General features: G+C 44.7%; 2 protein-coding genes across 10 annotated transcripts in view; one reads left to right on the top strand and one right to left on the bottom strand.

The window, feature by feature from the left end:
• The window catches only part of LOC137427368 (uncharacterized), a 73,119-nt gene extending 37,008 nt beyond the window's left edge, over nucleotides 1–36,111 (bottom strand). The window contains exons 1-6 of one of the 4 annotated variants that reach the window (XM_068116818.2): nucleotides 35,614–35,915; nucleotides 26,717–26,853; nucleotides 25,074–25,303; nucleotides 21,241–21,946; nucleotides 19,894–20,088; nucleotides 17,565–17,675 (exon numbers count right to left, since the gene is read on the bottom strand). In XM_068116818.2, the coding sequence (XP_067972919.2) occupies nucleotides 17,565–17,675; nucleotides 19,894–20,088; nucleotides 21,241–21,946; nucleotides 25,074–25,175 (1,114 nt within the window). In that variant the 5' untranslated portion in view covers nucleotides 25,176–25,303; nucleotides 26,717–26,853; nucleotides 35,614–35,915. Of the gene's footprint in view, nucleotides 1–17,564; nucleotides 17,676–19,893; nucleotides 20,089–21,240; nucleotides 21,947–25,073; nucleotides 25,304–26,716; nucleotides 26,854–35,613 lie in introns of all 4 variants that reach the window. The other 3 variants (XM_078778293.1, XM_078778295.1, XM_078778294.1) reach the window with 3 other exon arrangements.
• Nucleotides 36,112–55,123: 19,012 nt separating this feature from the next.
• Nucleotides 55,124–138,075, top strand: LOC137428473 (uncharacterized). 6 transcript variants are annotated; one of them, XM_078778253.1, is made up of 8 exons: nucleotides 71,902–71,947; nucleotides 78,281–78,570; nucleotides 78,735–78,929; nucleotides 81,661–81,771; nucleotides 97,589–97,837; nucleotides 124,947–125,141; nucleotides 127,407–127,517; nucleotides 136,053–138,075. In XM_078778253.1, exons 2-8 carry the CDS (start codon nucleotides 78,540–78,542, stop codon nucleotides 137,669–137,671), a joined length of 2,511 nt encoding a protein of 836 aa, XP_078634379.1. In that variant the 5' UTR covers nucleotides 71,902–71,947; nucleotides 78,281–78,539; the 3' UTR covers nucleotides 137,672–138,075. The 6 variants fall into 6 exon arrangements, with proteins under 6 accessions (XP_078634381.1, XP_078634379.1, XP_078634380.1 ...); XM_078778255.1 differs by lacking the exons at nucleotides 71,902–71,947; nucleotides 78,281–78,570 and adding an exon at nucleotides 55,124–55,381; XM_078778254.1 differs by lacking the exon at nucleotides 78,281–78,570.
• The last annotated feature ends 6,104 nt before the right edge of the window (nucleotides 138,076–144,179 follow it).

The following is a 144,179-nucleotide window of genomic DNA, read 5'->3' as shown; positions in this document are numbered from 1 at the left end:
ACTTCCTGGTCTCGGTGACCCCCGGACCGTGAGAGGAACTTCGCCAGACAGTGGTATTATATATGCGCTTTCGCAACGCAATCCCTAGGAATTCCACCCAAGAGAAAACTGATTTTCAATGATATATTTCAATGGTAATGATACCATACAATTTCAATGATACACTCAAGGATATATTCCCCGAGCAATCCACCATCCACAATTCACACTCAACAATCAATCCCCTAGATGATTAAGATGGCCATCTTACATACGTGTGTCCCCTTTTGTACTCACGACCCCCTTTGGTCTCTGTCCCTCACAATGTCTCTGGGCCCCTCCTGACCAAGATGATGGTCGGCTTCGCCGCACTCGGGCGGTTGAACGAACCCCGGGTGGACGTTTTTCCACCGGGCAGGTATCGTACCGGGAACCAAGGTTGCAGCCCCCTCTTGGCCACGCGAAGCGGGTACTGTACAGCAGGCAAAGCCACACGCCGCTTGCAACGCGTGTTAGGCCCCAACGTGCGACCCGTACGCGTCTTTGTAGATGGTGCCGCGAACGGTGCCAGACGCTGGGTCGGTGCACGGCCACACGGCAGCTTGACGTGTCCACCGGGCAGGTATCCGTCCCGGTAACTCCTCCCGCCAGACGGGCTCGGGAACGCCACTTTTCCACACGGCTCAATATCGATCCCACCTCTCGTCGGAGCGGGGCGAGGAAGAAGAAAAAAACTCGTCGCTTCTCTCGACCTCGTGTCTTTCCTCTTCCGTTTCCGGTCTCTTTTTCCAGAAGGGCTCCTGACCCTCCAACCACAACAACCCTTAATCGACTACACCTTGATAAGCAAAGACCTGGATAGTAATTCACATACATTCCCATAAATATGTAACAAAATATATATATATATATATATATATATATATATATATATATATATATATATATATATATATATATATATATATATATATACATATATATATATATATATATATACATACATATACATACATATATATATATATATATATATATATATGTCGGGGGCAGGGCATGGGGGGCCATGGGGGGCACCACGTGACCCAGGGCACCTGAGAAATATATATTTAATTGTGTCTTCCTTTTACTTGCTTCAAAAAAGCTAGATTCAATTGCCAAACATGTTGTCCATGGCTCGGTCAAATCCAACCTTGCAGACGTTTTTTCAGCATATTCTAAAGGGAGAATGTTATGGGAATAGTTGTAAGTTAACCTCGAACAGGGGATGATGTAAGATGTATCCTTTGATTTGTTCCTTTGATTTGTATGTGTTTTACTGCCAAATGTAAACCCCATTGAACTTTCTAATGGGAATGCATCCCTGGTCCTTGTAAAAGCCCAGCTTGTTGGGAAAAATAGCCTGAGAACTATCTTATTTTCACACATCTATGCCTTTAAACTTAATCTCTCTTGTCTGAGGTCATTACTTCAGCGGAGGCTTTTTTAGGCTTTGTTCGATTATATAAAGGATCTTGTGTCAGAATGATTTCAGGGCGGCTAGGACTTGCACGGTCTTGTGTGACAAAGCCCTGCGATTTCAAGGCGTGCTCCGCAATATTGTGTTTGCTCGATTTTGTATTAAACCACATTTTGCTGCTTCAAGGTGCCTCTTCTTGAGTTCCAAAGGGGGGGACAACCCGTCATATATATATATAGATATAGATATAGATATATATATATATATAGATATAGATATAGATATAGATATATAGATATAGATAGATATATATATATATATATATATATATATATATATATATATATATATATATATATATATATATATATATATATATGTAGTGTGTTCAAAAAGTATCCGACCTTTATTTTTCGTGCGTAAAAATAAAAGAAGCTAGGGAGGCGTTGATTGGTGCACGTATGTAGGCGATCCTAATGCACACGCGTGAATTTTTTCCCACCTGCAGAAGCTGTCATTCGACGGCAGACCGCCGATGAGTGAGGAAATGGAAGTGAGCGCCGTCGGATTTTCGTTTTTGACAAAATGACGGAAAAACTTGAACAACTCTACTGCATCAAATTTTGTGTTTCATCAAACTTGCATCAAAACTGCAACTTGGTTTCTGGGTCGTACCCATAAACCCAGGACTCATCGCCAGTGATCACTGTGTTGAGGAAGCTGGGATCGCTGTTCAGTCTCCAGCATGTCCTGTGCGATCTCCAAACGGAGTTGCTTCTGCTCAATCGTTAGCAGCTTTGGTACGAACTTCGCTGAGATTCTCCTGAAGCCCAAATCCTCCTTCATAATGGAATGAACGGTGTTGAATCTTGCGGATTGTTTCCATTTGGGAATCGCCAAGCTTTACACAAAATTTGATGCAGTAGCGTTGTTCAAGTTTTTCCGTCATTTTGTCAAAAACGAAAATCCGACGGCGCTCGCTTACATGTCCTCACTCATCGGCGGTCTGCCGTCGAATGACAGCTTCTGCAGGTGGGAAAAAATTCATGCGTGTGTATTACGATCGCCTACATACGTGCACCAATCAACGCCTCCCTAGCTTCTTTTTTTTTACGCACGAAAAATAAAGGTCGGATACTTTTTGAACACAGTAGTATAGGGACCTAGAGATGACCATAGGTAACTGTAGGGTTAAGTAGCAACATTGTACAGGTAGTCGGGGACATAGAGAGGTTAGAATGGTTGTTAATGACATTGTATGTGCTTAGTATTGTTACAGACGCGGTTTTAGATGTTATATTGACCGAGCGGTGGTGTATTTAACCGCGTCCGAACAGTTACTCCCCGATTAGAACCCGATTCCACCCGACGTTGACCAGATCGCCCCACAGATATTCAATCGGGAAACCTCTAAAGCGACCGAAAGAGAATGAAAAAGAAGAAGAAGAATACGGAGGAAGAACAGATTTATTATACACACACAAGCAATGGATGGAAGAAGCAGTAACACAGCGAATCGTTAACTTACACTATTCATTTTTACTTAACCCCAAGACAACGAGCAGGACAGGACGTTCACACTTACACAGGGGATATTGCAGGCAGGTAGGGCTTGAGGTGGATTGCTTGAGAGGGAGGCAAAGTCGGGAGGCAGCAGCTCGCAATTCCTCGCGGTTTTGGCGGGAAAACCCTCCGTCGCGTATCCGCTGCGGTAGACGTCACGCGCTGGTTCGGCACACCTGCTCCTCTTCTTGTGGTGGAGCCGTCTCCCTCCTTTCAGCGCGTCTTTCCAAAGCTGGTTTCCTTGCCGAGTACCTCTCCTCTTTGGCTTGGAGCGTTTCGCATCTCACCGCTCCTCTTGGTGCAGCCTCTTTGCTCATCTCCCAGGTCATCTCCCAAGTCATCTCGTAAAGCAGTCCCTTACAGTCGCTTTTATCACCTCGGGCAAAATCAAGCCGCCGGCTCCGAGGGCACGCCTACCGGGTCGCTCACCGCGGTGCTGATTGGCTGTTAGGGCTGGTTCACTCCTTCCCTCTTATGACGAGGTGGAGACACGCCTTTCTTCTCCGACTCAAAGCACATGGGCAATGGCGGCCTGCAGGATTGAAAACAACTCCCCTTTTGAAAGGAACTTTGGAGAGCGGAGATGTTTGGGGAAATTGGAAGGGCCTACGCTTATTTTGTTTGATACAATGCAAAGTCAATCTAGTGGGAAACACATATTTAGCCTACATGGAATAAGGAAATACACTATTTAAACGATATATCGTGACCTGCGTGTAAGTTTCATGGAATTAACTAGGAAGACGGCTGCGACCATTATTTACATTAACAGGGTGTTACCATACTTTTGTAACGTTCACATTGTAACGTTTTCACATTCGTTACACTTCCTCCAAAATTGTTACACTTCTCAAAAACCGTTACACACTTCTCAAAATCGTTACACTTCTCAAATTCGTTACACTTCTCAAATTCGTTACACACTTCTCAAAATCGTTACACTGCACCCTCCTTTCTTCAGGCCCGTACTCGGGCCTACTAAACTTTAACTTAGTGTGACACGTAGGTGTAATTCCCTCTACAATTAACCTGACCCTGAGTGTGACAATTTTAAAACACAAATAAGTATGTCCCCCTATTGCATTGCACCCTGTCTAACAGACTCAAGCCCACAGCTAACCGAATTATGGAATTATTCTCAAACTATACATTTATGGTGGGGAGCATTATTTACAATGACGTGATTTCTTATTTACAACGCAACCCAGGACCTGTGTTTTTTCTTTTTTTTTTCTTTTTAGGGAACAAGAGAAAAAAAAGAAATTCCTGTTGGGAGGGAGGAGACAGCACGCATTGCATCGATGCACCAGTACCAATACCACCAAAGCACCCAAAAGCACCAAAAACACCACAAGCACCACAAAGCACCACTCGGTGCGCAGTCACCATGGTTCTTAATAAACACAACAAAACAACTGGTGGTGGTCTTCTCTTTCTCTGCTGGGCCGATGTTCTTCCCGACGTCTTCTGGCTTCATGCGGCCTATTTGGACATAATAAAAAGCACAACTTGTGTTCGTTTTTATTTAGGGCCTCAGGGGCCAACGAAGGGTGGTCCACCTGTTTGGCATAGGTGCCACCTTACCGAGGTCCGCAAGCAAGATTCCCTGGCCCCTATGGCCGGTCTCCAACAGAGGTGCCCTGCCCCATAACCTGGGGTCCATCAAGTGGTACTTGGCCGCAGAACAGCGGTCCATAAAGTGGTACATCAACGCAATGCATGCTGGTTCTGGGAATCTCGGGTGCACAATGGCCACCTCACGCACGCTCCCCTCGGCACCCAATGGCGCACAGGTCATGTGGGAGACAAAAGAAAGACAATTGAGCGAGGGGTAAGGTCACAAGGGTACACGTCAATAAGGCAATGCAAGGCGAAATGCGTACGGAGGGCGAAGTAAGAAAGCTCGTCCCTACCGTATGTCACCCCCCTGTCACCTACCCTACCCTTGCCCTTGCCCTTACCCCATATGTACAAAATCTACACATTACCAATTCGTCACTACTGTCACGTCTTCCCCATATTTCCCCTATACCAAATTCGTCACCACAATCCCTCTACTTCAAAATTTGCCATCACCAATTCATCATCAATCCTCATAAGGAGGGAGAGATGGAATTACGCACAATGTCACACCCACGTCATGATGCGTCTCACAATCCAAACATTTGCATCATAAAAAATAATCAAAACATGGCATGGTGTGGAGTACCTGTCACCTCAGGTGAGTGGATGCAGATGGTGCGAGGAGATCCTTCATCCTAACTATCCTCTAAATGACTTTAACACACTTTACACTACCCGGGGTCTCTCCCTGCCAATCCATTGGCCAACTTACACTATGGGTTCTATAAACCAATTCCCATTGACCAAACTGTGGTGCTTCTCAATTTGGGGTCTCACTCCCCCGATTCATCTCCCGGTGCTCTCGCACAATTTCTGGGCTGCGACGTCTAGCTCTCCCAACAGGTCTACCCACCTGCACACCTCCACCACTGTAGTTGCCACCCGAGCTTACCTAGCTCCTCACCCTAACCTATCTAACTGGGGCAGGCCCCTCCTGGCTCTGTCACCCCACTCGGTGCCCTCTGGCACTGGGCTACCCGGGTCCGTCCTCCGGATCCTCGGGCCCCATCCACAACAACTACTACCGGCTCCCAGAGCCCACCTGCGGCCTCACCTGGCCGACATCCTTACAGTGGTGGAGCGCCCAAACAACTACACACACTAACAGGCTACACGCCCAGCCATTTCCACAACACGAATGCACCCTTCCAAATACCATTCTGTCACCCGCACCACAGATGCCAATATCCAACCACAATTTACCTGTACCCTCTACCTAACACTTACACTACCCGCCCCGGGTATCCGTGATGGGGGTCCACTCTTCCCCCATTCACACCTTCGCACCATCCACTCCACTCCACAATTTCCACCATTCTCACTCCACGACCATCCATTCCAATACTCCAGATATTCCACACTACCATTTATTCCACACAGCCACATACACCTGTTGTTGCACACCTGTGCCCTCACACCTGGTGCCACCTGCACCCTCCTTTCTTCCTGGACCATTTGGTCAACACAACACGCAATCACCACTACTCCCTCATACATGGCTCCACACACCTGTTCAGTTGCACACCTGTGCAATCACACATGTTCCATTCTCACCTGTTCAATCCTCACACACACGGCATCATCTCAGCTAACTACTCCCCTCTGAAACTTGCGCTTCCCAGTCGTCCCTTTAAACTATTGCGCTCCCACGTCATTATAATCCACACTAATCTACCTGCATCCCCACTACAGGTATCAGTCACTAACTAACCTTAACGTTACCTAATGTCATCTTTGCTAGATCCCTATCAATATAACCTAACCCACCCGGGCTAGTTTTCACTGCCATACACCCCATAAGCTATTGCGCATTTGCCCCACACTGTGAGGGATGGTGGATTTGCCATCCCACCACATCGGGGGTCTATCACTATAAATTTTGCTTACCAAATTCCAACCAATTCAAAAATTTTCCATTTACTGCCAATTCTACCCACTATTATAAATTTCGTTTTAAATCACTATCACCATCACCCGTCTACTTATTACATCCTCTCGGTGCGCCAATTCACGTCTACAGCCCGGCTTCGTACAGCCGAGCAATGAACGCGGATTCTTTTGTGCCGGCGGCTGGATGCGTCCCGCATTCGGGGCAGGGGCGGGGGCTTACCCGGGCCGAGATCCCACGCACCACCTCGGCGTGGAGCCATCCAATGTCCCGATCTCGACCTGCCGGCACGTCTCAACAAAACGTGGTCGCCATAACGACCCTTCCTATCCAGCTGCCCGCTCCGCCTCGTGGAGCTCGGACGCGGCCGTTCCAAGCGAGGCACAGCGTGGATCGCGTACGGCGGTTCTTTCGAAACCGCCGTGGTTCGGATCCCCGCTGGTCCTCGCGGCACGCGAAGCTGCCCGACGCGCACCGAGGGCCCGATTCGGCTATTAGTCGCCCTAACCGCTAAACCGGTTACCGTCGACGCTTCACCTGGACGCTTACATGCATACGCTACCCCTTTCTTGCTCATACATGCAGCCGTCTCCCTGCTCTTGGTCGTGCCTTCTCTAACACACCTCGGTACACTCATTCCGCTCACAGCCTTGGTCACACACCTGACCACCGAACACCTTGGCACACATTCGTCGCTCGCACACCTCACCAACACACCTCTTCACGCCCCTTCCTCGGTCACCTCCTCTGTGACCATCACAGGTGTGCTTTCACTCGCACACCCCACCACGTGCCTCACGACCAATTCCAGCGTGCATTCCCACTCACGCTCTACCATTCCAGGTGTGTATCCTTCCATTCCAGGTGTACATCCTCGCTCACCTGTCACAACCAACTCACGCTCCTTGTCACTCTCACGACTCTCACCACTACTCTTGACAACGCACTCACCCTTACTCTCGACAGCGCACTCTTTCCTCATGAACCTGTCCGTTACACACCTTTCTCGCACACTCTTCCGCACATTGTCCCGTTACACCCTCTGTAACACTCACCACAGGCATGCATTCTCCCTTACTCTTGACAGCATGCGCTTTCCCCATGCACCCGTCCGTTACACACCTTTCTCACGCATCCTCTTGCGCACACTTTTTCGTTACTTCCTCTGTAACACTCACCACACCGCGCTTCCATGTACCCCCTCGCACACGCGCTTCGACCAACTCACTCTTGACGGCACACTCACTCCTCGGCGTGCACTTTTTCCTCACACACCCCATGGTCGGACATTCTCGCACACCTCTTTTTTCGCACACCTGACCTGTCGCACACTTCACCAACGGCCTCTCACGAACACCCGGATCCAAACCAATCCCCAAGCCGACTGAAGCTTTCCTCACATCATATACATTGCCACTCACCTCCGTACCTTGTCTCCGCACCTCTTTTGCCACCTGCAAACTCTTTATTTGGTTAGTGAGCATCACATTATGAGTTGAGCACCGACCTTGTACATATTCCGCTCTCTCCTCCTTTATTTCTCTCTTAGTTTCTGTCCGTCTCTTCTTAATTTCACTCACCTCTTCTTCCACTTCCTCTAATTTTTGTTTAACCTCTTTTATTTCTCGGTGCGTCTCCTCAAGTTCGTCCTCTAAGGCTACCGTGACCGTCTCTATGTGCATCCTCACCTGCCGGTCCTGTCTCCATTATCTCTGTCACCTCGTCCACCCTCATTGTCAGTTCCTCCCGTACCATCTGACATTGCCTCTGTGTCGCTATTAATTCGTTTTTAATTTCTTTTTGTGTCGCCTTTAACCCTCCAAGTACTGCAGTGTTCCTTTGCACCTGCTCCACTAATTTCGTTTGTCCCTCCGTCAGCTGTTCCACCTCCTCCGTCAGATCTTCTATTCCCCCCTGTAACCTAGCCGTATTATTCCTCACCTCTTTCTCCATACGCTTCTCACCTCGCTTTACCTCCTCGCGTAGCCCCGAAACCTCCTCACTTACCCCTCGTCGTATTTCCTCCATCTCTTTTGTAGATGCCACCCTCATCTGTCCCAATTCATCCCCTCTGAGCATCCAGTTTGGTTTCTACCCCGATTTTTACCTCCTCTATCTGCTCTCCCATTTGTTTGATTTCCCTCGCAGATTGTTCCCCTATTTCCCGCAATTTGTCCTCCATCCTATTTTCTAACCCCATTAACCCATTTTTCACCCCCTCTAACTGATTCTCCTGGGCAGCCATTCTGTTTTCCACCCCCGTTAACCCATTCTTTACCTCTTTTATCCCGTTGTCTAACCCCTCAAAATTATTGTCGAACTTCCCAAATTTCTTGTCTAACTCCTCAAAATTATTGTCTAACTTCCCAAATTTCTTGTCTAACTCCTCACCGGTACCCCTCGCTTCGTCCCTCATTACCCCCATTTTTGCTTCTAGCCTGTCCATAAGGGCCCCCATTTTTCTGCTTTCCATTTTCTCACTATCGTTTTTTTTCTGCATTTCCACCATGAATTGGGTCATGAAGGCTTGCATTTGGGTCGCGCTCATTGGTTCCGCGGCCGTGGCCTCCTCAACCTCGTGCGCGAGCGCCATTTTGTGCGTCTGAAACCTCCGCAACCACATTGCCATTTTTCTCCTCCTCCCTTTCCTCCACATACATTTCCCCGAGGTCCTGGGTCGATTCCACCCTGTCTATCTCTCCCACCGACATCCGATCGCCTTGATTGTCCATGGCGCGATCTCAAAATTCGGGTTTTACTTTATAAAACAAAATAAATTTCGGCAGCTTGTAATTTTGAGTGCGTTAAGCGCGCTTCGGGTCCGATTTCGGGTCCAATCTCCCTCCTCGACACCAATTGTTACTCTAATAGTACAATTGGTGTTCCAAAATTTGGGCCTAACAAATTTAGTCCCAGGTCCGAATCCAACTCCTGACAACCAATTGTTACAGACGCGGTTTTAGATGTTATATTGACCGAGCGGTGGTGTATTTAACCGCGTCCGAACAGTTACTCCCCGATTAGAACCCGATTCCACCCGACATTGACCAGATCGCCCCACAGATATTCAATCGGGAAACCTCTAAAGCGACCGAAAGAGAATGAAAAAGAAGAAGAAGAATACGGAGGAAGAACAGATTTATTATACACACACAAGCAATGGATGGAAGAAGCAGTAACACAGCGAATCGTTAACTTACACTATTCATTTTTACTTAACCCCAAGACAACGAGCAGGACAGGACGTTCACACTTACACAGGGGATATTGCAGGCAGGTAGGGCTTGAGGTGGATTGCTTGAGAGGGAGGCAAAGTCGGGAGGCAGCAGCTCGCAATTCCTCGCGGTTTTGGCGGGAAAACCCTCCGTCGCGTATCCGCTGCGGTAGACGTCACGCGCTGGTTCGGCACACCTGCTCCTCTTCTTGTGGTGGAGCCGTCTCCCTCCTTTCAGCGCGTCTTTCCAAAGCTGGTTTCCTTGCCGAGTACCTCTCCTCTTTGGCTTGGAGCGTTTCGCATCTCACCGCTCCTCTTGGTGCAGCCTCTTTGCTCATCTCCCAGGTCATCTCCCAAGTCATCTCGTAAAGCAGTCTCTTACAGTCGCTTTTATCACCTCGGGCGAAATCAAGCCGCCGGCTCCGAGGGCACGCCTACCGGGTCGCTCACCGCGGTGCTGATTGGCTGTTAGGGCTGGTTCACTCCTTCCCTCTTATGACGAGGTGGAGACACGCCTTTCTTCTCCGACTCAAAGCACATGGGCAATGGCGGCCTGCGGGATTGAAAACAACTCCCCTTTTGAAAGGAACTTTGGAGAGCGGAGATGTTTGGGGAAATTGGAAGGGCCTACGCTTATTTTGTTTGATACAATGCAAAGTCAATCTAGTGGGAAACACATATTTAGCCTACATGGAATAAGGAAATACACTATTTAAACGATATATCGTGACCTGCGTGTAAGTTTCATGGAATTAACTAGGAGGACGGCTGCGACCATTATTTACATTAACAGGGTGTTACCATACTTTTGTAACGTTCACATTGTAACGTTTTCACATTCGTTACACTTCCTCCAAAATTGTTACACTTCTCAAAAACCGTTACACACTTCTCAAAATCGTTACACTTCTCAAATTCGTTACACACTTCTCAAAATCGTTACAGTATAAAGGGAAGGTGAGGAGCACCAAGTTAGAAGGGCACCAGGTAGATCAGATGATGCCATGTGTGTGAGAATCTTTGTCAGTGAGCATGTTGAGCAAATGAGGCAATGCTCGTGAATGGTGCCGTGTATTTGTGTTGAAAGTGTACGGAGTAGTGTATGAGTGAATAATTGTGATTGTGCGTTGTATTGTATTGAATGAAGAAGCCTGGGAGGAAGGAGGGTGCAGGAGGCACCAGGTGTGATTGCACAGGTGTGCAAGTGAACAGGTGTATGGAGCAGTGTATGACTGAGTAATGGTGATTGTGTGTTGTGTTGAGCAAATGGTCCTGGAGGAAGGAGGGTGCAGGAAGCACCAGGTGTAAGAGTGATTGCACAGGTGTGCAAATACAGGTGAGCATGGTTGTGTGGAATAAATGGTCTGGAATACATGGAGTATGGAATGAATGGTGTGGAGTGAGTATGGTGGAAACTGTGGAGTGGAGTGGATGGTGCGAAGGTGTGTATGGGGAGGATGGACCCCATCACGAATACCCGGGGAGGGTAGTTTAAGAGTTAGGTAGAGGGTATACGGTATAGGTAAATTGTGGTTGGATATTGGCATCTGTGGTGCATGTGGAAGAATGGTGTTTGGATGGGTGCATTAGTGACGTGGAAATGGCTGGGCATGTGGCCTGTTTGTGTGTGTAGTTGAATGGGCACTCCGCCACTGTGAGGATGTCGGCCAGGTGAGGCCGCAGGTGGGCTCTGGGAGCCAGTAGAGTTGTTCAGTGGGGCCCGAGGATCCAGAGGACGGACCCGGGTAGCCCAGTGCCAGAGAGGGCACCGAGGGGGGTAAGAGCCAGAGAGGGCCTTCCCCAGTTAGATAGGTTAGGTAAGGAGCAGGTAAGCTCGGAGGCAACTGCAGTGTTGGAGGTGTGCAGGTGGGTAGACCTGCTGGGAGAGCCACACGACCCAGTCCTGAAATTGTGCAAAGGCACAGGGAGTTGAACCGGGGGAGTGAGACCCCAAATTGATGGGCACCACAGTTTGGTCAATGGGAGTTTGGTTCTTAAAACCGCATAGAGTGTAATATGGCCAATGGTTTTGCAGGGAAAGCCCCCGGGTAGTGTAAAGTGTGTTAAAGTCATTTAGAAAGTAGTTAGGATTGAAATCTCCTCGCACCGTCGACATCCACTCACCTGGGGTGACGTAACTCCACACCATGCCATGTTTTGATTATTTTTGCTGTGCAAATGTTTTGGATTGTGAGACGCATCATGATGTGGGTGCGACATTGTGCTTGATGTTCCATCTCTTCCTCCTTATGAGGAATTGATGAGGAATTTGAATGATGGCAAATTTGGTTAGAGGGATTGTGACGAATTTTGTATTCGGGGAGATATAGGGAAGACGTGACGTTAGTGACGAATTGGTAAGTGTGTAGATTTTGTAAATACGGGGGTAAGGGGCAAGGGTAGAACAGGTGACGGGTGGGGTGACGTACGATAGGGACGAGCCTTTCTCCGCTCAGTCTCCAGGCGCACCTCACCTTGCATTACCTTCGTTGATGCGCACCCCTGTGACCTTACCCCTCGCTAACCTGTCATCTCTGTCTTCCTTCCCCGACCCGAGGATCGTGCTCTCTGGGCACTGGGGGGAGCGTGCGGGAGGCCGCATCTGTGAACCCGAAATTTCCGCAACCAGCTGCCTGCATCCACACACCACTTATGGACCTGGACAAAATCACAGACTGGTCAAACAAGTGGAACATGTCTTTCAATCCTGACAAATCTCACACTCTTACTATGTCTCTCCGAAAAGATCGACTGGACAACCCTCCCATCTACTTTCTCAACAATCCTCTCCAAGAAGTTCTGTCGCTCAAGATTTTGGGTCTCACTATCTGCCATGATCTTTCTTGGGAAAACCACATTTCCAAGCTGGCCTCCAAAGCCAGTCGCCGACTGGGCATCCTCCGTCGTGCGAAGTCCTTCCTCGGCACACCTGAGCTCCTCACCACATACAAGGCTTTCATCTGCAGCTCAATGGAATACTGTTCTCCCCTATGGGCCGGTGCTCCTGCCTCACACCTAGCTCGGCTTCACGCTGTTGAAACCAAAGCTTTCAGAATTATTGGAATCTCCCGCGATGAAGCTATCTCTGAGGGCCTTTCACTCACTCACCGCAGGCAGGTAGGTGGTCTTTCTGTCTTCTACCGACTCCTCTCCGGCCTTGCACCCCCAGCTCTCTCTGTGCTCTGTCCCCCAAATATTCCTACAGGTCGCACAAGATCTGCCAGCAACCCTCTGATGGTTAAACTGCCGAAATCTCGGCTCTCTGCTCACCTTCACTCTTTCATTCCTCTTTTCTCCCGCCTCTGGAACAAACTCCCTCACTCCCTTCAATCCCACTCCTCCCTCCAGGTCTTTAAAACAGCTGTTCACCACCATCTCTTATCCTCCCCCATCCAAAACCTTGATCTTTTCTACCCCCGCTAATTCACCCCAGATCCACCTTGTTTGAAATTCCAACTTCTTTCCTGGAAGTCCTGGCAGTGTCCATATGTTTTATACCTCTCCCACCGCCCCTTCCCATGCCCCCCCCCCCCCAAAGCCCTCGCCCTCTCTCAGATCTCTCCATGTCTCCATGTCTCTCGGTCCCTGCTCTCAAATGTTGTGTTTGTGTCCTTCCCCCTCTCTCCCCATCTTGTCTACCGATCCCGATGTTATATGTTTTATGTGTCGGTTTGTCTTTCTGTGTGATTAATGTTCGCTCTTTCACGAGCCTCGATCTTGTATACAAAAAAAAAAAAAAAAAAAAAAAAAAAAAAAGTCTGTGGCCAAGCACCACTTATGGACCACTCTGCTGGGACCGGCCAGGTTGGCCAGAGGAAGATGTTGCTTGCGGACCTCGGTAACGTGGCACCTATGCCATACAGGTGAACCACCCCTCGTTGGCCCTGTGGGCTCAAAATAAAAAAAAGTGGACACGTTTTGTGCTTTTTATTATTATGTCCAAATAGGCCGCAAGCAAAGAAGATGAAGGAAGCAAAATAACATCAAGAACAATGGCCAGCAGAGGGAGCCGAATAGCAAGACCACCAACAGTGTGTTTGTTTTATTGAACTGAGGTGATGGTGCTTTATGGTGTTTTGGTGCTCTTTATTGGTGCTGGTGCGTCGATGCAGTGCAGGCTGTCTCCTCCCCTCCCACAGGATTTTCTTTTTGTTTTCCCCAAAAGAAATCGCAGGTCCTGGGTTGCGTTTTGTAAATAGTCCAAATAACGTAACTTGTAAATAATGCTCCCCACCGTTCATGTTTAGTTTGAGAATTAATTCCCCAATTCGGTTATCCTGTGGACATAAATCTGTTAGGCAGGGTGCAATGCAGCAGAGGGACATACTTATTTGTGTTTTAAAACTGTCACACTCAGGGTCAGGTTAATTGTAGAGGGAATTACACCTGCGTGTCACACTAAGTTAAAGTTTTATCGGCCCGAGCCGTGCCGTGAGGAATGAGGGTGCTGTGTTATGGTTTTTAGAACCTTCACTTTGTAAATTTAGTATTAAATTTCCTGTGTACATTTCCCCTTAATTGGCTGTTAATTGAAATAAGTGCACCTTAGCTAGTCCATGTACAAGCACGTAGCAAATCAGAGGCTTCCCTCAATAGTTATCTCTTTATTCTATGTGAGTTTAAGGCTCTGTTGCCCATGAGTTGACTCTGCATTGCACCAAATGAAATAAGATAGATCCCCTGTTCAAATTGCCCAAAACCTCCATCCCCTTTCAATTGCCAACTGCATTTGCCTCCATTACGGCGTGGTCAGCTCGGGGAAGAAAGGCATGCCGCCCATCGTCATCAGGGGGAGGAGTCGGCCAAGCGCCAGGAACAAGGTGTGGCTTTGCCAACGCCTCATCAAGGGGCGGGATCGGTGAGCCCTCGCGACCAATCAAGGCCGAGGCGAGCTCACCGATGGGCGTTTCCAAAAGGCCGGCGGCTTGATCGCCACGCGCCTCATAAAAGGAGGTTGGGAGGGACTGCTTGGGGAGATGAGTGAGAGAGCCCCCCACCAGAGAGTCGTTGAGGAGTTCCGTGGCAAACAGTTCTGTGAAGGGAGGTGCCTGAACGAGCTATGAGGGTGGTGTGCTGAACCAAGGGAGACGCTGTCCCAACCAGCCTTGCCACGACAAGCTCCGACGCGTTGCTGCAAGCATCCCGGCGGTGTGGACCCGAGGGTGGAGAGCCGGTGGCTGCTCGCTCCTGGCCCGGCCGTTTTGTGGACCGCCTGAACCTTCTTCTCCTTCCAGCCATTCCTGCTTCATTCCCATTCGTGTAAGTCTGACTGTCGTCTGTTTGTCTGTGTTGTCTGGGGTTTAAGTTAAGCCTGTAGATAAGCTAGAATTGCACTGTGTCTTCTTCTTCTGTAAATTATTTTCGTTTCTTTCCTTCTCCCTTGGTTTCTTTGATGTGTACATAATTAGTTAATAACCCCCTGTTCTTCCTACCTTTGCCTTCTTTCCTTCACATCCGTTCGTCTTTGTGATTTCCCCCATTGAGTACCTGTGGCGCGATTTCAGCCAACGCTTATGAATCAGGTTAGTCTTTGTTAAATGGCTCGAACGTCGTGTTGCTCAAACCTCTCGGCAACGAGAACATCTAAAACCGGGGTTCGAGCAGTACTTGTCTCCCTGTTCTGCGGAGGGACGGGTGAAGGTATTCGGGATAAACCCTGGACCCATAACCCTGATCCGTTCTATCCCGCGGGAGAGCGTTACAAGTACCAGGACCGGTGGAGACGGCCATCTTAACAGGACAAGGGGATTAACCCCCCCCCCCCCCTTGCTAACGGGAGAGCCGTCCCCCGTTTCCGTAACAATATCATCCGATCTTGATGAAACTTGGGTGTGAGGTTGATATCATGATCTCGTTGTGTCCTGCCTAGAGTGGGCGTATTGCGCCCATTGTGGGCGGAGCGACACCCGAAAAAGATGTCTTTTTAGGGGGTAATCGAGTTCAAGCTGCATCTTCTCCGAGGGAGTTGGTGGAATCTGACAGAGGTTTCGGTATTTGGTGAGGCCAATATCATGTGTCTAGCCCCATGGAGCTGGATTTTTCATTTTCGCCCCAAGGTCAAGGTCACAAGGTCACGAAATTTAGAAAAGTCGATTTTTGATGGTTTTATTACATTGTTCGCTTCCTGATAGGGTGAAATGTCGTACATGATTTTATATTATCACAGACATCATGAAATACAAGTTTTCCAACAAATTTCAGAATGTTCAACCTTTGACTTTTGAAGGTCACAAAGGTCAAATTTTCAAAGTTGTCGGAATCGAACCGAATTTTCGGTATTGTGTAGCTAACTAACCTCATAACATTGCTCATTGAGCATTGTCATTGAATACCGCTCGCTCGTGAACCATCGTTGTCTCCCGACTTATCATTGTTTTTGTTATTTATTTAGTAATGAGAATGGCATGCCATGGAAGAACCTATTAAGCTGCTCTATACACCTTAACATGGCGTGCGTTTAGAAACATGAGAATTCTTCTGGATTATTTGTAGTTAATTAGCCTAATTAACTCAGGAGATCATAACAATCATTTCGCGAGAACTACACAAATCAGAAATTCCATATCAGAAAGCTCCAGTAGAACTACACAATAAACATGCCACACGCGTGCACACCACACCACACACACACCACACACACCTCATCAATTTATAGCAGAAGGAACAGTTGGGCAAGTCGTTTCACCAGTTCCTCTATCTGACCATTAGTCATCACGAATCTGTTGAACTGTTGGACCAGGGAAGAACGCAAGAAGAACGCACCTATAAAAAATGTGTACGTTTTCAGGATCAGCCTCGTTCTACGCAAGCATTCTTTGGCGATTGTTTTGCGCATTTGTTTGTGACATACTTGGTGGCCCTCTTCTACTTTCGAGGTATGTATTTTTGGATGGTTCATTCTATATTTCAAGATAACTGCTGATATAACTGTATTAACTGCTGATAACTGATAACTGCTGTATTGTCGTTTCAAGGTGAAGTTTTATGTTGTCTGTTTTTGTTGGTTTACCTTATACAAATGTGCACATGGCACACATATCTAGTCCAAATTCCATTTGAATGCCCTTGGAAAACCGTTTTACTAGTTTTAGTTGATCTGTCAATATTTCATAATTTGCTGTGAAGAGCATTAAATAATAAATGTGCAGTCAATGTCACCTTTCTCCTATTTCTTTGGATGTTCTTCTATTGGTTGTAAGGGTGTATCCATGTCCTCGTTTGGTGATGAGGTGTGTGTGTGTGTGTGTGTGTGTGTGTGTGTGTGTGTGTGTGTGTGTGTGTGTGTGTGTGTGTGTGTGTGTGTGTGTGTGTGTGTGTGTGTGTGTGTGTGTTCCAAAAAGTGATTACGTGAGGCCAAATATAGTTGAATTGTAAGTCTCTTTCCACCAAGGCTGCAAAGTTCACCACTGTCTGCACTTCCCTACCCAAAATATTATCGAGACACATGAACCACAACCCAACAAAACACTGTCATTATCAGGTCACCATTTTTTCCTCTTCTCTCTCTCCTCTTGCTGTTACTCGTTCCTTGCGTCCATCCAACTGTGACCTGACTGCCCCAATATAAATTTGTTGCCTTTTTTTTCTCTCCATCACCTCACTTTTCCATGAACCAAGATCATAAATAAACATGTAAAATAAATCCACGAGAAGAAAAAAAATATGTCATAGCTCCCGTGGTTTTCGAAATTTTGCCATACAGAGTTAAAGGCTGTCAGTCAGCCAACCTTGGTTGGATTAAAACACAAAATCTTCTGCATATGTATAATCTTTTTTTTTCTTAACACCAGAAGTCATTATCAAACTGTTTGAATCAAAATAAATAGACTGACAGAAACCTTCATGAGGATGGTTCTTGAGGAAAGAAGCTTTGGCATCATTGGGTTCGGGTCGATGCAAGTGAACATCAATGTCATGCTCAGCTTTCACTTCCACTTTCACAAAGAAATCTGGAAAAAGTAACATATTAAATGCAGGCATCTTGTGTCACATGCAGAGGTTTTCATACTCTTAAAATAGATAAATAAATATTGCATTAAAATCATAAGAAAAATGAAAATCATTAAAATCTCTATCAAAGCATTAAAATCTTCCTTGGTGAGAAAATAAAACATTTCCCTCGGGAATGGCGTCATGTGAAAAAATTATGATATCAAAGCTTTACGTTCTGTATAAACTGCCTCGATGTTATGAGATGTTTCCGACCTCACCACATCTTCAGTGGAATTTCACCACCATCTAAAATCACAACCAACAAAATAGAGAAGGAAAGAAAAATGCAGAAAAGGCAAAATGGAGGAGGTTTTCTCCACCAAAACTGCTTTTATTCTCAAATTACAACCAATTCCGATCCAACATGTGACTGGTTGATTTTTTTTTGTCCCGAAGGAATGCTCAGGTAAAACTAAATAACAGAATGTGGCAGGTTAACATGTTGACAAATGCAGAGAATGGAATGAATAGACCAAAGCCATGACATGTGACCATCTAATATGGCGAGTGGAAAGGATCAAAAGAGTGAGAAAGTGGAGCAAAGCTCAGGTGTGGTTTGGAAAAATCATGTGGTGATGATTTATTGTATTGAAGGACTGAACTGGCAAGATTCCTTGGAGTTATGCACACACGTCTTTGATCTACCTTGTCAGAGTTCAAATCTCAACACACGTGTAAACTGCCATCCTGGTTTATCGCATGCATTGAATTTATCAATGTGTGCACCACCCCACAGATGAATGTCAACAATACAGCAAACCAAGGTCCAAGTGTTGCACACTAAATGAACATTGAAGGACCTGAGTTCCCCCACAGAACAGTGTTCCGTCTGAGCTATCGCTGACGATTTGCCAATAAGTGATGAACAGTGGCGGATGTGAGCTTGCAGCGGTGGGTTTTTCATACTTGTGCTGCTTAGAAATGCCTGCCGCTGTGGAAGAATTTGGGTAGAGCTTCAAACGGCAAAGGCCTTATGTTGCATAGCTTTTCTTGGTTGCTGTATTTGGCCTTCTTTGTTGACGAAATATCGGGCGATAGTCACAACTGGGGATGATTGATGAGGTGAGAGCCGATTGGTGGTTTCCTCCAATGACAGGTGAGATATATCAATTGGCTATTGAAACATGTGAATAGGAAAGGACTTGGACTGCCAAACGGGCGACAGGACTGTTGGAGAATAATTACCTCCAAGATGCCAAGCGGAGACGAATGTGAATAAAGCATGAATAATCCAGCACACGGCCATTTCAGTGCATACAGTTGGCCTCATGAGGGGATTGTCTCACACTCAAAGATAAAACCACGGCTCCAAATACACTAACTCGTGCAGTTGACTTCACGAGGGGAATTTTCCTGTGCTGGAGGATGGAACCACAGTTAAAAATACACAGCAACTCGTTCATATACATAGCAACCCCAATAGGCTGGCACCCCTGCCTCACACCTTTCTCAGTTGGACGTTGTGGAACCAAGGCCTCGAGACAGTTGGAATCTTCCACGATGAAGCCGAATCTTTGGGTAATTTCTGGTCTGCTCTTTGCACGCATTCCGAACCCACCGCCCCCTCGCCCCCACCCTGCGATTTCTGCAGTTCTGCAGGGAACACGACCACCAGGAACCCCCTTCTGGTGAAACTCCCAAAACACAGAAAAACTTTTCACCTTCACTCTTTCATTCCCCTATTTTAACAGTTGTGAAAACAACTTCCACCTCATTCTTCCCTCCAAGCCTTCAAGACAGCTGTTCATCACAATCTCAGATCATCCCTCATCCAACCATGATCTTTTCCACCCCAAGTGACCCCATTCGAAAGCATTCCCTTTTTCCAGGTCATTGTGATTTCCCCCCCCCCCTCTCACCTCACCTCGTTTTGTTTGTTCGCCGATTGTTTTCATCACCCAGACTTTACCCTTTCTCTTCTTCCTGTGTTTCCTTCAACTTCTGTGCAGCTTGTTCATCCACATCTGTCCATGTCCCCCTCCCCTTTTGAGCGGTGGCATTACCGCTCAAAGCGGTTGGATCGACATTGCATCTCACTCTCACTTATACTCTGCTGTTGTTTCCTCTTTCCATTTTATCCCCTTCCATCGACTCGAAGTCTTTCAGGAGCCTCTATCAAGTATACAAAAAACAAACACAGATCACATCAGAAGTGATGTCAATCACACAACTCACCATTCGGCTGGTCGCTTTGCTCCTCCTGCAGATCAAAGGAGTTCACATCTTCTATTTTGATCTGCAGAATCTCGGGAAATCCTTCTGGCTCCTCAACCTTCATTCCACACACGAGCACTGTCGGCTGTTCCGATTCCGGCTGCACATGACAGGAATCCTTCTCGCACCCAACTTGAGCATACATCATGCGTGAACCTTTAGAGAGGCGGAAAACATACGACTCTTCCTGATGTTTACTCCACTTTGAGTATCTTGATCTGACAAAGTGCCAATATGTGAAGTACCTCTGTACTCGAGGCCTTATCTTCTGCTTAAACCAGTTGCAGTACTTTAAACTTTCACCACACACTAACACACACCCTGTGACCCCCCCCCAAAATTGCATGTCTTAAGTCAATACTGTAAATTGTACAACATATTGATGTGAATGTTGATTTGGCCACATATAAAACATTCAAAAGTTTCGATAGTTATGTAAAATCTGGGCCTGTTCAGCAATTTTAGGATGAAGACATTGAATGGTGAGATGGCCTTACACACAAGCACAGGGGATGTGTATGAAGGAGTATTTGTGCTCAGATGTAATCCATGCCAATGCCATGTAATCCAATTGTGCTGATATGCAGACAGTTTCCCCAAATCAATAACTTTCAGGTAATAAATAAGAAACCACTTTTAAGAAAATCGGATGGAACAACAACATTCCTCTGGAACATGTCCGTGGGAATTCAGTTCATGTTCATCACACTGAGAAGTAGGGCCGAGTCACCTGTATGAAAGGTTTGAAGTAAGAGCATTTGTATCATTAGAAAGTTTGAACACTGGGAAAGTGAAGTTTCTTTGGAAATTCAATGAGCGTATTTACACAGGAAAGAGGAAGAAGAATCGGAAAATCCTGAAATTCTAAATGTGAGGGGGAAGAGGTTGCTGGACGGTACTTTCAGAGAGAGAGAGAAAGATTTGTCAGGATTGAAGGACATATTTCAAGTGTTTGACCAGCTTGTGATTTGTTTAGACCAGGAAAAAAACGTCACAATAAAGCTATCCTAACATCAATATAGACAACACCCAATCCCATTGGCAGAGAAAACCCCATTGGGGAGGGGGGAACATTAATTAGCTACAAACTCCATCGTGTGACCTTTTGCTTGAGAGTGGATGAGGAACAACCAAATGTATTGTGGTCAAAAATCTTCAGACAGACAGACACACTAAATTTCATATTTTAGCATTATATACATATATATGTGAGCGCAACCTGTTGAACAGGAGTTATGTTTAGTCGAGTAGCAACAGACACAACTGAATGTCTTTTCAGAATATCATGAGGAATAAAGGCAGATGTACCTGCATATGTTGATCTGTGGTGACTACGCTTCCTTTGAAACTCTGGAATCGCCTCTTCTTCAGTTTCTTCCAAGCTATCTGCAGAGTCACTATCATCAGAGCATACAGAACTAATTGTCATCTCTTGTACACTGGATGATTCATGACGTTCTCGTCTTGAAGCTTCCGCTAAGAGGCGTTTTTCTTTTCTATGATCTTTATCAACTTTCTTCTTGTCAACACCACCAAATGAGGCTACTCTGTCAGATTTCATTGACTCTAAAAATACTCTATCTTCCTCATTCTTAATGTTTGTCATTGCATCTTTTGTCCATACACCAAAGGTCTTATCAAGACGTTCATTCATGGTTTGCAACTTAGCCAAAGTGCTTGGAGATTCTCGGCGAGAAACAGGTATTTGACGCAATTTGTTATTGTCATTAAGAAGGTCAAGTATTAGTTTGCAGCATTGATGGTCTGAAAGCATAGGAATATTTGCTTTAGTGTAGAATTTTTTCAGCTGGATAAGGACGATGCTGGCAGATTTCCATTTCAGTGGCTGAGTTTGTTTGCCTTCACATATTTCTTTCTGGATGTACCACATCACGCATCGAAGAACCTGCCGGCAAGTTGGGAGGCGGACTCCTGTCAATGTACCATCTGCTTCTGTAAAAGCATTGCCAAGACCAAAAATGGCACTTGCTAATCTGGTCTTCTTATCTGCCATCTGAAAGAAAATAAAGGATATTATTAGACTACTAGTATGGGACCCACGATTAGACCTCCGATTTCATTCATGTAAAAATACAAACTAATTATCAAACCATCGTTTTTTGCATAAAATTGTTATATTTGTATTCCTCTCATCAAGACCTTCAATTTGATACCAAACATGACTAGGCTTGGGTGTAAAATAACAAAATCAAACATTTTTACATAGTGCGGCCCCGAAAATGGCCCTAAATATATAAAAGTGGCCGGTGGCCACCCAGGACCACCTCTGATTTCATTTATTTTTTGCATACATACTTCTACCAACAAGTGTAACATTTGAGAGAATAGACATTAAAATCCAAGAACCTAAGGGCGTTTGATGCACCCTAATATATATATATATATATATATATATATATATATATATATATATATATATATATATATATATATATATATATATATATATATATATTGTTACGGATACGGAGTACGGCTCTTCCCCCTTAGCTAGAGGTGGTAAGCCCCTTGTCTTGTTAAGCTGACCGGCTCCGCTCCTGGTACTTGTAACGCTCTCCCACGGGATGGAAACGGATCAGGGTTATGGGTCCAGGGTTTATCCCGAATACCTTTATCCGTACCTCCGCAGAAAAAGGAGGCAAGTACCGCTCGAACCCCGGTTTGGATGGTCTAGTTGCCGAGCGGTTTTTAGCAACCCGAAGTTCGAGTCATTAGCAAAGACTAAACCCGATCCTGAAACGTTGGCCAAATCGTGCCACAGGTTTTCAATGGGGAAATCACTAAGACGGGTGTGAAGAAGAGGAAGACAGAAGTAGGAAATACGAATATAATTTATTACCACTATTTACAATTCGAAAGAAACCAAGGAAGAAGGAAAAATAATAAAATAAAATGCAGAAGAAGAAGAAACACAGTGCAAATTCACTTCACCCCAGAATCATTGGAATCTCCCACGATGAAGCTAACTCCAAGGGCCTCTCACTCACTCACCGCAGGCAGGTTGGTGGTCTTTCCGTCTTCTACCGACTCCTCTCTGGCCTTGCCCCCCCAGCTCTCTCTGGGTCTGTCCCGCAAATATTCCTCCAGGTCGCACAAGATCTGCCTGCAACCCTCTTATGGTCAAACTGCCAAAATCAAGACTCTCTGCTCACCTTCACTCCTTCATTCCTCTTTTCTCCCACCTCTGGAACAAACTCCCTCACTCTCTTCAATCCCACTCCACCCTCCAGGTCTTTAAAACAGCTGTTCACCACCATCTCTTATCTTCCCGCATCCAAAACCTTGATCTTTTCTACCCCCGCTAATTTCACCCCAATTCCACTTTTTTGAAATACCAAATTCTGTCCTGGAAGTCCTTGGTGTCCTTGTGTTTTATACTTCTCCCTCCCCCCCCCCCCCCCCCCTTCCCACAAGCCCTCTCCCTTCCACACATCTCCCTGCTCTCAAATGTTGTGTTTGTGTGCTTCCCCTTCTCTCCCCATCTTGTTTTCCGCTCCCTCTTTTTATATATTTTGTTTGTCTGGTTGATTTGTTTGTGAAGTAAATGTTAGCTCTTTCACGAGCCTCAATTCAGTATACAAAAAAAAACAAAAAAAAACCTATAAACAGTCTTCCTTAACCCAGGACAGAACAAACAAAGACAGACTCACACAAATGGGGAATGAAGGGTGGATTGGCTGGAGGGATCAGAAGGTTCAGGTCGGACCACAAACTGGAAGTTTTGGCAGGGCGCACAGCAAGCAGGTCCTTCCCGGGCTGGGAGCAAGCAGGGCGGCAGCGGCACACGTATCTCGCCCTCCATTGACACGCCTCGGGCTCTTTTGTCCTCTGCTGCGGTCCTTTCCTCCCTCGGAATTGTCTCACGCGTCTCTCTCCCTCAATCTGCTGCTTTCACGATCGTCGCACATGTATCTCTCCTTCTACCTCAAACGCGGGGCTGACACGCCCTCCTCAGTTTCAGTACCGCCCTCCTCTGTGCTCTGTTTCGTGCCCTTATAAGGCAATGGCATGGTCTTGCTACCTTATTTGGGCAGGGAGTCGAACGGCGCGCCCCTCGTGGCGAGCCACGGGCTTGTGTCCTTACTTGGGCATGGGGCTGAACACCCCGCCACTCGTGGCGCGCCCTGGGCGTGCCTCTTCCCGGCGACCCCGCCCTTCCTGTCCAAACAGAGCACGGAGCACATCATCATTGCGGCGAACACCGCTTCCCAAGCCAGGCCAGTTGAGGAGCCGCGCACCCCACGCTTGTTAAGCTTCGTTACCCAGAGAGGGAGAGTTCGGCTGGAAAATGTCATTGAAGGGGAGCTATCCTTACTTGATTCGGTGCAATGGAGTATTAACTAATGGGAACAGAGCCTTAATCTAATACACATAATAAGGAGATAACTACTGAACAAGGAGGAAATCTATGATTGGCTACGTGTGGTATATGGAATAACTACGGGAACGACCTTTGACCTTTATACACCAAATGGAGGAAGGAGCGTGATATTTTACAACAACAATAAAAAAAACACAATTCTCATATCCACAACACTGCACCCTCCTCCTCTTAGGCACGTCCCGGGCCTATTACTTTTACCTCTAGTGTGGCACGTAGGTTTATTTCCCTCTACATTTAACCTGACCCTGAGTGTGACAGTTTTAAAACATAAATAAATATGTCCCGCTGCTCCATTGCACCCTGCCTAACAGACTCACGCCCACAGCTAACCGAATTGCGGATTTGTCTTCAAACTACAACATGAACGATGGGGGCGCATTATTTACAGTTACTCTACTGGTATTTACAAAACTAACCCAGGACCTGTGATTGTTCCTTTGTGGGGGGTTTGTGGGGGGGGGGGGGGGAGACAGCCTATGCTGCATCGACGCATCAGAAAGCACCAAAACACCATCAAGCACCAATCGGTGCACAGTCACCACAGTTCATAATAAAAAATAAACCAACAAACCCCTGGTGGTGTCTTGCTCTTCGGCTCCCTCTGCTGGCTAATGCTCTTCCTGATGTTGTCTTTCTTGCTCTTTTTACTGGCGGCCTATTTGGACATAATAAAAGTGCACAACCGTGTCCATTGTTCTTTATTTATGGCCCACAGGGCCGACTAGGGGTGGTTCACCTGTGTGGCATAGGTGCCCCGTGACCAAGGTCCGCCAGCAAGATCTCGGGCCATCATGGCCGATTCCAGCAGAGGGGCCATGCCCCCACCCGTGGGGTCCATAAGTGGTGCTCAGCCACAGACATGGGGTACATAAGTGGTGCATCGATGCAGACAGCTGGTTGCGGGAGTTTTGGGCACACAATAGCGGACTCCCGCACGCTCCCCTCGGTGCCCAGTGGTGCACAGTCCTCGGGTGGGAGACAAGGGGGGGGGGGGGGGAAGACAGTTGAGCGAGGGGTAAGGTCACAAGGGTACACATCAAACAAGGCAATGCAAGACGAGGTGCGTACGGAGAGCGAAGTGAGAAAGCTTGTCCCTACCGTACGTCACCCCCCCCCTCCCCCGTTACCTACTCTACCCTTGCCCTTACCCCATATTGTACAAAAATCTACACATTTACAAATTCGTCACTACCGTCACGTCTTCCCCATATTTCCCCTATACCAAATTCGTCCCCACAATCCCTCTAACCAAAATTTGCCATCACCAATTCATCATCAATCTTCATAAGGAGGGAGAGATGGAACAACAAGCACAATGTCACACCCACGTCATGATGCGTCTCACATTCCAAACATTTGCACAATAAAATAACAAAAAAACATGGCATGGTGTGGAGTTTTGTCACCTCAGGTGAGTGGATGCAGATGGTGCAAGGAGATTTCAATTCTAACTACCTTCTAAATGACTTTAATACACTTTACACTACCCGGGGTCTTTCCCTGCCAAACCATTGGCCAACTTACTCGAATGCGGTTTTAAGAACCAAATTCCCATTGACCAAACTGTGGTGCTTCATCAATTTGGGGTCTCACTCCCCCGATTCAACTCCCTGTGCCCTTGCACAATTTCAAGACTGGGTCGTGTGGCTCTCCCAGCAGGTCTACCCACCTGCACACCTCCACCACTGTAGTTGCCTCCGAGCTTACCTGCTCCTCACCCTAACCTATCTAACTGGGGAAGGCCCTCTGGCGCTCTCCCCACTCGGTGCCCTCTGGCACTGGGCTACCCGGGTCTGTCCTCCTGATCCTCGGGCCCCATCCACAACTCTACCGGCTCCCAGAGCCCACCTGCGGCCTCACCTGGCCGACATCCTCACAGTGGTAGAGTGCTCAACCAACTACACACACAAACAGGCCACACGCCCAGCCATTTCCACAACATGAATGCACCCATCCAAACACCATTCTTCCACACACACCACAGATGCCAATATCCAACCACAATTTACCTGTACCCTCTACCTAACGCTTAAACTACCCTCCCCGGGTATTCGTGATAGGGGTCCACTCTTCCCCCATTCACACCTTCACACCATCCACTCCACTCCACAGTTTCCACCATACTCACTCCACGACCATCCATTCCATCCTCCATATATTCCACTCAACCATTCTCCATTCACCTGTAGTTGCACACCTGTGCAATCACTCCTACTGGTGCTTCCTGCACCCTCCTTCCTACCTGGACCATTTGATCAACACAACACACATCACCATCACTCACTCATGCACTGCTCCATACACCTGTTCAGTTGCACACCTGTGCAATCACAATTGCACAATCACAATCACAATAAGGCAATGGCATGGTCTTGCTACCTTATTTGGGCAGAGAGTCGAACGGCGCGCCCCTCGTGGCGAGCCATGGGCTTGTGTCCTTACTTGGGCATGGGGCTGAACACCCCGCCCCTCGTGGCGCACCCTGGGCGTGCCTCTTCCCGGCGACCCCGTCTTTCCTGTCCAAACAGAGCACGGAGCACATCTTCATCATTGCGGCGAACGCCGCTTCCCAAGCCAGGCCAGTTGAGGAGCCGCGCACCCCACGCTTGTTAAGCTTCGTTACCCAGAGAGGGAGAGTTCGGCTGGAAAATGTCATTGAAGGGGAGCTATCCTTACTTGATTCGGTGCATGGAGTATTAACTAATGGGAACAGATCCTTAATCTAATACACATAATAAGGAGATAACTACAGAACAAGGAGGAAATCTATGATTGGCTACGTGTGGTATATGGAATAACTACGGGAACGACCTTTGACCTTTATACACGAAATGGAGGAAGGAGGGTGATATTTTACAGCAATAAAAAAAAAACACAATTCTCAGATCCACAACAATATATATATTATATATATATATATATATATATATATATATATATATATATATATATATATATATATATATATACACATACATATATACATATACATATATATATACATATACATATATATATACATATACATATATATATATATATATATATATATATATATATATATATATATATACATATACATATATATATATACATATACATATATATATATACATATACATATGTACATATATATATACATATATATATATATATACATATACATATATATACTCAGAGGCAAAAGTTATTGTGACATGGAATTTTTTCATTGGTAATCTTGTGAATGAATTTTTGGATTTGAACCAGAGAAAGAGTGTGTTAAAATGGTCGAAGAAACGCAACCAAGCAGTTGTTGTTCGAATTGCACGAAATTTGCAAGAAGCATGACATATTCGAGAAAAATGGCCAGCAATGTTCACTTTAAAAGGCCAGACAACCAGACGCTTATCATTTCCACTCAATGCAGTGTTAAGAAGTGCAGAAGTCAGAAAAACACCTCTATTCATCGTTCTGGAACAAGTTCGACATGCCACGCCTCAGGGAAAATGACAGATGGAGAGCTATCGGTATGCTTCAGTCTGGTACCTCGCAGCGTGATGTTGCTCGTCGATTCAACGTCCATGGAAACACCATTTGGCAGAGCTTCACCGAGCTGACGGTAGGACACGTGTCTACAGGTGCACAGGTGAACGTTACATCAGGCCATGTGTTCTGGAAGGGGATCGTTTTGGAGGTGGGGGCGTTATGATCTGGGGTGGGATAACAGCTGCAGCAAGAACGCCAATGATTGTGATTGAGGGGAACTTGAATGCTGTGAGGTACCGAGACGAGATTTTGCAAATGGCCGCTTTACCGTTTTTGCAACAGAACGGCCCTAGAGTGACGTTTCAACACGATAATGCCAGACCACACGTTGCTTGAGTTGTACAGCAGTATCTTAATAAGAACAATGTTAATGTGTTACCCTGGCCTGCAATATCCCCTGATTTGTCACCCATTGAACACGTCTGGGATGAAATGGAGCGACGTTTACGACGTCATCCGAATCCTCCAAAAACGCTGCAGGAACTCCACCAAATCCTTCCTCGGATATGGAATGATCTTCCCAAGGACTTTCATCGACGTTTAGTGGCCTCAATGAGGCGAAGGTGCCAGGCCTGCATCAATGCACAAGGTGGACACACTCGCTACTGACTGTGTGAACTTGCTTGTGAACCCCCTCTTGTGTTGTGGCTCATTTGCATATGTCAGGTGCACTGTTCTTATGGACTGTTGATCGTTACCATACCTTGAAACATTTGTCTTTCCATGTAATAACATTTCATTCGCGGCAGTAAAAGTTTAACACTGATTCTGTTTGTTGTTTGTGTGTCACAATAACTTTTGCCTTTGAGTATATATACATATACATATATATATACATATACATATACATATATATACATATACATATATATTGTTACGGACATGACTTATTAAGATGTTATGGTGGGCCGAGCGGAATGGCCGCCGTGTTCGCACAAGTTACCCGATTATACTCGAACCTTGGCCGAGTCGCGCTACGCTAAATCAATTGAGGAAAGGACACAACGGCTGGGTTTAAAATGACACGACACCAGGGGTACGGTTCTCAAGACCTCCGGAGGAGGTTATAATATTGCGGAAGGTTAGATTACAGGGATGAGAGAGACAGCATAGAAAGATAGGCACTTAATTACGGTCTTATAGTAGCCCCGACAGACGACAGATAAACAGGACAAAACTGACTCACACGGGGATTGATGGCAAGGAAAGCGGGTAGTCGATGGCTCAAGGTGCACTCTTGGCTCAGGGACAGAATCGACCCGGTCCGGTCCAGAGATGCGGGAGGTCTCACAGCGCTCGGAGGTGGCGTCTGGTTCTCTTTCGTGGCTGAGGCGCATCTCACGTCACGTCCGGTAGGCTGCGTATATCCGGCGGGGAGTGACACGCCCTCGGCTAGTTAGCTCCGCCCCAGATGGAATCGGTCCGCCCTTCTTATTGGGTGCGGGGGGGGTTACCGGGCTCCGCCCTTGACGAGGAGCTGACAGTGAGCCCCTTCGTGGTAACCCCGTCGGAGCGCATGGTCAATGGCGGCTAACCAAGCCGGTGTGAGGACGCACACTCCCCGCACGCCGTTGTTGTAGTTGTTGTTTCATGGGGAAGATGGGAGGAGGTATGGGGAGGTCCTAAACTCACTACTGGTGCCATACAATCACATTCTGGTGCAACGAAGAGTCAGAATTAATGGAAACGAGTCCTTAACTGACATAGACTAAGAATAACTAGCAAGATGTCCGAAAGTTGTCTACGTGAGATGCGGTGGACCTGGGCACGACATTTAATGGGGGAAAAAGGGGAAGGTCGGTTCTACAGAGTGTTATTTACAGGCAATGGGACTAGGGAATGGGGGATTGGGGATAGTTGGGGAGTATTGGGGAAATAGGGGAATATTTACAAGCGGATATGGACGCCAAGTCCCATATCCGCAACAATATATACATATACATATACACATATACATATGCACATATACATATGCACATATACATATGCACATATACATATATATATACATATATATATATATATATACATATATATATACATATACATATATATATATACACATATATATATACATATACATATACATATATACATATACATATATACATATACATATATACATATACATATATACATATACATATATACACATACACATATACACATATACATATATATATATATATATATATATATATATATATATATATATATTGTTGTAGATGACGGGTCGCGCCTCCCGGCACGGCCGTCCCACGGGTGCAACGCCGGCTGGTTCGACACAGATCTCGGGTTACGCGCCTCTATCGCGATACCAAATTACACCTGTGCCTTGCCAGTTGGGGAGACACCCGTCGCTACAGGTTGGGTTTGTCAGAGACCGAGCGAAGTCTGCCGCAACCTGTAGCCAGCTTGGTTTTAATTACAAATCGAGCGGATTGCTCTTCAATGCGACACAGATGAATGCAGTGCGGCAACTTCCATATGAATCAACCAGATTTAATGGGGGAACATTAGGGTACACAAAACAAGCAAGGCGTTCATGATAACATTATAATTCAACTATGAGTAATAACCCGCTCTTATCTAGGGAGCTACAATTAAGGGTTTCGCGGGGTGACCCTAACGAGATAAACCTTAGGCCTGGACAACATTCATACAAGACAGGGGGGTACTTGGTGGTGTTGATGGACGAGAGGTGAAGATGTGAAAAGGGCGAATGCAGCTCGTAACAAGCCGATGTCGCCGGATTCGAAGGCCCCGCTTGGGCCTGCAGTCTGCCAAATGGCGGCCCGCCCTCTTATCGGCCACGCATCAAGCGTCGCGAAATGGCGGCCACCGGCTCTCCTTATCGGCCACACGATCAGCACGATTTTCCGTTTCTCCCGCTCAACCACGCGCGGAGAGAGCTCTCCGGCGGGAACCCGCCGCGAAGGCCTGTCCACACGCCATCCGCGCATGCGTCTTTTTTTTCACCTCCTCCCTCGCACGTCCTCAGCGACCCCTCGAAGCGCCGCTTCCGGTTTTTTGACGGCGCTTGTCGTTTTTGCCCGCTCAATCGCGCTTTCTCACGTCAATCCATTGCCTCGATCATGGCATTGCAACCGAGGCCGGTCTTAATGGAACTTGCACCTTGTTTGATTGTCAAGATGTAATTAAAAGGGAACCGTCTCTTGTACACCACCAATGCACCACACAAAACAGCCTGCTACACCTTCCGACACAAAACTACCATCCCAGTACAGACGATCTATGGTAAACATACATCTAAGAGGGGACCTGAACTAATTCTATATTTAATAAACCACTAAGGGCCATTTCCGCAACAATATATATATATATACAGACTTGGCATTTAATATGGAATATTTTTCTTTTCTTGACTTGGGTTTACTTTCTTAACTCAGTATATCAATCTGGTGAGTTTCTTTTACACTTTAGTGATTTATTTGTTAAAAGAACCATGTCACTGATTGTCTGTCGCAGCAAGAAGTCAACAACAGGATTATATCACAGGTGGCGTGGCAAAATGTACGGACAGGCGCATTTGATGATTGGCTTCACAGTCGGGTATACAAGGGTTGTTGCGTTCTGTATTAGTGGAAAACAACTGCTGCACATCTCCAAAAGTTATTGCCGCTTCCTCTGGAGATGGTCCGTCAACTCGACAATGCTGTTTGTCATGGAGTGGTGGCTTTACGAAATTACGGCATGAAACAGCATGCTATTGCTCGGCAGTATGGCATCACTCAAGGTCAGGTGTCAAAGATCCTGAAACGAAATGCTCAGAGGGGTGTCCCTACTCCAATACCGAGGCCAGGACGTCCCCGCAGAAGCACAAGGAGGGATGATCGCCAGCTGCACCGGTTAGTCTGCAATGGCCGTACCAAGTCAGCTAATCGGCTTAGGGCTGAGTGGCAGCAACTGACAAATGTGCCTGTATCCAGAAGGCTAGTCAACCAACGACTGGTTCAAGCAGGCTATCGTGCCAGGCGTCCCCTGAGAAAGCCATGCCTGACCAGACAACACCGCCAGCGCCGATTGCAGTGGGCCAGAGAGCACCGTCAATGGCAGCCAGGACACTGGAATCACGTGATCTTCAGTGACGAGTCTAGATTTCTGGTCTATCGTCAAGATGGCCGCGTCCGAGTGCGCAGACAAGTGCATGAAGCCTACAACAAAGATTGTATAGTGCCAAGAGTCCAAGCTGGAGGTGGTGGGGTGACCGTTTGGGCTGCTTTTCATGCTGGGGCAAAACTGACCTGGTTCTTCTGAATGGAAACCTGAACCAGTTCAAGTACAGGGCCATTCTGGAAGAAACATTGCTTCCATTTGCTCGTGCAGCCTTTCGAGGAAACTTTGTCTTCCAAGATGACAATGCACGGCCTCATCGTGCTCGCATGATCCAACACTTTCTTGCTGATCGTGGTGTAGAACATATGGAGTGGCCTGCCATGTCCCTGGATATGAATCCGATACAGAAATTGTGGGCAGAATTAACGCGTCAAATCGACCACTTGGACCAGCAGCCGACCTCTGTGCATGAATTGCAGCAGGCTATTGTCACTGCATGGCAAGCGATTCCTGTCCAAACCTTGGCAAATCTCGTGAACAGCATGCCTCAACGTGTACGTGCTCTCCTGAATGCTCGTGGGGGGTACACGAAGTACTGAACTGTAATTTTACTGTCCGTAATCCCAGTCGTAATTTAACTTTTGTTTTTGTTGAATTTTTTTTTGGCTAATGTGCAAAAGAAAGAGATACTTCTGGAAAACGTACAGAAGTTTAACACAGTACTGTCCATGAATTGAGTTCGATATCAGTTTACATCACTTTCAAGGATCAATTTATTTGTTTCGAAATGTCAAATGTGGTTTTTGTTTCTTTTAAAGGTCACATTAACAAAATCTACAATAATTTCAACATAATTCCAATGAACTTTTGGTTCTAAGACATCTTGAAAAGTAAGTTCACCCCCACAAAAAAAATATTCCATATTAAATGCCAAGTCTGTATATATATATATATATATATATATATATATATATATATATATATATATATATATATATATATATACATAGTCGTGTGACTACCCTTGGTGAACACCTTAGGGTAGCACGGATGACCAAACAAGGTGTTACTCCGAGGCGTTCAGTTCAAATGGCGGAGAATACGTGTGGGGAAGCAAGAGGGAGGGGGAGAAACCGGAGCATTAACTGAATGGCTTCCACTCAACATCTCCACACCTGAAAGAAAAAAACTCAAAGATTTAAAATGTACAAAAATAACAGGTTTATCTATCTATAATTCCAGTAATCTCTGTATGTCTGTGTGTATGTCTGTGTGTATGTCTGTGTGTATGTCTGTGTGTTTGTCGTTTGTCTGTGACCGCTGTTTCTCGACAACCACGGGTCTGATATACTTGAAACTTGCCAGGTATATTGCTGGGGACCCGAGGATGTGCCTTTTCAAGGTTTCATATTAATCGGACAAGTAGTTACCGAGCTATGGCGATTTCTTTACCAAACTCCGCAAGCCGTTCGCTTTGGACCAAACCATTTCATGTAAATAGAGGGGGGGGATTGTCACCGTACTCGCAAGCCGTTCGGTTTGGCTTTGCGAATGGACCAAACCATTTCATGTAAATAGAGGGGGGGATTGTCACCGTACTCGCAAGCCGTTCACTTTGGCTTTGCGAATGGACCAAACCATTTGCGAATGGACCAAACCATTTCATGTAAATAGAGTGGGGGGGGATATAATTTTAGATATATATATAGTACGGGCACGCCCTAGTTTAAATAAATGCCGGTAAAAGAAAATTCGCGATAAATTAAATTCCTAAATTGGGATGTCCCCACAATAGACTTGAAAACAGACGAAAGGGAAGGATAACTGAAAATAAATGTGTGTGGTTATTTAGTGGCACTTAGCTCCAGATCGGCTCATGGGGTCTCAGCAGCAATGGTGGAAATCGTCCAGGGCCCTGGCGGGAACCACAAGTTCGTTGGCGGAAATTGCACATTCGTTGGCGGGAACCAGGCCTCGATGTGTGTCGCGCTCACTCTGGGCCTCATCGCGCTGCAGCGAGCCAGCAGCGCTTGTCCACCCGTCACTCTTGCTTGGAAAGCCACGGCTCTTCCTCCTCACGACCACCAGCAAGATCTCACAGCCATTCACGATCGCTCCTTTGTGCGCGAGAGGAAAATGCCACCGCTCATAAGAGGTCCAGGTGAGAAAAAGTGCAAGAGGGAATCGCGACCTTTTGCTATTGTCTTCAGAACAGCAAGGCACACGAGAGGGAAATGTCGGTCAGAGCAAGGAGCCAAGCAAGGAGCCAAGCAAGAAGAGAGCAAAATGTCGGCTAGAGCGAGAAGCCAAGGAGAAGAGAGCAAAATGTCCACCAGAGCGAGATGCCAAGAAGAGAGCAAAATGTCCGCTCGAGCGAGAAGCCAAGAAGAAGAGAGAAAAATGTCCGCAAGAGCAGCCTTTTATCACCCAGGCTCTGACGTCATCTGGGGTGCTTCGCAAATCAGCGAGTCGCTTCCTACCAGCCCTTCCCTGCTCCTATCAGCAAGTCCCATCTTACCCCGGGCTTATGCCAATCAAAACCCCAACCAATCACTGCCCTTCTGGGCATGGCCTCAAGGATCTTTCGTACTATGTGCTTCGAAAGTCGGGGTAATTAGCACTCGTGCTTCATGCATGGTTTCCGGTGGCGGCTTTTAAATTAATTAGCTCAATTAGGGTGTCGATTGCGTGGCTTGGCTATGTGTCTATGTCTATGGTGTGGTGCCAAAAGGGACATAGGAAATAAATTAGAGGTAACGACATATAGGGGATAAATTACCGATAATCCCTGGGCTAATTAACATACCCCATTCCTCGTTATGGGGACAAACATACACCTTGCACGACATCCGGGCTAATACAAATTCCCTAAACTCATGGTGGTTCTTCTTCTTCATCACAACATGTGGAGCATGCTTATTTCTGTAAATCTACCTGGTTCGAAGGTAATCATCATCTACCCCCTACAAATGTAACAATATATATATGAAGGTTATCCATGGAAACATTGAAAAGCTCACTGTGAACAACACCGCTTATACAAGCTTCAATGCTCCTCACAAATATGTTGAAAACCCGAAATCTCCACAACTCTTCCTCTAATCATGAAGATGTTTAAAATCCCAAATCTCCACAACTCTTCCTCCACTCATGCAGATGTTTAAAACCCCAAATCTCCACAACTCTTCCTCGACTCATGTAGATGTTTAAAACCCCAAATCTCCACAACTCTTCCTCCACTCATGCAGATGTTTAAAATCCCAAATCTCCACAACTCTTCCTCCACTCATGCAGATGTTTAAAACCCCAAATCGCCACAACTCTTCCTCGACTCATGCAGATGTTTAAAACCCCAAATCTCCACAACTCTTCCTCTACTCATGCAGATGTTTAAAACCCCAAATCTCCACAACTCTTCCTCCACTCATGCAGATGTTTAAAACCCCAAATCTCCACAACTCTTCCTCCACTCATGCAGATGTTTAAAACCCCAAATCTCCACAACTCTTCCTCCACTCATGCAGATGTTTAAAATCCCAAATCTCCACAACTCTTCCTCCACTCATGCAGATGTTTAAAACCCCAAATCTCCACAACTCTTCCTCCACTCATGCAGATGTGTAAAACCCGAAATCTCCACAACTCTTCCCCTCATCACGGTCACGACTCACTTCGTCAAAAAAAAGTTTCTGTTGCCGCGTGTGATGTCCCCAGGATCCAGTATCACTCCTCGAAGTTCAACAACAAAGGTTTATTGTAGGAGAAAACCAAAGTCGTTCAGCAGGCAGCAACAATCACAGCAAACATCTCCATTGCCGGCACGGCGCACTCACTCTGAGTTGCCACCTTTCCGGATCCGGATGTACATTTTTAAAACGTCGTGTCACATGAAAGCAAATTAACACAATTAACTTTCACAATATCTCACGTCGCGTATTTCCCGTCAACCAGATCCACGGTTGCTTCGCGCCGACTCTTCTCTTCTTCCTATCTTTACTATTCCGTGTTACTTTTATCGAATCCCTCTAGATCATTATCTCAATCCATCGTATATTATCCTCGTTAGTTCCAGTTTAAAAGTTTTATTCACAAAAAGATAAATAATCCTGAATATAAACGAGGAGGAAAAAGGAGGTCCGACATGCCAAGCTGGACGATGCACCTTCCTCAAGGTGTCTTGAAGACTGGGTGAGAAGATTGATTTCGAATCTTGATATTCAGTTAAACACCAATGGTGATGGAACGTCACTTGAGGGTTGAGAACCTTCCGAAGATTGTGGACATGTGGCTGTTGTTGAGTGTTGACTTGTGTTTAGTTGTTGTTGGGTCATCGGTGCAGCCTGTGATTGTTGGTTTGTATCATTGCTGAGAATGTGGCTGTGCCGATGATGCAGTGCCCCCTGCTGGTTTGTATCATTGCTGAGAATGAGGTTGTGCCGCTGATGCAGTGCCCCCTGTTGGTTTGTATCATTGCTGAGAATGAGGCTGTGCCGATGATGCAGTGCCCCCTGCTGGTTTGTATCATTGCTGAGAATGTGGTTGTGCCGATGATGCAGTGCCCCCTGCTGGTTTGTATCATTGCTGAGAATGAGGCTGTGCCGATGATGCAGTGCCCCCTGCTGGTTTGTATCATTGCTGAGAATGAGTTTGTGCCGATGATACAGTTCCCCCTGCTGGTTTGTATCATTGCTGAGAATGAGGCTGTGCCGATGATGCAGTGCCCCCTGTTGGTTTGTATCATTGCTGAGAATGAGGCTGTGCCGATGATGCAGTGCCCCCTGCTGGTTTGTATCATTGCTGAGAATGAGTTTGTGCCGATGATGCAGTGCCCCCTGCTGGTTTGTATCATTGCTGAGAATGAGGTTGGGCCGCTGATGCAGTGCCCCCGACTGCTTTGTATCACTGCTGAGAATGAGGCTGTGTCGATGATGCAGTGCCCCCTGCTGGTTTGTATCATTGCTGAGAATGAGGCTGTGCCGCTGATTGCAGTGCCCCCTGCTGGTTTGTATCATTGCTGAGAATGTGGCTGTGCCGATGATGCAGTGCCCCCTGCTGGTTTGTATCATTGCTGAGAATGTGGTTTTGCCGCTGATGCAGTGCCCCCTACTGGTTTGTATCATTGCTGAGAATGTTGTTGTGCCGATGATGCAGTGCCCCCTGCTGGTTTGTATCATTGCTGAGAATGTGGTTGTGCCGCTGATGCAGTGCCCCCTACTGGTTTGTATCATTGCTGAGAATGAGGTTGTGCCGATGATGCAGTGCCCCCTGCTGGTTTGTATCACTGCTGAGAATGAGGCTGTGTCGATGATGCAGTGCCCCCTGCTGGTTTGTATCGTTGCTGAGAATGAGTTTGTGCCGATGATACAGTGCCCCCTGCTGGTTTGTATCATTGCTGAGAATGAGGTTGTGCCACTGATGCAGTGCCCCCTACTGGTTTGTATCACTGCTGAGAATGAGGCTGTGTCGATGATGCAGTGCCCCCTGCTGGTTTGTATCATTGCTGAGAATGTGGTTGTGCCGATGATGCAGTGCCCCCTGCTGGTTTGTATCATTACTGAGAATGAGGCTGTGCCGCTGAGGCAGTGCCCCCTGCTGGTTTGTATCATTGCTGAGAATGTGGCTGTGCCGCTGATTGCAGTGCCCCCTGCTGGTTTGTATCATTGCTGAGAATGTGGCTGTGCCGATGATGCAGTGCCCCCTGCTGGTTTGTATCATTGCTGAGAATGTGGTTGTGCCGATGATGCAGTGCCCCCTGCTGGTTTGTATCATTACTGAGAATGAGGTTGTGCCGATGATGCAGTGCCCCCTGCTGGTTTGTATCATTACTGAGAATGTGGTTGTGCCGATGATGCAGTGCCCCCTGCTGGTTTGTATCATTACTGAGAGCGAGGCTGTGCCGCTGTGTCTGTGCTCCAATAACAGTCACACACACGTTGATGAATCACCCCACAGGTGGATCGGGGAGCGCACATCCCTTCCCCCTCCCCCATTTCCCCCATTTTGATGATACATTATTTGTTGTGATATTGTTTGCAGACCAGTGGCAGATACAGAGTGGTGGCATCATTCAACGTTCTCTCCATGTGTGAATCAATTATGTGGGCTTAGCATTTTATAACTAACGATTGTACTTACATATTTTTTTTATAATAGAGCAAAGGTATATGGTTATGTTTGTTTGTGTATTTGTGACCAAAACGTCTTCTTTTTCTTCAAACAAAAATAACACCCAAAAACACAGTCCGTGAACTCTTAATTAAATTCTGTTGGAATATACCTTTTGACCCTTTCGACTGCTGAGACCCCTCAGACCTTTGAGGACCCTTTAAGTCCCCCAAGACCTTTAAGACCACCAAGATCACCAAGACCCCTAAATACCCAAAATATCCTGAAAGACTTCAAAGACCCAAAATACCCCAAAGACCTTAAAGGACCCCAAATACCCTAAATACCCTTAAAGTCCCTGAAGACCCAAAAACACCCGAAGATCCAAAACCCTCCAAAGACCCAAAACACCCAAAGACCCAAAATATACCGAAGACCCAAAACACCCAGAAGATCCAAAAGACCCTTAAAGCCTCTGAAGAACCAAAATACCCCAAAGACCCTTAAAGACCCAGAGGGACCAAAAGATCCCAAACGACCCAAAATACCCCGAATATTCAAAAAAAAAAACAAAGACCCAAAATACCATTTAAGACCCAGAGGATCCAAAAGACCCTGAATACCATGAATACCCTTAAAGACCCCAAACACCGAAAATACCACAAAGACCAAAAATATACTGAAGACCCAAAAGACTCTGAAGACCCCAAAGACCCAAAATACCACAAATACCAAAAAGACCACAAAGACCCTTCAAGACCCAGATGTCCCAAAATACCATGAAGACCCTTAAATACCCCAAAGACCCAAAATACCCCAAATACCTAACATACAGCAAAGACCGAAAAGACCCCAAAGACCGCAAAATACCAGAAAGACAGAAAAGAAGCAGAAAACCAATGTATGTAATCATTTTTCAATAACATGTAATTAATAGACGTACTCAGTGTAATTAATAGATGTACTCAGATTTCCATAGCATGTAATTAATGGACGTATTGCACTCATATCCCAATGGTATGTATTTAATAGACGTACTCAGTTCGGTTTCAATGTTATGTTATTAAAAGACGGATTCATGTTTCAACCGCATGTAATTAATAGACGTACTCTGGTTTTAATTGGACGTAATTGATCAACGTTGTCAGTGAGGTTGGAAGTTCAACTTTCCCATCTAGTTTTTGATAAATTTGTGTTGACCTTCCCTTCCAGCTCCAACTGATAATCTACTATATAAGAGAGCCGTTGGTCTGTCTGTGTTTCTGTGTGTCGCCATTTTTCTCAGAGATGGCTGAACGGATCTTCGTCAAACTTTCAGAGGTTATTTCATTGGGCTTTGTGTTTAATTCAGCATGTGAGTTGCGAGGGGGAGGCAATTTGATTGGCATCTCGCCCCGAGCGTCATTTTTCCTCGATGCGCCACTGCATGCACCTGAATGAACTGAATTCAGACATGCAGGGCCATAATCATACCATGGTGGACATAGGTGAAAAAATTCCTCATTCAAGAAAAAGCTTGCTCTTTGGAGAGAAAAACTCGCTAAAGGAAAAACGGCTGCCTTTTCAGAACTGAGTGCTGTGCTGGAATATGCGTCGGAAATATCCCTTGTTGACGTCAAAAGTATTTTCGAGGATCATCTGAAGAACCTTCAGGAAGAAATGGACAGGTATTTTCCATAAAACGTCGACCTCAAGAAGCATAGTTGGATCAGAAATGTGTTCAATGTGGACGTCAGTGAAGTCGCAGAAGATATTCCCGGATTTCAAGAACTTCTAGAACTCCAGGAAAATAAAGCGCAGAAGCAACGCTTTGAAAAGCTCCTGTATTCAACATTTTGGACCCAACTTGAGGATAATCCCATTCTGTCTCGGCAGGCTGAAAAAGCTCTTCTCCCTTTTCCAACAATATATCTGTGAACAAGGATTTTCAGGACTTGCAGCAATCAAGACGAAAGCAAGGAACCACATGGATCCTCAGCATGACTTGCGTTGTGCTCTGTCCATCAAAATAAACCAAACTTAGAGGAGCTTACCCACAAAATGAAGCAGAATCATGGTAGCTACTGAGAAAATCTTTGATTATGTAATAAAGTCTCATTTTCATGTAAATTTGTTTTTCATTTTGTCCAATTAAAAACTCTTTGAAAATCTTTATGTGTTGGTAATTAATTCAACAAAACTATATGAACTGGAACTGCCACTTTATAACTGCTGGCAGTAATGACCGGTTTCCTCCACCTTCCCGCTTTCACATTATTCTTTTTTTTCTCCATCAACTTATACCTCAATGTTGCTCAAGAAATTTCATCTTGATCGGATGAAGTTTTTTGCTTGTCGAATTATGATGTCATAATGGAGGCACTTGTGACATCATCATTCACATATGTTATTCTGCATGGAGAGTACTTTACAAGTAGATATGTCTCAATTTTTTCTGTGCAACGGTTTTGGAGATCTAGAGGTGCAAAGTTTTTCGGGTTTTCCAAGATGGCGCCCTACCACGTGACATACAGCATCATAATTAGCTTTTAAAGATTCTAGTAGCCAAAGCACTCCTTTGGTGAAAATTTCCTGTCCATTGGTCAAACCATTGCAGAGAAAATGATTTTTAAATAAAATAAACCTGAAAAATCTGAGTCCTGGAATCATTCGCAAAGCCTGAGATGGTCATGTGGAGCTTCTTCTTCTTCAAACAATAACAACTTCTATCTTCCAGACCGTACATCCAATCATCTTGAAATTTTGCACACTTGTTCCATGTCATTACTTCGACTTTATTTTAAAGTTTAACGTCAATCAATGAAGTGGTTCAGGAGATGTAATTTTTAAAATATTTTCGTTTCAATTATTTATCGCTGCCAGTCCCTGTGAGATATCGCAAATTCCAAAAGGGCATTTTAGCATGCCGACATGGGGAACATAACTTTGAAGTTTCCATTCGATGTTATTAAAAATGAGGGAGTAGCAAGGTTTTAAAAGTTTATGCTTTAAAATGTCATAGCTCCTATACCAGGTGACTTGTGACATCATGCAAGCTGAACTTTTTGTTTGTTATGGGGATGCGATTCTGCCTGCAAAGTTTGGCCTCAAACTATTCAGTCGTTTCAGAGAAAATGTGTTTTTAGTGGCCGAACCAAGTGACCTACAATGTCATTGCAATAATTTTTCTGCATCAATTTATACCGAGATGATGCTCAAGAAATTTCATTCTGATCGGATGAAGTTTTATACTTGTCGAATTATTACATCATAATGGAGGCACCTATGACATCATCATTCAAGCATGTTATTCTGCATGGAGAGTTCTTTACAATGAGACATGTCCCAATTTTTTCGGTGCAGCGCTTTTGGAGATATAGAGGTGCAATTTATTTGGGTTTTTCCAAGATGGCTCCCATACCACGTGACTTATGACATCATAGTTACAATTATAAGATGCGACATGCTGAGCCGCTGCTATGGTGAAAATTTCCTTTTCATTCGGTCCAACTATTGCAGAGATAATTATTTTTTAAAGAAAATAAATCAAAAAAATGGCAGTGGCGCAATCCATTACATGGCATGAGAAGAAAAAGTGGTGTGTTTCTTCTTCTTTCAACAATAACGACTTCTGGCTTCCAGACCATACAACCAATCCTGGTGATATTTTAAACACTTAATCCGCCTCATGAGAGCTATATTACATTAAAGTTTCAAGTCGATCAATTCAGTGGTTCAAGAGAAAGAAGCTTTTAAAGATTTTCGTTCAATTTATTTATTGCCGCCAAACCATGTGACTTTTCGGAACTTCCCAAGTAACGTTTTAACGTCCCCACATGGGGAACATTTGTGTGAAGTTTCCACTCGATATCTTCAGAAATGAGGGAGGAGATAGGATTTAAAGTTTATGGTTAAAAACGTCATAACTCCTAAACAATTCGATGGATGATGTTGTCATGTGGAAACCTTTTGTTCATCATGGGCATGTGATTGTGCATGCAAATCCTGGGCTCGATCTGTTCTGCCATTGCGGAGAAAAATGGGTTTTCGTGTTTTTCACAAAACCAATATGGCGGCCGAACCATGTGATGTATGCCGACGAAGTTTTTGCATTCTGATTTTTTTTTCATGAAGATCATGTAAATAAAATATCATATTCGTGGCATCAAGGGGTCTATTTGTCAAATTCTAACTTCGTAACATTAGCACTTTTAATATCTTAAATAAACGTTTTTTGGTCCCCTTGCAGAGTTCTTTGGCATGAGCCATTACTCAATTTTTCCCATTGAGCCAAGGCCGTTTTTGGAGAAAGAGGGGCAAAATTGAAGGTATTTTCCAAGATGGCGCCTATACCACGTGACCGATAACGTCATAATTAGCAGCAAAAAATTCGACATGCCTAGCCAATCACTTGTTGAAAATTTCGTGTCAATCAGCCCAACGGTTGCTGAGAACATTAATTTGAAGTTTTTGGAGGTGAAAAATATGGTGTAAGAATAATGATAAAAAGCACTCCAGGAATAATAACAGGTATTCCCCTTCATTTCATGCAGAGAAAACCTAATAAACACAACATACCAAAACGATAGGTCATTAACACTGCATGTGCAGCATTTAGGATCGGCAGGCCAGGACAAGATTGTATTTGAGGTCACCACCAAAAATGTTTGGGAACCTCTGATGTTTGTGTATAAGTGGGGATCTATATAAGTATGTATGTATGTGTATAAGTAAGTATGTATGTGTATAAGTGTCGGAATGGGACTTAGAACTTGGGACTCAGAGGACTCAGAGAAAGGAGCAACGGATATATTTATTAGAACTCGTTTACACAAGCTTGCGGAAAACACAATGTCGCTTGAAGCTCACGAAATGACCAACACTACAACAAGGTGCTCTGAAGTAATTCGATTTAAACTTGCTATATATAAAGAATATTAGGGTGTGGCTTTAGCTCACAAGATACAGAGAAAGAATGGGCTCATTGGTCCCCTCACCATTAGTCCCATCCTGTTGTTCAGTTAGTTAAAGGAAGTTCATCCAAGGCCACTCATGGGTTAGCTCAGATAAGGAGATGGTCAGCAATATGTGGCAACATGTTTACAACTTTCTGTATAGAGACTTGGGTTGGGGAAGTACAAAGGGAGTGGACACTCATAAATGTGTCAGCCTACAGGATATTGGCAAAGTCTTGTGGGAGGCTGAGAGATAGCAGCTGCAACCAAGGACACAAAAGGGGAACAAGGGATTATGCCAATACAGGGCAAGAGCTCACAAGCACAGAACTCCTTATTAGGGTATTACACATCCTCAATGCACAAGAAAGGACTAAGTATTTTAAAATAATACAGCAATCAGTCAAAACAAAACATATAATTGGTTATGCTTGGTAATTGGTAGAGCAGCAAGAATTAACAAAGGGGGAGGTGAATAACAGCTCCCCACATACCACCCTTTTGGATCTAAGATACAACGTTATCTACGAGCCAATCAAAGGCCTTTATTTCAAACAAAGCAGAAACAAAACAAATCAGGAAAGTCATTCAACATATCATGCGAAGGCAGCCCAGTGAGCATGTAGTGCCCAAAGCACTCCACATCGCACCCAGCAGGATGATTCGCGTCTGTATGTGAGTATGCAATGTAAGTCCGAAAAGACAGGGTGGTCAAATGGCATGTAAAATCCTCCGAGAGTATTGAAATAGACAGTGTAAAAGGTTCACTAAACATACCACGCGAATGCAGCCCAGTGAGCATGTCCTGCACCCAAAGTACCACACATCGCACTCAGCAGGATGATCCGCGGGTATGTGGGTGTATGTGGGTGTATGATGTAAGTCAGGTGTAGATGGGTGTATGATGTGAGACCGTAGAGGCATGAAGATCGAATAGCGTGTCAGATCCACAACGAAGACCTCTGGTTCAGCCGGGGTCCACACCCAGGAGGATCTCCCGACCCACCCTTGGTCCACAGAGGTGCGGCCAGGACTCCCCCCCTGACAGGAGCTCGCCCAAGCTTCCCCAGGTTAAATCCTTGTAGATCTTCAGCGCTCAATCGATATTCATGTTCATGAGGTCTCTTATATGCTGGTGATCTGGGGAAGACACAACGTCATCAGTATCAGGTGGCTTAAACCTATGGCCAAAAAACAAAGCATAACGGTCCAAAGGAGGGAGAGAAACTTCCTTTGGGTCAAAGTCAAAGTCGTCCGAGGCGATGCTGCTTCCACCGCCGTTATCCATGGACGAATCTTCAAGACAATCAGATTCGGAAATCAGAGTATCTCCAATGTTGAGTTCCTCACCATCCAGGCTCGGGTTTGCAGTTGGGTCCAAATCCAGGATTGGGTCAGTGACGTTTGACTCACTGTGAGCTTGTGAGACATAAAGGTGAGCTCGTGAAACATAAAGAGGCAAAGCCTGCATTGAGACATAAACATCAGTCGAGGACCCTTGCAAGTGGCCCACATCATCATCGGAATCATCATCAGTAACATTATTCTCAGGTGGTTTAGGCCTGCGGCGTAGGCAGCCAGCCACAGTCATAGCCTTACACATCGAGAAATACGAGAGGTCTCCCTTAGGTACTCGTTGGCGTCTGCATGCGACATGTTGGGGTCCAGAGTAATCGGCGTCCTGGCAGCCTGAAATGCTCTGAGGTCCGCAACTGTGTAATCAAAATCATTATCGGTAACATCAACAATGGAAGAACAATCTTCAGAAGCGGAGATCTCATTGTCGCGGCCCAGTGACTCGTTCGGGTCGTCGTTCCAGGATCCGCGATCTGCAGTCACGTCGACAGCCGGAGTGTCATCTGGATCCATGGTCAGCTTGTCGGTCATCACCATGGTCTTTTCTGGTGTCGTCTTCAGTGTCCATCCTGTGGTAAACTTTCTCACACACGCAAGGACTAAAGCCTTGATTAGTACACAACAAACCACGATTCCAAGGACTATTGCCAAGGCGGTCAATATCCACTTTACTATCGTACCTGTCCATCCTTTAAACCAGTCAGTAAGCCACTGGTGGGAGGCTTCTCGATCCATTCGATCCTTTGTCAATATATGAGCACTTTCTCTTAACCTTATAATAGCAGCACTGACCCCTTGTGAAGGATCAGGAATAAAAGTACAACATTTACCCTTAATTATCCCACATACCCCTCCTCGTTCTGCCAGTAGCATATCTAACGCAACTCTATTTTGCATAACCATTGTACGCAGGTGGACAACCGTGTCCAACATTTCGTCATGTGCTGTAGCGGTGTCGTTGGCCACCCTTTCTAAGATTAACGCAATTTTGTCAATGCGGTAACTGTTCATGACCGTCCCAGCCCATGGGAAGAAGAAACTAACGGCTTTCTCCCAATCAGCGCCGTGTAAGGTGGTGGTGTCGTCGTCGTGCCAATAGGTGCTTCGTTGTGTCCTTATGAGTGCAGTGGTATTATGCAAGTGTTGTCGCATTTCCATCTCTGGGAAAACTGATCCTAAATAGCAAATTCCTCCCCAATTATCAGGTAAATACGGGTAAGCTTTATTCCCGCATACAAACATGGTCCCATGCGGTGCCACTAAATGGGTGGACATGCAAGTGAGAAGGCCTGGAATGGTGTTTGTCCCGTTTTCCCCTCTCCATGCCAACTGGAGGTGTATGAGGTTATGTAATGGCGAGCTTGTAACATTCACTAACAGCCTGTGTTTCCCTTTCCTAGGGTCCGCAGGGAGGGTATTTTTACACACGGATTGGCCTATCAGTACTTGGCCCTTTCCTTCTAAGCAGAGTACCCCCCTGGTCCGTGTTACCATCGGCATGTTGTGTCCTATCCTTTGGTTGGTGGCTTTTCCTGCCGCCTCATCCGCCCTTGCATTGCCTCGAGCAACGTCAGTGTCCGCCCTTTGATGGCCGCGACATTTGATCACCGCAATAGCGCGGGGAAGCAAAATGCTTTGGAGTAGCCCTTCCACTCCTACCACGTGCACCACAGCCCATATCCACCACAATTTACCTGTACCCTCTACCTATTTTAAACTACTATCCACGGGTATTCGTGAAGGGGGTCCATCTTTCCCAACCACTCCCTTCGCACCAGCCACTCCACGTTGTCCATAAACCTCTGAGACACACACACAACCTGTCCATTTCACAGTGAGGTGGGGTGCAGATCAATTCTGAAATAACAAAGAGGGTTTTGTCTGAAATTCGTCTCATGAAAACCCATCCAAGAGTCCAGTGTGACAGACAGACAGACACATAGACACACAGAAAACCCCAGGTACACATTCAAACCAGCTTGTCCCCAGATCCACAAATGTTCACTTTCTCCCATTACAATCCCCTTATTTCATTCCCTGTGCAAATTAAACCGACAGTTCAACCCAAGGTCGCAGCACGAGTCGGGCCTGGTGTGGGAGTGAACCAGATAAGACTTTGGCTGAAATGTACTATTTTTCTGCTGGCCCGACCAAGCCTGTTTATTAGATTAAAGGAAACGCATTTTAAATGCAGTGAATTTTCTTCTAAAAATGGCAAAATGAAATTGGACGTAGCTTTTTAAAGCACTTTTGACAATTTCCACTTTGGACTTTTGGTCCAACCACCACTTTTGGTTTTGGTCAAACTTTTGACTTTGTCCAATTTCCAGCTAACGTTAACCTTTAATTTAAACCAAATTGCAACTGAAGTTGCTTTCCTGAACCCAGGCAGTTACATACATCCCTGCTCACGCCACACAAGATGACAGGTGATCCACTTTCAACAGATACCACACTACACAGAAACCCTTGGCAATGCAACAACCAAACTCCCAAAACAACAACAACAAAACATCCAATCCACCTCAATGGCTCACTTCAGACATCCATATATACATTTATTCATTCATTCATATACCAATGAGTCTCTCAGACGTCGCGCGAACACCGGATCGACTCCAACCATGCACCTCCAACAGCCACTCCCCTGCCAACCTAGGCAACGCATTTTAAATCATGCATTTCCCTATACATTCTCCATACCACGTGACTGACAAACCGGCTCGCATTTCAAACCACTGCGCACATTCAGCGGTGTTAACAGTCGCAAAAATTCACAGCACAACGATCTGAGTGGGTCGTGTACAACGCCTTATGTCTCAATCATTCAAAAGAAAGGGGATTCTTAGACCGGGGTGGAAAGGGTGAGTTGGGGTGAAAAGGGTGGGGCAGGGAGGGTGGTGTTGCCTGGAACCCCGGGACAGAGCTCAGGGCTGGGAGGGTAGGGGTTTGGTATCTGCCTGACCCTCCCACGGGGACTTGACTTTCAACGAGCGGCATCAGTCACTCGTTAGCCTGCCTCTCTATTTCCTTAACCGCTTCATCCTGCATTTTATTCGCCTGTTTCCTCAGGCCCTTGAGTTTTAATACCTCACCGGCCAGGCTGGCCTGTTTCGATCTTGCCTGTCACTTCATCGCTTCTTCCTTCCACCAACCAAAGACTTTCCAATAGTCAGGCGGGAAGTGTTTCGTGTCCTGTTCTAACTTTTCTAATGCCCCATACAACGCGTCCAATTTTTCCAGCGCAAAAGACCCTCCTTCAGGCCACGGTTCACCTAGATCCTTAGTCAGCGCAACCCATGACTTCCCTGGTCTCGCAGCGTCATAGCCATACCTCCTAAACATGAGAAATGCTGGGGTATTTCTGAGAGGTTCACCTGCCTTTACAGTCTTATTACCCATCCTAGGAAAATTTAGTTTACCGACGTAGCCTTGTACCCGTGAGGTTCGCCCGCCTCGCGAGGTACGGCCGTCTACCTAACTCCTGAGAGGCTGATGTAGCCTTGTACCTGTGAGGTTTGCCCGCCTCACGAGGTACGGCCGTCTACCTAACTCCTGAGAGGCTCGCCCGCCTACACAGCTGTCTAACCTAACCTTACTGTACTCTCCTGGCGTCCTACGCCCTTATAATACTTCTAACCTTACTTATAATTCCAATGTCTCCCGGGTAGGCCTCGGATTGGGACGCCGCCCTTATCCTTACCCTCACAACCCAGAGATCTATTACCCCTTACCCTCGGGCGCCCAACGTGGGGCACTTCCCCTTACGTAACGTTACCCTGACGAGTCCATAAACAGTCATTTGCTCCGGGACCCAAGCGGTCCGTATTTAAATTTAGATTCATGGATCAGGTTCGAGCAGGGAATGGAACAAACGGCATCCGAGCAAGAGAGTGGGTTACAATTTGGGCTGACCCCCAGGCTATAAAGGAAAAAAACAAAAGAAAACCACAGCTCACCTGACCCGGATCAATTGCCAGCTGGTCTCACCACTCACTTGCCTGGGACCGCGTCCCGGACTGCACAGACTGATCCCACCGCTGCCACCATTATGTCGGAATGGGACTTAGAACTTGGGACTCAGAGGACTCAGAGAAAGGAGCAACGGATATATTTATTAGAACTCGTTTACACAAGCTTGCGGAAAACACAATGTCGCTTGAAGCTCACGAAATGACCAACACTACAACAAGGTGCTCTGAAGTAATTCGATTTAAACTTGCTATATATAAAGAATATTCGGGTGTGGCTTTAGCTCACAAGATACAGAGAAAGAATGGGCTCATTGGTCCCCCCACCATTAGTCCCATCCTGTTGTTCAGTTAGTTAAAGGAAGTTCATCCAAGGCCACTCATGGGTTAGCTCAGATAAGGAGATGGTCAGCAATATGTGGCAACATGTTTACAACTTTCTGTATAGAGACTTGGGTTGGGGAAGTACAAAGGGAGTGGACACTCATAAATGTGTCAGCCTACAGGATATTGGCAAAGTCTTGTGGGAGGCTGAGAGATAGCAGCTGCAACCAAGGCCACAAAAAGGGAACAAGGGATTATGCCAATACAGGGCAAGAGCTCACAAGCACAGAACTCCTTATTAGGGTATTACACATCCTCAATGCACAAGAAAGGACTAAGTATTTTAAAAGAATACAGCAATCAGTCAAAACAAAACATATAATTGGTTATGCTTGGTAATTGGTAGAGCAGCAAGAATTAACAAAGGGGGAGGGGAATAACAGCTCCCCACATAAGTAGGTATGCATTTCAGTATGCATGCATGTATGTATGTACGTATATAACTCGTATGTATATATGTATGTATGTATGTATGTATGTATGTATGTATGTATATATGTTCAGAGCCAAAACTCCAGGGATTTCATTTTTCATAAATTTAAATGAGTATATGACTTTTTTTAGGGGGAAACCTACTGAGAATTACATTATAAAGATATATGTGACAAATTTGGGAGGGGGAGGTTGGGGCTTTGTGGGGGTTGGACTTTCAGTGGTGAGGGGGCAGTTGAAGAGTTGTCAGAATTGCATGTGGAAGTTTGTTCGCAGTAAAAGTGTCATATTAGACACAGGTGTGTGTGTGTGTGTGTGTGTGTGTGTGTGTGTGTGTGTGTGTGAGTGTGTGTGTGTGTGTGTGTGTGTGTGTGTGTATGTGTGTGTGTGTGGTAGCAATATGTAGAGTCAGGTAGATTTGTATAGGTATCATGCTCCGGATGTCGGGAAAGAACCATTACCATGTAATAAGTTCTGTTTAGACGAATGTCGGAGTAAGGTGTATCTTTGGCCCCGTCATGAGGGGGCGGGGCATGTTAACTCGCTTAGGGCATAAGGATAAATTATCCTTTGTAAGTCTTACCCTATGTGATTTATCCTTTGTCCTTTTTGGCACTGCACCATAGACACTCGTGAGGAAATGCCCATTAATTATTTTGCCATCCACCGTTCGAACTCCTTGCCATCCACCGTTTGCCCTTCACGTGACTCGTGGTGGTCCCTCTCGGCTCTCCCCCCGTTGGTATTTTTGTGCACATAAGATTGTTCACGGTTCTGTTTAAATATTATTTAAATATGTATAACCTTTCCCTTTCAGTGTTTTACTCAGTGGTATTTTACAACACGCTGTTTTTCTTCCTATTTAAAAGGCTTTTCTCAATTTCCTCTCCAACTCATTCCACCTCAAAAAAAAGAAATTCAATATCTTATACGTCTCCCTCACTACATGGTCTAAATTCACATTCATTCCATCCCTCCTCCATCATTCTGAACCGGATTGCTAACTTGAAAATCACAACAAACCCAATTTGTTTTCAATGTTCGTCTTTCATTAATCATCCACTTTCTAAACTCCCCTCTTGCCCCTCCCATCCAAATCCCTCCCCTTGCACCTACACTCCTAAACTCCCCCCTTGCCCCGCCACTCTTAAACTCCCCCCCTACCCCTCCACTCCTGAACTCCCCCCTTGCCCTTCCCCTCCTAAACTCCCCCCTCACTCCTCCCCTTCAAAACTCCCCCCCAACCCCTCCCATTCAAATCTCCCCCCATACCATTCCTCTCCAATTCTCCCTCCTCCCCCCTCCTCCTCAAAGCTGCCTCCTCCCCACTTCGTCTCCCTTCTATCTCATACCTCCACCCCCCCAACCTTCTTCTTTCCTCTGCCCCCCCTCAAACAACCCCTCTCTGTGCCTCATCCCTTCACCTTCAAACCTTTCATCCTCCTCATCCTTCCCTTTCTTGGAACTCTTCTGCAATCGCTGACACACTAACAACTGCTCTCCCTACCTCCCCCTCTCATCCTTCATCTTACCCTACTCCTCCCCTCCCCTGTCCTGTACCCGATGCGCCCCCTCTCTCTTCATTAACGGTATGGACCTCAAACATCCGGGGCCTTCGCTCAATCCTGACTGATCTCTCCATACAGGTTGCTTCTGACAATCCAGACTTGATCTGCTTAACAGAGACTTTCCTCCTTCAAGATGTCTCTGATTCCTTAATATCTCTTCCTGGTTACTCCCTCCTCCGGTATGATAGACCTGAGCCTCGGCCTGGTGGTGGGGTGGCTATCTTTATCAAAAACTCTCTTCCTCACTCTCCTTGCACTGCCCTCTCTCCTCCTCACCCCCAGGAGTACCTCTGGCTACGGCTTCCTCTCCGCTCCCACCTTTTGTTCATATGTGTTCTGTACCGTCCCCCAAACAGTGATGACTCCATCTACATTTCACTGTCTGACAACATGGACCAACTTCTATCCACTCATCCCAACTCTCTCTTCCTCATATGTGGTGACTTCAATTGTCATCATGCCACCTGGTTGGGTGTGGGTTCCTCTCTCACCAGTCATGGCACCTCAGCAAAGGACTTCTGTGACTCACTGGGATTGACACAATCTGTCAATTTCCCGACCCGGATCTCAGCCAATGGAGTATCTTCTCTGCTAGACTTGGTTATGACTAACTTCCCTGCTAATGTCTGCTGCTCTTCTTCTGCTCCAATCGGTTCTTCTGATCATGTGCTTGTCAAAGTGGACATCTCTCTGGCCATTCTCAGAGAGCCTCCTCAGCGTCGACGAGTCTGGCATTTCACTCAGGCCGACTGGGACGGTCTTCAAGCAGCCATCAATCGTCTGGATTGGTCTCCCATCTCCACTGCCTCTGACATCAATTCTTCCTGGGAATTCTTCCAAAGCAAACTGATCTCTCTCATGCACAGATTTATCCCATCTCGCCTTCAGATCCCGACTGGGCATCCTCCGTCGTGCGAAGTCCTTCCTCTGCACACCTGAGCTCCTCACCACTTACAAGGCTTTCATCCGCAGCTCAATGGAATACTGTTCTCCCCTATGGGCTGGTGCTCCTGCCTCACACCTGGCTCGGCTTCACGCTGTTGAATCCAAAGCTTTCAAAATCATTGGAATCTCCCGCGATGAAGCTATCTCTGAGGGCCTTTCACTCACTCACCGCAGGCAGGTAGGTGGTCTTTCTGTCTTCTACCGACTCCTCTCCGGCCTTGCTCCCCCAGCTCTCTCTGTGCTCTGTCCCCCAAATATTCCTACAGGTCGCACAAGATCTGCCAGCAACCCTCTGTTGGTTAAACTGCCGAAATCTCGGCTCTCTGCTCACCTTCACTCTTTCATTCCTCTTTTCTCCCGCCTGTGGAACAAACTCCCACACTCCCTTCAATCCCTCTCCTCCCTCCAGGTCTTTAAAACAGCTGTTCACCACCATCTCTTATCTTCCCCCATCCATAACCTTGATCTTTTCTACCCCCACTAATTCACCCCAGATCCACCTTGTTTGAAATTCCAACTTATTTCCTGGAAATCCTGGCAGTGTCCATATGTTTATACCTCTCCCACCCCCCCCCCCCCCCTTCACATGCCTCCCCCCCTTCACATGCCTCCCCCCTTCACATGCCTCCCCCCCAAAGCCCTCTCCCTCCCACAGATCTCTCGATGTCTCCATGTCTCTCGGTCCCTGCTCTCAAATGTTGTGTTTGTGTCCTTCCCCCTCTCTCCCCATCTTGTCTACCGCTCCCGATGTTATTTGTTTTATGTGTCTGTTTGTCTTTCTGTGTGATTAATGTTCGCTCTTTCACGAGCCTCGATCTTGTATACAAAAAAAAAAAAAAAAAAAAAAAAAAAAAGTTGTCTTACCCTTCCTCCCGTCCATGGTACACTGAATCTTGTGGTGAGGCAGTTGCCCTGAAACAACTTGCCTTTGCCTCTTGGAAGGCTAATCCAACTGAAGGAAATCTCAGTTCCTTCCACCAAGCTTGGAACAAGTGTGTGTCTACCCTCAGGAGTGCCAGGAAGCACTATCTCTCCTCACTCAAGAATGAACTCTCAAACCTGTCTCCTTCCTCCAAATCCTGGTGGCATCTGGTCAAATCCGTTTCTGGTGTTTGTTCCCCCTCCATCCCCTCCCTTACCTCAAATGGCCACACAGTTGACATCGCACGTGACAAAGCCGAATGCCTCAACTCTGTGTTTGCCTCAAAATCCTTAGTCCCAAACCCATCTCTCTCTGTTCCCACCTTTCCCAGTCGAACCAAACTGCTCCTGGACTCTGTGACCTTCTCTCCTGACAAGGTGGAGGAGTTTTTGTCAAACCTCGACTCTGATTCTGCAACTGGACCAGATGGCATCAGCCCACGGGTCCTAAAATCCTGCTCTGCCGCTCTATCTCACCCTCTCTCTGTTCTTTTCACCCTATCCTTTGCTCAAGGTCATCTGCCAGCATCCTGGAAATCAGCAAACATTACCGCTTTACACAAAAAAGGTGCAAAAACAGATCCTTGCAACTACAGACCAATCAGCCTGCTCCCAATTATCAGCAAAGTCATGGAATCCATCATTGCTTCGGATATGAAATCTTTCCTCTTCTCTAATGGCTTGATCTCTGATCATCAATTTGGTTTCAGACCAGGTCACTCTACTCTGGACATGCTGCTTCTGCTGTCTCAACAATGGATGGAGGTCCTCAATGCCAAACAGGAAATCAGAGCTGTCTCCCTTGACATATCACGTGCCTTCGATACGGTCTGGCACCCAGCTCTGCTCACCAAACTCTCCTCCTATGGTATCCATGGAAATCTCCATGCATGGCTTGCGGACTTCCTCTCTGGTCGTAGTCAACGTGTGGCCCTGAATGGATTTCTCTCATCTCCCCTTCCCGTTCAGGCTGGAGTTCCCCAAGGCAGTGTGCTGGGCCCTGTGCTTTTTCTGGTCTTTATCAATGATCTCTCCGACTCTCTGGAAAATCCTCTGTATCTCTTTGCTGATGACTCCACTCTCTGCCGCTCCATTCCTCTTCCCTCAGATCGGCAGTCTGCAGCCTCCTCACTCTCTGAAGACGTGGACAAAATCACAGACTGGTCAAACATGTGGAACATGTCTTTCAATCCTGACAAATCTCACACTCTTACTATGTCTCTCCGAAAAGATCGACTGGACAACCCTCCCATCTACTTTCTCAACAATCCTCTCCAAGAAGTTCTGTCGCTCAAGCTTTTGGGTCTCACCATCTGCCATGATCTTTCTTGGGAAAACCACATTTCCAAGCTGGCCTCCAAAGCCAGTCGCCGACTGGGCATCCTCCATCGTGCGAAGTCCTTCCTAGGCACACCTGAGCTCCTCACCACATACAAGGCTTTCATCCGCAGCTCAATGGAATACTGTTCTCCCCTATGGGCTGGTGCTCCTGCCTCACACCTGGCTCGGCTTCACGCTGTTGAATCCAAAGCTTTCAGAATCATTGGAATCTCCCGCGATGAAGCTATCTCTGAGGGCCTTTCACTCACTCACCGCAGGCAGGTAGGTGGTCTTTCTGTCTTCTACCGACTCATCTCCGGCCTTGCTCCCCCAGCTCTCTCTGTGCTCTGTCCCCCAAATATTCCTACAGGTCGCACAAGATCTGCCAGCCACCCTCTGATGGTTAAACTGCCGAAATCTCGGCTCTCTGCTCACCTTCACTCTTTCATTCCTCTTTTCTCCCGCCTCTGGAACAAACTCCCACACTCACTTCAATCACACTCCTCCCTCCAGGTCTTCAAAACAGCTGTTCACCACCGTCTCCTATCTTCCCCCATCCAAAACCTTGATCTTTTCTACCCCCACTAATTCACCCCAGATCCACCTTGTTTGAAATTCCAACTTCTTTCCTGGAAGTCTTGGCAGTGTCCATATGTTTTATACCTCTCCCACACCCCCCCTTCCCATGCCTCCCCCCCAAAGCCCTCTCCCTCCCACAGTTCTCTCGATGTCTCCATGTCTCTCGGTCCCTGCTCTCAAATGTTGTGTTTGTGTCCTTCCCCCTCTCTCCCCATCTTGTCTACCGCTCCCGATGTTATTTGTTTTGTATGTCTGTTTGTCTTTCTGTGTGATTAATGTTCGCTCTTTCACGAGCCTCGATCTTGTATACAAAAAAAAAAAAAAAATTGCACTAAATAATAACCATGAAAACCAACCGGAAGGCAGTTCTGAGCACGGCCATTTGGACACACCAGCGACATCGCCTCGGCAGACAAGCAGGCCGAAGACACGCCCCGGGAACTCGTGATTGGTCAGGGTGGAGCTAGAAGCTACCCGCTGATTTGGTGGAAGGAAGGCTGAGGAGGAAGCAGAGCGCCGATTGGCAAGGACCACCGATGACGTCAGAGGCAAGCAAGAAGTGGCGCGCTGATTGGTCGAGAAGCGCTGATGACGTCACGACCTCGACGATAAAATGACTCCAGGACGAATATTTTTAGCTCTTGCCTTTTGCCCTTCATGCTTTGATCTTGCCCTGCTCTTGCCCTTTTCTGGTTCCCTTGTTTTTCTTCCTCGCGCGTTTGGGCTTGGACTGGCCATGTAAAGAGACGCCACTGGGAGATGTGCAGAGTTTTGCAGGCGGAAACGACGCGCAGCTTGCTGCTGCAGCGTGATGAGGACTAGTACGAGCGCTGCAGCGTGGGTGGGTGCAACGAGGCCTAGTTCACACCAAAGCGAGCTTTGCGCACAACGCATGCCAGACCTCCGGGGCCCTGGCGATTCCTGGTGAGACCCCCCCCCCCCCTAACCTCCCCTCCTCCCCTCCCCCGAGCTGATCAGAGCTAAGTGCACAATAAACCACACGTTTTTATTTTCCAACGTTCTTTTATCCTTTTGTCTGTATTTGGTTCTGTGTGCAGGAGCTTTAAATTGGTTTATTGGTTTAAAATACCTTTAATCAGTGCAGTATATTGTTTATTCTACCAGGTGAGCGCCAGGGGTATTGCCCCGATTTTGTTGCCTCCGCTAACGAAGTCGCCGGAAGCATTATGTTTTCAGGTTGTCCTTCCGGCTATCTGTCCGTCCGTCCGTCCATGACAGGTTTTCGTTACCGCGATAACTTGAGAACGGCTGAAGGAATCTTAGTCAAAGTTGTTGCAGGTATGAATAATGAGGTAAAAATGAACTGATTAGATTTTGTGGTCACGAGGTCAAAGGTCAAAGTCTGTAATCGGTCTATAATTTGAGAGCAGCTAAAGGGATCTAATTCAAACTTGGTACAGATGTATGATGATGTAAAGATTAACTGGTTAGAATTTGGGGTCGTGAGGTCAAAGGTCAGAGGTCATGTCAGGTAAAAATGTGATAATTTGAGAACAGCTGAATAGATTTAAAGCAAACTTGGTACAAGTATTATAATGATGTAATAATGTGGGCGGAGGCAAATCGGTCGACTTCGTGACTTCGAAAGTGTCGTTCTAGTTTGGATATTTAAGGAGTTATACACTATGTTTTGAAAAACAAAAATTACGTTACAAGGTTAAAAAAACAAACACATCAAAACATACAAACTTGTTCTCCGATTATGCACCACCTCAAAGGAAAACTAAACAAACAACTTAACATCAAACATGAACGGTAACAGGTGTTATATTTTCTGAAAGAGGAGATAACTAACATCTAACTGGTTAACTTTCATCACCGTGGGAGTTGAACTAAAGATGTTTGACCTCAAAGCGATTCTCAGTTCTCACCCAAAAGTGAAAATTCCGGGAAGAATTCCCACTCCAGATTATCAAAAGCAAATTTGCGAAATAAAGTTTAAACTTTTCATATCACTTTTTGTTGAGGAAAACCATTGTAACCATTTTAAAATTATTCGGTACCGTAAAATGGGGTGAATAGGGACAGCAAGGTGAATAGGGACACAAACTGAAAAAAAGTTCGGAAACTTTTTTCGCTGAAAATTGATAACCATACTGATTTGTTGATATTTGGGTTGAAAGTGTTCTCTTGTTTTTTTTTAAAGCAACTTATAGTCCCTATTAACCCCATATATGGGTTAAATAGGAATAAATAGGATTTTTATGGCTGTCCCTATTCACCCCGTTTTATGCGTGAATAGGGACAGTCACTAATACAAAAAAAGAATAATCGAGAAACAATCCTGAGTTTCCAACTTGTTGCTGAATTGATAGTTCAGATGGATGCACATAATATGCACCCATAATATAAACCACGGTGCCAATGAAAAAAAAAATGGGATAAAAAGTTTCTCCAAACTGTCCCGATTTCTTGATTATTATTTTTTTGTATTAATGACTGTCCCTATTGACCCGTAAAACGGGGTGAATAGGGACAGCCATAAAAATCCTATTTATTCCTATTTAACCCATATATGGGGTTCATAGGGACTATAAGTTGCTTTTTAAAAAAACAAGAGAACACTTTCAACCCAAATATCAACAAATCAGTATGGTTATCAATTTTCAGCGAAAAAAGTTTCCGAACTTTTTTCAGTTTGTGTCCCTATTCACCTTGCTGTCCCTATTCACCCCATTTTACGGTAAATTATTTAATCGGTAAATCGTGTTTAAAAATCGCTTAAAACGATCCTCATTTATGTTCCAGTTCATTCATTTTAGGCGGTGCAGGATCATAAGAGGACAATGTGTAATTAAAATAATCCATTTAATACTTTGATATAACTCAATGTTCATCGTACGTTTAATAGAAACCCCTAAACCTTAACCTAACCCTAACCCTAACCCTAACAACCCTAACCCTAACCCTAACCCTAAAGTGGGTCCAGTACCTAAATAAAACGTTTAGGGAACGTTTTCCTGCAACAATGAAATAATGTTGTTGTAAAACGTTTCCACAATGTTGTTTCAACGTTTTTCACGTTACTCAACAAAATGGCAGGAAATACGTTTTTCCACCTCCACCAACATCTCCCACCCCTGGAATGCTCGCAAAGTTGAGCGGAAAGTTTGTAGTTCGCAACACGTTTATTGGTATAACGTCAGCCCAATACCTAACTAAAACGTTTCGGGAACGCTTTCCTGCAACATTGAAATAATGTTGTAAAATGTTTCCACCACGTTGTTTCAATGTTTTTCACGTTACTTAACAAAATGGCATGAAATGTGTTTTTCCACCTCCACCAACTTCTCCCACCCCTGGAATGCTCACAAAGTTGAGCGGTATGTTTGTAGATCACAACACATTGATTGGTATAAAGTCGGTCCAGTACCTAACTAAAACGTTTGGGCAACGTTTTCCTACAACATTCAAATAATGTTGATATAAAACGTTTCCATAACGTTGTTTAAACGTCAACAGAACTGCTGAAATCTATCTATCTGGGTTCTTCCCAACATGTTCGTTCCTTTCACATTACTTTCTACTTTTTCATATTTCTCTTTATTTATTTCTTATTCTTGCTTTTTCTTTATTTCTCTCTTTTTTTAAATCTACCTGTCTTAGGAGAAGTGAATTATTGCAGAAAAATGTATGTGGGGCTCACTTGGCTGTGCTTGAATGGATTTGAGCATTGAAGAGTAGCAGCTGAAACCCGAATCCTATCCCTCCTGATGACTCCATCTTTTTTTTTTCTTTTTTTTATATACAAGATCCCGGCCCATATAAGAGCGAACATTAATCACAAAAAAAACATATCCGGACACATAAAACATATAATGAAGGGAGCGGGAGAAAAGATGGGGAGTGAGAGGGAAGCACACAAGTATAACAGTAGAGAACAGGGACATCGGGAGATCTGTGGGAGGGAGAGGGCTTGGGGATACGGGGCATGGCAAGGGGGGGTGGGAGAGGTATAAAACACATGGACACTGCTCGGACTTCCAGTAAAGAAGTCGGTATTTCAAAAAAGTAGATCTGGGGTAAATTAGCGGGGATAGAAAAGATCAAGGTTTTGGATGGGGGATGGTGGTGAACAGCTGTTTTAAAGACCTGGAGGAAGGAGTGGGATTGAAGAGAGTGAGGGAGTTTGTTCCAGAGGCAGGAGAAAAGAGTGAAGGTGAGAAGAGAGTCTTGATTTTGGCAGTTTCACCAGAAGAGGGTTGCTGGCAGATGTTGTGCGACCTGAAGGAATATTTGGGGGAAAGAGCACAGATAGGGCTGGGGGAGCAAGGCCGGAGAGGAGCTGGTAGAGGACAGAAAGACCACCAACCTGCCTGCGGTGAGCGAGTGAAAGGCCCTCAGAATTAGCTTCATCACGGGAGATTACAATGAATCTGAAAGCTTTGGTTTAATCAGCGTGAAGCCAAGCTAGGTGTGAGGCAGGAGCACCAACTCAGAGGGGAGAGCAGTATTCCATTGAGCTGCGGATGAAAGCCTTGTATGTGGTGAGGAGCTCAGGTGTGCCAAGGAAGGACTTTGCATGATGGAGGATGCCCAGTCGTTGACTAGCTTTGGAGGCTTTGGATCTTTGCTCTTTACTTCTTCTGGTCCCTTCTGATTACTCCAATGCACTAGTGAGTCCTGCGGGCCTGTGTCTGCTCTGTTCATAAAAGTAGGTGCAGTCTTGCTTGTCTATTCAGTGGATCCAACGATAAATACAACATCACATGACCTGTAAAAAAAAAAAATCAGATTTTTTATTTTTGAATACAAAGTCGAAGCTCGTGTAAGAGCCAACACATTAAACACAAAAAAAACATAAACGGGCACATCAAGCATAATAAAAGGAGTGGGAGACAAGAGGGGGAGAGAGAGGGAAGCACACAAGCACAACAAAGGTAGAGAACAAGGACATCGAGAGATCGGTGGAAGGGAGAGGGCTGGGGTGGGGGTGGGTGGTGGGAGGGGATAGGGTACACGGTTTGAAACATGTGGACACTAATAGGAATTTCAGGAATTAAGTCAGAGATTGAAAAAGGTGGATTTGGAGTGTATTAATAGGGGTAGAAAAGATCAAGGTTTTGGATGGGGGAAGATAAGAGATGGTGGTGAACAGCTGTTTTAAAGACCTGGAGGGAGGAGTGGGATTGAAGAGGGTGAGGGAGTTTGTTCCAGAGGCGGGAGAAAAGAGGAATGAAAGAGTGAAGGTGAGCAGAGAGCCTAGATTTTGGCAGGTCACCAGAAGAGGGTTGCTGGCAGATCTTGTGCGTCCTGAAGGAATATTTGGAGAACAGAGTACAGACAGAGCTGAGGGAGCAAGGCCGGAGAGGAGTCGGTCAAAGACAGAAAGTCCAACAACCTGCCTGCGATGAGCGAGTGAAAGGCCCTCGGAGTTGGCTTCATCGCGGGAGATTCCAATGATTCTGAAAGCTTTGGTTTCTACAGAGTGAGGTCGAGCTAGGTGTGAGACAGGTGCCCCAGCCCAGAGGGGAGAGCAGGACTCCATCAAGTTCAAACATCATCATCATCATTCATACATACATCATCATTCAAAACAACTTTGGAGCACAAACTGGATCACTTTTACCAGGAACATCATCATTCAAAACAACTTTGGAGAACAAACTGGATCACTTTTACCAGGAACATCATCATTCAAAACAACTTTGGAGCACAAACTGGATCACTTTTACCAGGAACATCATCATTCAAAACAACTTTGGAGCACAAACTGGATCACTTTTACCGGGAATATCATCATTCAAAACAACTTTGGAGCACAAACTGGATCACTTTTGCCAGGAACATCATCATTCAAAACAACTTTGGAGAACAAACTGGATCACTTTTACCAGGAACATCATCATTCAAAACAACTTTGGAGCACAAACTGGATCACTTTTACCAGGAATATCATCATTCAAAACAACTTTGGAGCACAAACTGGATCACTTTTACCAGGAACATCATCATTCAAAACAACTTTGGAGCACAAACTGGATCACTTTTACCAGGAACATCATCATTCAAAACAACTTTGGAGCACAAACTGGATCACTTTTACCAGGAACATCATCATTCAAAACAACTTTGGAGCACAAACTGGATCACTTTTACCAGGAATATCATCATTCAAAACAACTTTGGAGAACAAACTGGATCACTTTTACCAGGAACATCATCATTCAAAACAACTTTGGAGCACAAACTGGATCACTTTTAACAGGAACATCATCATTCAAAACAACTTTGGAGCACAAACTGGATCACTTTTACCAGGAATATCATCATTCAAAACAACTTTGGAGCACAAACTGGATCACTTTTACCAGGAATATCATCATTCAAAACAACTTTGGAGAACAAACTGGATCACTTTTACCAGGAACATCATCATTCAAAACAACTTTGGAGCACAAACTGGATCACTTTTACCAGGAACATCATCATTCAAAACAACTTTGGAGCACAAACTGGATCACTTTTACCAGGAACATCATCATTCAAAACAACTTTCGCGCACAAACTGGATCACTTTTACCGGGAATATCATCATTCAAAACAACTTTGGAGCACAAACTGGATCATTTTTACCAGGAACATCATCATTCAAAACAACTTTGGAGCACAAACTGGATCACTTTTACCAGGAACATCATCATTCAAAACAACTTTGGAGCACAAACTGGATCACTTTTACCAGGAATATCATCATTCAAAACAACTTTGGAGCACAAACTGGATCACTTTTACCAGGAATATCATCATTCAAAACAACTTTGGAGAACAAACTGGATCACTTTTACCAGGAACATCATCATTCAAAACAACTTTGGAGCACAAACTGGATCACTTTTACCAGGAACATCATCATTCAAAACAACTTTGGAGCACAAACTGGATCACTTTTACCAGGAACATCATCATTCAAAACAACTTTCGCGCACAAACTGGATCACTTTTACCGGGAATATCATCATTCAAAACAACTTTGGAGCACAAACTGGATCATTTTTACCAGGAACATCATCATTCAAAACAACTTTCGAGCACAAACTGGATCACTTTTACCAGGAACATCATCATTCAAAACAACTTTGGAGCACAAACTGGATCACTTTTACCGGGAACATCATCATTCAAAACAACTTTGGAGCACAAACTGGATCACTTTTACCAGGAACATCATCATTCAAAACAACTTTCGAGCACAAACTGGCTCACTTTTACCGGGAATATCATCATTCAAAACAACTTTGGAGCACAAACTGGATCACTTTTACCAGGAACATCATCATTCATAACAACTTTGGAGCACAAACTGGATCACTTTTAACAGGAACATCATCATTCAAAACAACTTTGGAGCACAAACTGGATCACTTTTACCAGGAACATCATCATTCAAAACAACTTTGGAGCACAAACTGGATCACTTTTACCAGGAACATCATCATTCAAAACAACTTTCGAGCACAAACTGGCTCACTTTTACCGGGAATATCATCATTCAAAACAACTTTGGAGCACAAACTGGATCACTTTTACCAGGAACATCATCATTCATAACAACTTTGGAGCACAAACTGGATCACTTTTAACAGGAACATCATCATTCAAAACAACTTTGGAGCACAAACTGGATCACTTTTACCAGGAACATCATCATTCAAAACAACTTTGGAGCACAAACTGGATCACTTTTACCAGGAACATCATCATTCAAAACAACTTTGGAGCACAAACTGGATCACTTTTACCAGGAACATCATCATTCAAAACAACTTTGGAGCACAAACTGGCTCACTTTTACCGGGAATATCATCATTCAAAACAACTTTGGAGCACAAACTGGATCACTTTTGCCAGGAACATCATCATTCAAAACAACTTTCGAGCACAAACTGGCTCACTTTTACCGGGAATATCATCATTCAAAACAACTTTGGAGCACAAACTGGATCACTTTTACCAGGAACATCATCATTCATAACAACTTTGGAGCACAAACTGGATCACTTTTAACAGGAACATCATCATTCAAAACAACTTTGGAGCACAAACTGGATCACTTTTACCAGGAACATCATCATTCAAAACAACTTTGGAGAACAAACTGGATCACTTTTACCAGGAACATCATCATTCAAAACAACTTTCGAGCACATACTGGATCACTTTTACCAGGAACATCATCATTCAAAACAACTTTGGAGCACAAACTGGATCACTTTTACCAGGAACATCATCATTCAAAACAACTTTCGAGCACAAACTGGATCACTTTTACCAGGAACATCATCATTCAAAACAACTTTGGAGCACAAACTGGATCACTTTTACCAGGAACATCATCATTCAAAACAACTTTGGAGCACAAACTGGATCACTTTTACCAGGAACATCATCATTCAAAACAACTTTCGAGCACAAACTGGATCACTTTTACCGGGAATATCATCATTCAAAACAACTTTGGAGCACAAACTGGATCATTTTTACCAGGAACATCATCATTCAAAACAACTTTCGAGCACAAACTGGATCACTTTTACCAGGAACATCATCATTCAAAACAACTTTGGAGCACAAACTGGATCACTTTTACCGGGAATATCATCATTCAAAACAACTTTGAAGCACAAACTGGATCACTTTTACCAGGAATATCATCATTCAAAACAACTTTGGAGAACAAACTGGATCACTTTTACCGGGAATATCATCATTCAAAACAACTTTGAAGCACAAACTGGATCACTTTTACCAGGAATATCATCATTCAAAACAACTTTCGAGCACAAACTGGATCACTTTTACCGGGAATATCATCATTCAAAACAACTTTGGAGCACAAACTGGATCACTTTTACCAGGAATATCATCATTCAAAACAACTTTGGAGCACAAACTGGATCACTTTTACCAGGAATATCATCATTCAAAACAACTTTCGAGCACATACTGGATCACTTTTACCGGGAACATCATCATTCAAAACAACTTTGGAGCGCAAAACTGATCACTTTTACCGGGAACATCATCATTCAAAACAACTTTGGAGCACAAACTGGATCACTTTTACCTGGAACATCATCATTCAAAACAACTTTGGAGCACAAACTGGATCACTTTTACCAGGAACATCATCATTCAAAACAACTTTGGAGCACAAACTGGATCACTTTTACCGGGAATATCATCATTCAAAACAACTTTGAAGCACAAACTGGATCACTTTTACCAGGAATATCATCATTCAAAACAACTTTCGAGCACAAACTGGATCACTTTTACCGGGAATATCATCATTCAAAACAACTTTGGAGCACAAACTGGTTCACTTTTACCGGGAACATCATCATTCAAAACAACTTTGGAGCACAAACTGGATCACTTTTACCGGGAACATCATCATTCAAAACAACTTTGGAGCGCAAAACTGATCACTTTTACCGGGAACATCATCATTCAAAACAACTTTGGAGCACAAACTGGATCACTTTTACCGGGAACATCATCATTCAAAACAACTTTGGAGCACAAACTGGATCACTTTTACCGGGAACATCATCATTCAAAACAACTTTGGAGCGCAAAACTGATCACTTTTACCGGGAACATCATCATTCAAAACAACTTTGGAGCACAAACTGGATCACTTTTACCAGGAACATCATCATTCAAAACAACTTTGGAGCACAAACTGGATCACATTTACCAGGAACATCATCATTCAAAACAACTTTGGAGCACAAACTGGATCACTTTTACCAGGAACATCATCATTCAAAACAACTTTGGAGAACAAACTGGATCACTTTTACCAGGAACATCATCATTCAAAACAACTTTGGAGCACAAACTGGATCACTTTTACCAGGAACATCATCATTCAAAACAACTTTGGAGAACAAACTGGATCACTTTTACCAGGAACATCATCATTCAAAACAACTTTGGAGCACAAACTGGATCACTTTTACCAGGAACATCATCATTCAAAACAACTTTGGAGAACAAACTGGATCACTTTTACCAGGAACATCATCATTCAAAACAACTTTGGAGCACAAACTGGATCACTTTTACCAGGAACATCATCATTCAAAACAACTTTGGAGCACAAACTGGATCACTTTTACCAGGAACATCATCATTCAAAACAACTTTGGAGCACAAACTGGATCACTTTTACCAGGAACATCATCATTCAAAACAACTTTGGAGCACAAACTGGATCACTTTTACCAGGAACATCATCATTCAAAACAACTTTCGAGCACAAACTGGATCACTTTTACCGGGAATATCATCATTCAAAACAACTTTGGAGCACAAACTGGATCACTTTTACCAGGAACATCATCATTCAAAACAACTTTCGAGCACAAACTGGATCACTTTTACCAGGAACATCATCATTCAATACAACTTTGGAGCACAAACTGGATCACTTTTACCGGGAATATCATCATTCAAAACAACTTTGAAGCACAAACTGGATCACTTTTACCAGGAATATCATCATTCAAAACAACTTTCGAGCACAAACTGGATCACTTTTACCGGGAATATCATCATTCAAAACAACTTTGGAGCACAAACTGGATCACTTTTACCGGGAACATCATCATTCAAAACAACTTTGGAGCGCAAAACTGATCACTTTTACCGGGAACATCATCATTCAAAACAACTTTGGAGCACAAACTGGATCACTTTTATCAGGAACATCATCATTCAAAACAACTTTGGAGCACAAACTGGATCACTTTTACCAGGAACATCATCATTCAAAACAACTTTGGAGCACAAACTGGATCACTTTTACCAGGAACATCATCATTCAAAACAACTTTGGAGCACAAACTGGATCACTTTTACCAGGAACATCATCATTCAAAACAACTTTGGAGCACAAACTGGATCACTTTTACCAGGAACATCATCATTCAAAACAACTTTGGAGCACAAACTGGATCACTTTTACCAGGAATATCATCATTCAAAACAACTTTGAAGCACAAACTGGATCACTTTTACCAGGAATATCATCATTCAAAACAACTTTCGAGCACAAACTGGTTCACTTTTACCGGGAATATCATCATTCAGAACAACTTTGGAGCACAAACTGGTTCACTTTTACCGGGAACATCATCATTCAAAACAACTTTCGAGCACAAACTGGATCACTTTTACCGGGAATATCATCATTCAAAACAACTTTGGAGCACAAACTGGATCACTTTTACCTGGAACATCATCATTCAAAACAACTTTGAAGCACAAACTGGATCACTTTTACCAGGAATATCATCATTCAAAACAACTTTCGAGCACAAACTGGATCACTTTTACCGGAAATATCATCATTCAAAACAACTTTGGAGCACAAACTGGATCACTTTTACCGGGAACATCATCATTCAAAACAACTTTGGAGCACAAACTGGATCACTTTTACCGGGAACATCATCATTCAAAACAACTTTGGAGCGCAAAACTGATCACTTTTACCGGGAACATCATCATTCAAAACAACTTTGGAGCACAAACTGGATCACTTTTACCAGGAACATCATCATTCAAAACAACTTTGGAGCACAAACTGGATCACTTTTGCCAGGAACATCATCATTCAAAACAACTTTCGAGCACAAACTGGATCACTTTTACCGGGAACATCATCATTCAAAACAACTTTGGAGCACAAACTGGATCACTTTTACCAGGAACATCATCATTCAAAACAACTTTGGAGCACAAACTGGATCACTTTTACCAGGAACATCATCATTCAAAACAACTTTGGAGCACAAACTGGATCACTTTTACCAGGAACATCATCATTCAAAACAACTTTGGAGCACAAACTGGATCACTTTTACCAGGAACATCATCATTCAAAACAACTTTGGAGCACAAACTGGATCACTTTTACCAGGAACATCATCATTCAAAACAACTTTGGAGCACAAACTGGATCACTTTTACCGGGAATATCATCATTCAAAACAACTTTGGAGCACAAACTGGATCAATTTTACCGGGAACATCATCATTCAAAACAACTTTGGAGCGCAAAACTGATCACTTTTACCGGGAACATCATCATTCAAAACAACTTTGGAGCACAAACTGGATCACTTTTACCAGGAGCATCATCATTCAAAACAACTTTGGAGCACAAACTGGATCACTTTTACCAGGAACATCATCATTCAAAACAACTTTGGAGCACAAACTGGATCACTTTTACCGGGAATATCATCATTCAAAACAACTTTGAAGCACAAACTGGATCACTTTTACCAGGAATATCATCATTCAAAACAACTTTCGAGCACAAACTGGATCACTTTTACCGGGAATATCATCATTCAAAACAACTTTGGAGCACAAACTGGATCACTTTTACCGGGAACATCATCATTCAAAACAACTTTGGAGCACAAACTGGATCACTTTTGCCAGGAATATCATCATTCAAAACAACTTTGGATCTCAAAACTGATCATTTTTACGAGAAACATAATCATTCAAAACACATTTGGAGCACAAAACTGATCATTTTTTTTACCAGGAACATCATATTCTTTGTATCTTTAGAGAAACTTGTTGATTTATCTCTCATACAAATAACCACATTTTCAATTTTTGGTTCACGAGTTATCAAGTGACCACTATATTCGTCATGTGTGTGCATCTGTCTGTGTGTCTGTCTGTCCGCAGCATAACTACCCGATGATATCATCCGATCTTGATGAAACTTGGGTGGGAGGTTGATGTCATGATCTAGTTGTGTCCTGCCTAGAGTGGGCGTATTGCGCCCATTGTGGGCGGAGCCACGCCCGAAAAAGATGTCTTTTTAGAGGGTAATCGAGTTCAAGCTACATCTTCTCCGAGGGGTTTGGTGGAATCTGACAGGGGTTTCGATATTTGGTTAGGCGAATGTCATGTGTCTAGCCCCACGGAGCTCGATTTTTATTTTTTATTTTTTTCCATTTTATTTATTTATTTATTTTCATTTCATTTTTCACCGAATTTTCGGTATTGTGTAGCTAACTAACCTCATAACTGATTATACATTATTTTCTATCTCATTTCAAGGTCAGTAACGTTCGTTTTGACATTTCCGGGCCTGGCCTGTCCGGGCCTGTTCCGGTTATAGTCCTTCTTTTGTCATTGAATACCACTCGCTCATGAACCATCGTCGTCTCCTGACTTGTTAGTTTTTTTTTTTTTACAATAATTAGCAAGTTCTATATTTGATGTTGTATTCTTTCCAAATTCTTTAAACCATCTATTTATGAGAAAGAATCCATTTCCCCTTTTCGTTAGTTCAACACCTGCCTGTGCGATATAAGAAAGCATATCCCCAACTAACAATCTCGACTTATCAGGAAAAGCTTTCAAGTTTTTCAGCAAAATCTACAATTACACCACTTCCACTAATTTGTTTCTCCAACTGTTTGTTATGTCTTTCCAACTCTTTTTGATTCTGTATGGAGCCTTCCTTTCATTAGCAGGTTTTACCGCTGCTGAAATACCACCCGTCAATGCTCCCGCCGCACTTAAACCAGCAAATAAAGGAATTAGAAATGGGAGAAATCCTCCACTCCTCACCGTTATTGAATATTTCTTCAACGTAGGGTTTGTCATTTTAATTTCAAGTGAGCCAGTCTCATTTAAGGTTTTCACCGGGGCCACAAGCAGCCAGACCACCCGAGAGACAAAGACCAAGAGACCCCGAGGCAGACACGCTCTTCCTCTTCCCTCCTGCTTGAACTGAACCTTCTCCATGACATCACACCGACCAATGACCAAGCTCCAGCGAATCACCCCATGGTCTTGCTTGACCAATGACGAACCCCAGGGCGTGGCATGCCGGCTTGCTATCCCTCAGAGGCGGGGCTTAGTTGCCGATTATGATTCCTTGGAGGAATGTTTGGGTTTCTGCTGGGCATTATGTGTGAATAACAACATAAGAAAAGGTCACAGGAGGCAATCACATTCTGGGAGAAACTAGCCTTAGACCCTACCTAGTTAACACAACAAACCCCCCCCCCCCCCACCCCCGTGTGGTAGATTTGACGTAAACGTAAACGTAAACGATCTTAAACTCACAGTTTCCATGCTTAAATACATCGAGATGTCTCCGACTCTTACATGGTCCATTTTATGTCTATACAATCCTATCTGTACTATGGTGTTCCATCCTCTACCCACACAACCATAACAATATATATCAGTTGGTGTTTTACCACTCATTTATTTATTAGAAAAGTCCAACGATGTGAGACTATTCATAACACCATTATCCGTATTAATCTGTAATTTTGTTTCTTCCAAAAGCAAAAAATATGCATCAATTTTTTCACTCTCCCCCCTTTCAATGTATAGGGAACCAGGATGGTAGTTTATAGCTGCTTCGGGAATGGAGCTTTGTTGGGAAAAGCAATAACTCCCCGTCCCCCCAGATTAAATTTATTTTATTCCTGTGAAACTCTTCCTCTTCCCACATTTCTAGCTTGGCTTGGCCATCAAGCTTCACCAGGACAGGTGTGTTGAGTGAGCAAGTTTCTTGCAGAATGCTCGCCAAGTTTTCCCTCAGGGTTATGTCCTGTCTCCAACACTCTTCCTCCTTTTTATCAATGACCTTCTTTCTTCTACAAATAACCAAATGCACTCCTATGCTTATGACTCGACGTTGCATTCCTCCATGGGTTTCTCATCTGCTCCATCTTCCCTCACTCCATCTGCATCTGGTTTGATCACAGCCACATCTTAAAATAAGGATTTGGACAAGATTTCCCAGTGAGGCAAATACAATCAGGTTAAATTCAATGTTTCTGAAACTCAATTACTTCCCATCTCTCTCTCTGTCTCTAAAACTCCTCTCTCTCCAATCTCCTTCAAAAGCTCCACAATTACACCATAAAACCACCTTTAGAGGCCATTTTTCCCCGCAAGCGGGGGTTGGCCTTTTTCGGGAACTGTGGTTGTTGTTGTTTTTCGGTTCCCTTTTTGAAGCAATGTTTTATGGCCGGATGCCCTTCCTGACGCCAACCCTTTTTGCCACCTTTAACGACAAGCAGGGAATTACCAGTGAACTGGTACTCAATTTGCCGACCTCGGAAGGATGACAGGCTGAGTCAACCCCCCTGGCGTTAATTCAGCGATTGACCGGGATTCGAACCCAGGATCCTAGGATCCTACGCCGGCACCCTACCCGCTAACCCAACACCAGGGAGCCCAACACTAGTCCACAATTACACCATGTGATACAATAAACCTACTAGGTCTTACCCAAGCATAAAATTTATCCTGGAATCCACACATTACACAAATAGCTAAATCTGCATCGAAGAAACTGGGAGTCCTGTTCAGATGTTGAAGATTCTTCTCCTCTCAACAGTTGCTTCAACTGTCTAAAGGATTGATTCGTCCTTGTATGGCGGACTCACATCTGGGAGGTTCTTGCTCCACATCATAGGTGTAGTTTGACTGCTCTATTTGGGGGTGGGGGTTAATATTTATCTTGGGGAGCTAGGTCTGACTTCCAAAATTACCATTTGTTCGTGTGGTTACAGTGTACGTGAAATCACAAATGCAGTTTACGTTCATTATTGTTAATCACGTTTAAATACGGGATGTTTTTATCTTAATTGTAAGCTACCGAATTAAGCTTGGGGCATTTCCCCCGCCCCCCTGCCCCTTACTGGACATAATTAAATCCAAAGTGATCCGACTTATCAACTCTCCCAATCTGACCTCAAAACAGGACCCACTGGAATTACGTCACAAAGTTGGCTCTTTCTCTTTTAAACAGACTAGGGCATGCCCGTACTATATATATATCTAAAATTATATCCCCCCCCCCCCCCTCTATTTACATGAAATGGTTTGGTCCATGAAATGTTTTGGTCCATTCGCAACGCCAAAGCGAACGGCGAACGGCTTGCGAGTACAGAACTGCTACCATCATCAAGTGGAAAGAGAAGAGAAAAAAAATGAAAAGGAAAAACATTCCAAACCGCGAGGGAAAACAACACGGCACGTCGACACAACAACGTGTCCTGTGATTGGCCGTACGTGGCTGCCAGTAGCTGCCCCCAAAAAAAAGCTTTCACCGTCCGGCGACTGAATTTAAGGGGAAAAATAAAACGCTCTTCGCTTAAAACAACGCCCTTCGCTCTGACTGAATTGGGACAATGTTTTTATGTTTTTAATTGAATTACTATCCGTAATGGCGCACGCTCTCACAGGAGCTCCGGAAGGTCGCATATCGCAGGAAAGCGAAAGAATCGCAAATTCGTTTTAATTCGTTTTAAAACATAGTTTACCGCCAACATAGCGCCAACATAGTTTGCCGACGGGAAATAAATGAATACGCTCTCAAATGTGCCATCCGAGGCAGAGTGTGTTCGCCACGTTCGGCACACGTGATAGCTCGCTGCTCTCTGATTGGTTGAATCGTTTTTTGGACATAGCTCGGTAACTACTTCTGCGATTAATTTAAAACCTTGAAAAGGCACATCCTCGGGTCCCCAGCAATATACCTGGCAAGTTTCAAGTATATCGGACCGGTAGTTGTCGAGAAACAGCGGTCACAGACAAACACACAGACACACACACAGAGATTACTGGAATTATAGATAGATATTGCTTCGGTTTCTGCTCCCAACAACTTGCCCCTTTGCACCTCCGCTATTCGTGAGACCACGAAGTACTCGACAAGTCGCCACATCACATGACCATTGTGATTGTGTGGGTATTGATAACTCAAAGGTGGAGCCGTTATGATGTTTGTTTCTTCCATTCCACTGCCAAAATCAGGAACTCTTTACCTTCTCATGTCTTTCCAAACACTTGTGACCTTCCCCTTTTCAAAAAGCTGATTTTCTACTTCCTCAAAAACTCGGACTATTCTCTCTTTCTTCACTTTTCTTTAAATGCAGCACTTTTGTTTAGGCCTGGCCTCGATGAGGACTGTAGTCTATGTAGTCCGTCCCTCCATGCCTGGAGCCTTCAGCATCAAAAAAAACTTAAAAGGTGACTTAATCAAAGTACTTTGTAAGTGAACACACCCCTGGAATGAGGGAAAGCCGAGAGAAATGTGTCGGCATCAAACTCAAACAACCGAGAAACACAAACAAACAACAACAACCTTTCAGTGACGTTGAACTCTCAAAATCACAACGGGGGTGTATATTTTAGCTTGGCTTGTCGAACCTTCTTTTTCCTCGTTATTTTAACGATAGATATTTTTATTTTAGAATATATTTTAGCAAAATTATAGTCTGTAAACAATGATCTGGTAATACACGTTGGTGGGGGTGAGTTTACGATCGGGGAGGATTCGAGAGAGCTGATATAATACCGTAGCGAAGAAGAAGAGTCGTCCATTAAGAAAGCGTGGATCTGGTCAGCAGGACGCGCACAACTAAAGAAAATTTTTACACAAAGACAAAGAGAGTTGTGAGTACCGTACAGGAAAAGTTGTGGAGATTTCGTGTTTTAAACATCTTGACTAGAGGACGAGTTGTGGTTGTGGAGATTTCTGGTTTTAAACATCTTCGTGAGTGGAGGAAGAGTTGTGGATATTTCAGGTTTCATATATGTTCGTGAATCGAGGAAGAGTTGTGGAGATTTCAGGTTTCATATATCTTCATGAGTAGAGGAAGAGTTGTGGAGATTTCGGGTTTCATGTATCTTCATGAGTTGAGGAAGAGTTGTGGAGATTTCGGGTTTCATGTATCTTCATGAGTAGAGGAAGAGTTGTGGAGATTTCGGGTTTCATGTATCCTCCTGAGTCGAGCAAGAGTTGTGGAAATTTCGGGTTTCATATATCTTCATGAGCAGAGGAAGAGTTGTGGAGATTTTGGGTTTCATCTATCTATAATTCCAGTAATCTCTGTACGTTTGTACGTTTGTACGTTTGTCTGTCTGTGACCGCTGTTTCTCGACAACCACGGGTCCGATATACTTTTAACTTGCCAGGTATATTGCTGGGGACCCGAGGATGTGCCTTTTCAAGGTTTCATATTAATCGGACAATTACTTACCGAGCTATGTCCAAAAAACGATTCAACCAATCAGAGAGCAGCGAACGATCGCGTGTGCCGGCGTTGCGAATGGACCAAACCATTCCATGTAAATAGAGGGGGGGGGGTTCTGTGGTCGTTGCGAATGGACGAAACCATTTCATGTAAATAGAGGGGGGGGGGGGGGATTGTCACTGTACTCGCAAGCCGTTCGCCGTTCGCTTTGGCGTTGCGAATGGACCAAACCATTTCATGTAAATAGAGGGGGGGGATATAATTTTAGATATAGATATAGTACGGGCAATGCCCTAGTCTATCTATAATTCCAGTAATCTCTGTCTGTACGTTTGTCTGTGACCGCTGTTTCTCGACAACCACGGGTCCGATATACTTTTAACTTGCCAGGTATATTGCTGGGGACCCGAGGATGTGCCTTTTCAAGGTTTCATATTAATCGGACAATTACTTACCGAGCTATGTCCAAAAAACGATTCAACCAATCAGAGAGCAGCGAACGATCGCGTGTGCCGAACGTGGCGGGCACACTCTGCCTCGGATGGCACATTTGAGAGCGTATTCATTTATTTCACGTTTGCAAACTATGTTGGCGTTAAACTATGTTTTACAACTAATAAAAACGAATTTGCGATTCATTCGCTTTCCTGCGCGTTTGTGCACGCGATGGCGATTTCTTTACCAAACTCCGGAAGCCGTTCGCTTTGGACCAAACCATTGCATGTAAATAGAGGGGGGGGGATTGTCACCACTCGCAAGCCGTTCGCTTTGGACCAAACCATTTCATGTAAATAGAGGGGGGGGATATAATTTTAGATATAGATATAGTACGGGCATGCCCTAGTATATCTTAATTAGTAAAGCAAGAGTTCTGGAGATTTCGGGTTTCATGTATCTTCATGAGTCGAGGAAGAGTTGTGGAGATTTCGGGTTTCATGTATCTTCATGAGTAGAGGAAGAGTTGTGGAGATTTCGGGTTTCATTTATCTTCATGAGTAGAGGAAGAGTTGTGGAGATTTCGGGTTTCATGTATCTTCATGAGCAGAGGAAGAGTTGTTGAGATTTTGGGTTTCATATATCTTAATTAGTAAAGGAAGAGTTGTGGAGATTTCGGGTTTCATATATCTTCATGAGCAGAGGAAGAGTTGTGGAGATTTCGGGTTTCATATATCTTAATTAGTAAAGGAAGAGTTGTGGAGATTTCAGGTTTCATATATATATATTTTCATGAGTAGAGGAAAAGTTGTGGAGATTTTGGGTTTCATATATCTTCATGAGCAGAGGAAGAGTTGTGGAGATTTTGGGTTTCATATATCTTAATTAGTAAAGGAAGAGTTGTGGAGATTTCGGGTTTCATATATCTTCATGAGCAGAGGAAGAGTTGTGGAGATTTCGGGTTTCATATATCTTCATGAGCAGAGGAAGAGTTGTGGAGATTTTGGGTTTCATATATCTTAATTAGTAAAGGAAGAGTTGTGGAGATTTCGGGTTTCATATATCTTCATGAGTCGAGGAAGAGTTGTGGAGATTTTGGGTTTCATATATCTTCATGAGCAGAGGAAGAGTTGTGGAGATTTTGGGTTTCATATATCTTCATGAGCAGAGGAAGAGTTGTGGAGATTTCGGGTTTCATATATCTTAATTAGTAAAGGAAGAGTTGTGGAGATTTCGCGTTTCATGTATCTTCATGCGTAGCACCAAAGCTCATGTTGGATTAGAACACGTTTCTTGAGTCGATTCTTGGGTAAAATGCCAGCAGCATAGAAAAGGCCCCTTTCTAGAAGGGTTTGTGCCATGTGGCAAAGCAGAGAAAAGAAGGGATATTCCATTGCTTATAGAAAACTAGGGCATGCCCGTACGTGGGTGCAATGCCCGTACGTGGGTACGTGGGTACGTGGGTGCGAGTACGGTGACAATCCCCCCCCCCCTCTATTTACATGAAATGGTTTGGTCCATGAAATGTGTTGGTCCATTCGCAACGCCAAAGCGAACGGCGAACGCTTTACATGAAATGGTTTGGTCCATGAAATGTTTTGGTCCATTCGCAACGCCAAAGCGAACGGCGAACGGCTTGCGAGTACAGTGACAATCCCCCCCCCCCCCCCCTCTATTTACATGAAATGGTTTTAATTAGTTTTAAAACATAGTTTAACGCCAACATAGCGGCAACATAGTTTGCCAACGTGAAATAAATGAATACGCTCTCAAATGTGCCGTCCGAGGCAGAGTGTGTTCGCCACGTTCGGCACACGCGATAGCTCGCTGCTCTCTGATTGGTTGAATCGTTTTTTGGACATAGCTCGGTAAGTAATTGTCCGATTAATATGAAACCTTGAAAAGGCACATCCTCGGGTCCCCAGCAATATACCTGGCAAGTTTCAAGTATATCGGACCGGTAGTTGTCGAGAAACAGCGGTCGCATACACACACACACACACACACACACAGACAGAGATTAGTGGAATTATAGATAGATGTCGAACAAAAGAAAAGAAGGGACATTCAAAAAAATCCCGTGCAATGCTGTACTGCCCTTGTGTTCTGAGGAGGAACCAAGTAATGCTCTCGAAAAGTTCATAGAAAGGTGTGCTCCACATCTGGCAAATAAAATACATTTACTTATTCCTGCAGCTGCATGCATCAAATTCGTGCCACATCAGCCAGCACATTCGATTTGGGTAATAACATGATGAAGAGTTCTCAAGTATGTATTTATTTTTATATATTTATTTATGTGTATATATATATTTTTATGTATATTTAATTTTAAAGCAAAAACTATAACACTTCGGTGGAATTTGTGAAAACCATTAACTCGGCCCATTGGCCAATGTATATTCCAAGTTTCAGATAGTTTCAATGTATAGCCCTTGAGATATGAGTGCCAGCACTTTTTGGGCGGACGAACGGACGGACAGATATGAACGTGATTTCGAGGGTTTTCAAAATATAACTCAAGAATGTGGAAACAGATGTTGCTGAAATTTGGAATATTACCTCGATGTGCGAAGCATTTCCTTCAGAAATTTGCAGCCGATTTCGTCCAGTGGAAGCGGAGAAACGAATTTTCAGTCCTCATGTAAAAGCTGCATACAGAGAAACGATCCCTGATATGAAGGAAGAGGCGCTTTGCACCTCCCTTTGATATTGACGATCGACTTGGCCCACGATATCCATATGTTTTTCAGACCACTACGTGACCAGTGGTGGATTTAGTCATTTGGTGGCCCAATGCAACACACCAGTGATCCAGTGGGGGCTTCAGTCATTTGAACGCCCCTTGCAACACACAAATAGCTCTTTGGAGGCTTTTATTATTTGGAGCCCTGTCTCGAGTTCACACATTGTATAATTGAATGAAAATCGCTTCAAAGGCAAAAAAAATCTCAGTTTCGTTAAATCTTGTTGTTTCAACTTAAATCAATTTAATTCACCTTTCAACTTAATTGATGTTTAAACTTAAATCCTGTTGTTATGCCGGAATGTGTGAATGTCTCGCCACTCTAACTGGTGTCTGTAGGTGAGGATGTCTCAGCTCACAAGGGATTATGGCGAATGACATTTACTTTTCTATCACGTCGAAGAGTGCTGTTCCAGTTTATTGTTGTTTTTACTGGGATCAGATTTTTTTTGGGGGGGATCATCATGAAATATACAGTAGATTGTGTACTTCTGGTCCTGGGCAACTTCTGAGAGTGGCGGCAGCATGTTGCTCACAAGCCATGGATTGGCGACCCCATCTCCAGGCGATCATGCCAGCACATAATCACAATGTAGGAAACATATTTACGACAATATAAACGTTGCTTACATCTGTGTGCTGTACTTCTCCCCATTTTTTTCAGTGAAATAATGTCAATACAATATATTGAATCAATGTGGGGTTATTCCAGCAGAGGCATGATGGGATCAGTTGTCTCCTGCATCAAAGTTTCTTGAATTACTTGTCCAAAACGTTTTGCGGGCCCAAGGGAAACATTGGAGAACTGTTGACTTTACCAAACCTTGTGGAAGTTATTGGAGCAGATGAGGAACCATCATGCAAATTAATTTAAGATTCCGGTATGAGTTTTCAAAAGGAAAATCGTGGTGTAAAAAATTATTGGAATTATTTGAGGGATTTGCTGATTGGGAAGATGAAGCAAGTGCAGGAGGTAGAGCATCCCAAAGTGACTTCTGGAAGGAATTTCATGAATTGCTGCAAAAGAGGCTTTTATTTGGTGTCAGATGTGGCAGAGTCTTCAGTACGGAGGCTAAATGGAGCAAGAACTGTTTTTTTGGGGCATAGTCCGTCGGGCATTGCTGTCTGGACAGTGTTTCTGTCTGCCCATCCGGTGTATGGAATGTCTGTCCCTTCTGCCGGCATTTTGCAGGTTTATTCCATTTAAAATCTGTTTTCTCTGCAACTGTTGATCAGATTGACATTAAATTTTCACCACGGGAGTGCCTCTTCTTTTCGAATGTTCAATGATAAGTATGATGTCATAAGTTACGTGGTACTGGTGCCATCTTTGAAAAACCGAAAAACTTTGCACTTCCACATCTACGAAACCACTCGATGGAAAAAATTGAAAGGTGGCTCATTGTAAAGTACTCCACAATTACTGCAACAACTCAAACAACAACAGGCATTTTAAGGGCCATTTTCCCTGCTAGAGCGGGGGTTAGCCTTGCGGGCCCTATGATGATCTTCTCCATTTTGCCCTATTTTCTGCATCTCCCCTTGCTCACCCCCTTGCCCGCATTTATTCTTCCACCATCTTTAGCCAAGTCTCTCGGTCTTCCCCGTCCTCTACTTCCTTCCACATTCATTTCCATCACTCTTCTCAACCAGTCACTGTCATCCTTCCTCAACACATGACCAAACCATCTCAACCTGTTTCTCTTCACAGCATCCATCACAGGCTCTATTCCCATCATCTTTCGCAATTCATAATTTGTCTTCCTCTCTCTCAATGATACTCCACACATCCACCAAACCATTCACATTTCCACCCTTTCCAGCCTTCGTTGCTACTCTATGTTCATTACCCATGTCTCGCTCCCATAAATCATAACACTTCACACACATGCAGCATACACCTTTCACTTCAGCCTCAACGACACTCCCCTCCTCGTCAGCATGCCACTCAGTTCCCGAAACTTTTTCCATGCACATCTCCCTCCAGCAACCGTCACCAAGTCTGATCCACCTTCTCCATTCAGCATGTCTCCTCGGTAGCAAAATGTTTTCACACCTTCCAGCTTCACGCAGTCTCCAAGATCCAACTCAGCATTTCCTCGATCTGCAGCTCCCTCTGTGCACACCTTACACTTGAATGTCGCTGCCACACTGGTTAATGACCCCCTCAGACCACTACATTTTTGATGAACCCACTCAGCGCACATTGTACATTGAATGGAGTTCACTCCGACACCCTTCCTGCACACAGCACACGGCCACTTCCCAGTTCTTTCCACTTCACCACATGCTTTACCACTTGCCATCACCTTCGTTTTTCCGATATTCACCTTCAGACCTTTTGTCTCCATACATTCCTTCCACTTGTTCATCTTCTCCTTCAGTCCATCCATACTTTCTGCAATCAACACCAGATCATCTGCACACAACAACTCCCACGGTAAACCCTCCTTTACATTCCGAGCCAGCACCTCCATCACAGCTACAAATAGTAGTGAACTTGGTACTGACCCCTGATGCACTCCCACCTTCACCTCAAACTCACCACTGTTCCCGTCCTTGTCCTTTCAGCTGTGCGCGCTCTTTTGTACATTGCCATCACTACTCTGATCAACCATTGCTCCACTCTTAACTTCCTCAATGCCCATGTCACAACTTCGTGTGGAACCCTATCGAATGCTTTCTCCAGATCAACAAACTCAAGAAACAACTTCTTCCTCTTCTCCATGTACTTCTCCTGCAACTGCCTCACAATAAAAAGCCCGTCTGTCGTTCCTCTTCCTGGCATAAATCCAAACTGCATTTCGTCGATCTTCACAAGTACTGCAACATGTCCAATTTATTTTTTTGGGTGTCACAAGGTGTGCGATGTGTGTGGTGAAAGTTTAAGGTACTGTAAATGATTTTGGGAGAGGATAAGGTCTGAATTACAGAGGTACTTCACATGTCAGTACTGTGTGGGATCCAGGGACTCAGAGTGGAGCAAACATCAGGAAGAGTGGTATGTCTTTTTGCCTCTATATAGGTTCACCCACGATGTATGCTCAAGTTGGCTGTTGGAAGGATTCCTGTGTTGTGCAGCCAGAATTGGCACAGACAACTGTGCTCGTTTGTGGAATAAAGGTTGAGGAGCTGGAAGGATCTTCTGAGATTCTGCAGATAAAAATAGAGGATGTGAACTCCTTTCATCTGGAAGAGGAGCAAAGCGACCAGCTGAATGGTGAGTTGTGTGATCGACATCACTTCTGATGGGATCTGTGTTTGTTTGGTGCCCAGTTTTATTTTTCCCGATACTTGATAGAGGTTCTTGGAAGCCCGAGAGCAGAATGGAAGGGAATACAATGTTATCATAAAATGTTGGAGCAGAATGGAAGGGAATGAAAATGGAAAATAGGAAACAACAACAGCAGAGTCGATGTGAGGCTGAGATGAAGAACACGTGGGGGTGAAGAAGCTGCACACAAATTGAATGAAACAAAAGAAGAAATGGAAGGAGAAAGAGGGGATGAAACATCAAAGTAACAAACCTGCAAACAATCGAAAAGCGGTGAGGTGGTGAGGAAAAATATCACAATGACCTGTAAAAAGGGATTGCTTTGTAATGGAGTAATTTGGGATGGAAAAGTTAATGGGTGGATGGGGTTTCATCTGAAATGATGGTGAACAGCTGTCTTGAAGACTTTGAGGGAAGAATTAAATTGAAGAGAATGTGGAAGTTGTTTTCACTGGTGGTTAAAAAAGAGGAATAAAGGAGGTGAGCAGTGATTCTGGTTTTTTGATTTTCACCAGAATGGGGTTGCCGCTGGACCACGTGCATCCTGCAGACACCTTAGCAGCACTCCATCATGCTGCCGATGGCGGCTTTGTTGATGGATAACAGTTCAAGTCTGTGAAGGAAGGACTTTCCACAATAGAGGGTGCCCACTGCCCAATCTTGCTTTGCAGGCCAACACAAAAATGTGGTTTCCCCCAAAAAAGGTCATAGCTGATGGTGATACCCAAAAGTTTGAGTCACTGAACTTCTTCATGAGGATTGTTAAGAAAGGAGATGGGAGGGTTTGACAGAATGTCCTTCTGGAGAGAAAGATTGAGAGTGTGAGATTTGGCAGAATGGAAAGACATATTCCAAGTGTTTGAGCCGCTTGTGATTAAATAAAGGTCTGAACAGAGGGACGAAGGTGCTGTCTGTCTCTCTGAAGGACGAGGGATATCGCAGCAGAGGGTGTCGTGGAACATGTCTTTCAATCCTGACAAATCTGATACTCTCACTCTCTCTTCAAAAAGACCGCCTGGAAACCATTCTCCCCCCTCCCCCCTACCCATATACTTTCTCAATAATTTTCATGAAGAAGTTCTGTCACTCAAGCTTTTGGGTCTCACTATCTGCCATGATCTTTCCTGGGAAATCCACATTTCCGAGCTGGCCTCCAAAGCCAGTTGCCGACTGGGTATCCTCCGTCATGCGAAGTCCTTCCTTGGCACGACTGAGCTGCTCACCACTGGCAAAGCTTTCATCCACAGCTTGATGGAGCAATGCTCTCCCTTCTGGGTTGGTGCTCCTGTTTCACACCGAGCTCTGCTTCGTGTAAGTTTTGACACTATTTTGGTGTCTAAATTTCTTTTTTTCCCCATGCAAAAACACATTCTCATCCATATTCCAGTATTTATAACTACTAGGGCGTGCCCGTACGTGGGTGCAAAAAAACATGCGTGCAAACAACAACAACAAAAAAAAACTTTGAAACCACGTGGCAGTAACGACCACAGAACCCCCCCCCCCCTCTATTTACATGAAATGGTTTGGTCCATTCGCAAAGCCAAAGCGAACGGCTTGCGAGTACGGTAGAACCCCCCCCCCCCCCTCTATCTTTTACATGAAATGGTTTGGTCCATTCGCAAAGCCAAAGCGAACGGCTTGCGAGTACGGTGACCATACCTTGGGAACCACTTGTCCGATTAATTTCAAACCTTGAAAAGGCACATCCTCGGGTCCCCAGCAATATACCTGGCAAGTTTCAAGTATATCGGACCCGTGGTTGTCGAGAAACAGCGGTCACAGACAAACACACACACACACACACACACACACACACACACACACACACACACAGACACACACACATACACACAGAGATTACTGGAATTATAGATAGATAAAAGTAATTTGCAAGCACACATTAGAAATGCGCTTTCGAAGAATTTTTATGCAAACCACAAGGAAAGACACCTTTCATCTGCTGAGGATGCGAGATACTGTTACCAAGCCATGGCCCTTCAGCTGCTCGCGAATGATCAACAGTTATTCACCCAGGGGTGGTGTATTGATGTCAAGAGCCAATCACAGCTCTCGATTGGCTCTCGAGCCAATCAAGAGGTTGGCTCGACTCCATCCAGCAAGAGGTACAACAAACCAGACATGCTAAGACCTGGGAGATTTCAACTGCACATTATTTGGGCCTCTGGAAGTTTCTGCAGGAGCAAATATATCTTCTTAATTTATTCGACATCATTCGGTTGTAAATGAACACTCGTTTTACTCTGCGCGCGTTGCACATCACATGCAGCGAATTTCACCTCCTCTGCCGTGGAGTTATTGTTATTTTTTAAAAACAACGCTTCTGTACACCGCCATTGAGGGTTGGTTTGCAGGCCGACGTCTGCAATTCTATTGGAAGAGACATATTCACTCTTTTATGGAAAATGTTTTTCGAGTCTGTTTTATTCTCAAAATGGACAGCAGTGAACACACATCTTTGTTAAAGATTGGCCTTTAAAACCTACCTTTATGAAGGAGGACATCTGTACAAACACCACACAAACTGACATTGTGCTTTATATGGTATATGGCACCGGCTATGCATGTGACACAAGACTGCCGATGCATGTGACACAAGATTGCCTTTGCATGTGACACAAGAGTGCCTGCATTTCATAAAAGTTACTTTTCCTAGATTTATTTGTGAAAGTGGAAGTGAAAACTGAGCACGACATTGATGTTCACCTGGAACGAGCTGAAACAAATGATGCTGAACCTTCTTTCTTCAAGAACCATCCCCATGAAGGTTTCTGTCAATGTTTCTACATTTTGATTTGATCGGTTTGATGATGAACTTTGGTGTTAAGAAAAAAAGAACCCGACATAATGATTTCATTGCTTTTCGAAAATAACCATGATGGTCGTAGATCAATTTCTCAAACATCAATTATCCCCTTCATTATTATAAAAATAATTTAAACAATATGCCTTGTTGTGGCCTAATCTTATTATCTCTTATTATAACACAGCAAATGTATGTCGTTATGTATGTCGTTATGTATGTCGTTATGTTCATATGCGATGAAAACGTCTTCTTCTTCAAATAAAATTAACACCCTCTTAATTGAATGAATGAATGAATGATCGTTTTGAGGCCATTTTCCCTGCTAGAGCAGGGGTTAGCCTTGCGGGCCCCATGACAATCATGGTTCCCTGTTTGAGGCAATGTTTTTATGGCCGGATGCCCTTCCTGACGCCAACCCTTGGTCGCCTCTTACGATGCGCAGGGATACGGTGTACCTATTCTAAACCGGGGTACACACCGGGATCATTCATCCCAGCAAGCTGGTACTCAATTTGCCGTCCTCGGAAGGATGACGGGCTGAGTCAACCCCCCTGGCGTTAATTCAGCGATCGACCGGGATTCAAACCCAGGATCCTAGGATCCCAAGCCAGCACCCGAACCGCTAAGCCAACACCAGGCTTAACACCCTCTTAATAAAAAAAATAAATAATAATAACCACCTTTAGAGGCCATTTGCGGGGGTTGGCCTTTTTCGGGAACCATGGTAGTTGTTGTTTTTCGGTCCCCTATTTGAAGCAATGTTTTACGGCCGGATGCCCTTCCTGACGCCAACCCTTTTTGCCGCCTTTAACGACAAACAGGGAATTACCAGTGAACTGGTACTCAATTAGCCGACCTCAGAAGGATGACAGGCTGAGTCAACCCCCCTGGCGTTAATTCAGCGATCGACCGGGATTCGAACCCAGGATCCTTGGATCCTAAGCCGGCACCCTAGCCGCTAGCCCAACACCAGGGATTAACCTCTTAATTGTAACCTCAATTGATTAACCTCAACACCTCTTAATTAACCCTCTTAATTGCGTTAAGACTGCTGTGACCCCCTCAGACCTTTGACAACCCTTTAATACCCCCAAGACCCTTCAGACCACCAAGACCCCTGATGACTCAAATTACTCTGAAGACCCCAAACACCCCAAAGACCCAAAATACCCTTCAAGGCCCTGAGGCTCAAAAAGACCCTGAATACCCAAAAGGGAATTCACCCCAGATCCACCTTGTTTGAAATTCCAACTTCTTTCCTGGAAGTCTTGGCAGTGTCCATACGTTTTATACCTCTCCCAACCCCCCCCCCCCCCTTCCCATGCCTTCCCCCCAAAGCCCTCTCCCTCCCACAGTTCTCTCGATGTCTCCATGTCTCTCGGTCCCTGCTCTCAAATGTTGTGTTTGTGTCCTTCCCCCTCTCTCCCCATCTTGTCTACCGCTCCCGATGTTATTTGTTTTGTGTGTCTGTTTGGCTTTCTGTGTGATTAATGTTCGCTCTTTCACGAGCCTCGATCTTGTATACAAAAAAAACAAACCAAAAAAAAAACCCAAAACAACCCGAAGACCCAAAACACCCGAAGACCCAAAACACAAAACTCCTCCGCTTCCGGTTTCTCAATCGAGGTGGTGACTTTTGATCTCTCCAGGCATCAAAAGTTTGAGTATTTTTCCATTCGTGTGTTTGTCAAATTTCCACTTGTTATTTTATTTTCGATGCGTTATTGTGTGTTTCTCGTTAGTTTTGGTTTGAAATTCATGTAACTTGTAATTAATAAATCGTTTTCTGTTTGCTCCGCGTGCGCGGCCTTGTAACTTGAGGTTTCCCCCGCCGGTGTCTGTTTCTTCAAGTTCCCTCCTTCGCTGTATTGCTTGGTTCTTAGATTTTTCTCTTCTCCCCTGAACTTCCCCGAATACCTACTCTTTGTCTAACGTTTTAAATACCCCTCCCCCCCCCCAAAAAAACAAAAAAAACATTTATTTCCTTTTCTCCACGTGTGCTGTTGTCTCAGCGTGTACTTTGGTCCACATGCTTCGGTCCACGTGCTTCTGTCCTCGTGCTTCTGTCCTCTTGCTTCTCTCCACGTGCTTCTGTCCTCTTGCTTCTCTCCACGTGCTTCTCTCCACGTGCTTCTCCCACGTGCTTCTCTCCACGTGCTTCTCGCCACGTGCTTCTCGCCACGTTCTTCTCGCCACGTGCTTCTCGCCACGTTCTTCTCTCCGCGTGCTTCTCGCCACGTTCTTCTCTCCACGTGCTTCTCGCCACCTGCTTCTCGACACGTGCTTCTCGCCACGTGCTTCTCGCCACGTTCTTCTCGCCACGTGCTTCTCGCCACGTGGTTCTTGCCACGTGCTTCTCACCACGTGCTTCTCGCCACGTGCACTGTCTTGCCCCGCCCCCTTTATCCCCTTGTTTTCCACCTTTTGCCCTGTTCACGTGACACGTGGTTTGTCCCTCCAGGCTCCCTCTCTCAGTCGATATTTTGTGAATATAAGATTATTTTTCACGGTTTTGTTTAAATATTATTTAAATATGTTTAAACTTTCCCCTGCAATGTTTTATTTGGTGGTATATTACAACACGCTGTTTTTCTTCCTATATAAAAGGCTTTTAGTATTTCCTGTTCAATTCATGCCACTTCAAAAAAATATTCAATCTCTTACAATTCTTCCTCACTACATGCTCTAAACTCACCTTCATTTCACACCTCCTCTATCGTTTTTAAAAGGATCTCTGATTTGAAAATCACAATAAACCCAATTTGTTATAAATGTTTGTTTTTCATTAATCATCCACTTTCTAAACTCCCCCCTCACACCTCCCCTCCTAAACTCCCTCAACCCCCCTCCCTTTCCATTCTCCCCCACCACCCCTCCCCTCCGAAACCCCCCTCTCGCCCCTCCCCTCCAAATCTCCCCCTTGTCCCTCCCCTCCTAAACTCCCACCTCCCCCTCCTCTCCAAATCTCCCACTTTGCCCCTCCCCTTTAAATCTCCCCCCTCCCCTTCAAAACTCCCCCCTCACCCTCCCCTTTAAAACTCCCCCCGAACCCCTACCCTTCCAATCTCCCCCCCCCCTACCATCTTTCTCCAATTCTCGCCCCTCCCCCCTCCTCAAAGCTGCCTCCTCCCCACTTCGTCTCACTTCTGTCTCATCCCTCCACCTCCTCCAACCTTCGACCTTCTTATGCCCCTCCTCCTTCCCCCCCACCCCCCCCCTCCAACAACCCCTCACTGTGCCTCATCCCATCACCATCAAACCTTTTGTCCTCCCCGTCTTTCCCTTTCTTGTAACTCTTCTGTAATCTATGACACACTATCAACAGCTCTCCCTACCTCCCCCTCTCATCCTTCATCTGACCGTACCCCTGTCCTCCACCCGCTGCTCCCCCTCCCTCTTCATTAACAGTATGGACCTCAAACATCTGGGGCCTTTGCTCAAACCTGATTGATCTCTCCATTCAGGTTGCTTCTGACAATCCAGACTTGATCTGCTTAACAGATACTTTCCTCCTTCAAGATGTCTCCGATTCCTTAATATCTCTTCCTGGTTACTCCCTCCTCCGGTATGATAGACCTGAGCCTCGTCCTGGTGGTGGGGTTGCTATCTTTATCAAAAACTCTCTTCTTCACTCTCCTTGCACTGCCCTCTCTCCACCCCACCCCCAGGAGTACCTCTGGTTACGGCTTCCTCTCCGCTCCCACCTTTTGTTCATATGTGTTCTGTACCGTCCTCCAAACAGTGATGACTCCATTTACATTTCGCGGTCTGACAACATGGACCAACTTCTATCCACTCATCCCAACTCTCTCTTCCTCATATGTGGCGACTTCAACTGTCATCAGGCCAGCTGGCTGGGTGTGGGTTCCTCTCTCACGAGCCATCGTATCTCAGCAAAGGACTTCTGCGACTCATTGAGACTGACACAATCTGTCAATTACCCGACCCAGATCTCAGTCAATGGAGTATCTTCTCTTCTAGACTTGCTTATGACAAACTTCCCTGCAAATGTCTGCTGCTCTTCTTCTGCTCCAATCGGTTCTTCTGATCATGTGCTTCTTAAAGTGGATATCTCTCTGGCCATTCTTAGAGAGCCTCCTCAGCGTCGACAAATCTGGCATTTCACTCAGGCCGACTGGCACGCTCTTCAAGCAGCCATCAATCATCTGGACTGGTCTCCCATCTCTACTGCCTCTGACATCAATTCTTCCTGGGAATTCTTCCAAAGTAAACTGCTCTCCCTCATGCACAGATTTATCCCATCTCCTCTTCAGTTGTCATACCCTTCCGTTCATGGTACACTGAATCTTGTGGTGAGGCAGTTGCCCTGAAACAACATGCCTTTGCCTCTTGGAAGGCTAATCCAACTGAAGCCAATCTCAGTTCCTTTCACAAAGCTCGGAACACGTGTGTGTCAATCCTCAGGAGTGCCAGGAAACACTATCTCTCCACACTCAAGAAAGAACTCCTCAAACCTGTCTCCTTCCTCCAAATCCTGGTGGCATCTGGTCCCCCTCCATCCCCTCCCTTACCTCAAATGGCTACACAGTTGACCCCGTACGTGACAAAGTCGAATGCTTCAACTCTGTGTTTGCCTCAAAATTTTGTGTCCCAAACCCGTCTCTCTCTGTACCCACCGTACCCAGTCGTACCCAGCTGCTCCTGGACTCTGTGTGCTTTCCTCGTGACAAGGTGGAAAAGTTTCTGTCAACCCTCGACTCTGATTCTGCAACTGATCCTGACGGCATCAGCCCACGGGTCCTAAAATCCTGCTCTGCCACTATACCTCACCATCTCTCTGTTCTTTTCACCCTCTCTTTTGCTCAAGGTCATCTGCCAGCATCTTGGAAATCAGCAAACATTACTGCTTCACACAAAAAAGGTGCAAACACAGATCGTTGCAACTACAGACCAATCAGCCTTCTCCCAATTATCAGCAAAGTCATGGAATCCATCATTGCTTCAGATATGAAATCTTTCCTCTTCTCCAATGACTTGATCTCTGACCATCAATTTGGTTTCAGACCTGGTCACTCTACTCTGGACGTGCTGCTTCTGCTTTCTCAACAATGGATGGAGGTCCTCAACACCAAACAGGAAATTATAGCTGACTCCCTTGACATTTCACGTGCCTTCAATACGGTCTGGCACACCGCTCTGCTCACCAAACTCTCCTCCTTTGGTATCCATGGAAATCTCCACGCATGGCTGGTGGACTTCCTCTCTGGTCGTAGTCAACGTGTGGCCCTGAATGGGTTTCTCTCATCTCCTCTTCCTGTTCAGGTTGGAGTTCCCCAAGGCAGTGTTCTGGGCCCTGTGCTTTTTCTGGTCTTCATCAATGATCTCTCTGACTCTCTTGAAAATCCTCGCTATCTCTTTGCTGACGACTCTGCTCTCTGTCGCTCCATTCCTCATCCCTCAGTCCGGCAGTCTGCAGCCTCCTCACTCTCTGCAGACCTGGACAAAATCACAGACTGGGCAAACAAATGGAACATGTCTTTCAATCCTGACAAATCTCACACTCTTACGATGTCTCTCCGAAAAGACCGACTGGACAACCCTCCCATCCACTTTCTGAATAATCCTCTCCAAGAAGTTCTGTCACTCAATATTTTGGGTCTCACTATCTGCCATGATCTTTCCTGGGAAAACCACATTTCAAATCTGGCCTCCAAAGCCAGTCGCCGACTGGGCATCCTCCGTCGTGCGAAGTCCTTCCTTGGTACACCTGATCTCCTCACCACTTACAAGGCTTTCATCCGCAGCTCTATGGAATACTGCTCTCCCCTCTGGTCTGGTGCTCCTGCCTCACACCTAGCTCGTCTTCACGCTGTTGAAACCAAAGTGTTCAGAATCATTGGAATCTCCCGCGATGAAGCTAACTCCAAGGGCCTTTCACTCACTCACCACAGGCAGGTTGGTGGTCTTTCCATCTTCTACCGACTCCTCTCTGGCCTTGCCCCCCCAGCTCTCTCTGGGCTCTGTCCCCCAAATATTCCTACAGGTCGCACAAGATCTGCCTGCAACCCTCTTATGGTTAAACGACCAAAATCAAGACTTTCTGCTCACCTTCACTCCTTCATTCCTCTGTTCTCCCGCCTCTGGAACAAACTCCCTCACTCTCTTCAATCCCACTCCACCCTCCAGGTCTTTAAAACAGCTGTTCACCACCATCTCTTATCTTCCCCCATCCAAAACCTTGATCTTTTCTACCCCAGATAATTTCGGTCCCCTTGTGTTTTATACCTCTCCCCCCCCCCCCCTTCCCACGCCTCCTCCCGCCAAGCCCTCTCCCTCCCGCACTTCTCCCTGCTCTCAAATGTTGTGTTTGTGTGCTTCCCCTTCTCTCCCCATCTTGTCTTCCGCTCCCTCTTTTTATGTGATTTGTTTGTCTGGTTGATTTGTTTGTGAAGTAGATGTTAGCTCTTTCACGAGCCTCGATTCTGTATACAAAAAAAATCCAAAGCCTTGATCTTTTCTACCCCCCGCTAATTCACCCCAAATCCATTTTTGTGGAATTCCAACTTCTTTCCTGGAAGTCCTTGCAGTGTCCATGTGTTTTATACTTCTCCCACCTCCCCCCAAGCCCTCTCCCTCCCACAGTTCTCTTGATGTCCCTGCTCTCAAATGTTGTGTTTGTGTCCTTCCCACTCTCCCCATCTTGTCTACCGCTCCCCTTATTATATGTTTTATGTGTCTGTTTGATTTTTTTTGTGTGATTAATGTTAGCTCTTTCACGAGCCTTGATCTTGTAAACAAACCAAAAAAAAAGATGGAGTCATCAGGAGGGATGGGATTCGGGTTTCAGCTGCTACTCCTCAACGCTAAAACCCATTCAAGCACAGCCAAGTGAGCCCTACAAAAATTTTTCCGAATGAGTGAGCCCTGCAGAAAAAACACCCCGAAGACTCAAAAGACCCAAAATACCCAGAAAACCCAAAACACCCTGAAGACTCAAAACACACTGAAGACTACAAAGACTCTTCAAGACCCCAAATACCCTGAAGACCCCAAAGACCCAAAACACCCCAAAGACCCAAAATAACCTTGAAAGCTCTTAGGCTCAAAAATACGCTGAAGACCCAAAAGACCCTGAAGACTCTTAAAGACCCAGAGGAAACAAAAGACTCTTAAGACCCAAAAGCCCCTGAAGACAACGTAGACCCAAAATACCCTGAAGACCCAAAACACCCCAAAGACCCAAAATAACCTTGAAGACCCAGAGGATCCAAAACACTCTGAAGACCCAAATGTCCCTGAAGACCCAAAACACCATGAAGACCCAAAAGACACCGAAATGGTCAAAGATGCCTATCCCTCTGAAACGACGTGTGGTGATGCGCATGGAGCGCGCCGAGTCACACTAGTATTGTAAATGATAACACACTGAGCAGTAAAATAATTAAAAATTATTTATTAATAGCCTGACGTTTCAAGAACAAACTAGTTCTCTTTCTCAGAGGCATTGAGTGTGGTGTTAACCATTAAGTTCTGTTGGGGACGGTTCACGTGATGGATTGGTCCAAGTCCTTGCCAATCACAGGGCTTCCCTGTATTCAAATGACTCCGTTTGACTGCCATTTTTGACGTTGTAATTGATTGCGGAGTGCTATGTATGTGGGGTGGAAGTCGATGTGTCGATTTTTATCAGAGTACTCGGCCTCGACAATCTCGCAGTTCACTCTCAAAGATCCTGTGCCAAGGATCGTGGTCTGATTCCATGAGAATGTGTGTTGGTCTGTGTGTATGTGTGTTGCAACCAATGACAACCTGTCTTGTCGTCTTATAGCACGACTTACAGCACGTCTGGCCTTGTGGCTGGTGTTCAGTTGGCCTTGTGGTTCAGCGTTTGGATGTTTGGCCCACATAATTGGCTTAACAATCTTCACATTTTATGTTGTAGATGGCATTCTTTCTGTCATATTTGTTCACCTGGTCTTTTGGCTATGACAGCTGTGCTCGTGAGGATGCTTGTGGTTTGTGGATGATGTTGATGTTGTATTCACGGAGAATGCGGCTTGTGGTTTCGGAAGTGTGTTGTATGTATGTAAGTGCCACCGTGTGTGGGGGTGTGGTTGGATGGTTGTTGTTGGAGTTGGATTTCCGGCGACAAGATTTGATGAATGCATTTGTGTAGTGGTTTTCTCGCAGTAGTTGAGTGACGTGCAGCATTTCCATCCTGCATTGTTCATGGTCACTGCAGTGTGTTTTTTGCACGATCTACTAAGCTGCGAACACAACTTATTTTGTAGAAGGTGGCATGGCCACGACGGCAATCCAATACTTTGTCTGTGTTAGAAGGTTTACGGTGCACCTGCGTGTGTAGCTTGCCGTTTCCGTCGCCGGAAATCCAATCCAAATCCAAATCGAAGAGTGTCGTCGTTTTTATTACATTATTATTGTGCATTTCCTAAATTTGTTGTTTGCATGTTGTTGGCTTTGGAATAGAGAGAAAAAGACAAAAAGACAGAAAGAGAAAGAGACAGAGAGAGAGACAGAAAAAGAAAGCGACTGAAAGCGACTTTTGAAGCTCTTTTATTATCAAGGGAAGAAAAATACACAGGTTATACAAATAATAATAAAATCACCAATTCCAAACACGTGCAGCCCAACAACAACAAAAAACCCCTTTGACACTAAAATAAAACATTTAGCACGCCATTATCAAATTTACAAAACCCACCCTTAACACACCATCTTTTCGCAAAGATTTACAAATCTTGTTTCATTTGACAAAAAGAAAATTCCATACGTAACCTTGCCTTGACAAGAGCCTGAAAAACAATTTCCACATCACATAAAATATCAGCATTTGCAAGGAACTTTGCTTTCTTGTCTTATAGGGTGCCAATTTTCCAATGGAAATCAATAAATTAACATGAGCAGTCTCAGAGCTCTTTTTCATACAAATTGGTATCCCCCCCAAAAAAAAAACCTGTGGTGAAAGAAAGGTTCATACGATGAAATAACGGTGATTTAAAAAAGAAGAATGCAGTGTCTTGCACAATCTACATATGTGTGAAAAAGGTCTTCAGAAAGCATACAAAAAGGATGTTACACTGAATTAGCCTCATTAAAACAATGTGATAAAACATTGGAGGGCAACATACAGAGAGAGAGAGAGAGAGAGAGACAGACAGACAGACAGACAGACAGACAGTGACTGACTGACAAGCTCTTTTTATTATAAAAGTATAAAACAAGAGTACCACCAAAAGCAATGCAATCAGTAAAATCATAGCAATCCCGGAAGGAAAAAACAATCGGTGCACTGCAAACCCTGCAACAGAAAGGGTGCAAATACTAGAAAAAAAAACAAGCACACGATAAGAAACACCCGCACTGTATCATACAGAAATTAACAATTTGTTTTCTTGGACCTCACAAATCCCTCCAACACACCAGGTCGCAACAAAATTTGCAAGGTCGTTTGCCGTTTGGACACAGCCAAATTCTAGCTTGAGCCTTGCTGACACCAATGAACTAAAAAACACCATAATACTGCATTCCTGCATGGGTCTGCCGCCCAGCTTCGCCTTCCGCGACAGGTATACGGCCAGTTTAGCAGTAGCGGTTAGGAACCCGAATACAGTGGATGTGGTTCCCTTTTTGGGAGGAAAGCCAAAGATGTAAGCTTTCAAAGAAAAGGTAACCTGCAATCTATGGGAAATAAAATTTAACCAATGAAACAAAGGAGAAAGTCTTTCACAATTAATGAAAGCATGAAACAAATCTTCCCTCACCGGACAAAAGGGGCAACAGCCGGAAATGGGGGGAAAAAAACGGATGACAGCATTGGAAGGAACAATCCAGTGGGCCAAACGCCACTGAAGGTCACCTGTTCTTTTAGAAATAAGTCCAGCATACATTGTATCCCATAAAGGCTCAGAGGGGGGACCGGGAGGCAAGAGTCCTTTCCACCGGGTAACCCCAGCTAGAGGTGGGTCCCCAAGAAGAAGTTTCACACAAGACCTATAAATACTCTTGCTGCTCATAACATGGAAGGGGGGTGACCCTGCGCTCATGGGGGGCAGCTCGTTTGGGGTAAAAGCGACTCCTAATTTTGGGACTGTGGGCTCAACCTCTACGTCCTGTGTCCAATGTAGGCCTAGCTGGTGGCCCCTTCGGATCACCGCTCTTAGTACGTTCTCGATTTGCCTCCTGGACCGAACACCTGTTAGGTCCGCCAGCTCGTTCGCAGGCTTCCATCCCTGTCCAGAGTCGTGTCGGGGATGACACACTTTCAGGATGTTGGCCGCTATAAAATGCTGGCAGAAGTCGCGACTCCTCGGGATATCGGGGAAAAGTGGGTTGAAAAATAAAGGCTCATGTGCATACATGTTAGTGCCATACGAGTCTGTTTGGCGACTTATCGAAACGCCCTGCCAGGCATTCAAGAGGCTCTGATAAAAAACTGGGAGCAGAGATGTATCGGTGTGTTGAAGGTTGGTCAGGAAAAGTTCCTGTCCGTATCCGAGCCTCCCAGCTCGTTGAAGAATGGAGCAGGCTAAGGGCTTTCCTGGTAGGTGTTCTGCATAAAGCAAGCGTTGGATGGAGCGGAGCCGGAAGGCCAACAGGCGGCATTTCACATCGACGAGGCCGTGACCACCCTCGGCCAAGGGACAACATATGGCGCTGGGTCGAAGCCAGTGGTAGCCTCCCCAAAAAAAATCCACCAGTTTCCTCTGGATAGCTTGGAGCAAAACCTCCGGTGGTTGCAGGCAGATGAACCGGTGCCACAAAAGGGTAGTGACGAGGTTGTTGACAACTAGCGCGCGACCCTTATAGGAAAGGTGGGGTAGAGCTCTTTTCCATCGGCTCAAACGCCCGTCTACCTGGTCAATGATCCTGTCCCAATTGTTCTGGGCATACTGAGGAGGTCCGAGGAAGACGCCCAAATACTTGATGCCATCGTTTGCCCACACTAGTTCTGCAGGAAGGGGAGGTGGTGGTAATAACGGTGGCGTAGGTAAGTCGTTTTTTGGAAAGGGGATCCACAGAGCCTTGCTTTTCCTCCAATTACACCTTAATGATGAGGCAAGGTTGAAGTCCGACAAACACTTTGCCATGGCGTCACTGTCGCATTTTCTTTTTATAATGACACAAAGGTCGTCGGCATAAGCTGACAGGGTCAAAGGTGGGTGTCCTGGAGAAAGGACAAGTCCAGGGATATCCTTTCTGAGGGCGATTAAGAGGGGCTCCAAGGCGAGGGCAAATAATAGACCTGAAAGTGGACAACCTTGCCTTACCCCTCTCTGAACCTTTATGGGTGGGCAAAATTCGTTGTTAACTTTGATCAAGCTGGAGATGTTTGCATATAACAAGGCTATGTAGGCTCTAAAATTAGTGCCAAGCCCGCAAGCTTGTAACACATGACACAAAAACTCATGATCAATGCTATCAAAGGCTTTTGCAAGGTCAAGAAACACCAATCCAAAATCCTCTTTAACACATTTACCAGTTAACAAATCTCTGACTAGGAATATGTTGTCATAGATGGATCTGCCAGGGATGCCGCAACTTTGATCAGGTGACACCAGGTCCCCAATAACTGTCTTCAACCGGTTCGCAAGGACCTTGGAAAACAGTTTGTAATCCGTGCACAACAAAGAGATCGGACGCCAGTTTGACAGGTGTCGGAGATCGCCAGTCTTGGGTAGCAGGCAGAGTACTGCTCTTCTAAAACTGAGCGGTAATTCTCCGGATAAAAGAGATGCATCCAGAACATTGAGCAGCTCTGGGCCCAAAATGTCCCAGAATGCCGAAAGAAATTCGGCCGGTAGGCCATCGATGCCAGGGGCTTTTCCCGACTCCATCTCAGCGAGTGCACCGGATAGCTCTGGAAGGGTAATTGGAGCATCCAGTTCCAGACGTTGGGCCTCAGCCACGGAAGGAAGATGAGAGGTCAAAACATTCATCATTTCGTGAGAAACTGTTTTGGCCTTGAAAAGTTCAGAAAAGAAATCGATTATGTTTAATCTTATATCACTCGGATTTGTTAGGATGTTCCCCCCTGGGTCCAAAACCGACGATATGAGCCGTGCTGGTTTCTCTACAGTTTCTAGGTGAAAGAAAGCCTTAGTTGGGGTATCTGAAACCTTTATATTTTGTATTCTTAGCCGAACTAGTGTGCCCGCTGCTTTTTCGTGGATCAAATCCCTTAATTGGGCCTTCTTCTCGAGTAGCAACCGATAGTTCACTGGGTTGCTCTCGTTGGCCAACTTGCTCTCTAACCTTAAGATGTCTGCTTCCAAGCAAGCCATCGTGATATGTTTTACATTGGTACAGTGCGAATTAAATTGTTGACAAAATACTCGAATTTGGGCCTTTAGGTTATCCCACCAGAGGCTAATTGAGGAGAAAGAAGATTTTTTAGTACTCATTTCAGCCCAGAAATCACGAAAGGAGTCTGTAAATAAACTATCTTCTAAAAGTTTAACGTTAAACTTCCAGTAACTATTTCTGCATGTGGGTCGAGGAAAAGAAAGATCTAAGGTTACCATATGGTGGTCTGAAAACAATGACGGAAAACAACCTGACGAGGCCGCGACGTTCTTAAAGGGTACATTTATGTACCAGCGGTCGAGTCTTGCCGAAGACACCCGGCCATTGGCACATCGACACCAGGTAAACTGGACTATGTTGGGGTGGTGCAATCGCCAAACATCCAGTAGACCGGCCGTCTTAAAGAAACGGGATAGGTCCGCATGGGACTCGGGGTGGGGTTCTGCCGAGTTTCTATCTTTCGAAGGGTCAAAGGTGCAATTAAAGTCACCACCAATGCACACACATTGGTCGAGATCAACTGATTTCAGGTGGTTTACCATGGAAGTGAAGAAGGCCTTTCGGTCCCTGCTCTCACTAGGTGCGTACACATTGAAAATGGTACAGCGGAAGTTTTGATGTGCAAGCTGAAGGGAAATAAGCCGGCCTTTTATGACTTCCTGAAACTGACAAGACTCAAAAGCTAGGCCTGGCTTTAGAAAAAAACCAACCCCAGCGGATGAGGCTGACAGATTGCTAAAATAGCATTGCCCTTTGAAAGTTTGGCACCAGTCATGTTCCATGTTAGGTGTGATGTGGGTCTCTTGTAGTAAAAGAACATTTGCCTTTTTACGGTCAAACAAGTTTTTGACTTGGGCCTGACGGAGGTGACTTGCACCCCCACCATTCATGTTTAAGGTCGCAAAGGAAATGTTTTTCATTCCGTGGTAATGAAATCGCCCTGTGCTTGGGAACACTCTGCACCTGCTCGGGTAACAAACTTTCTTAACCTGTGGAGTTGAGATTTCGTCAGGTCAAACTCCTCACGCGCTTTGATTATTGACTTTGCGGTGCACGTGAATGCAGCCAAGTCAGGGAAATAGTCTTTAATGACAATGTTGCGGTGACGATACGTTTCGTTAAGGAAGGTAAGAACGAGTTGAGGGGATACCTGCGAGTGACCTGTCATCGCTTGTGACAGCGCGGTTGCCTCAATGTCATCTTCGGACTCAGACACGTCAGATAACATGTCGTCGGGATCTGGGGTATTACCCGCTGCCCCCGCGGTCTTGTCTGGAGGCACCTTCACAAGTTTCTCAAGGTGTTCCCGAGAGCACTCGTTAACACTTTGGTGGATATTTGTTTCTGGGGTCGGAGCTTGGGTTTGAGATCCCGGCAAACTCAGATTTGCTGGCCCCGTTTGTACAGTGGGAACGTTTATTGAATCCTTAGTCTGCTCGGTATTTAAAGGGGGGGCAGGCGGAAAAACATTTCCCAGCTCGGAAATGGTAATACTTTCACTGGAGGTTTCGCACTCGGAAACTTCCAGGTGAGAGGTACAGATTTTATTTTTTGGCTCATTTACATAATGAGACTCACTGGTGTCATTGGCAATGGTATCCATGTTCTCAGTTAGTGAGGGAATGTCAGGGGGGCACTCGGACACATGTGCACCGGAAATGGTGCCGCCCATGACCGCCTTCTTTGCAGCACCAGCGAAACTGCTTGGCGCTGGTGCTCTTCGCTTTTTAGCAAACACTGTGGATTCTTCGTTCATGGGTTCGGGAAAGGGGGCAATGCTAGTTGTGTCAGTCGCATCGGTGGGTGTCATCACATTGGAATCGAAAAGCACCGGTGTGACAGACGACTCAGTCGGGGTGTCAGAAGGTACGGTCGGGGTGTCAGAAGGTACGGTCGGGGTGTCAGAAGGTACGGTCGGGGTGTCAGAAGGTACGGTCGGGGTGGCAGAAGGTACGGTCTGGGTGTCAGAGGGTACGGTCGGGGGGTCAAAGGGTACGGTCGGGGTGTCAGAAAGTACGGTCGGGGTGTCAGAAGGTACGGTCGGGGTGTCAGAAGGTACGGTTGGGGTGTCAGAAGGTACGGTCCGGGCGGCCGAAGGTGCGGTCGGGGTGTCAGAGGGTACGGTCCGGGTGACGGAAGGTACTGTAGGGGTGACAGGAGATACGGTCCGGGTGACGGAAGGTACGGTAGGGGTAACAGGAGATACGGTCCGGGTGTCAGCGGGCATGGTCGGGGTGTCGCAAGGCGCGGTGGAGGGATTGGCCTTTTTGCAAGCCCTTTCGTTATGTCCCGGTTCACCACACTTCGGACAAGCGGCCCTAGGACAGAATCTTTTAACGTGTCCGAAATCTCCACAATTAAAGCAAGTTAAGGAGGCTGAGGAAGCATACATGTGGTATTCCCGATCATCCAACGATACTTTAAAGGATATATTTAAACCTGTATCGGCTCCGCGATCCGGGAGGATCATGTACACCTGCCTCCTAAAGCTCATTACGTGTTTAACACGATCGCTGCGACACCCGAGCGGGATCATTGAGATTCGGGAAACAATTTTTCCATAACGAGACAGAACGGATAGGAGTTTCTCGCCTGGCACAAATGGTGGAACGTTGGATATTGTTATCTTGGTAGCTGGCGTATCCATAGGGGATACCGTTATATAATGACCCCCTTTTATGGTTAGACCGGTACTAACGACATCATGAACGAGTTTTTCTTCTGACACGAAGACAACAAATTTCTGGTTCATTCGTGACGCCGCACGAACATTACCGTCTCCTATGATGGATCCCACGGCAAGGATAATGTCCTCAGTAGGAGCTCCTTCGGGCGGAACACATGCGAATGCGTGCTTACGCGTTAAGTTTTCGAATGCCTCGTAACGAGAGCGTGTATTCGCCATACCGGCGAAATCCCCCCCCCCCCCCCCCCTTGTCCGAACCGGACAAGAAGGTGTCAAACCTAAATAATCGAACTAAAGTAAATAATAAACGTGCGTTATAAGCACAAAAAAGGCTTACAAAGCGTCGTCAAAGCCAGTAGGCCGCACCCAAAATGGGCTCGCTCTCAATCCTCTCTCTCTCGAAGACAAGGGTACAGAACGGATGAAAACACGATGCCGAAGCACACAGGATGGAAAAGGAGAGGGAGGGGGGGGCAGGGGAGGGCAGGAGAGGGGGGAAAAACTCACAACGGACTCACCAAAACACCGAGCAGTTGCTCACAGCCGCCATGACGCCACACCCACGCACGACTCACCAACGACCAGCAGGGGGCGCGAGAGAGAGAGAGAGAGAGAGATAGAGAGAGAGAGATAGAGAGAGAGAGATAGAGATAGAGATAGAGATTTTTTTTTGCCTTTTGTAGGTGAAGATTTACCTCCCAAATTTTTATATATTTTTTCTGCAGTGGAACAAAAACATGTTCGTGCATTTGTCAGGGCATGTGAATCTTATTTCTTTCTACAGGTCATTTGTTGTTGTATTTGCAGGTGAATCCACTGAATCTGCAAGGGAGGCTGCACCTACTTCTATGAACAGCGCAGACACACACCTGCAAGACTCGCCAACCGAAACAAAGAAGAGGACGTTTTACAAACAAGACAAACCGAATGAGGAAATGTTTTCACCGAATAATTTTCACACAAAGAAAGATGAAGAACGCCCAAACAAATGCCCAGTTTGTGGAAAATCATTCAGTCGTTCATCCAGCTTTACAACACATCTGCGAAAACACAATTGTGAGCATCCATACGAATGTACAAGTTGTGGGAAATCTTTTAATCGGTCATCTAACCTTAAAAGACACGTGAGAATTCACAGTGGAGAGCGCCCATACAAATGCACAAGTTGTGGGAAATCTTTTCATTGGTCAACCAACCTTAAAGCACACCTGATAATTCACAGTGGAGAACGCCCATACAAATGCATCAGTTGTGGGAAATCTTTTCATCGGTCATCCAGCCTTAAAAGACACGTGATAATTCACAGTGGAGAACGCCCGTACAAATGCACAAGTTGTGGGAAATCTTTTCGTTGGTCATCCTCCCTTAAATCACACTTGAGAATTCACAATGATGAACGCCCATACAAATGCACAAGTTGTGGAAAAACATTTAATCAGCCATCCACCCTCAAAGTACATGTGAGAATTCACAGTGGAGAACGCCCGTACAAATGCATCAGTTGTGGAATTTTTTTTAATCATTCATCCAGCTTTAAAACACACATGATAATTCACAAGTATGGTGAACGCCCATACAAATGCCCAAGTTGTGGAAAATCTTTTAATCAGTCATCCCATGTTAAAACACACATGATAATTCACAACAATTGCGAACGCTCATACAAATGCACAATTTGTGGAAAAACATTTAATCGGCCATCCACCCTTAAAGTACACGTGAGAATTCACAGTGGAGAGCGCCCGTACAAATGCATCAGTTGTGGAATTTTTTTTAATCATTCATCCAGCCTTAAAAGACACATGATAATTCACAATTATGGTGAACGCCCATACAAATGCCCAAGTTGTGGAAAATCTTTTAATCAGTCATCCCATGTTAAAACACACATGATAATTCACAACAATTGCGAACGCTCATACAAATGCACAATTTGTGGAAAAACATTTAATCGGCCATCCACTCTAAAAACACACGTGGGAATTCACAGTGGAGAGCGCCCGTACAAATGCACAAGTTGTGGAAAAAAATTTAATCGGGCATCTTACCTCAAATTACACAAGATAATTCACAGTGGTGAACGCCCATACAAATGCACAAGTTGTGGAAAATCTTTCAAACAATCATCCCACCTAAAAAGACACATGACAATTCACAATGGAAAACGCCTGTAGAAATGCACAATTTGTGGAAAGTCTTTCATTAATCCATCCGCCCTTAAAATATACATGAGAATACACAATGGAGAACATTCATACAAACACAGTTTGAGGAAATAATTCAATCATTCGTGCAACCTCAAAATCCATTTAAAAAGACGGATAGCATAACAACGGTGCAGCGGGGCTTGGATCTACCAAGTGGAAGACCAGACATTTGACCAGATCCTCAGCTTTGATTGTTGGATGTTTGTTAATGACATACACTGGACAGCCGGCCAAACGCTGTTCCAGATGGCATTGCCCTGCGGGCTACACTGTAAAATGGCTGCCAAACAACTTCACCATTTACATCATCAAATTTTTTTGTCGACCAATTTATCTCGAGATCACGCTCAATAAATTTCATACTGATCGGATCAAGCATTCTACTTGTCGATTTATGATGTCATAATGAAGGAACCTATGACATCATCATTAACATATGTAATTACCCATGGGGAGTACTTTACAATGAGCCACCTTTCAAATTTTTTTTCCATGGAGCAGTTTCAGAGATATAGAGGTGCAAAGTTTATCGTTTTTTTCAGAGATGGCACCCGTACTACATGACCTATGATGTCATAATTATCATTTTAAAATTATACAGGAGGTACACCAATGGTGAAAAATTTTGTGTCAATTTGACCAACGTTTGCAGAGAAAACGAATTTTAAGGGGGAAAAAACCCCGCAAAATTCAGACGGAAGGAACATACATACAAACATACTGTTACGGATTCGTCACTTCCGCTGGGGTGGTTTTCACCCACTGGACATGTTTCTGATATTATGTATTATTATTAGTTTCACAGGGTTTGTTGTTCACGAACGGTTGTCAGGAGTTAAGGAGGATAACAGTGGGTGAAACAGGAAACCGAAGGAGAAGACAATGAGGTGAAGAGGAAGAAGTAGCACGAAAAAGTTGGCGTGACGTCAGCGCTCCGTAACGAGCCAGGTTTACCGACATCCGCGAGGGGATTTTGAGTTCCTGGAAGGAACATCCGGCGATAAGAGTATTCGCTGGAGTGGAGAAATCTGCGTAGACAGATTTGGGGTGCTGAGATTCCGACGAATCCTCGTCTCGTTGCATCGGCTCAAGCCAGAGCCGTCGACCATCTTGCACCCCGTGCGTCGGGCACCTGTGAAGGTTTGCTTCGTGTCATCTTCACCCCAACATCCCACCGTCTGCCGGGGATGGGTGTGTGCGACCGCTTCGTCTACAATTACGTTGCGGTTTGCTGAGGGAGCGGTGAAGGTGCGACTGGAGGGCGCCGTTGTACAGTTTGGCGGGAAGAGCACCCTGCCCACTGTACACGCTTCGGATATCGACTGGAGAGCGAGATTCGGGCTTCGACCGGATTTCGTTCCATCGACCGCTGGAGCGAATCCCATTCGCCTTGGGAAAAGTCATAGAGACATTGAGGAGTGTCGTTGCACTCGCTGACCGTGCCGTGAGTGACCTGACTTTATATAAGGGATATATAGAGTGCACTCTTAATGGCCATTTGCTGTACCGTATTACCTGTGTGTGATTTATAAGACAAGTTTGTTCATTTATAATCATTGGTGTGGTTTCACTATTGATTTTCAACACAGGGTAATATATTTTTCTGCCGGGGTTCCTCTCGGGGTTCGGAGGTTACCGAGACCAGGAGATTGTAGAGGACTCCGTAACAGAAATTGGGGGCTCGTCCGGGATCTTAAATTCCCTAAATATCGTCTGGGATAGAATTCCCGAGCATTCCCAAATTTTCCAATTTTGGAATTTGTTCAACATTCCCAAATTTTTCAAAAAACAAACAAAAAATGTTTTTGTTTTTTTTGGGGAAATATCTTGTGTTAAAGTTAACAGGTGTTAACAGATAGTCACCATGGAGTTTGACACAGAAGTTTACAGCGACCCCTAGTGAGGCACAGTTCCGAGCGTACTAAAATCGGAACTCTTGATATTGGGCAAACATTTTAGCTTGGAGGTCCGAGCTAAAATGAAGAAAACAGAGATGCAGACAGTGGTGATAGAATCTATGGTGGAACGAGGAACATGGAGAGAGGGACCCTTGGATTGGTTACCAGAAGAACAAGAAAGTGTGGAACTCCAAAAAACGGAGATGCAATTGAAGAGCCAGGAAAGGTTAGAAGAGAAAAAAGCAGAGGAAACGAGAGTTGAAAGAGAACTCCAGGAAAGGTTAGAAGACAAAAAAGCAGAGGAAAGGAGAGCTGCAAGAGAACTCAAAGCAGAGGAGAGAAAAGCCGAAAGGGAGTTAAAGGACCGTGAATTGGCGCGTCAGCAGGAAATTAAAGTCGAGGAGCTGGAGTTAATGAGAAAACAGGGAGAGGTACCACCCATGCCGACTGGTTCGACAACTAGTCAACACACCTGGGATGTTGGCAGACATGAGGCTGGTTCCACCCTTCAATGAAAAGGAGGTAGCCAAGTTTTTTTTACACTTTGAGAAAGTGGCTCAAATGCTAAAATGGCCGGAGGAGTCCTGGACCATATTAGTGCAAAGTGTTCTGGTGGGTAAAGCTCAAGATATTTATTCGGCTTTACCGATTGAGCAATGTGCAGATTATGAGATAGTGAAGAAAACCATTCTTAAAGCCTATGAATTGGTCCCTGAAGCTTACCGGCAAAAAATCCGGATCGCCAGGAAGAGGGAGAATGAGACCCATGTGGAGTTTGCCAGAATGAAAGAAACCGTGTTTGATCGGTGGTGTGATTCAAGAGGAGTTGGGAACGACTTCGAACTATTGCGACAATTGATCCTGGTGGCGGAATTCCAACAGTGCGTCCAAGAGGACATTAAAGTACATCTGGAGGAAAGGAAAGTACCAAAGCTGTATGAGGCAGCAACCATGGCAGATGATTATGCTTTAACACACAGGATGGGGTTCCACAAACCTACCTTCTCACCTAGACTCAACCAGGGGAGTTATGGTGCACCCGGTGCGGAGAACGAAGATTCATGGGGACGGCCTGGAGATGACTATGAGGATAGATCTGATACCGCGACTCCTAGGTTTTAGAGGTCTACAGTGCCAAGATGGATAATCCTCTGGGGGGCTCGAGGCAGACCACGAGGTTCTCCTCCGGGCCTACTTGCGCTTTTTGCCATAAACCTGGACACGATGTCCCACTGTTATGCCTTGGGAAAGGAAAATCAGGAGCGGAGGTCGACTAGTACAACTCCAAATGCAATGGCAAGTGTGAGAACTCGCCCTCAAAAGGGTTACCAACCATTTATTTCAAAGGGGTTTGTGTCACTGGATGGAGACCCGACTACCCGGAAACCTGTTAGGGTATTGAGGGACACTGGAGCACATCAATCATTAATGCTTGAAGGCATCTTGCCATTGTCAGAGGAGACAGCAACTGGTGATAGTGTTCGTTTACAGGGGATTGGTGGCTGTGTTAGAGCGCCACTTCATGCCATCCAGTTGGAGTCCGATGTGGTGTCAGGACCGGTCACCGTATAGTCCTTGAGCCCAGACCCCAATTTTCACATATTGGTACCACCCAGAGGGACCAAACCAAATTGCTATTTTCAGCTTGCTAGATGTCCCCTGTGAAGGTGTGCCTTTGGAGGGCGCCGTTGTACAGTTTGGCAGGAAGAGCACCCTTGCCCACTGTACACGCTTCGGATATCGACTGGAGAGCGAGATTCGGGCTTCGACCAGATTTCGTTCCATCGACCGCTGGAGCGAATCCCATTCACCATGGGAAAAGTCATAGAGACATTGAGGAGTGTCGTTGCACTCGCTGGCCATGCCGCGAGTGACCTGACTTTACATAAGGGATATATAGAGTGCACTCTTAATGGACATTTGCTGTACCGTATTACCTGTGTGTGATTTATAATACAAGTTTGTTCATTTATAATCATTGGTGTGGTTTCACTATTGATTTTCAACACAGGCTAATATATTTTTCTGCCGGGGTTCCTCTCGGGGTTCGGAGGTTACCGAGACCAGGAGATTGTGGAGGACTCTGTAACAATACATACATACATACATCATACATACATACATCATACATACATACATATATACATACATACACGGGACAGACTGACAAATTCTATTCCAGATGGCATTGCCCAACAGACGACTCCGTAAAAAATCACAATGGAAAACATCGACGGAAATGTACATTGTGTGAAACTGAATTCGGTTCCACTCTTCAGACAGCCAGAAAACAACATCTGTCCAACCTCAAGAATGAACTGTCAAACTTCTCTTCTTTCTTTAAAACCTGATGGTGCCTTGTTCATCTGTCTCAGGAGTATGGTCCCCCTCCATCCCCCTCTTCAAATGACCCCAAAGCCGTTTCAACTCATGAGAAGGCTGAATGCCTCAATTTTGTGTTTGCTTTCAAATCTTGTATCCGCAACCCATCACTCCCAGTTGTAGGGGGACCAAACCCATCCTTCCCTGTCGTATCAAACTGCTCTTGGATTCTGTATCTTTTGCACCTGTGAAGGTGGAGAAGGCTCTTCCAACCCTCAACTCTGACTCTGCTGTTGGACCGGACGGCGTCAGCTCACGTGTCCTAAAAACATGCTCTGCTGCTCTTGCACATCCTCTGTCTGCCCTTTTCACCTTGTCATTTGCAGGAGGTCAGGGTCGTTTCCCAAAAATAATCATTTATTCATTTTATTTGATAAAATTCCAAGAATTTCATCTATGTTCATACATACATTCTGTCAAGTCCATGGCCGATGAACACCAGCCTGAGACTGATAGCCGGTCGGCCTTATTTGATTTGGCCGATCTTATTTGGCCGTAAGGCGATCAAACCGAAAATTTGCGGTCAGTTTGTCGTGCGCAAATGAAGGAACCAGGGTGCTTACCTGCACGGAGCTCACGGGATTTATACTCGAACCCACAAACATAGAAATGAGAAAAGGAAAATCAACAACACCACAAATGAAATGCAACAAATATAATGGTTTCATGAAATAAATCTTGGCAAAATAAAGGCTGAGGTAAAATAAATATTTGCTACTTTGAGGGACCCTCAACGCTGACACAAAAACACACAAGCGGCATAATAAAACAAAATAAATGTTTTCTTGTAAGTTAAACCGCCGGCCTTATCTGTCTCCAAAGGGGTCCTCATTGAGTGGTGGCGATGGTCAGGTTCCTCTTTTCCCTTGCATGAGCGAACAAGATGGCACGGCTGACGAAGGCGTGAGACGGAGACAACCCGTCCCTCTCCTCGGTTCCTCCAAGCTCCCGAGTGAGTCCAAATGTTGCCCGCCTCTGTCAAGATCCTGCCGGCACAGCAAAAGCTTCACTCAACTCCTTCAAAGGCTCTCCCAAATTCCAGCCTCAGCCGAGAGCCAGAGACAAATGGTGACCGCCTCCACCAAAAACCAGCACGAGAGAGAGCCAGCCCGATTATTCCTCTTTTCTTGCCCGAACCTTCTCGCTCTGACGTCATCCCGACCAATCGCCGAGTTCCACCGAAACGCCCCATGGTTGGGCTCGACCCAATGACGAACTTCGGGGCATGGCCTTTTTCCCTGCTTTATTATTGGGTGGGGTTAATTGTCTATCGAGAACGTTTGGCTCTGCTCGGGAATGTTTGGGTTTCTGTTGGCAGTTGTTGGTGTTGGGGGAACGAGGGTTTTTATTTGCTACTTTGAGGTAGCGGTCACTTTTGCTACTTTTGCTACTTTTTATTTCCGGCCTTGTTATGAAAATGTTGGGAAAAGCCACCGGGGGCAATCGCATACTGGGGGAAACTAATCTTAACCCCTTGTCTCAACACAGCTTCACCTCCTGTGTGAAGACACATAAACAATCTTAAGCTCCAGTTTCCCTAATGAATACATCGAGATGTCTCCTACATGTCCACAGTCCAAGCGATACCAATACAATCCTGCCCTTATTATGGTATTCCATCATCTACCCCAACAAACGCAACACATGATGCGCACCGCTGGGGAGTACTTGGCAAAAAATGATTTTTTTGATCAGCATGTTGATCACTCCTGTTTGTTAATAATAACAATCTTTATTGTCCCATATTCAGGGAAATTATTCTTTGGTGACACGGTAAGTTAAACCATCATTAAAACATAAAACACAAGGGGAATAAGAAAAAATCAAAGGATATAAAATATGGAAGATGGACCAAACAGGAAAATGGCTTGGAATTTTAATTTTAATTTAGCATTTGAATTGCACATGGTACAAATGACTTTGTAAATGTTCTTCTTCATCCTCCTGACACGAAAGCGTCTCCCTGATGGCAGTTTTTCAAAAAGTCCGTTCAAGAAGTGACTTTCATTGGTACACACCTGCACGGACTTCCTTTTCAATGCTCGCAAGTACAGAGACTACATACTGCTAGAAGGCCCACACACTTTAAATGCCAGTGTCATGACCTTTCTCAATCGTGACTTATTCCGCACATTTAGATAACTGTACAGGAAATCAAATTAAATGGCAAAACGCTGATTTGCGAACACAAAATGAATTCAACTTCCTGAGAGGATAAAATCTTTGCATTGATTTCGTGTACACAGCATCAGTATTTCCATCAACATTCAGCTTGGTATCAACAATGGTGCCCAGGTATTTAAATTTGTGAACAATTTTCACCATTCATGGTTACAGGCTCGTGATTGTGACCTTTCCAAAAGTCCAAAACCATCTCTTTAGTTTTGCACACATTCAGTGAGGAAAAAGTCCCCACACCACTTATTCAAGGGGTCGATCTCATCAAGGTACGATACAAGGGATTATTGATCGGAAAGACAGCCAACAATGGGGGTATCGTCCGCGTATGTCATAAAGTTACAAACTTCTTTGAGAGCCACGCATCCATTGGTGTACACACTGAACAGTGGAGGTGACAATACACCACCTTGTGGAGCACCAGTATTCAAAATAGATAACTTTGATAAGCTACCATTCACCCTCACCTGCTGAGGACGGTCTCGTAAAGAACATTCCACCCAAAGTACGATATGGAGGTTCAGGTACAGGTCACTCAACACTTTCAGAAGGGTAAATGGTTGCATAGTGTTAAAGGCTGATGAGAAATCAATAAATAACACGAACATCGGATCCATTCTGGTCAAGGTGACTTGTGATTCGATTCGATGAAGCAAACTGAGCCACACATCTTCAACACCTCATCTTGCTTTGTATGCAAATTGTAAAGGATCCAGTATAGAAGTTAATCTGACGTTATAAACTTCACCATCAATTTCTCCATACTTTTAAACAAGGTGGAGGAAAGGGCAACAGGTCTATAATCATCGAGATGTCGTGGGTGAACCTTTTTTGTCAGGGAAATAATGAATGATGAACTTTTTCCAACAAATCGGAACAGTATGAGTTGTTAAAAGTAACTGAAACAATCGAGTAAAACATTCCTAAGTTCCAAACATAACTCTTTCAGAATACAAGACTTAATGCCACCTGCACCACTCAACCCCCTAATACACCTGACGACATCAGGTTCACAAATTACAGGCATGGGACACGCTGGAGTATCTCGATCCTCACAGAGAGCTTCACATTTTACTCGGTTTCCCGGAACATCAAATCCAACATAAAGGTCACTCAATTCATCCATAAATTTGGAATCGGGAACATTAGTGGGCAATCTACCATCCTTCACCTTCTTCTTCTCCTGCATCTGTCTAAGTCCCCTCCAAGCGTTACGAGCATCACCATTGTGTAGTCGTTTTTCAATCTTGTCCTTGTACGAATGTTTACACTTGCCGATGAGAGGGCACAGTTCTTTCTTAGCATCCCTTGTAGATTCAGTGGATCCAACTTTAACTACAACATCACATGACCTGTAAAAAAAAAAAATTACGTTTCTTTTTTTTTGTATACAAAGTGTAGGCTTGTGTAAGAGCTAACACATTAAACACAAAAAACATAAACGGACGCATATAACGTAATTAAGGGAGCGGGAGACAAGAGGGGGAGGGAGAGGGAAGCACACAAACACAACAATAGTCGAAAACAAGTATGTGTACCCTCAGGAGAGCCAGGAAACAATATCTCTCGACTCTCAAGACTGAACTCTCAAACCTGTCTCTCTCCTCCAAATCGTGGTGGCGTCTGGTCAAATCTGTTTCTGGTATTTGTTCCCCCTCCATTCCCTCCCTTACCTCAAATTGCAACACAGCTTTCACCGCACGTGAAAAAGCTGAATGCCTCAACTCTGTGTTTGCCTCAAAATCTTGTTTCCCAAACCCATCCCTCTCTGTACCCACCTTACCCAGTCGAACCCAGCTGCTCCTGGACTTTGGGTCCTTCTTTCCCGACAAGGTGAAGTTTCTGTCAATCCTCGACTCTGAATCTGCAAATGGACCAGCCGACATCAGCCCACGGGTCCTAAAATCCTGCTCTGCCGTTCTTTCACACCCTCTCTCTGTTCCCTTCATCCTCTCTTTTGCTCAAGGTCATCTGCAATCAGCTTGGGAATCAGCCAACATTACCGCTGTACACAAAAAAGGTGCAAAAACAGATCCTTGCAACTACAGACCAATCAGCCTGCTCCCAATCATCAGCAAAGTCATGGAATCCATAATTGCTTCCGATATTAAATCCTACTTCTTCTCCAATGGCATGATCTCTGGTCATCAATTTGGATGCAGACCAAGTCATTCTCCTCTGGACATGCTGCTTCTGCAATCTCAGCAATAGATGGAGGTCCTCAATGCCAAACAGGAAATCAGAGCTGTCTCCCTTGACATGTCACGTGCCTTCAATACGGTCTGGCACCCCGCCCTGCTCATCAAACTGTCCTCTAATGGCATCCATGGAAATCTCCACACATGCCTCGTGGACTTCCTCTCCTGTCAAAGTCAACATATGGCCCTGGATGGAATTCTTTCATCTCCCATTCCTGTCCACGCTGGAGTTCCTCAAGCCAGTGTTCTGGGCTCTGTGCTTTTTCTGGTCTTCATTAATGATCTCTCCAGCTCTCTGGAAAATCCTCTCTATCTCTTTGCTGATGACTCCACCCGAACAAAGACATCGAGAGATCTGTGAAAGGGAGAGGGCTGGGGTGGGGGATGGGAGGAGGATGGGGTACACGGGATGAAACATGTGGACACTTAACATGAATTTCAGGAATAAAGTCTGAGATTGAAAAAGGTGGATTTGTAGTGTATTAATAGGGGTAGAAAAGATCAAGGTTTTGGGTGGGGGAAGATAAGAGATGGTGGTGAACAGCTGTTTTAAAGACCTGGAGGGAGGAGTGGGATTGAAGAGAGTGAGGGAGTTTGTTCCAGAGGTGGGAGAAAAGAGGAATGAAAGAGTGAAGGTGAGCAGAGAGTCTTGATTTTGGCAGTTTCACCAAAGAGGGTTGCTGGATCTTGTGCGTCCTGAAGAAATATTTAGGGGACCGAGCACAGACAGAGCTGGGGGAGCTCGGCCGGAGAGAAGTCGGTCGAATACAGAAAGTCCACCAATCTGTCTGCAATGAGTGAGTGAAATACCTCCAATACCTATATCAGTCAATACCTATATAAGTCAATACTTCCAACGACACATTCGTGCCGCGTGACGTCATCGCGTTTTCACCTTAAAAGCCCTATTTGATACAAGTTAATATTTTGAATTAGTCGATCAATTTTTGCCCAATCTTTGCTAAATAAAAATTGTCCTTACTTACCTTGTGGTGTTCCTATCCACCACAAGTAACCCGGTGTCATAATTGAAAACCGATTCACTGAAAACCGATTCAAAATGGCCCCCCGCTACGATTTTCCACGATCACATTTTATTTTCACCACTTCAGATCGACCGAATTTCACCAAATAAGATACCACACTCGATGCAGGGATCTCATTTTCGTGGCAAAACTGTACACAGAATTCAAATTCGTTGTGGAATGGAGCCGTGCACCATAAAATCAAAATTTCCTCGGAATCAAGTCGTGCCGGGGACGTGATGACGTCACTGCGTTTACAGCGTTAAGAAACTAATTTTTTTATAAGTTAATATTTTCAATAACTCGGTCAATTTTTGCCCAATCTTCGCCAAATAAAGGTTCCCGTTACGTACAGATACCCCTCTATCCTCCTAGAGGCGAGGTCAGGATGAATTTCGCAATAAAAATAAAGTTCTTCGGCGACGGAAATTTAACATGGGGCTTTCCTACGTAACTTTACCCCGAGGTAATTCCACCAAAAATCCCCGAAATTTCGCGGGTCCAGTTCTATTGAGTGTTAAACTAATCTGGCGACTGCAAAATCTGAAAACAGAATTAAGATCTGAGTCCCCGAACCACCCGAATACCACTTTATTCGACAAAATGAGGTGCGGCCTACATATAGGCAAGACCACGGCCCGAGCCCGGCCCCTTCACTCGACGCTACCTATCACAATATACCTCGCATAAATTCGTAACATACCTTTTTCTTGTCGCGGTATACTTACGCTTCTCGACGCAGTGTGGAAACAACAATTAATGAAACAGATTCTAATTTGGAAGTAAAACGAAGGCGTGCACAATGAAACAAGATTTCCTCAGAATCGACCCTCGTGCCGGGGACGCGACGACGCCACTGCGCCCCAGAAAACCAACCTTATCTATCTATAATTCCACTAATCTCTGTCTGTGTGTGTGTGTGTATGCGACCGCTGTTTCTCGACAACTACCGGTCCGATATACTTGAAACTTGCCAGGTATATTGCTGGGGACCCGAGGATGTGCCTTTTCAAGGTTTCATATTAATCGGACAATTACTTACCGAGCTATGTCCAAAAAACGATTCAACCAATCAGAGAGCAGCGAGCTATCGCGTGTGCCGAACGTGGCGAACACACTCTGCCTCGGACGGCACATTTGAGAGCGTATTCATTTATTTCACGTTGGCAAACTATGTTGCCGCTATGTTGGCGTTAAACTATGTTTTAAAACTAATTAAAACCATTTCATGTAAATAGAGGGGGGGGGGGGGGATTGTCACTGTACTCGCAAGCCGTTCGCCGTTCGCTTTGGCGTTGCGAATGGACCAAAACATTTCATGGACCAAACCATTTCATGTAAAGCGTTCGCCGTTCGCTTTGGCGTTGCGAATGGACCAAAACATTTCATGGACCAAACCATTTCATGTAAATAGAGGGGGGGGATTGTCACCGTACTCGCACCCACGTACCCACGTACCCACGTACGGGCATTGCACCCACGTACGGGCATGCCCTAGTCTATCTATAATTCCACTAATCTCTGTCTGTGTGTGTGTGTGTATGCGACCGCTGTTTCTCGACAACTACCGGTCCGATATACTTGAAACTTGCCAGGTATATTGCTGGGGACCCGAGGATGTGCCTTTTCAAGGTTTCATATTAATCGGACAATTACTTACCGAGCTATGTCCAAAAAACGATTCAACCAATCAGAGAGCAGCGAGCTATCGCGTGTGCCGAACGTGGCGAACACACTCTGCCTCGGACGGCACATTTGAGAGCGTATTCATTTATTTCACGTTGGCAAACTATGTTGCCGCTATGTTGGCGTTAAACTATGTTTTAAAACTAATTAAAACCATTTCATGTAAATAGAGGGGGGGGGGGGGTTGTCACTGTACTCGCAAGCCGTTCGCCGTTCGCTTTGGCGTTGCGAATGGACCAAAACATTTCATGTACCAAACCATTTCATGTAAAGCGTTCGCCGTTCGCTTTGGCGTTGCGAATGGACCAAAACATTTCATGGACCAAACCATTTCATGTAAATAGAGAGGGGGGGGGGATTGTCACCGTACTCGCACCCACGTACCCACGTACCCACGTACGGGCATTGCACCCACGTACGGGCATGCCCTAGTATAAGTCAATACCTCCAACGACTACTTACGCAATCGCGTGACTGGCGCGCCACGGCACGCGCCTACTCCAACGACTACTTACCTCCAACGACTACAACGCAGTTATCCGCAATTTTATATAAGTTAATATTTTCCATAAGTCGGTCAATATTTGTCCGATTTTCGCAACATAAAGGTTGTCCTTACTGACCTAGTGGTGTTCCTATTTACCATTAGTAACCCGGTGAACTGATTCAAAATGGCCCCTCGCTATGATTTTCTACGATCACATTTTATTTTCACCACTACAGATCGACCAAATTTCACCAAATAAGATACCACACTCGATGCGGGGACCTCATTTTAGTGGCAAAACTGTACACAGAATTCAAATTCGTTGTGAAATGGAGCCGTGCATCATAAAATCAAAATTTCCTCGGAATCGAGTCGTGCCGGGGACGTGATGACGTCACTGCGTTTACAGCGTTAAGAAACTAATTTTTTATAAGTTAATATTTTCAATACCTCGGTCAATTTTTGCCCAATCTTCACCAAATAAAGGTTCCCGTTACGTACAGATACCCCTCTATCCTCCTAGAGGCGAGGTCAGGATGAATTTCGCAATAAAAATGAAGTTCTTCGGCGACGGAAATTTAACATGGGGCTTTCCTACGTAACTTTACCCCGAGGTAATTCCACCAAAAATCCCCGAAATTTCGCGGGTCCAGTTCGATTGAGTGTTAAGCTAATCTGGCGACTGCAAAATCTGAAAACAGAATTAAGATCCGAGTCCCCGAACCACCCGAATACCACTTTATTCGACAAAATGAGGTGCGGCCTACATCTAGGCAAGACCACGGCCCGAACCAGGCCCCTTCACTCGACGCTACCTATCACAATATACCTCGCATAAATTCGTAACATACCTTTTTCTTGTCGCGGTATACTTACGCTTCTCGACGCAGTGTGGAAACAACAATTAATGAAACAGATTCTAATTTGGAAGTAAAACGAAGGCGTGCACAATGAAACAAGATTTCCTCAGAATCGACCCTCGTGCCGGGGACGCGACGACGCCACTGCGCCCCAGCCTTAGAAAACCAACCTTATCTATCTATAATTCCAGTAATCTCTGTGTGTGTGTCTGTGTGTGTGTATGCGACCGCTGTTTCTCGACAACTACCGGTCCGATATACTTGAAACTTGCCAGGTATATTGCTGGGGACCCGAGGATGTGCCTTTTCAAGGTTTTAAATTAATCGGACAAGTAGTTACCGAGCTATGCCTATTTCTTTACCAAACTCCGCAAGCCGTTCGCTTTGGACCAAACCATTTCATGTAAATAAAGGGGGGGGATTGTCACCCTACTCGCAAGCCGTTCGCTTTGGACCAAACCATTCCATGTAAATAGAGGGGGGGGGGGGGGATTGTCACCGTACTCGCAAGCCGTTCGCTTTGGACCAAACCATTTCATGTAAATAGAGGGGGGGGGGGGGGTTGTCACCGTACTCGCAAGCCGTCCGCTTTGGCTTTGCGAATGGACCAAACCATTTCATGTAAATAGAGGGGAGGGATATAATTTTAGATATATATATAGTACGGGCATGCCCTAGTAAACTAGTATAAGTCAATTCCTCCAACGACACAGGTGCAAAGTGCAAAGGATTGTGTGGCCATTGGCAACTCAAGGGTGGAGCCGTTATGATGTTTCTTTCTTCCCTTCCACTGCCAAACTCAGGAACTCTTTACCTTTTCATGTATTTCCAAACACTTGTGACCTTCCCCTTTTCAAAAAGCTGATTTTCTGCTTCCTCAAAAACTCGGACTATTCTCTCTTTCTTCACTTTTCTTTAAACTAGGGCATGCCCGTACTATATCTATATCTAAAATTATATCCCCCCCTCTATTTACATGAAATGGTTTGGTCCATGAAATGTTTTGGTCCATTCGCAACGCCAAAGCGAACGGCGAACGCTTTACATGAAATGGTTTGGTCCATGAAATGTTTTGGTCCATTCGCAACGCCAAAGCGAACGGCGAACGGCTTGCGAGTACAGTGACAATCCCCCCCCCCCCCCTCTCTTTACATGAAATGGTTTTTATTAGTTTTAAAACATAGTTTAACGCCAACATAGCGCCAACATAGTTTGCAAACGTGAAATAAATGAATACGCTCTCAAATGTGCCATCCGAGGCAGAGTGTGTCCGCCACGTTCGGCACACGCGATAGTTCGCTGCTCTCTGATTGGTTGAATCGTTTTTTGGACATAGCTCGGTAAGTAATTGTCCGATTAATATGAAACCTTGAAAAGGCACATCCTCGGGTCCCCAGCAATATACCTGGCAAGTTTAAAGTATATCGGACCCGTGGTTGTCGAGAAACAGCGGTCACAGACAAACAAACGTACAAACGTACAAACGTACAAACAAACACACAGAGATTACTGGAATTATAGATAGATGCAGCTCTTTTGTTTAGGCCTGGCCTCGATGAGGACTGCAGTCTATGTCGTCCGTCACTCCGTGCCTGGAGCCTTCAACATCAAAAAAAAACTTAAAAGGTGACTTAAGCAAAGCGCTTTGTAAATGAACACACCCCTGGAATGAGGGAAAGCCGAGAGAAATGTGTCGCCTTCAAACAACCGAGAAACACAAACAAACAACAACAACCTTTCAGTGACGTTGAACTCTCAAAATCACAACGGGGGTGTATATTTTAGCTTGGCTTGTCGAACCTTCTTTTTCCTCGTTATTTTAACGATAGATATTTTTATTTTAGAATGTTTAGCAAAATTATAGTCTGTAAGCAATGATCTGGTAATACACGTTGGTGGGGGTGAGTTAACGATCGGGGAGGATTCGAGAGAGCTGACATAATGAGTTAGAGAAGAAGAAGAGTCGTCCATTAAGAAAGCGTGGATCTGGTCAGCAGGACGCGCACAACTAAAGAAAATTTTTACACAAAGAGAGTTGTGAGTACCGTACAGGAAGAGTTGTGGAGATTTCGTGTTTTAAACATCTTGACTAGAGGACGAGTTGTGGTTGTGGAGATTTCTGGTTTTAAACATCTTCGTGAGGAGGGGAAGAGTGATGGAGATTTCGGGTTTAAACATCTTCGTGAGGAGGGCAAGAGTGATGGAGATTTCGGGTTTAAACATCTTCGTGAGGAGGGGAAGAGTTGTGGAGATTTCGGGTTTTAAACATCATCGTGAGTGGAGGAAGAGTTGTGGAGATTTCAGGTTTCAAATATTTTCATGAGTAGAGGAAGAGTTGTGGAGATTTCAGGTTTCCAATATGTTCGTGAATCGAGGAAGAGTTGTGGAGATTTCAGGTTTCATATATCTTCATGAGTAGAGGAAGAGTTGTGGAGATTTCAGGTTTCATGTATCTTCATGAGAAGAGGAAGAGTTGTGGAGATTTTGGGTTTCATATATCTTCATGAGTAGAGGAAGAATTGTGGAGATTCCGGCCTCAACATCTTTTGAGTTGTGGAGACTTCGGGTTTCAAATATCTTCATGAGTAGAGGAAGACTTGTGGAGATTTCATGTTTCATATATCGTCGTGAAGAGAGGAAGAGTTGTGGAGATTTCACGTTTCCAATATGTTCGTGAACAGAGGAAGAGTTGTGGAGATTTCAGATTAAATATATCTTAATTAGTAAAGGAAGAGTTGTGGAGATTTCGGGTTTCATGTATCTTCATGAGTCGAGGAAGAGTTGTGGAGATTTCGGGTTTCATATATCTTCATGAGCAGAGGAAGAGTTGTGGAGATTTTGGGTTTTATATATCTTCATTAGTAAAGGAAGAGTTGTGGAGATTTCGGGTTTCATGTATCTTCATGAGTCGAGGAAGAGTTGTGGAGATTTCGGGTTTCATATATCTTAATTAGTAAAGGAAGAGTTGTGGAGATTTCAGGTTTCCAATATGTTCGTGAACAGAGGAAGAGTTGTGGAGATTTCAGATTTCATTTAACTTCATGAGTTAGAGTTGTGGAGATTTCAGGTTTCATATATTTATATATATCTTCATGAGTAGAGGAAGAGTTGTGGAGATTTCAGGTTTCATTTAACCTCATGAGTCGAAGAGTTGTGGAGATTTCAGGTTTCATATATATATATATATATTCATGAGTAGAGGAAGAGTTGTGGAGATTTGAGGTTTCATTTAACCTCATGAGTCGAAGAGTTGTGGAGATTTCAGGTTTCATATATATATATATATTCATGAGTAGAGGAAGAGTTGTGGAGATTTGAGGTTTCCAATATGTTCATGAATAGAGGAAGAGTTGTGGAGATTTCAGGTTTCATGTATCTTCATGAGTAGAGGAAGAGTTGTGGAGATTTCAGGTTTCATATATCTTCATGAGTAGAGGAAGAGTTGTGTGAGATTTCAGGTTTCATGTATCTTCATGAGTAGAGGAAGAGTTGTGGAGATTTCAGGTTTCATGTATCTTCATGAGTAGAGGAAGAGTTGTGGAGATTTCGGGTTTCATGTATCTTCATGAGTTGAGGAAGAGTTGTGGAGATTTCGGGTTTCATGTATCTTCATGAGTAGAGGAAGAGTTGTGGAGATTTCAGGTTTCATATATCTTCATGAGTAGAGAAGAGTTGTGTGAGATTTCAGGTTTCATGTATCTTCATGAGTAGAGGAAGAGTTGTGGAGATTTCAGGTTTCATGTATCTTCATGAGTAGAGGAAGACTTGTGGAGATTTCGGGTTTCATGTATCTTCATGAGTTGAGGAAGAGTTGTGGAGATTTCGGGTTTCATGTATCTTCATGAGTAGAGGAAGAATTGTGGAGATTTCGGGTTTCATGTATCTTCATGAGTAGTGGAAGAGTTGTGGAGATTTCGGGTTTCATGTATCTTCATGAGTTGAGGAAGTGTTGTGGAGATTTTGGGTTTCATGTATCTTCATGCGTCGAGGAAGAGTTGTGGAGATTTCGGGTTTCATATATCTTCATGAGCAGAGGAAGAGTTGTGGAGATTTCGGGTTTCATGTATCTTCATGAGTTGAGGAAGTGTTGTGGAGATTTTGGGTTTCATATATCTTCATGCGTCGAGGAAGAGTTGTGGAGATTTCGGGTTTCATATATCTTCATGAGCAGAGGAAGAGTTGTGGAGATTTCGGGTTTCATGTATCTTCATGGGTAGAGGAAGAGTTGTGGAGATTTCGGGTTTCATGTATCTTCATGAGTAGAGGAAGAGTTGTGGAGATTTCGGGTTTCACGTATCTTCATGAGTAGAGGAAGAGTTGTGGAGATTTCGGGTTTCACGTATCTTCATGAGTAGAGGAAGTGTTGTGGAGATTTTGGGTTTCACGTATCTTCATGAGTAGAGGAAGAGTTGTGGAGATTTCGGGTTTCATATATCTTCATGAGCAGAGGAAGAGTTGTGGAAATTTCGGGTTTCATGTATCTTCATTAGTAGAGGAAGAGTTGTGGAGATTTCAGGTTTCATATATCTTCATGAGTAGGGGAAGAGTTGTGGAGATTTCGGGTTTCATGTATCTTCATGAGTCGAGGAAGAGTTGTGGAGATTTCGGGTTTCATATATCTTCATGAGCAGAGGAAGAGTTGTGGAGATTTTGGGTTTCATATATCTTAATTAGTAAAGGAAGAGTTGTGAAGATTTCGGGTTTCATATATCTTCATGAGTCGAGGAAGAGTTGTGGAGATTTCGGGTTTCATATATCTTCATGAGCAGAGGAAGAGTTGTGGAGATTTTGGGTTTCATATATCTTAATTAGTAAAGGAAGAGTTGTGGAGATTTCGGGTTTCATGTATCTTCATGAGTCGAGGAAGAGTTGTGGAGATTTCGGGTTTCATATATCTTAATTAGTAAAGGAAGAGTTGTGGAGATTTCGGGTTTAATATATCTTCATGAGCAGAGGAAGAGTTGTGGAGATTTTGGGTTTCATATATCTTAATTAGTAAAGGAAGAGTTGTGGAGATTTTGGGTTTTAAACATCTTTGTGAGTAGAGGAAGAGTTGTGGAGATTTCGGGTTTCATGTATCTTCATGAGTAGAGGAAGAGTTGTGGAGATTTCAGGTTTCATATATCTTCATGAGTAGAGAAGAGTTGTGTGAGATTTCAGGTTTCATGTATCTTCATGAGTAGAGGAAGAGTTGTGGAGATTTCAGGTTTCATGTATCTTCATGAGTAGAGGAAGACTTGTGGAGATTTCGGGTTTCATGTATCTTCATGAGTTGAGGAAGAGTTGTGGAGATTTCGGGTTTCATGTATCTTCATGAGTAGAGGAAGAATTGTGGAGATTTCGGGTTTCATGTATCTTCATGAGTCGAGGAAGAGTTGTGGAGATTTCGGGTTTCATGTATCTTCATGAGTTGAGGAAGTGTTGTGGAGATTTTGGGTTTCATGTATCTTCATGCGTCGAGGAAGAGTTGTGGAGATTTCGGGTTTCATATATCTTCATGAGCAGAGGAAGAGTTGTGGAGATTTCGGGTTTCATGTATCTTCATGAGTTGAGGAAGTGTTGTGGAGATTTTGGGTTTCATATATCTTCATGCGTCGAGGAAGAGTTGTGGAGATTTCGGGTTTCATATATCTTCATGAGCAGAGGAAGAGTTGTGGAGATTTCGGGTTTCATGTATCTTCATGGGTAGAGGAAGAGTTGTGGAGATTTCGGGTTTCATGTATCTTCATGAGTAGAGGAAGAGTTGTGGAGATTTCGGGTTTCACGTATCTTCATGAGTAGAGGAAGTGTTGTGGAGATTTTGGGTTTCACGTATCTTCATGAGTCGAGGAAGAGTTGTGGAGATTTCGGGTTTCATATATCTTCATGAGCAGAGGAAGAGTTGTGGAGATTTTGGGTTTCATATATCTTGATTAGTAAAGGAAGAGTTGTGAAGATTTCGGGTTTCATATATCTTCATGAGTCGAGGAAGAGTTGTGGAGATTTCGGGTTTCATATATCTTCATGAGCAGAGGAAGAGTTGTGGAGATTTTGGGTTTCATATATCTTAATTAGTAAAGGAAGAGTTGTGGAGATTTCGGGTTTCATGTATCTTCATGAGTCGAGGAAGAGTTGTGGAGATTTCGGGTTTCATATATCTTAATTAGTAAAGGAAGAGTTGTGGAGATTTCGGGTTTAATATATCTTCATGAGCAGAGGAAGAGTTGTGGAGATTTTGGGTTTCATATATCTTAATTAGTAAAGGAAGAGTTGTGGAGATTTCGGGTTTAATATATCTTCATGAGCAGAGGAAGAGTTGTGGAGATTTTGGGTTTCATATATCTTAATTAGTAAAGGAAGAGTTGTGGAGATTTTGGGTTTTAAACATCTTTGTGAGTAGAGGAAGAGTTGTGGAGATTTCGGGTTTCATGTATCTTCATGAGTAGAGGAAGACTTGTGGAGATTTCGGGTTTCATGTATCTTCATGAGTTGAGGAAGAGTTGTGGAGATTTCGGGTTTCATGTATCTTCATGAGTAGAGGAAGAATTGTGGAGATTTCAGGTTTCATGTATCTTCATGAGTAGAGGAAGAGTTGTGGAGATTTCGGGTTTCATGTATCTTCATGAGTTGAGGAAGTGTTGTGGAGATTTTGGGTTTCATGTATCTTCATGCGTCGAGGAAGAGTTGTGGAGATTTCGGGTTTCATATATCTTCATGAGCAGAGTAAGAGTTGTGGAGATTTCGGGTTTCATGTATCTTCATGAGTTGAGGAAGTGTTGTGGAGATTTTGGGTTTCATATATCTTCATGCGTCGAGGAAGAGTTGTGGAGATTTCGGGTTTCATATATCTTCATGAGCAGAGGAAGAGTTGTGGAGATTTCGGGTTTCATGTATCTTCATGGGTAGAGGAAGAGTTGTGGAGATTTCGGGTTTCATGTATCTTCATGAGTAGAGGAAGAGTTGTGGAGATTTCGGGTTTCACGTATTTTCATGAGTAGAGGAAGTGTTGTGGAGATTTTGGGTTTCACGTATCTTCATGAGTAGAGGAAGAGTTGTGGAGATTTCGGGTTTCATATATCTTCATGAGCAGAGGAAGAGTTGTGGAGATTTCGGGTTTCATGTATCTTCATTAGTAGTGGAAGAGTTGTGGAGATTTCGGGTTTCATATATCTTCATGAGTAGGGGAAGAGTTGTGGAGATTTCGGGTTTCATGTATCTTCATGAGTCGAGGAAGAGTTGTGGAGATTTCGGGTTTCATATATCTTCATGAGCAGAGGAAGAGTTGTGGAGATTTTGGGTTTCATATATCTTAATTAGTAAAGGAAGAGTTGTGAAGATTTCAGGTTTCATATATCTTCATGAGTCGAGGAAGAGTTGTGGAGATTTCGGGTTTCATATATCTTCATGAGCAGAGGAAGAGTAGTGGAGATTTTGGGTTTCATATATCTTAATTAGTAAAGGAAGAGTTGTGGAGATTTCGGGTTTCATGTATCTTCATGAGTCGAGGAAGAGTTGTGGAGATTTCGGGTTTCATATATCTTAATTAGTAAAGGAAGAGTTGTGGAGATTTCGGGTTTAATATATCTTCATGAGCAGAGGAAGAGTTGTGGAGATTTTGGGTTTCATATATCTTAATTAGTAAAGGAAGAGTTGTGGAGATTTTGGGTTTTAAACATCTTTGTGAGTAGAGGAAGAGTTGTGGAGATTTCGGGTTTCATGTATCTTCATGAGTAGAGGAAGAGTTGTGGAGATTTCAGGTTTCATATATCTTCATGAGTAGAGAAGAGTTGTGTGAGATTTCAGGTTTCATGTATCTTCATGAGTAGAGGAAGAGTTGTGGAGATTTCAGGTTTCATGTATCTTCATGAGTAGAGGAAGACTTGTGGAGATTTCGGGTTTCATGTATCTTCATGAGTTGAGGAAGAGTTGTGGAGATTTCGGGTTTCATGTATCTTCATGAGTCGAGGAAGAATTGTGGAGATTTCGGGTTTCATGTATCTTCATGAGTAGAGGAAGAGTTGTGGAGATTTCGGGTTTCATGTATCTTCATGAGTTGAGGAAGTGTTGTGGAGATTTTGGGTTTCATGTATCTTCATGCGTCGAGGAAGAGTTGTGGAGATTTCGGGTTTCATATATCTTCATGAGCAGAGGAAGAGTTGTGGAGATTTCGGGTTTCATGTATCTTCATGGGTAGAGGAAGAGTTGTGGAGATTTCGGGTTTCATGTATCTTCATGAGTAGAGGAAGAGTTGTGGAGATTTCGGGTTTCACGTATCTTCATGAGTAGAGGAAGTGTTGTGGAGATTTTGGGTTTCACGTATCTTCATGAGTAGAGGAAGAGTTGTGGAGATTTCGGGTTTCATATATCTTCATGAGCAGAGGAAGAGTTGTGGAGATTTCGGGTTTCATGTATCTTCATTAGTAGAGGAAGAGTTGTGGAGATTTCGGGTTTCATATATCTTCATGAGTAGGGGAAGAGTTGTGGAGATTTCGGGTTTCATGTATCTTCATGAGTCGAGGAAGAGTTGTGAAGATTTCGGGTTTCATATATCTTCATGAGCAGAGGAAGAGTTGTGGAGATTTTGGGTTTCATATATCTTAATTAGTAAAGGAAGAGTTGTGAAGATTTCGGGTTTCATATATCTTCATGAGTCGAGGAAGAGTTGTGGAGATTTCGGGTTTCATATATCTTCATGAGCAGAGGAAGAGTTGTGGAGATTTTGGGTTTCATATATCTTAATTAGTAAAGGAAGAGTTGTGGAGATTTCGGGTTTCATGTATCTTCATGAGTCGAGGAAGAGTTGTGGAGATTTCGGGTTTCATATATCTTAATTAGTAAAGGAAGAGTTGTGGAGATTTCGGGTTTAATATATCTTCATGAGCAGAGGAAGAGTTGTGGAGATTTTGGGTTTCATATATCTTAATTAGTAAAGGAAGAGTTGTGGAGATTTTGGGTTTTATATATCTTATTTAGTAAAGGAAGAGTTGTGGAGATTTTGGGTTTCATATATCTTAATTAGTAAAGGAAGAGTTGTGGAGATTTCGCGTTTCATGTATCTTCATGCGTAGCACCAAAGCTCATGTTGGATTAGAACACGTTTCTTGAGTAGATTCTTGGGTAAAATGCCAGCAGCATAGAAAAGGCCCCTTTCTAGAAGGGTTTGTGCCATTTGGCAAAGCAGAGAAAAGAAGGGATATTCCATTGCTTCAAGAAAATGTCGAACCAAAGAAAAGAAGGGACATTCAAAAAAATCCCGTGTGCAATGCTGTACTGCCCTTGTGTTCTGAGGAGGAACCAAGTGATGCTCTCGAAAAGTTCAAAGAAAGGTGCGCTCCACGTCTGGCAAATAAAATACATTTACTTATTCCTGCAGCTGCATGCATTAAATTCGTGCCACATCAGCCAGCACATTCGATTTGGGTAATAACATGATGAAGAGTTCTCAAGTATGTATTTATTTTTATATATTTATTTATGTGTATACTAACAACTCTGGCTTGCGAGTACGGTGACAATCCCCCCCCCCCTCTATTTACATGAAATGCTTTGGTCCAAAGCGAACGGCTTGCGGAGTTTGGTAAAGAAATCGCCATAGCGTGCACAAACGCGCAGGAAAGCGAATGAATCGCAAATTAGTTTTAATTAGTTGTAAAACATAGTTTAACGCCAACATAGTTTGCCAACGTGAAATAAATGAATACGCTCTCAAATGTGCCGTCCGAGGCAGAGTCTGTTCGCCACGTTCGGCACACGTGATAGCTCGCTGCTCTCTGATTGGTTGAATCGTTTTTTGGACATAGCTCGGTAACTACTTGTCCGATTAATATGAAACCTTGAAAAGGCACATCCTCCGGTCCCCAGCAATATACCTGGCAAGTTTCAAGTATATCGTAGCCGTGGTTGTCGAGAAACAGCGGTCACAGACAAACACACAGACATACACACATACACACACACACACACACACACACACACACACACACACACACACACACACACACACACACACACACACACACACACACAGATTACTGGAATTATAGATAGATTACCTCGATGTGCGAAGCATTTCCTTCAGAAATTTGCAGCCGATTTCGTCCAGTGGAAGCGGAGAAACGAATTTTCAGTCCCCATGTAAAAGCTGCACACAGAGAAACGATCCCTGATATGAAGGAAGAGGCGCTTTGCACCTCACTTTGACATTGACGATCGACTTGGCCCACGATATCCATATGTTTTTCAGACCACCACGTGACCAGTGGTGGATTTAGTCATTTGGTGGCCCAATGCAACACACCAGTGATCCAGGGGGGGCTTCAGCCATTTGAACGCCCCTTGCAACACACAAATAGCTCTTTGGAGGCTTTTATTATTTGGAGCCCTGTCTCGAGTTCAGACATTGTATAATTGAATGAAAATCGCTTCAAAGGCAAAAAAAATCTCAGTTTAGTTAAATCTTGTTGTTTCACCTTAAATCAATTTAATTCAACTTTCAACTTAATTGATGTTTAAACTTAAATCCTGTTGTTATGCCGGAATGTGTGAATGTCTCGCCACTCTAACTGGTGTCTGTAGGTGAGGATGTCTCGGCTCACAAGGGATTATGGCGAATGACATTTACTTTTCTATCACGTCAAAGAGTGCTGTTCCAGTTTATTGTTGTTTTTCTGGGATCAGATTTTTTTTGGGGGGGGATCATCATGAAATATACAGTAGATTGTGTACTTCCGGTCCTGGGCAACTTCTGAGAGTGGCGGCAGCATGTTGCTCACAAGCCATGGATTGGCGACCCCATCTCCAGGCGATCATGCCAGCCCATAATCACAATGTAGGAAACATATTTACGACAATATAAACTTTGCTTACATCTGTGTGCTGTACTTCTCCCCATTTTTTTCAGTGAAATAATGTCAATACAATATATTGAATCAATGTGGGGTTATTCCAGCAGAGGCATGATGGGCTAAGTTGTCTCCTGCATCAAAGTTTCTTGAATTACTTGTCCAAAACGTTTTGGGGGCCCAAGGGAAACATTGGAGAACTGTTGACCTTACCAAACCTTGTGGAAGTTATTGGAGCAGATGAGGAACCATCATGCAAATTAATTTAAGATTCCGGTATGAGTTTTCAAAAGGAAAATCATGGTGTAAAAAATTATTGGAATTATTTGAGGGATTTGCTGATTGGGAAGATGAAGCAAGTGCAGGAGGTAGAGCATCCCAAAGTGACTTCTGGAAGGAATTTCATGAATTGTTCAAAAGAGGCTTTTATTTGGTGTCAGATGTGGCAGAGTCTTCAGTACGGAGGCTAAATGGACCAAGAACTGTTTTTTTGAGGCATAGTCCGTCGGGCAATGCTGTCTGGACAGTATTTGTCTGTCTGCCCATCCGGTGTATGGAATGTCTGTCCCTTCTGCCGGCATTTTGCAGGTTTATTCCATTTAAAATCTGTTTTCTCTGCAACTGTTGATCAGATTGACATTAAATTTTCACCACGGGAGTGCCTCTTCTTTTCGAATGTTCAATGATAAGTATGATGTCATAAGTTACGTGGTACTGGTGCCATCTTTGAAAAACCAAAAAACTTTGCACTTCTACATCTACGAAACCTCTCCATGGAAAAAATTGAAAGGTGGCTCATTGTAAAGTACTCCACAATTACTGCAACAACTCAAACAACAACAGGCATTTTAAAGGCCATTTTCCCTGCGAGAGCGGGGGTTAGCCTTGCGGGCCCTATGATGATCTTCTCCATTTTCCCCTATTTTCTGCATATCCCCTTGCTCACCTCCTTGCCCGCATTTCTTCTTCCACCATCTTTAGCCAAGTCTTTCTCGGTCTTCCCCGTCCTCTGCTTCCTTCCACATTCATTTCCATCACTCTTCTCAACCAGTCACTGTCATCCTTCCTCAACACATGACCAAACCATCTCAACCTGTTTCTCTTCACAGCATCCATCACAGGCTCTATTCCCATCATCTTTCGCAATTCATAATTTGTCTTCCTCTCTCTCAACGATACTCCACACATCCACCAAACCATTCACATTTCCACCCTTTCCAGCCTTCCTTGCTACTCTATGTTCATTACCCATGTCTCGCTCCCATAAATCATAACACTTCACACACATGCAGCATACACCTTTCACTTCAGCCTCAACGACACTCCCCTCCTCGTCAGCATGCCACTCAGTTCCCGAAACTTTTTCCATGCACATCTCACTCCAGCAACCGTCACCAAGTCTGATCCACCTTCTCCATTCAGCATGTCTCCTCGGGAGCAAAATGTTTTCACACCTTCCAGCTTCACGCAGTCTCCAAGATCCAACTCAGCATTTCCTCCATCTGCAGCTCCCTCTGTGCACACCTTACACTTGAATGTCGCTGCCACACTGGTTAATGACCCCCTCAGACCACTACATTTTTGATGAACCCACTCGGCGCACATTGTACATTGAATGGAGTTCACTCTGACACCCTTCCTGCACACAGCACACGGCCACTTCCCAGTTCTTTCCACCTCACCACATGCTTTACCACTTGCCATCACCTTCGTTTTTCCGATATTCACCTTCAGACCTTTTGTCTCCATACATTCCTTCCACTTGTTCATCTTCTCCTTCAGTCCATCCATACTTTCTGCAATCAACACCAGATCATCTGCACACAACAACTCCCACGGTAAACCCTCCTTTACGTTCCGAGCCAGCACCTCCATCACAGCTACAAATAGTAGTGAACTTGGTACTGACCCCTGATGCACTCCCACCTTCACCTGAAACTCACCACTGTTCCCGTCCTTCGTCCTTTCAGCTGTGCGCGCTCTTTTGTACATTGCCATCACTACTCTGATCAACCATTGCTCCACTCTTAACTTCCTCAATGCCCATGTCACAACTTCGTGTGGAACCCTATCGAATGCTTTCTCCAGATCAACAAACTCAAGAAACAACTTCTTCCTCTTCTCCATGTACTTCTCCTGCAACTGCCTCACAATAAAAAGCCCGTCTGTCGTTCCTCTTCCTGGCATAAATCCAAACTGCATTTCGTCGATCTTCACAAGTACTGCAACATGTCCAATTTATTTTTTGGGGTGTCACAAGGTGTGCGATGTGTGTGGTGAAAGTTTAAGGTACTGTAAATGATTTTGGGAGAGGATAAGGTCTGAATTACAGAGGTACTTCACATGTCAGTACTGTGTGGGATCCAGGGACTCAGAGTGGAGCAAACATCAGGAAGAGTGGTATGTCTTTTTGCCTCTATATAGGTTCACCCACGATGTATGCTCAAGTTGGCTGTTGGAAGGATTCCTGTGGTGTGCAGCCAGAATTGGAACAGCCAACTGTGCTCGTTTGTGGAATAAAGGTTGAGGAGCTGGAAGGATCTTCTGAGATTCTGCAGATAAAAATAGAGGATGTGAACTCCTTTCGTCTGGAAGAGGAGCAAAGCGACCAGCTGAATGGTGAGTTGTGTGATCGACATCACTTCTGATGGGATCTGTGTTTGTTTGGTGCCCGGTTTTATTTTTCCCGATACTTGATAGAGGTTATTGGAAGGCCGAGAGCAGAATGGAAGGCGATACAATGTTATCATAAAATGTTGGAGCAGAATGGAAGGGAATGAAAATGGAAAATAGGAAACAACAACAGCAGAGTCGATGTGAGGCTGAGATGAAGGGCAGCGGAGAAGAACACGTGGGGGTGAAGAAGCTGCACACAAATTGAATGAAACAAAAGAAGAAATGGAAGGAGAAAGAGGGGATGAAACATCAAAGTAACAAACCTACAAACAATCGAAAAGCGGTGAGGTGGTGAGGAAAAATATCACAATGACCTGTAAAAAGGGATTGCTTTGTAATGGAGTAATTTGGGATTTTAAAAGTTCATGGGTGGATGGGGTTTCATCTGAAATGATGGTGAACAGCTGTCTTGAAGACTTGGAGGGAAGAATGAAATTGAAGAGAATGTGGAAGTTGTTTTCACTGGTGGTTAAAAAAGAGGAATAAAGGAGGTGAGCAGTGATTCTGGTTTTTTGATTTTCACCAGAATGGGGTTTCCGCTGGACCGCGTGCATCCTGCAGACACCTTAGCAGCACTCCATCATGCTGCCGATGGCGGCTTTGTTGATGGATAACAGTTCAAGTCTGTGAAGGAAGGACTTTCCACAATAGAGGGTGCCCACTGCCCAATCTTGCTTTGCAGGCCAACACAAAAATGTGGTTTCCCCCAATAAAGGTCATAGCTGATGGTGAGACCCAAAAGTTTGAGTCACTGAACTTCTTCATGAGGATTGTTAAGAAAGGAGATGGGAGGGTTTGACAGAATGTCCTTCTGGAGAGAAAGATTGAGAGTGTGAGATTTGGCAGAATGGAAAGACATATTCCAAGTGTTTGAGCCGCTTGTGATTAAATAAAGGTCTGAACAGAGGGACGAAGGTGCTGTCTGTCTCTCTGAAGGACGAGGGATATCGCAGCAGAGCGTGTCGTGGAACATGTCTTTCAATCCTGACAAATCTGATACTCTCACTCTCTTCAAAAAGACCGCCTGGAAACCATTCTCCCTCCTCCCCCTCCACCTCACCCATATACTTTCTCAATAATTTTCATGAAGAAGTTCTGTCACTCAAGCTTTTGGGTCTCACTATCTGCCATGATCTTTCCTGGGAAATCCACATTTCCGAGCTGGCCTCCAAAGCCAGTTGCCGACTGGGTATCCTCCGTCATGCGAAGTCCTTCCTTGGCACGACTGAGCTGCTCACCACTGGCAAAGCTTTCATCCACAGCTTGATGGAGCAATGCTCTCCCTTCTGGGCTGGTGCTCCTGCTTCACACCGAGCTCTGCTTCGTGTAAGTTTTGACACTATTTTGGTGTCTAAATTTCTTTTTTTTCCCATGCAAAAACACATTCTCATCCATATTCCAGTATTTATAACTATAAAAGTAATTTGCAAGCACACATTAGAAATGCGCTTTCGAAGAATTTTTATGCAAACCACAAGGAAAGACACCTTTCATCTGCTGAGGACGCGAGATACTGTTACCAAGCCATGGCCCTTCAGCTGCTCGCGAATGATCAACAGTTATTCACCCAGGGGTGGTGTATTGATGTCAAGAGCCAATCACAGCTCTCGATTGGCTCTCGAGCCAATCAAGAGGTTGGCTCGACTCCATCCAGCAAGAGGTACAGCAAACCAGACATGCTAAGACCTGGGAGATTTCAACTGCACATTATTTGGGCTTCTGGAAGTTTCTGCAGGAGCAAATATATCTTCTTAATTTATTCAACATCATTCGGTTGTAAATGAACACTCGTTTTACTCTGCGCGCGTTGCACATCACATGCAACGAATTTCACCTCCTCTGCCGTGGAGTTATTGTTATTTAAAAAAAACAACGCTTCTGTACACCGCCATTGAGGGTTGGTTTGCAGGCCGACGTCTGCAATTCTATTGGAAGAGACATATTCACTCTTTTATGGAAAATGTTTTTCGAGTCTGTTTTATTCTCAAAATGGACAGCAGTGAACACACATTTTTGTTAAAGATTGGCCTTTAAAACCTACCTTTATGAAGGAGGACATCTGTACAAACACACAAACTGACATTGTGCTTTATATGGTATATGGCACCGGCTATGCATGTGACACAAGACTGCCGATGCATGTGACACAAGATTGCCTTTGCATGTGACACAAGCGTGCCTGCATTTCATAAAAGTTACTTTTCCTAGATTTATTTGTGAAAGTGGAAGTGAAAACTGAGCACGACATTGATGTTCACCTGGATCGAGCTGAAACAAATGATGCTGAACCTTCTTTCTTCAAGAACCATCCCCATGAAGGTTTCTGTCAATGTTTCTACATTTTGATTTGATCAGTTTGATGATGAACTTTGGTGTTAAGAAAAAAAGAACCCGACATAATGATTTCATTGCTTTTAGAAAATAACCATGATGGTCGTAGATCAATTTCTCAAACATCAATTATCCCCTTCATTATTATATAAAATAATTTAAACAATATGCCTTGTTGTGGCCTAATCTTATTATCTCTTATTATAACACAGCAAATGTATGTCGTTATGTCGTTATGTATGTCGTTATGTTCATATGTGATGAAAACGTCTTCTTCTTCAAATAAAATTAACACCCTCTTAATTGAATGAATGAATGAATGATCGTTTTGAGGCCATTTTCCCCTGCTAGAGCGGGGGTTAGCCTTGCGGGCCCCATGACAATCATGGTTCCCTGTTTGAGGCAATGTTTTTATGGCCGGATGCCCTTCCTGACGCCAACCCTTGGTCGCCTCTTACGATGCGCAGGGATACGGTGTACCTATTCTAAACCGGGGTACACACCGGGATCATTCATCCCAGCAAGCTGGTACTCAATTTGCCGTCCTCGGAAGGATGACGGGCTGAGTCAACCCCCCTGGCGTTAATTCAGCGATCGACCGGGATTCACACCCAGGATCCTAGGATCCCAAGCCGGCACCCGAACCGCTAAGCCAACACCAGGCTTAACACCCTCTTAATTAACCCTCTTAATTGCGTTAAGACTGCTGTGACCCCCTCAGACCTTTGACGACCCTTTAATACCCCCAAGACCCTTCAGACCACCAAGACCCCTGATGACTCAAATTACTCTGAAGACCCCAAACACCCCAAAGATCCAAAATACCCTTCAAGGCCCTGAGGCTCAAAAAGACCCTGAATACCCAAAAACCCAAAACACCCCGAAGACCCAAAACACCCGAAGACCCAAAACACAAAACTCCTCCGCTTCCGGTTTCTCAATCGAGGTGGTGACTTTTGATCTCTCCAGGCATCAAAAGTTTGAGTATTTTTCCATTCGCGTGTGTTTATCAAATTTCCACTCGTTATTTTATTTTCGATGCGTTATTGTGTGTTTCTCGTTAGTTTTGGTTTGAAATTCATGTAACTTGTAATTAATAAATCGTTTTCTGTTTGCTCCGCGTGCACAGCCTTGTAACTTGAGGTTTCCCCCGCCGGTGTCTGTTTCTTCAAGTTCCTTCCTTCGCTGTATTGCTTGGTTCTTAGATTTTTCTCATCTCCCCTGAACTTCCCCGAACACCTACTCTTTGTCTAACGTTTTAAATACCCCTCCCCCCCCCCCCCAAAAAAAACAAAAAAAAACATTTACTGCCTTTTCTCCACGTGTGCTGTTGTCTCAGCGTGTACTTCGGTCCACGTGCTTCGGTCCACGTGCTTCTGTCCTCTTGCTTCTCTCCACGTGCTTCTCCCACATGCTTCTCTCCACGTGCTTCTCGCCACGTGCTTCTCGCCACGTGCTTCTCACCACGTGCTTCTCGCCACCTGCTTCTCGCCACGTGCTTCTCGCCACGTTCTTCTCGCCACGTGCTTCTCGCCACGTGCTTCTCGCCACGTGCTTCTCGCCACGTGCTTCTCGCCACGTGCTTCTCGCCACGTGCACTGTCTTGCCCCGCCCCCTTTATCCCCTTGCCTTCCACCTTTTGCCCTGTTCACGTGACACGTGGTTTGTCCCTCCAGGCTCCCTCTCCCAGTCGATATTTTGTGAATATAAGATTATTTTTCACGGTTTTGTTGAAATATTATTTAAATATGTTTAAACTTTCCCCTGCAATGTTTTATTTGGTGGTATATTACAACACGCTGTTTTTCTTCCTATATAAAAGGCTTTTGGTATTTCCTCTTTAATTCATTCCACTTCAAAAAAATATTCAATCTCTTACAATTCTTCCTCACTACATGCTCTAAACTCACCTTCATTTCACACCTCCTCTATCGTTTTTAAACGGATCTCTGATTTGAAAATCACAATAAACCCAATTTGTTATAAATGTTTGTTTTTCATTAATCATCCACTTTCTAAACTCCCCCCTCACACCTCCCCTCCTAAACTCCCTCAAACCTCCTCCCTTTCCATTCTCCCCCATCACCCCTCCCCTCCAAAACCCCCCTCTCGCCCCTCCCCTCCAAATCTCCCCCTTGTCCCTCCCCTCCTAAACTCCCACCTCCCCCTCCTCTCCAAATCTCCCACTTTGCCCCTCCCCTTTAAATCTCCCCCCTCCCCTTCAAAACAACCCCCTCACCCCTCCCCTTTAAAACTCCCCCCGAACCCCTACCCTTCAAATCTCCCCCCCTACCATCTTTCTCCAATTCTCGCCCCTCCCCCCTCCTCAAAGCTGCCTCCTCCCCACTTCGTCTCACTTCTGTCTCATACCTCCACCTCCTCCAACCTTCGACCTTCTTATGCCCCTCCTCCCCCCCCCCACCCCCCCCCCCCAACAACTCCTCACTGTGCCTCATCCCATCACCATCAAACCTTTTGTCCTCCCCATCTTTCCCTTTCTTGTAACTCTTCTGTAATCTCTGACACACTATCAACAGCTCTCCCTACCTCCCCCTCTCATCCTTCATCTGACCGTACCCCTGTCCTCCACCCGCTGCTCCCCCTCCCTCTTCATTAACAGTATGGACCTCAAACATCTGGGGCCTTTGCTCAAACCTGATTGATCTCTCCATTCAGGTTGCTTCTGACAATCCAGACTTGATCTGCTTAACAGAAACTTTCTTCCTTCAAGATGTCTCCGATTCCTTAATATCTCTTCCTGGTTACTCCCTCCTCCGGTATGATAGACCTGAGCCTCGTCCTGGTGGTGGGGTTGCTATCTTTATCAAAAACTCTCTTCCTCACTCTCCTTGCACTGCCCTCTCTCCACCCCACCCCCAGGAGTACCTCTGGTTACGGCTTCCTCTCCGCTCCCACCTTTTGTTCATATGTGTTCTGTACTGTCCTCCAAACAGTCATGACTCAATTTACATTTCGCGGTCTGACAACATGGACCAACTTCTATCCACTCATCCCAACTCTCTCTTCCTCATATGTGGCGACTTCAACTGTCATCAGGCCAGCTGGCTGGGTGTGGGTTCCTCTCTCACGAGCCATCGCATCTCAGCAAAGGACTTCTGCGACTCATTGAGACTGACACAATCTGTCAATTTCCTGACCCAGATCTCAGTCAATGGAGTATCTTCTCTTCTAGACTTGCTTATGACAAACTTCCCTGCAAATGTCTGCTGCTCTTCTTCTGCTCCAATCGGTTCTTCTGATCATGTGCTTGTTAAAGTGGATATCTCTCTGGCCATTCTTAGAGAGCCTCCTCAGCGCCGACAAATCTGGCATTTCACTCAGGCCGACTGGCACGCTCTTCAAGCAGCCATCAATCATCTGGACTGGTCTCCCATCTCTACTGCCTCTGACATCAATTCTTCCTGGGAATTCTTCCAAAGTAAACTGCTCTCCCTCATGCACAGATTTATCCCATCTCCTCTTCAGTTGTCATACCCTTCCGTTCATGGTACACTGAATCTTGTGGTGAGGCAGTTGCCCTGAAACAACATGCCTTTGCCTCTTGGAAGGCTAATCCAACTGAAGCCAATCTCAGTTCCTTTCACAAAGCTCGGAACAAGTGTGTGTCAATCCTCAGGAGTGCCAGGAAGCACTATCTCTCCACACTCAAGAAAGAACTCCTCAAACCTGTCTCCTTCCTCCAAATCCTGGTGGCATCTGGCCCCCTCCATCCCCTCCCTTACCTCAAATGGCTACACAGTTGACCCCGTACATGACAAAGTCGAATGCTTCAACTCTGTGTTTGCCTCAAAATTTTGTGTCCCAAACCCGTCTCTCTCTGTACCCACCGTACCCAGTCGTACCCAGCTGCTCCTGGACTCTGTGTGCTTTCCTCGTGACAAGGTGGAAAAGTTTCTGTCAACCCTCGACTCTGATTCTGCAACTGGTCCTGACGGCATCAGCCCACGGGTCCTAAAATCCTGCTCTGCCACTCTACCTCACCCTCTCTCTGTTCTTTTCACCCTCTCTTTTGCTCAAGGTCATCTGCCAGCATCTTGGAAATCAGCAAACATTACTGCTTCACACAAAAAAGGTGCAAACACAGATCGTTGCAACTACAGACCAATCAGCCTTCTCCCAATTATCAGCAAAGTCATGGAATCCATCATTGCTTCAGATATGAAATCTTTCCTCTTCTCCAATGGCTTGATCTCTGACCATCAATTTAGTTTCAGACCTGGTCACTCTACTCTGGACGTGCTGCTTCTGCTTTCTCAACAATGGATGGAGGTCCTCAACGCCAAACAGGAAATTAGAGCTGTCTCCCTTGACATTTCACGTGCCTTCAATACGGTCTGGCACCCCGCTCTGCTCACCAAACTCTCCTCCTTTGGTATCCATGGAAATCTCCACACATGGCTGGTGGACTTCCTCTCTGGTCGTAGTCAACGTGTGGCCCTGAATGGGTTTCTCTCATCTCCTCTTCCTGTTCAGGTTGGAGTTCCCCAAGGCAGTGTTCTGGGCCCTGTGCTTTTTCTGGTCTTCATCAATGATCTCTCTGACTCTCTTGAAAATCCTCTCTATCTCTTTGCTGACGACTCTGCTCTCTGTCGCTCCATTCCTCATCCCTCAGATCGGCAGTCTGCAGCCTCCTCACTCTCTGCAGACCTGGACAAAATCACAGACTGGGCAAACAAATGGAACATGTCTTTCAATCCTGACAAATCTCACACTCTTACGATGTCTCTCCGAAAAGACCGACTGGACAACCCTCCCATCCACTTTCTGAATGATCCTCTCCAAGAAGTTCTGTCACTCAATATTTTGGGTCTCACTATCTGCCATGATCTTTCCTGGGAGAACCACATTTCAAATCTGGCCTCCAAAGCCAGTCGCCGACTGGGCATCCTCCGTCGTGCGAAGTCCCTCCTTGGTACACCTGATCTCCTCACCACTTACAAGGCTTTCATCCGCAGCTCTATGGAATACTGCTCTCCCCTCTGGTCTGGTGCTCCTGCCTCACACCTAGCTCGTCTTCACGCTGTTGAAACCAAAGCATTCAGAATCATTGGAATCTCCCGCGATGAAGCTAACTCCAAGGGCCTTTCACTCACTCACCGCAGGCAGGTTGGTGGTCTTTCCGTCTTCTACCGACTCCTCTCTGGCCTTGCCCCCCCCAGTTCTCTCTGGGCTCTGTCCCCCAAATATTCCTACAGGTCGCACAAGATCTGCCTGCAACCCTCTTATGGTTAAACTACCAAAATCAAGACTTTCTGCCCACCTTCACTCCTTCATTCCTCTGTTCTCCCACCTCTGGAACAAACTCCCTCACTCTCTTCAATCCCACTCCACCCTCCAGGTCTTTAAAACAGCTGTTCACCACCATCTCTTATCTTCCCCCATCCAAAACCTTGATCTTTTCTACCCCAGATAATTTCGGTCCCCTTGTGTTTTATACCTCTTCACCCCCCCCCCCCCTTCCCACGCCTCCTCCCCCCAAGCCCTCTCCCTCCCGCACTTCTCCCTGCTCTCAAATGTTGTGTTTGTGTGCTTCCCCTTCTCTCCCCATCTTGTCTTCCGCTCCCTCTTTTTATGTGATTTGTTTGTCTGGTTGATTTGTTTGTTAAGTAGATGTTAGCTCTTTCACGAGCCTCGATTCTGTATACAAAAAAAATCCAAAGCCTTGATCTTTTCTACCCCCCGCTAATTCACCCCAAATCCATTTTTGTGGAATTCCAACTTCTTTCCTGGAAGTCCTTGCAGTGTCCATGTGTTTTATACTTCTCCCACCTCCCCCCAAGCCCTCTCCCTCCCACAGTTCTCTCGATGTCCCTGCTCTCAAATGTTGTGTTTGTCTCCTTCCCACTCTCCCCATCTTGTCTACCGCTCCCCTTATTATATGTTTTATGTGTCTGTTTGATTTTTTTTGTGTGATTAATGTGAGCTCTTTCACAAGCCTTGATCTTGCAAACAAACCAAAAAAAAAGATGGAGTCATCAGGAGGGATGGGATTTGGGTTTCAGCTGCTACTCCTCAACGCTAAAACCCATTCAAGCACAGCCAAGTGAGCCCTACAAAAAATTTTCCGAATGAGTGAGCCCTGCAGAAAAAACACCCCGAAGACTCAAAAGACCCAAAATACCCAGAAACCTCAAAACACCCTGAAGACTCAAAACACACTGAAGACTACAAAGACTCTTCAAGACCCAAAATACCCTGAAGACCCCAAAGACCCAAAACACCCCAAAGACCCAAAATAACCTTGAAAGCTCTTAGGCTCAAAAATACGCTGAAGACCCAAAAGACCCTGAAGACTCTTAAAGACCCAGAGGAAACAAAAGACTCTTAAGACCCAAAAGCCCCTGAAGGCAACGTAGACCCAAAATATTCTGAAGACCCAAAACACCCCAAAGACCCAAAATAACCTTGAAGACCCAGAGGATCCAAAACACTCTGAAGACCCGAATGTCCCTGAAGACCCAAAACACCATGAAGACCCAAAAGACACCGAAATGGTCAAAGATGCCTATCCCTCTGAAACGACGTGTGGTGATGCGCGTGGAGCGCGCCGAGTCACACTAGTATTGTAAATGATAACACACTGAGCAGTAAAATAATTAAAAATTATTTATTAATAGCCTGACATTTCAAGGTTCTACTAGTTCTACAAACTAGTTCTCTTTCTCAGAGGCATTGAGTGTGGTGTTAACCATTAAGTTCTGTTGGGGACGGTTCACGTGATGGATTGGTCCAAGTCCTTGCCAATCACAGGGCTTCCCTGTATTCAAATGACTCCGTTTGACTGCCATTTTTGACGTTGTAATTGATTGCGGAGTGCTATGTATGTGGGGTGGAAGTCGATGTGTCGGTTTTTATCAGAGTACTCGGCCTCGACAATCTCGCAGTTCACTCTCAAAGATCCTGTGCCAAGGATCGTGGTCTGATTCCATGAGAATGTGTGTTGGTCTGTGTGTATGTGTGTTGCAACCAATGACAACCTGTCTAGTCGTCTTATAGCACGTCTTACAGCACGTCTGGCCTTGTGGCTGGTGTTCAGTTGGCCTTGTGGTTCAGCGTTTGGATGTTTGGCCCACATAATTGGCTTCACAATCTTCACATTTTATGTTGTAGATGGCATTCTTTCTGTCATATTTGTTCACCTGGTCTTTTGGCTATGACAGCTGTGCTCGTGAGGATGCTTGTGGTTTGTGGATGATGTTGATGTTGTATTCACAGAGAATGCGGCTTGTGGTTTCGGAAGTGTGTTGTATGTATGTAAGTGCCACCGTGTGTGGGGGTGTGGTTGGATGGTTGTTGTTGGAGTTGGATTTCCGGCGACAAGATTTGATGAATGCATTTGTGTAGTGGTTTTCTCGCAGTAGTTGAGTGACGTGCAGCATTTCCATCCTGCATTGTTCATGGTCACTGCAGTGTGTTTTTTGCACGATCTACTAAGCTGCGAACACAACTTATTTTGTAGAAGGTGGGATGGCCACAACGGCAATCCAATACTTTGTCTGTGTTAGAAGGTTTACGGTGCACCTACGTGTGTAGCTTGCTGTTTCCGTCGCCGGAAATCCAATCCAAATCCAAATCGAAGAGTGTCGTCGTTTTTATTACATTATTATTGTGCATTTCCTAAATTTGTTGTGTTTGCATGTTGTTGGCTTTGGAATAGAGAGAAAAAGACAGAAAGAGAAAGAGACAGAGAGAGAGACAGAAAAAGAAAGTGACTGAAAGCGACTTTTGAAGCTCTTTTATTATCAAGGGAAGAAAAATACACAGGTTATACAAATAATAATAAAATCACCAATTCCAAACACGTGCAGCCCAACAACAACAACAAACCCCTTTGACACTAAAATAAAACATTTGGCACGCCATTATCAAATTTACAAAATCCACCCTTAACACACCATCTTTTCGCAAAGGTTTACAAATCTTGTTTCATTTGACAAAAATAAAATTCCATACGTAACCTTGCCATGACAAGAGCCTGAAAAACAATTTCGACATCACATAAAATATCAGCATTTGCAAGGAGCTTTGCTTTTCTTGTCTTAGAGGGTGCCAATTTTCCAATGGAAATCAAGAAATTAACATGAGCAGTCTCAGAGCTCTTTTTCACACTAATTGGTATCCCCCCCCCAAAAAAAAACCTGTGGAGAAAGAAAGGTTCATACGATGAAATAACGGTGATTTAAAAAAAAGAAGAATGGAGTGTCTTGCACAATCTACATATGTGTGAAAAAGGCCTTCAGAAAGCATACAAAAAGGACGTTACACTGAATTAGCCTCATTAAAACAATGTAATAAAACATTGGAGGGCAACACAAAGGGAGATCGAGAGAGACAGAGATAGATATTTTTATTTTATTTATTTTTTTGCCTTTTGTAGGTGAAGATTTACCTCCCAAATTTTTTTATTTTTTTTTCTGCAGTGGAACAAAAACATGTTCGTGCATTTGTCAGGGCATGTGAATCTTATTTCTTTCTACAGGTCATTTGTTGTTGTATTTGCAGGTGAATCCACTGAATCTGCAAGGGAGGCTGCACCTACTTCTATGAACAGCGCAGACACACACCTGCAAGACTCGCCAACTGAAACAAAGAAGAGGACGTTTTACAAACAAGACAAACCGAATGAGGAAATGTTTTCACAGAATAATTTTCACACAAAGAAAGATGAAGAACGCCCAAACAAATGCCCAGTTTGTGGAAAATCCTTCAGTCGTTCATCCAGCTTTACAACACATCTGCGAAAACACAATTGTGAGCGTCCATACGAATGTACAAGTTGTGGGAAATCTTTTAATCGGTCATCCAACCTTAAAAGACACGTGAGAATTCACAGTGGAGAGCGCCCATACAAATGCACAAGTTGTGGGAAATCTTTTCATTGGTCAACCAACCTTAAAGCACACCTGATAATTCACAGTGGAGAACGCCCATACAAATGCATCAGTTGTGGGAAATCTTTTCATTGGTCAACCAACCTTAAAGCACACCTGATAATTCACAGTGGAGAACGCCCATACAAATGCATCAGTTGTGGGAAATCTTTTCATCGGTCATCCAGCCTTAAAAGACACGTGATAATTCACAGTGGAGAACGCCCGTACAAATGCACAAGTTGTGGGAAATCTTTTCGTTGGTCATCCTCCCTTAAATCACACTTGAGAATTCACAATGATGAACGCCCATTCAAATGCACAAGTTGTGGAAAAACATTTAATCAGCCATCCACCCTCAAAGTACATGTGAGAATTCACAGTGGAGAACGCCCGTACAAATGCACAAGTTGTGTTAAATCTTTTAATCAGTCATCCTCCCTTAAATCACACTTGAGAATTCACAATGATGAACGCCCATACAAATGCACAAGTTGTGGAAAAACATTTAATCAGCCATCCACCCTCAAAGTACATGTGAGAATTCACAGTGGAGAACGCCCGTACAAATGCATCAGTTGTGGAATTTTTTTTAATCATTCATCCAGCTTTAAAACACACATGATAATTCACAAGTATGGTGAACGCCCATACAAATGCCCAAGTTGTGGAAAATCTTTTAATCAGTCATCCCATGTTAAAACACACATGATAATTCACAACAATTGCGAACGCTCATACAAATGCACAATTTGTGGAAAAACATTTAATCGGCCATCCACCCTTAAAGTACACGTGAGAATTCACAGTGGAGAGCGCCCGTACAAATGCATCAGTTGTGGAATTTTTTTTAATCATTCATCCAGCCTTAAAAGACACATGATAATTCACAATTATGGTGAACGCCCATACAAATGCCCAAGTTGTGGAAAATCTTTTAATCAGTCATCCCATGTTAAAACACACATGATAATTCACAACAATTGCGAACGCTCATACAAATGCACAATTTGTGGAAAAACATTTAATCGGCCATCCACTCTAAAAACACACGTGGGAATTCACAGTGGAGAGCGCCCGTACAAATGCACAAGTTGTGGAAAAAAATTTAATCGGGCATCTTACCTCAAATTACACAAGATAATTCACAGTGGTGAACGCCCATACAAATGCACAAGTTGTGGAAAATCTTTCAAACAATCATCCCACCTAAAAAGACACATGACAATTCACAATGGAAAACGCCTGTAGAAATGCACAATTTGTGGAAAGTCTTTCATTAATCCATCCGCCCTTAAAATATACATGAGAATACACAATGGAGAACATTCATACAAACACAGTTTGAGGAAATAATTCAATCATTCGTGCAACCTCAAAATCCATTTAAAAAGACGGATAGCATAACAACGGTGCAGCGGGGCTTGGATCTACCAAGTGGAAGACCAGACATTTGACCAGATCCTCAGCTTTGATTGTTGGATGTTTGTTAATGACATACACTGGACAGCCGGCCAAACGCTGTTCCAGATGGCATTGCCCTGCGGGCTACACTGTAAAATGGCTGCCAAACAACTTCACCATTTACATCATCAAATTTTTTTGTCGACCAATTTATCTCGAGATCACGCTCAATAAATTTCATACTGATCGGATCAAGCATTCTACTTGTCGATTTATGATGTCATAATGAAGGAACCTATGACATCATCATTAACATATGTAATTACCCATGGGGAGTACTTTACAATGAGCCACCTTTCAAATTTTTTTTCCATGGAGCAGTTTCAGAGATATAGAGGTGCAAAGTTTATCGTTTTTTTCAGAGATGGCACCCGTACTACATGACCTATGATGTCATAATTATCATTTTAAAATTATACAGGAGGTACACCAATGGTGAAAATTTTGTGTCAATTTGACCAACGTTTGCAGAGAAAACGAATTTTAAGGGGGAAAAACCCCGCAAAATTCAGACGGAAGGAACATACATACAAACATACTGTTACGGATTCGTCACTTCCGCTGGGGTGGTTTTCACCCACTGGACATGTTTCTGATATTATGTATTATTATTAGTTTCACAGGGTTTGTTGTTCACGAACGGTTGTCAGGAGTTAAGGAGGATAACAGTGGGTGAAACAGGAAACCGAAGGAGAAGACAATGAGGTGAAGAGGAAGAAGTAGCACGAAAAAGTTGGCGTGACGTCAGCGCTCCGTAACGAGCCAGGTTTACCGACATCCGCGAGGGGATTTTGAGTTCCTGGAAGGAACATCCGGCGATAAGAGTATTCGCTGGAGTGGAGAAATCTGCGTAGACAGATTTGGGGTGCTGAGATTCCGACGAATCCTCGTCTCGTTGCATCGGCTCAAGCCAGAGCCGTCGACCATCTTGCACCCCGTGCGTCGGGCACCTGTGAAGGTTTGCTTCGTGTCATCTTCACCCCAACATCCCACCGTCTGCCGGGGATGGGTGTGTGCGACCGCTTCGTCTACAATTACGTTGCGGTTTGCTGAGGGAGCGGTGAAGGTGCGACTGGAGGGCGCCGTTGTACAGTTTGGCGGGAAGAGCACCCTGCCCACTGTACACGCTTCGGATATCGACTGGAGAGCGAGATTCGGGCTTCGACCGGATTTCGTTCCATCGACCGCTGGAGCGAATCCCATTCGCCTTGGGAAAAGTCATAGAGACATTGAGGAGTGTCGTTGCACTCGCTGACCGTGCCGTGAGTGACCTGACTTTATATAAGGGATATATAGAGTGCACTCTTAATGGCCATTTGCTGTACCGTATTACCTGTGTGTGATTTATAAGACAAGTTTGTTCATTTATAATCATTGGTGTGGTTTCACTATTGATTTTCAACACAGGGTAATATATTTTTCTGCCGGGGTTCCTCTCGGGGTTCGGAGGTTACCGAGACCAGGAGATTGTAGAGGACTCCGTAACAGAAATTGGGGGCTCGTCCGGGATCTTAAATTCCCTAAATATCGTCTGGGATAGAATTCCCGAGCATTCCCAAATTTTCCAATTTTGGAATTTGTTCAACATTCCCAAATTTTTCAAAAAACAAACAAAAAATGTTTTTGTTTTTTTTGGGGAAATATCTTGTGTTAAGGTTAACAGGTGTTAACAGATAGTCACCATGGAGTTTGACACAGAAGTTTACAGCGACCCCTAGTGAGGCACAGTTCCGAGCGTACTAAAATCGGAACTCTTGATATTGGGCAAACATTTTAGCTTGGAGGTCCGAGCTAAAATGAAGAAAACAGAGATGCAGACAGTGGTGATAGAATCTATGGTGGAACGAGGAACATGGAGAGAGGGACCCTTGGATTGGTTACCAGAAGAACAAGAAAGTGTGGAACTCCAAAAAACGGAGATGCAATTGAAGAGCCAGGAAAGGTTAGAAGAGAAAAAAGCAGAGGAAACGAGAGTTGAAAGAGAACTCCAGGAAAGGTTAGAAGACAAAAAAGCAGAGGAAAGGAGAGCTGCAAGAGAACTCAAAGCAGAGGAGAGAAAAGCCGAAAGGGAGTTAAAGGACCGTGAATTGGCGCGTCAGCAGGAAATTAAAGTCGAGGAGCTGGAGTTAATGAGAAAACAGGGAGAGGTACCACCCATGCCGACTGGTTCGACAACTAGTCAACACACCTGGGATGTTGGCAGACATGAGGCTGGTTCCACCCTTCAATGAAAAGGAGGTAGCCAAGTTTTTTTTACACTTTGAGAAAGTGGCTCAAATGCTAAAATGGCCGGAGTCCTGGACCATATTAGTGCAAAGTGTTCTGGTGGGTAAAGCTCAAGATATTTATTCGGCTTTACCGATTGAGCAATGTGCAGATTATGAGATAGTGAAGAAAACCATTCTTAAAGCCTATGAATTGGTCCCTGAAGCTTACCGGCAAAAAATCCGGATCGCCAGGAAGAGGGAGAATGAGACCCATGTGGAGTTTGCCAGAATGAAAGAAACCGTGTTTGATCGGTGGTGTGATTCAAGAGGAGTTGGGAACGACTTCGAACTATTGCGACAATTGATCCTGGTGGCGGAATTCCAACAGTGCGTCCAAGAGGACATTAAAGTACATCTGGAGGAAAGGAAAGTACCAAAGCTGTATGAGGCAGCAACCATGGCAGATGATTATGCTTTAACACACAGGATGGGGTTCCACAAACCTACCTTCTCACCTAGACTCAACCAGGGGAGTTATGGTGCACCCGGTGCGGAGAACGAAGATTCATGGGGACGGCCTGGAGATGACTATGAGGATAGATCTGATACCGCGACTCCTAGGTTTTAGAGGTCTACAGTGCCAAGATGGATAATCCTCTGGGGGGCTCGAGGCAGACCACGAGGTTCTCCTCCGGGCCTACTTGCGCTTTTTGCCATAAACCTGGACACGATGTCCCACTGTTATGCCTTGTGAAAGGAAAATCAGGAGCGGAGGTCGACTAGTACAACTCCAAATGCAATGGCAAGTGTGAGAACTCGCCCTCAAAAGGGTTACCAACCATTTATTTCAAAGGGGTTTGTGTCACTGGATGGAGACCCGACTACCCGGAAACCTGTTAGGGTATTGAGGGACACTGGAGCACATCAATCATTAATGCTTGAAGGCATCTTGCCATTGTTAGAGGAGACAGCAACTGGTGATAGTGTTCGTTTACAGGGGATTGGTGGCTGTGTTAGAGCGCCACTTCATGCCATCCAGTTGGAGTCCGATGTGGTGTCAGGACCGGTCACCGTATAGTCCTTGAGCCCAGACCCCAATTTTCACATATTGGTACCACCCAGAGGGACCAAACCAAATTGCTATTTTCAGCTTGCTAGATGTCCCCTGTGAAGGTGTGCCTTTGGAGGGCGCCGTTGTACAGTTTGGCAGGAAGAGCACCCTTGCCCACTGTACACGCTTCGGATATCGACTGGAGAGCGAGATTCGGGCTTCGACCAGATTTCGTTCCATCGACCGCTGGAGCGAATCCCATTCACCATGGGAAAAGTCATAGAGACATTGAGGAGTGTCGTTGCACTCGCTGGCCATGCCGCGAGTGACCTGACTTTACATAAGGGATATATAGAGTGCACTCTTAATGGACATTTGCTGTACCGTATTACCTGTGTGTGATTTATAATACAAGTTTGTTCATTTATAATCATTGGTGTGGTTTCACTATTGATTTTCAACACAGGCTAATATATTTTTCTGCCGGGGTTCCTCTCGGGGTTCGGAGGTTACCGAGACCAGGAGATTGTGGAGGACTCTGTAACAATACATACATACATACATCATACATACATACATCATACATACATACATACATACATACATACACGGGACAGACTGACAAATTCTATTCCAGATGGCATTGCCCAACAGACGACTCCGTAAAAAATCACAATGGAAAACATCGACGGAAATGTACATTGTGTGAAACTGAATTCGGTTCCACTCTTCAGACAGCCAGAAAACAACATCTGTCCAACCTCAAGAATGAACTGTCAAACTTCTCTTCTTTCTTTAAAACCTGATGGTGCCTTGTTCATCTGTCTCAGGAGTATGGTCCCCCTCCATCCCCCTCTTCAAATGACCCCAAAGCCGTTTCAACTCATGAGAAGGCTGAATGCCTCAATTTTGTGTTTGCTTTCAAATCTTGTATCCGCAACCCATCACTCCCAGTTGTAGGGGGACCAAACCCATCCTTCCCTGTCGTATCAAACTGCTCTTGGATTCTGTATCTTTTGCACCTGTGAAGGTGGAGAAGGCTCTTCCAACCCTCAACTCTGACTCTGCTGTTGGACCGGACGGCGTCAGCTCACGTGTCCTAAAAACATGCTCTGCTGCTCTTGCACATCCTCTGTCTGCCCTTTTCACCTTGTCATTTGCAGGAGGTCAGGGTCGTTTCCCAAAAATAATCATTTATTCATTTTATTTGATAAAATTCCAAGAATTTCATCTATGTTCATACATACATTCTGTCAAGTCCGTGGCCGATGAACACCAGCCTGAGACTGATAGCCGGTCGGCCTTATTTGATTTGGCCGATCTTATTTGGCCGTAAGGCGATCAAACCGAAAATTTGCGGTCAGTTTGTCGTGCGCAAATGAAGGAACCAGGGTGCTTACCTGCACGGAGCTCACGGGATTTATACTCGAACCCACAAACATAGAAATGAGAAAAGGAAAATCAACAACACCACAAATGAAATGCAACAAATATAATGGTTTCATGAAATAAATCTTGGCAAAATAAAGGCTGAGGTAAAATAAATATTTGCTACTTTGAGGGACCCTCAACGCTGACACAAAAACACACAAGCGGCATAATAAAACAAAATAAATGTTTTCTTGTAAGTTAAACCGCCGGCCTTATCTGTCTCCAAAGGGGTCCTCATCGAGTGGTGGCGATGGTCAGGTTCCTCTTTTCCCTTGCATGAGCGAACAAGATGGCACGGCTGACGAAGGCGTGAGACGGAGACAACCCGTCCCTCTCCTCGGTTCCTCCAAGCTCCCGAGTGAGTCCAAATGTTGCCCGCCTCTGTCAAGATCCTGCCGGCACAGCAAAAGCTTCACTCAACTCCTTCAAAGGCTCTCCCAAATTCCAGCCTCAGCCGAGAGCCAGAGACAAATGGTGACCGCCTCCACCAAAAACCAGCACGAGAGAGAGCCAGCCCGATTATTCCTCTTTTCTTGCCCGAACCTTCTCGCTCTGACGTCATCCCGACCAATCGCCGAGTTCCACCGAAACGCCCCATGGTTGGGCTCGACCCAATGACGAACTTCGGGGCATGGCCTTTTTCCCTGCTTTATTGTTGGGTGGGGTTAATTGTCTATCGAGAACGTTTGGCTCTGCTCGGGAATGTTTGGGTTTCTGTTGGCAGTTGTTGGTGTTGGGGGAACGAGGGTTTTTATTTGCTACTTTGAGGTAGCGGTCACTTTTGCTACTTTTGCTACTTTTTATTTCCGGCCTTGTTATGAAAATGTTGGGAAAAGCCACCGGGGGCAATCGCATACTGGGGGAAACTAATCTTAACCCCTTGTCTCAACACAGCTTCACCTCCTGTGTGAAGACACATAAACAATCTTAAGCTCCAGTTTCCCTAATGAATACATCGAGATGTCTCCTACATGTCCACAGTCCAAGCGATACCAATACAATCCTGCCCTTATTATGGTATTCCATCATCTACCCCAACAAACGCAACACATGATGCGCACCGCTGGGGAGTACTTGGCAAAAAATGATTTTTTTGATCAGCATGTTGATCACTCCTGTTTGTTAATAATAACAATCTTTATTGTCCCATATTCAGGGAAATTATTCTTTGGTGACACGGTAAGTTAAACCATCATTAAAACATAAAACACAAGGGGAATAAGAAAAAATCAAAGGATATAAAATATGGAAGATGGACCAAACAGGAAAATGGCTTGGAATTTTAATTTTAATTTAGCATTTGAATTGCACATGGTACAAATGACTTTGTAAATGTTCTTCTTCATCCTCCTGACACGAAAGCGTCTCCCTGATGGCAGTTTTTCAAAAAGTCCGTTCAAGAAGTGACTTTCATTGGTACACACCTGCACGGACTTCCTTTTCAATGCTCGCAAGTACAGAGACTACATACTGCTAGAAGGCCCACACACTTTAAATGCCAGTGTCATGACCTTTCTCAATCGTGACTTATTCCGCACATTTAGATAACTGTACAGGAAATCAAATTAAATGGCAAAACGCTGATTTGCGAACACAAAATGAATTC

This window comes from Myxine glutinosa, chromosome 5, assembly GCF_964187855.1.
Source record: "Myxine glutinosa chromosome 5, kmMyxGlut1.1, whole genome shotgun sequence".
Taxonomy (NCBI): domain Eukaryota; kingdom Metazoa; phylum Chordata; class Myxini; order Myxiniformes; family Myxinidae; genus Myxine; species Myxine glutinosa.
Note: the sequence above shows the minus strand (reverse complement) of the source record. Positions and strands in the feature narration are given on the sequence as shown.

Excerpts from the sequence above, each read along its gene's own strand:
- LOC137428473 (XM_078778253.1), top strand. The coding sequence starts at position 78,540 with ATGTCCAATTTATTTTTTTGGGTGTCACAAG. Across the intron at positions 78,930-81,660 it reads GCAAAGCGACCAGCTGAATG|ATTTATTTGTGAAAGTGGAA; the intron begins GTGAGTTGTGTG and ends TACTTTTCCTAG. Across the intron at positions 81,772-97,588 it reads CAAGAACCATCCCCATGAAG|GTGAATCCACTGAATCTGCA; the intron begins GTTTCTGTCAAT and ends TTGTATTTGCAG.